The following is a 144,179-nucleotide window of genomic DNA, read 5'->3' as shown; positions in this document are numbered from 1 at the left end:
AGGGGGAAAAGAAAATCCATTCATTCCATTGTATGAGAGAAGAATATTTGCAAATCACAGCAATGTGAATGTATTTAATGTCACTGAACTGCACGATTAAAACTGGTTAAATTGTAAATTTTGTGTTATAGATATTTAGCCACACACACCAAAAAGAATATGACGAAGGTCATGAAAGTCCTGAAACTTGGAAGTTTCTGTGAGGGCTTTTTATTAAGAAGAGGTGGAGGCTGTGTTTAGCAGCGCACACTAATGTGTAAATTCAAGCATGTTTGTTTGTCTTTGTTGAGGTAACTCTCTTTGTCTTAGTTCTTTGACATTTTCTTTCCTTAGCAGGTAAACTTTTGTGGAAAAGATGTTTAAATTGATAATTTACTATAGAAGTCAAGGCCGCTGCATGTGTTGCTGATCACAGTAAGCACGGATGATCAAAGTCAAACAGAACACTTTGTATTTAGCATTTCCACCAGAACTGTCTTGTTACAACTTTTTTTTTTTTTTTTTTTTTTTTTTTCCATTAACAATGGAGAGGAAAATAAACTGACATCAGCTGTGGACCTTGCCAAAGTAGACATTTGCTTTCTGTTAGCTTTAATCCCCCTCTCCTAGGCTTACCACGGCTCACAACGGTCTCACAATGGGCTCCCAGGGCCAGGTCTGCTTTGTGTGCGGCTTTCGGAGATAAGGATGGGAGACTCTCCCAGTCAGAGCTCAGCTGTCTCACTGGAGTTCTTCCTCTTCCTCCTTGTGGAAGCCTCTGGAAGCCTCAATTAAAGGTGGTTGAGCCTGTCCTATCTCGAGATACAAATTTCAGGCAACGTGTGCTTACCAGCAGGGCTTACCTTAGGGTCTGTATCTTTCCAGAGGCAATAGGTGTGTTCGACTCGCTCTGCAGGCGTGGCACATCTGTGCCGCGGAAAAGAAACAGTGGCCCTCGGGAGTGCAGGTGGAGGGGGCCATGCAACCAATGTTCCTGTTCACCTTCATGGAGCAGTAAGAGGCCCAGAGGGACCTGTCAGGTCTCCTAACAGTGTCCAAATGGCCCCTCAAACTGATCCTGAGAGTCCCTTTAATGCAGACTTGAGAAGGATGGAATTTAGTCTGGGAGGGAGGACGAGAAGCTCATGTGATGGTTGCAAAGTCTCTAAGGCCCTGAGAGATCTCCAGGCCCTGGTACGGGAAGGAGGAGTGACTGAGCAGTGAGCCTGGGAAGGCAGAGGACTGCTGCCAAGGACGGCAGGGGGCTCCTGCTTGCACACGCACACAGTGCGAATGTGTGTGGCATGCGCGCGTGTGGAGGGCAGTTGTAGATCCTTGGGACCTAAAATTCACCGAACAAAATTAAGCATTTAAAAGTACTCCATGGCACTTAGTACAGTCGCAATGCTGCATGACCATCACCTCTATCAACGCTTTGCCACCCCAAGAGGGTTTTATCCCTGTACCCATAAGCAATCTCTCTCACATCCCTCTTCCTCCAAGCCCCCAGAAACCATGCATGTGCTCTCTGATTTGATGACTTTATCTACTTGGGTGTTTCATGGAAATGGAGACATACAAAATGTGATCTTCATGTGTAGCTCGTGCATAGCATAATCTTTTTTAGGTGCAGCCTTACTGTGGCTGTGCTTAATTCCTTTTTGGGGTGAGTAATGGTTCCATTGTGTGCATATACCACAGATTGTTTATCCGTCCATCAGGGATGGCATTTGGGGTGCTTCCACCTCTAGGCTGTTGTGAATGCTGCTGCTATGAACAGTTATGCACAAGTGTTTTTGGACATCCCCCCACCCCTGTCCCCGCACCGGACAATTTTATATTCTGCCTTCTCAGTGTGCTAAAGGTAAAAACAAAATCACAAATGTGATGTAAAGCATGATCATACAGGAAATCAGTTAAGTAAACAGTGATGGTTCTATTTTTTCTGCGATCATAGATAAAAAAATCACAAAACTATTCATTACTAGAAATGAAAAGGTCTTGCTATATGTGTGAGAAAACTATAGAGGCTCAGAAATTCTACACTGAGTGATGAGGAAGTGCCTTAACGTTCTGTTCTTATTTATTGATTAAATGCTGTGCTGGGGATTGAACTCAGGGCCTCCCCAACACCACTGAGCCGCATTCCCAGCTCTTCCGTTGATCCTTAAAGTGTTGATGTGAGGAGCAGTGGATGGTGCATTACATGTTTGGCCGATGTCAGGAAGATTCTATGGATCAGTGAATCGTGAACTCACAAGGGAAGACAATGCTTTGACCCTACCTATTAATAAATTGTACTTTTATATATTTATATTATAAATCTATATGTTAATGTATACACATATGGATTGTCCCCAGGTTAGGATGGCTCTTCTTTTCAAATGAAGTCCATTTAGTAGGAACCATGCTTTACTGTACCTTAACTGCACTTGATAGTGAGTACCCATGTGAGCATTCTGTTTTTCATTTTCAGTATAGTAGTCAGTGAATTAGATGAGATAGTCAACACTTCACGATAAAATAGGCTTTCTGAGAGGCAATTCTGCCCAACTTTAGGCTAATGTAAGTGTTCTGAACTTTAAAGGTACCAGGCAGAGCCATGATGTTTGAAAGGCCAGGTGTGTCAAATACATTTTATTTATTTATTTATTTTTTTATTTATACAGACTGTATTTTGATTCATTGTACACAAATGGGGTACAACTTTTTGTTTCTATGGTTGTGCACAATGTAGATTCATGCCATTTGTGTAATCAAACATGTGCATAGGGTAATGATGTCTGTCTCATTCCACCAACTTTCTTATCCCCACCCCTCCCCCATCTTATTTCCTTCTATGTAATCTAAAGTTCCTTCATTCTTCTCTTACCCCCACCCCTCACCCCCCTTATGTACTGACCTAGATGCCCTTCAACAGATGAATGGATAAAGAAATTACGGTATATATACACAATGGAATATTATTCAACCATAAAGAAGAATAATATTATGGCATTTGCAGATAAATGGATGGAATTAGAGACTATCATACTAAGTGAAATAAGCCAAGCCCAAAAAACCAAAGGCCAAATGTTTTCCCTGATAATTGGATGATGATTCAAATACATTTTTGATTTAGGATATTTTTAACTTGTAATGGATTTATCAGAAAGAAACTCCATGATAAGGTAAGGAACATTTATCATTTGTTCTTTAATATACAACATATTGAAAATGTACAATTTAAATAATGTTTATGTATTTTAAGTTGAAATTGTTTATGATTTAGAGAAATGATAAATTATGACAGACCTTGGACTATGCTCACTCTTCCTTTTTTCCCAGCTACAGACTGATGGGCTGAGATTGGTTTTCTAACAGAATGTATCAAGAAGACAAGAGAGAGAGGGGTCCGTCTCAGGGAGGCCTTGAGGTTTGACCTTCATGGTTGCTCTTAAGAGGGAGGGAGCTACAGCTGAAGGTCAAGGGCAGACCCCGTGATAGTCAGAGAGAGGGACAGTTGTGTGCCAATAGCATGGACCACCAACTTGTCCTCACCTGTCATCCACAGCCACTGACCTCCCAACTCTGTTCTCAGTACAAGAGGAGAGAGATAAGACCTCTCCTGAGATGGATCCTGACACACTTCCTCTGTGGCAAGTGACTTCCTCTGAGGTCATCAGCAGGGAAGAGCATGGTGAACCGACAAGGTCTGATTTCATTACTTTGCCTACAGCAGCTGTGGGTGGGTGACAGAGGAGCCCCCTGTACTCAACCTCAGTAGAGCCCTGTTCTTTCTTAGGAGTTAAGGAAGCTGAAGGCGTCTAGTCCCTGTGGTAGGAGACCCAGCCAGCAGCTGGGGCTGACTGGCAGCTCCCGCTGTCTGCAGCGGAAGGTGGCCTTCACCAGTTAGATTGCTGCTCCGGATTTCTCTGAGCACTTTGAGTGCTCCTAGCCGGTCTTAGGATTTACTCCAAGTTTGCCGTTTTAAAGATGAAATATCTGTTAAATAGGAAGGTGGTTAAGACATTCAATGTTGGGGTAAAATAAATGCAAAACTCTCGCTTCCCAAGGTCCAAAATAATGTGAGCCAAATAAAACGTTTAATTCCAGGCTTTTATTAAAAGTTCCTTTCCCTAATTTTTTTTTTGGACAACACTCATTGTAGTGTCACCAAGGTTAAAAATCAAACAGCAACATGTGCTTATTAAGCTATTTTTAATTCTCAAATTTTGAAAACACCTCCTCTGAGCAATAGTAATGGAGGTATTTATGAAATGAACTTCTGTGGATTGGTTAAAATTTTTAACTGACTCCAATAAATTGTGTGTGGTTTGATACTACAGAAAGCATTCCAACTTCTGGGATGGAGAATTATATACAACTTGCTAGAGGCTCAAGGGCTTAAAGGTTTGCTGTCTGACTTCAGGGAAAGGGTGTGTGTGTGTGTGTGTGTGTGTGTGTGTGTGTGTGTGTGACATTTCCATTGCTCATTGTGGTTCAAAGTATAGCGAGTCTTTTACAGAAATCAGCCTATATACAGTGAGATGTTTATTGCACCGTCATTTAACAGCTGTGCTATGGAAGCAGCACTGTACCTCTAGCCAGAAGATCTGGATCAGGATCCTGGGTCTGCCTCTGCTGCTGAATGATGTGGGACAAGACATCTACTTCCCCTGGCCGATTAGACTCAACTGAAAGAAGGGAGTTCATGTCGCTTGGTCTCCAGGGTCCCTGCTGGTTCTAAGAGCTATGACCTATTTTTTAACCAAGACTTTGGCATATCTACAAGCAGCTGGTTTTAGAGACTCAAATTATCAACAGCATCTGCATAATTTATTACCTCCATAAGTCCTAATATTTCTTAGCTGCTCAATGTTCTGTGAAATCTGAAGTGCTTTCAAGCCGAATGCATGAGCAGACAAAGAAAGGGGCAGAAAGTCTGTTAAAGATTGAAAGTGTGAACTGGTGGTGAGTCAATTATGCTGAGTTTAGAAAGTTTCCTCTGTCCTTGGCCACAGAAGAATCCACTTGATTGCCATTCCCCCCGACCATATTTTTGACACATTGACCCAGATCAAAACAATAAAAAGAACACATTGCTTTTTCTGGCTTTCTGTTGACTAAGAGGGGGTAGAAAGTAGCTTCTTTTCACAATATTATTTTCTTGCACCTCTTGACAGTGTCCCCTTTAGCTACTGAAATGGAAGACCACAAACTGAAAAGCTATCTCCAGAACCAGAATTGGTAGAAACTGGAAAGGGAATCCAAAGGGAAGTCAACATGGAGGAATGGAAAAGCGTCCTTGAGCCAGACAGAGACTGCAAGGCAAATAGGAGTGTCTGTCACAACACCAGGCATGAATAGAAGCAATGGTTGGAAGTCTCAAGTCACAAACATGCGACTCCACAGCGGAGAGTTCGACTGTTTTTCAGGGAGGGCTAGAAAGAGAGGTCTTGCTAAATGATGGCTCCTTTCCCAGGATAGCAATGCAACCTGTTCCAGGGGGATAGATGTTTTCTTTTCTGACTACCTGCTGGGTTTGCTTTTTGTCCATTCAAATCTGTAGGCTCCGCTTGCCCTTCCTGTTTTGCAGGGGTTGCCTGTATCTTTCTTCCTGTATCCTTTCTGCAGTTTTGGCTCTGGAACAGCTCTTACTGCACAATGGAGAATAGAATGATTCCATTTTCTTCCCATCTCAGGGGACAAAGCTCACTGAGACTCCTTTGTGCAGTCAGAGATGCTACAAGAGGTCAGTAGCTCTGGTTTCCAGAGATGGGTTTTCTTTTGCTACCTAGCATAAACTTCTCTGAACAGCTCCTGTAGAAGAGTCTCTGGGAGGATGCAGTTTTTTGAAGTGTTTCTAGGCTAGCTCGGCGTTTGCAGATTCAAAGTTTTGGGTTTTTTGGGTGGAGGGGTATTCTTCCTATGAGACATCAGTGTGTCTTCTTTTTATTGAATTGTAATAGTTATACATATTTATAGAGTAAATTTAAGTAATTCCATACATGGGTGCAAAGTGTTATAATCTAGTCAGGGTATCAGTGTGTCTTACAGCTATTGGCACTGCTCTTAATTTTTTTTACACCAATAAAAATTTCATTATTATAAATTAATACTTCTCTCTGATCTAAAACATTGAAATTTAAAACAGAAATATGCTTAAGAAGGTTTTTTTGGTCCCAAACTAGACATTTTAAAATATCCAATATACATTTATGCAATTTCCCTACTTTTTTTATGTTATAGGCATTTTTAGAGAAACTGTCCCATGTAATTTCAAAATTAGGTTAGACCCAAACACATTTTATTAAATTCATATTATTTGGGAGTTTTAATCTATCTAATGGTAAAACCACTGTAAGTCAGAAGCCCAAAGACAAACTATATTTGCAACTCATATCATTTATATTTTTTTGACATAGAAAGTGTTCCTGTAGTTGGGTACAAGGAAGATCAGTCACTGAATAGAAAATTGGGTGAACATATTAGAAGGTACTTCACAAAAGAGAAAATTTTTTGTAACTCTAAATACATGAAAAGATTCTGCCTTTTCTCATGACAAGAGAAAGGCTAGCGGTAATGAAAATGAGATAGATCTTTTGCTAGTCAGATTGATAAAAACAAACTTATGCTTGCACACAGTGTTGTCAGTATCAGGAAATAGGTAACTTGATAGTGGGAGTGTAAATTGATACATTTTTGACAAAATTCCATTTGCAGTATGAACTTTTTAACTCAAAGATTTTCTTTCCTAGGATTTTATCCTAAGATACTGTCACTCATATATGTGTACAAGTCTCCTTGTTGCAGCATTCTTTTAATAGTAAAAGATTGGCAACAATGTAAATGTACACATCAAAAGTTATTGTGATGCTTGAACATCTAGACAATTGACTGTTATGCAACCATTAAAAAGAATGAGGCTACATTGCTAGTGGGACTGCAAATTGGTGCAACCACTATGAAAAGCAGTATGGAGATTCCTCAGAAAACTTGGAATGGAACCACCATTTGAGCCAGCTATCCCACTCCTCAGTATATACCCAGAGAATTTAAAGTAAGTGTACGGCAGTGATGTAGCCATATTAATGTTTATAGTAGCTCAATTCACAATGGCTAAACTATGGAAACAAACTAGGGGTCCTTCAACAGATGAGTGGATAAAGAAAATGAGGTATATATACACAATGGAATATTACTCAGCCTTAAAGAAATACGGAATTACGGCATTTGTCAGTAAATCGATAGAACTGAAGAACATCATGCTAAGTGAAAGAAGCCAATCCCAAAGAACCAAAGACTGAATGTTTTCTCTGCTATGCGAATACTAATACATAATAAGGGGGGGGGGCGGGAGCTAGGGAAGAATAGAGGTACTTTGGATTAGACAGAAGAGAGTGAAGGGAGGCGAGGGGGTACGGGGATAGGAATGCTAGTAGAATGAATTGGACATTGTGCATATATGATTACATGACCTGTGTAACTCTACATCATGTACAACCAGAAGAATGAGAAGTTATACTCCATATATATGATGTGTCAAAATGCATTCTAATGTCATGTATAACTAATTAGAACAACAAAAAAAGAAGTACCCACTCTGATCCTGATGGCAGAAGACACACACACACAAAAAAAGAATGAGGCATATTTGTACCTGATATGGAGATGAACCAAGGGACATTGTAAAGTACAAGAAGCAAAATAGAGAAGACTATGCAGAACATCCAATTGCAATTAAAATTATGTATAAAAGATCTACGTAATTATCTGATTTGTACTCTGCTGATGGATATATGTGTATTTTGTGTGTGTGTGTGTGTATATAATTTTATGGGTATAGAATTTCTCTGGATGGATACACAAGAAATGGGCAATAGAGGAAAGGGAAGTTGGGTGCTGGGGTATGGGGAGGAGAATTGTTTTTCACTACATCTGTTGGTATATTTCGTACCACAATTGTTCCCATTTAAAATGGTAAGTGCAATTAATTTTTTAAAAGTCAAAGTGTTATTTGTTTCTGTATCCTGAAGGTCTTACATTTATTCTGTGGTCTCTAGATGCAGGCTCCCCTGTCTCTCAAGCACAATCATCAACTAACTGAAGAAGTTCTCAGTCCTTTTCCATTTTAAAAAGATCTTCAAATAGTCTTTAGTCAAGATGTTGGAATGAGTATGAAAGTTCCTAGGCTCATTTGCAATTACCTGCACCTGATCTTTAAATTTCAGGTTCTCTTTAGATTTCAGGTTCTCTCCTTCCTTCATGCAAAATCAAGACCTCCTTGATTTTCTCTCCTTTTTTTAATTAAAAAAATTATCATGTGCCCAAAATTGTAAAAATTTCTCTGCTTGCATTATTTTTATTGACCAGAACAATCTCACTGTAGCTCCATTTCACAGGTGAAAAAAGGGAATCACAGAGATGGCATAGCTCATCGTTGACTTTTTACTATAAAGAGAGAATTTAAAAAAATATCAGTCTAAGAATAATTAGTTTTTCTCATTTGCAATGAGAAATAGAATATTTAATGCAAATTACCAGCTGGGGCTATCTGAAACACTGTTTAGAAATGACTAGGGTCTTATAATAACTAAATTATGGAATCAACCCCATATGCCCACCAATAGATGAGTGGATTAAGAGATTGTGGAATTTATACTCAATGGAATTCTACTTAGTCATAAAGAAGAATGAACTTACGGCATTTGTTGGTAAATGGATGGAAATGGAGAACATCATGCTAAGTGAAATAAGCCAGACTCAGAAACTCAAAGGTCAAATGTTTTCCCTCATATGTGGAAGTTGGAGTAAAATAAAGGAAAGGGGAAGAAAGGATAGGATATTTTAAAGACATGGGGAAGATTAGAAGTGTAGAAGAAGGAGCAGGAGAGGCAGAGTGGGAGAATGTGAAAGGGAAAACAATGTTGAAGGAATTCTTAAAAAATCATGTTATTTGTATACATAAATATACCACAGGGAATTTCACCTTTATGAATAAGTGGAAAGAACCAATCAAGTATAAATAAATAGAGGAATGGAAGGAAGTCCAGCAGAGTAGAGGAGGGAGAACAGAGAAGGGAAGGGAGGATGGGAAAGAGGGGAAGGAAAAAGGGAGAGATCATGAACTGAAACTGAATTCCATGCAAGTATGATTTTGTCGGGGTGAACCCAACTATCAGTATAACTTCAGTGCTCTAATAAAAAATAGAATTATAAAAAATGACTGGGCTCTGGTGGGCAGAGAAGCATGTCCAGTGGTCTTCTCCTAACAATCTGGGTGGAAATTAATGTGACCTGAGAAGAGTGCATGTCCAGGGTAGCATCTGGGCCCACCCTGCAGAGTCCTAAATCAGTCAATGATCACAGCAGAATCATCTATATACACATATATGCATATGTGGGTATGTTTTTATGTATCATATTTATGCCATGTTTATTTCAAGATGTATTTTCTGTCTGATGCTCTAGCTGTTGCCTGCATGTCTGATGTGTGAACTTGAAGTTCACAGGGAAGGTACCTGGGAAGGGAAGACAGATGAGAGTGGGAGAGAGCAAGGGCAAGCTGGAGCCCTTGAGGACCACCTGGAACCTAGGTCAGTTCCGACTTGATGCTGGGCACCTTGCAGGAGAAGTTGTCTCTATCATGAAGCCAAAAGCACATCTGGCCCAGGAGTTGAAAAAGCTGGAGGTGGGGCAGTCACAGATCCAGCTGCTGCCTGAAGTCACAGGAAATAATAGGCTGCAGCTTTGTTTTGCTTGTCTAGCTAATAATTATTGGTCATTCTCTGAGTACTATGTATTTTCCAGGCTATTTTATTCCTTTATGTTTTTGCATGGGCTATTTTGTCTCTTCTTTGAATGCATAGCTTCTGCTTTTTCTGCAAACCCAATCTCAGCATCATTCCCTCAAGGGACCCTCCCCTGACTCTTCCCACATGAATTGCAGAATCTTCCCTAGGTTTCCCTTGAGCTCTCTACATCCCTCTAACATAAGGCTATGTTGCAATTGCTGATTTCTTTGGAGCTGCATCCCTAACCCCCAAAAGACTGCAACTTTGAGGCAATGTCTGTCTTACACTCAAGTTTGTGCCCCCAGCTCTTGACAGACTATTTGGCACATGGTAGAATCCTAATGAGTGTTTGGTGAATAAATGAAAGCTCGCGTCCTGCATTCTCCACCCTTGGGTAAGCCTGAGGAAAGATGAACTAGATTTGAGATTTTATTACATAATTAAATTACACTGTCAAAATAATTTTGAAAGCTGAAAGGAAATTCAGAGATCAACTACAGGAAATTGAGGCCTAGAGAGGTGAAGAGAGTTGGCCAAGGTCATGCAGCTGTTTAGTGGCAAATTGGGATTGAAGCCCAGGTCTCCTGCTGGCCAGTCCTAGCCCAAATAAGGAGAAGCATAGCTGCTATTTCCTCTTGCAAAAATCCTTTAAAATCCAGGCAAAAAGATTTAGCAACCTAAAAGTGCCAGTGAGACAATGGCAAGTTAAAACTACTTAGAGGAATGTATCTCACAGCTATTATTCAGGGTTTCCTGGGGATGCAAAGAGGTAACTGAGATGGACCCATGGCTGATGACTGATTTCTTCTGATGGGGCCATTGGACTTCAAGTCAGTGTTTGCCGGACAAACTTGAATAAGGGTAGGCATTGAAACAGTAAATAAAGCATGTCAAGTTAAAAAAAAAAAAGAACAAAAACCAATCAATATGCTTATATTCCCAAGTTTATTGGATGGGCTATCTGAAATGTTTCCACTTTTAATGTTAAAAAATGATGAATATAAATATAATTTTTGCTTCCTACCTTGTGAATAAAGAAATCAAATAAGCCTATTTCCAGAACAAGTCTCCTAAAGAACAAAAAGAATGAATAAATAAATAAATAAATAGAAGAGAGAGATAATTTTTGGATGTGTATTGAACTTGAAGTTGACTAATGAGTGGTCAGGCACAGGGAAGGCTTTGGGAATATTTAACAGAAAAGTGGCATTATTTGGCCAGAAAAGTTGTATTGGTTGGCCAGCTGAGTGTTTAAAATTGTCAACATTTAAATATAAGGAGATTTCACGTGTAAAGAATTCTGGGTTTCTGTTTTCTGTTAGAAAGTGAGAAAACCCAGTAACATTAGCTGTACTCCCATATTAGTTTCCAAGGGTGCTATAGCAAATTACTACAAACTATGTGGCTTAAAACAACAAGTATTTATTTCATCACATTTCTGGGGGCCAGAGTCTGAAATCAAGGTGTTGGCAGATCTGCACTCATTCTGAAGACACTGAGGGAAAATTCTTCTCTGCTTCTCCTAGCCTCTGGTGTAGGCAGGCAGTCCTTGGCTTGTGGTTGCAGGACTTCAGTCTCTGTCTCTGCTTCCATGTTGTCTTTCCTCTGTGTTAAATTGGATTTAGGGTCATTGGATTTAGGGTCTACATAGAAAATCCAGGACAATCTCTAGTTCCTTCACTTGATGACATCAGCAAAGATCCCTTTCTAAATACTTTGTTCTGGAGACTAAGACATGGTTATATCACTTTTAGAGTCACCATCCGACACACCACAACTTTGGGATGGGCATTGCCTGAAGCTAAGCAGTGGTTGGGCAAGGGTGTTCCATTTCCCATAATCCCTGCTGTTCTCTATCGTCTGGAAATTTTGAATTTGTTAATCTTGGTTTGCAATTTGGTGAAAGGTTCAATCACCACCGTGTGTGTCTGTATGGGACATAACCGATGAGATGTACATGGTTCCTAAGCAGTGGCGGGGCATCAGAATCACTTTTGGGACCTTGAAGTGCAGGTCTCTAATTTTCTTAGAGATTCTGATTCAGTAGGTTTGGGCCCTGGCACAGGCATTGGTCATTTTAAGCAGTCCTGGGGCAAAGCTGGGTTTGGGAGTTGTGTATCTGGGCGGGAATCATACCTGGTTGCTGGGGCACACAACAAGCCATGGGTTCTTAAGTCTGTTCATTTTAGTCAAGGATCTCCTGTACCGAGGATGAAGAACATGAAATGCTTGACAGGAAACACCCAGCTCTCTGACCTCACCTGCTCTCTCTCCCATTTCTTTCCTACCTTTCATGGCACAGAAGACACAGGTCTCTACATAACCATTTTGAACAAAATGAAGAAATACTGACAAGAATTTTAGAGGATCACAGATCACACAAGTCACAAGCTACTCAACTTGCTTGCTATTTTCTTCTAAAATATACTCTCATTATAGAAAAACTTTAGATTGCCTTGACTTCAGTTTTTCAGGGAGACAAGTGGAGACACGAGTGGGAGGTTTAGGACAGGAAAGAAGAGTTAGCAGAGAGGAAGAGGTTTGAGAGTGCAGGGATTGTAAGGGGAACTGCAAATAGTACAGAATTTCTGAGCATAAACTAAGGGAGTGTATTGATGAGAGAGAGAAAGTGAGTGGACACATGCAATCCTGTCACCAAGGCCTTGAATACAGTGTCATGTGGCAGATTTTATCCTTTTTTTTCCTTCCTATTTTGTTCTTAGCTCTATCCCCCCGGTGCCAACGATGGTACTTGGTACATAGTAAACCCTCAATCAGTCTTTGTTGAATGAATGTTCGATGCCTTTTCAAGCTCTATGTATCCTGCCAGACTCGCGTTCCTTGCATTTGATGAGATTCCAGTGAATGTTTCCCTCCAATTCTCTTATCATTTGAGTGGGTAAGAGTGTCCTGCCTAAGACCCTCTCTTTGAAGAGTGTCTATGTGGACTCGCATCCCTCTTTCTAGTCCTCGACCTAGACTTAGGGTGAGGATATGCCCATGGTCTCTGCACTGTCCACCCATATTTCCTGGGCACCTTCTCTGACTCAGTCCGCTCCCTGTTGGCTTTTTGTTTTGTTTTTAATGTTTAAAGTACTGTCTTAATTTGAGTTTTCCCAAAAGTAGACACAGAAGCCATCTGAGAGTGAACTACAGATAGGCCATTTAGGAAGATGATCTCAAGAAGCACAAGCAAGTCCGAGTAGGGATAAAAGCTGATAAAGGATGCAGTAATGAGGACTTAACACGGGGGTGATGGGGCTCAGTCCCTCTGGGACCATTTGAGCAGGGACATGGAATATGCCTCAGAATTGACCTTCATCAGGGCAAGGAAGCTTAAGTATTTGTTTTCTTTGCCTCACTGGTTGGGGGTTGTTCCTGGGTTTGCAACATCCCTTGCTTTTGCCCTGCCCTTGAGCAGGCTGGGCAACTATCCTGGGGGTGCTGGAGAAAGCCCTCAGGCAGAGAAGCAGAAAGAGGTGGGTGACTGAGAAAGGCAGCCAGCGTCCTGCCTGGAGTCCTCTCTGGGGTCAAGGGTGGAAGGGCAACGATATGGTTACAGTCTACACTTTGCACCACTGGGATGCATTTATATCCCATGAGCCCACTCTGTTATCTTCAAAGGAATGGTCAGGCACAAACTCAAAAAGGAGAAAAAGACTTAATTGAAAGGGTTTACAAAACAAGCTGCAGTACCTGTCTGTTGTTGCAGCTGGATCTGAGGCCATTGAAATCCATCACTCGCCCCCATTTTTTCTAGATTCCTTTTACTCTGGGCCAGCATTTCAGGCCTAGGCTGCTTGCCCAGTGGAATGACCCAGACCTTCTTTTCTAAAGTGTCTGAGCCCTGGTTACCTTGCCCTTGTGAAGCTTTGATTGCATGGTTAGCTGGTCACAATTATGATTGAACAGAGCAGGATCAAGACCTACTCTTCATCTGTCCCCACATCTGTCCCCACATCTCCCTGCCACCACCTCCACTGCAGTGAATTCACCAGTGCCATACACTTTTCTGCTTCCACGTCGTAGAAACCTTAGCTTCTCATGGTTGGCTCCCTCCATCAGTAAAATAACTCCTTTTCTGCATGCTATCTGACTGGAATCAGGATCACAAAATGATAGGGCAGTTGAATGTGTGTGTGTGTGTGTGTGTGTGTGTGTGTGTGTGTGCGCCTGTGTGCAGCACAGAAGATAAAGGTACCATACTATTAAAAATGTCTATATCTATCTAATTGGATTATAGATGTATTTATTCTTATTGTACTTGCAGATATTTTAAAATAATTTTAACCATGAAATATAACATTTCTGTAATTGAAAGCAAAAAGTTACTTTAAAATTTTGGAAGAACCCACCATTACATTTAAGATATGAATTTTGTACCCTCCCATCCTCAATTTGCCCAGAATTTTCAGCTGCTTGGGAAAGGGGGATTTATTGACATAAAACACAGTTTTTCACATAGACATGAGAAATGAGTAAAGAGTAACTTCATACACAGTGATTCCAGAAGACTGTCTGTAGGCCATATGACTCATCGCAGTCTGAAACCATGTTGTTTCTTTCAGAATGGATTTCAGAATGAAGAGAGATGTACTGTAGATGCATGTATTAGTGTACTTAACTGTAATCAAATCTCAGAGATCCTGTGACTTAGAAATGTAATTACTCAAAACCTCTGTAGGAAAAGACTGCCCTTCCAGGTGAGGTGAAATTATTAGTGATTTTGCTTTACTTCCTTTCAGATAAAGATTAAACATGCTTTTCATTTTTTAATGAAAAAATGTATGTGCACATATACATAAGATAATTTTAATCTCTTAATATAACCACCTATATTTTTATTCTATATTAAAATTTTTATTATTCTTGGATAGTTGAATGTTTAATTTTTAGTTTAAGGTGTCTTTAGAAATTCAGAAAAAATGCTGTAGTGACCTTGAAAAAGCTTAGAGATACTGTGCAGATAGTGTTCTGCTTTGTTTGCATTATCAATTTGCTTAGCAAAAAAAAAAACAAAACACAAAGTTTGCATAGAAACAGAGTGTTAGAATGGACTTGGGAGGTAAATAAACCACACCACAAATCTGAAAGTTAAGTAATATGTCTAGGCTGACAGTTAATGGATAGCAGATCTGTTCCTAGAGTGGAGTGCATTTCATATTGGGCAAAGTGAAAAGAAAAATAAACATTCATCAAGCATTTGCTGTGGGCTCTTGCATGTGTTTTCCTAGAGAATCCTCACAGAAATCTTATGAATTGGGAACCAAGGCTGGGAAGGTGAATATCCAGCCCAAGTTCACATGGCTGACAAGGGTGGGAGCTATGATCAAAACCAGGACTATTTCCATCAATAAAATTTAGGAGCTTGCTGACTGTAAGAGAGAAGCAATTCCAAACAGCACAGAAAGAACATCTAAACAGGAATAAAAGCAACAGGAACAAAGGGAAAAAAAGGTCAAAATTAACTTTTCAGAACTATGGAAATTAATCAAAGGCATTTAAGGAATAATCTGAGGAGTGTTTATTCATGAAAAATGGTTGAATCTTCCTAAGAACAGAAAGATTTGTGGCATTTTCATTATCCTTATCCCTACTGACCTCCTCTCAGCTTCAGAGTAGACTTGAGAACAAGCACAACCGCAGTGACTATGGAAATCCACAGCCCAGCAGTATCTGGAGATTGAAGATAGGTTTGTGCTCCCCCGAGTCCATGTCCAGAGATATATCATGGCTGTTAGCTACCTGAAAACTGCCTTTATATCCCTCACTTATTTTTAACCTCAGACCTTACTCAGGGGTAGTAGTCCTTTTTTTCCCTAGGATGTGTGTTGAAAATAATCAGTGGCAACTGTTTTACATCACAGCTGCTGGAGGTAGTGACAGCAGATGGATTTTTCAATAGGAAAAGCTGAAGAATGTGAAGTTCACGAGGGACTTGGAAAAACCTCAATGTTTTCCTGGGAGTCTAGAAAGTCACACACATGTGTCTGCCCAGGAGAGATCCAAGATGACCTTAATATCTTTGTCTGGTTGATCTTGGGGCTCTGTATAAGCAATTATTGAAGACTAGGGCAGAACTGTAAACTTCCAAAATAAACTACCACACACACACACACACACACACACACACACACACACACACACAAAGCCCTTCAGAAAAGTTCTCCTAACTTTTTTTTTTAAAGTCATTTGAGGACATCTATGTCCAATCATTAGATGATGACTAAGCTAACTAAAGCAATATTTTAGTGACTGCAAATAAACCAATATAGCATTTGCAAAATTAGGAAAGTGATTAACAAAGAGCAGCCTAAACAGACTCTGGAGAGGGAGAGAATCTTATTTCTGGGTCTATCATATGATACTGTATAAAATACCCAACAAAAAATTATGAGACATGAAGAAAAAACAGGAATACACAGCCCACACACAGGAGGAAAGAAGTCAATAGAAGCTATCTGTTAAGATGTACAAATTTTGGGTTTCCTAGATAAAGACTTTAAATCAGCTATTATTATGTGCCAAGAATGATAGGAAACAATGTCTAAAAAGTTAAAGGAAGGTAAAAATGAAATGTATCACCCAATAGAACATATTGATAATGAGAGGAAATTATTAAAAACAACAAATAGAAAGTCTGGAGTTGAAAGTCCAATAACTAATGTGAAAAAATTTTTACTTTTAAAAATCACTAGGGAAATTCAATAGCAGATTTAAGTTGGTACAAAAAAAATAAGTAAACTTGGTGGGTTGAAGATGGGTTAGCTGAGATAATTTAGTGTGAAGAGCAGAAGAGAAAATAAATAAAAGAAAATGAAAGATTCTCAGAGAACCGTGGGATACCATGAAGCACATCAACACGTGCAACTGGGGGATTCCAGAAGAAGAGAAGGAGAGGAAGGGGATGAAAGAATTGTTGCATAGTCAAGTCCAAATGCTTCCCAATTTTGGTGGAAAACATTAATTTACATATCCAAGAAATTCAAAGAAGTCTATGTAGGAAAAAATTATAAATTTTTATCTAGACACATCATAGTCAAACTGCTGCAGCCAAAGCAAAGGGGAAAAGGACCTGGAAAGCAGCAAGAGAAAAATGATGCACCATGTACAAGGTGTCCTCAAGGGTAACAGCTGACATCTCATCAAAAACCCCAAAGGAAAAAAAGACACCTTCAAGATTCTAAAAGAAAGAAGAATGTATCAAGAATTCCAGGGGGTTTCAAGATGGCAGCCTAGAGGGTGGCTGCATTTCATGTTGCTCCAGGACTCAGGAGTCAAAAGAGGAGATATTGAAAGACTTGGGACCAACTCAAAGCAGCCGGGTGACTCTCTCCCGTTGGGGAGGCGTCCCGGATGGGGCGGTAGTCCTGGAACGTGGGAACTTTGTTAAGTAGAGCTGCCGGCGAGACTCCCCTCCCCCCGCTGGAGCAGTGAACTCGGACAACTGGGAGCGTCGTAGAGGAGGCCACTCAGCACAGCACTGGGACTCGGAGCAACCACTGGGGCTCTGGTGGCTGCCCAGGGGAGGAGCGGCGAGGAGAGCTGTGTGGACTCAGGACACCGGGGCCTGCCCTGAGGAGGAGGAGCGTGGCCACTCGGATTCGGAGTGGCTATACCAGAGCTAAAGGCGGTTGCCAGAGGAAAAGCGGCACAGCGAGCTGTTTGGACTCAGACCTCTTCTGAACACCAGGGCCTGCCCTGAGGAGTAGGAGGAGGAGGAGGAGGAGCCCGGCGGGTCGTTTGGACTCGCAGTGACTGCATTAGAGCTCCAGGCGGCTGCTTAGAGGAGGAGGCGAGGGGTGAGTTATTTGGACTTAAAGTGACAGCTCCTGAACACAGGGGGGCTGCCTGGAGGAGAAGTGCGGTGGGTCGCTTGGTCTCGAGTGGCCGCACCAGAGCTCCGGGCGGTTGCCCAGAGAACGCGTGCAGCGGGTCACGTGGATTCAGAGCCACTCAGAGCGACCGCTCCTGAACACCCAGGGAGTTACCTGGAGGAGGAGGAGGAACGGGGTGGGTCACTTCGACTCGGAGTGATTGATTGCCCAGGGCTACGGGTGGTTGGTGGGAGGAGGAGGCACGCAGTGAGTTTCTTGGACTCCTAGTGACCGCACCGGAATACTGGGCGGCTGTCTGGAGGAAGAGGCTTGTGGCGGGTCTCTGGGACTCAGAGCGATTGTACAGGGCCCCAGGTGGCTGCTCAGAGGAGGGGCTGCGTAGCCAGGCGATTAGGTGCAGAGCAGGGTCCCAGGATCTAGGAGGCTTCTTGGTGGAAGAGCCGCACAGAGACACGCTTAGGGGCGAAGCAAAGGTTCCAGGGCTGCAGGCAGATTCTCTGAGGAGGGGCAGCCTAAGGAGATTCATCTGTGAAGGGTGAGGCTCCCAGGCCCAGGAGGTAGGGCCGGGCCCCTGGGAAAATTGCAGAGGAAGGCAGCCCAGCCCAGGCGGTAGCTGTAAATTGAGGGGAACCTCTAGGAGGGAACTGACCAGCAAGACCTCCCCACCGGGTAAGTCTTCCCTGCCAGGTGAGGTTTCCCCACAAGGACAGTAAAACCAGAGACACAGGCCCAAACAGGCCTTGCCTCAGCCCACAGCCTAGTTACCCTTTGGATGACCATTGGTCAACAAGTGGAGGCACCTCTGCCCACTAGCAGGGAATATACCCCACCTGAAGGCCACCACTCCTAGAGAGGCAGCTTCCTTGTGGAGCACCGCATTACCAACTTCCTCCAAGACTTTAGCCTACTGAAGGCTAAGAGGGGATATATATATAGAAATCTTCAAGGACATTGTAAGTCAATAGAGGAAATCTGCAATATCTCAGCGGTCCACTGATACCTGAACAATATGAGAAAACAAGGAAAGAAAATGCTGCAAACAAATCTAGATGTTACATCAAAAAAACCCAATGACAGCATGGAAGAAGAAATGACAGAAAAGGAGTTCAGAATGTACATAATTAAAATGATCAGGGAAGCAAACGATGAGATGAAAGAGCAAATGCAGGCATTAAATGATCACACCAATCTACAGTTAAAAGAGCAAATACAGGAAGCAAAAGATCATTTCAATAAAGAGTTAGAGATATTGAAAAAAAAACAAACAGAAATCCTTGACATGAAGGAAACAATAAACCAAATTAAGAACTCCATAGAAAGCATATCCAGTAGGACAGAACACCTGGAAGACAGAACCTCAGACATTGAAGACAAAATATTTAACCTTGAAAACAAAGTTGAACAAACAGAGAAGATGGTAAGAAATCATGAACAGAATCTACAAGAACTATAGGATATCATGAAAAGGCCAAATTTAAGAATTATTGGGATTGAGGAAGGCCTAGAGAAACAAACCAAAGGAATGAACAATCTATTCAATGAAATAATAGCAGAAAATTTCCCAAATCTGAAGAATGAAATGGAAAATCAAGTTCAAGAGGCTTATAGGACTCCAAATACACAAAATTACAACAGACCCACACCAAGGCACATTATAATGAAAATACCTAACATACAAAATAAAGACAGAATTTTAAAGGCTGTGAGAGAAAAGAACCAAATTACATTCAGGGGGAAACCAATACGGATGTCAGCAGATTTTTCAATCCAGACCCTAAAAGCTAGAAGGTCCTGGAACAACATTTTTCAAGCCCTGAAAGAAAATGGATGCCAACCAAAAATCTTATACCCAGCAAAACTTACCTTCAAATTTGACGATGAAATAAAATCCTTCCATGATAAACAAAAGCTAAAAGAATTTACAAAAAGAAAGCCAGCATTACAGAACATTCTCAGCAAAATATTCCATGAGGAAGAGATGAAAAACAAAGAAGCAAATCAGCAAAGGGAGGAATTATCCTAAAGGAATTGTCAAATAAAGGAGGAAACAAGTTGTGTCAAACAAATAAATAAATAAAATTTAAAAAATGAACCAAATGACCGGGAAACCAAATCATATCTCTATAATAACCCTGAATGTTAATAGCCTGAATTCATCAATCAAAAGACATAGACTGGCAGATTGGATTAAAAAGAAAGATCCGACAATATGTTGCCTACAAGAGACTCACCTCATAGAAAAAGATACCCATAGACTAAGGGTGAAAGGATGGGGAAAAACATACCATGCACATGGACTCAGCAAAAAAGCTGGAGTATCCATCCTCATTTCAGATAATGTGGACTTCAAGCCAAAGTGAGTCAGAAGGGATAAAGAAGGTCATTTCATACTGCTTAAGGGAAGCATAAATCAGCAAGATATAACAATCATAAACATCTATGCCCCAAACAGTGGCTCATCTATGTATGTCAAACAAATCCTTCTCAATTTCAGAAACAAAATAGACCACAACACAATAATACTAGGTGATTTTAACACGCCGCTCTCACCACTGGACAGATCTTCCAGACAAAAATTGAACAAAGAAACCATAGATCTCAATAACACAATCAATAATTTAGACTTAACGGACATTTATAGAATATACCATCCAACCAAGAGCGAATACACTTTCTTCTCAGCAGCACATGGATCCTTCTCTAAAATAGACCATATATTATGCCACAAAGCTAATGTTAGCAAATACAAGAAGATAGAGACACTACCATGTAGTCTATCAGATCATAATGGTTTGATGTTAGAAATAAATGAAAGAGTGAAACACAGAAACTATTCCAACATCTGGAGATTAAACAATATGCTATTATATGATGAATGGATAACAGAAGATATTAGGAAGGAAATTAAAAAATTCTTAGAGGTAAATGAGAACAAAGAAACATCATATCAAAATCTCTGGGACACTATGAAAGCAGTACTTAGAGGGGAATTTATTTCATGGAGCACATTTAATAAAAGAAGTGAAACTCAACAAATAAACGACCTAACACTACAGCTCAAAGCCCTAGAAAAAGAAGAACAGACCAGCACCAAAAGTAGTAGAAGACAGGAAACAGTTAAACTCAGAGCTGAAATCAATGAAATTGAAACAAAAGAAACAATAAAAAAAATTGACAAAATAAATGGTTGGTTCTTCGAAAAAATAAACAAAATTGATAAACCTTTAGCCACACTAACAAAGAGAAGATGAGAGAAAACCCAAATCACTAAAATTCGGAATGAACAAGGAAATATCACAACAGACAGGATTGAAATACAAAACATAATTAGAAGCTATTTTGAAAATCTATACTCCAACAAAATAGAAAATTTCGAAGACATCAACAGGTTTCTAGAGACATATGAATTGCCTAAACTGAACGAGGAGGACATACACAATTTAAATAGACCAATTTTAAGTACTGAAATAGAAGAAGTCATCAAAAGCCTACCAACAAAGAAAAGTCCGGGACCAGATGGGTTCTCAGCTGAGTTCTACAAAACCTTTAAAGAAGAGCTCATTCCAATACTTCTCAAAGTATTCCATAAAATAGAAGAGGAGGGAACCCTCCGAAACTCATTCTATGAAGCCAGTATCACCCTGATACCTAAACCAGACACTCATCAAAGAAAGAAAATTTCAGACCAATATCCTTAATGAACATCGACGCAAAAATTCTCAACAAAATTTTAGCAAATTGCATACAAAAATATATTAAAAAGATAGTGCACCACGATCAAGTGGGTTTCATCCCAGGGATGCAAGGTTGGTTCAACATCAGGAAATCAATAAATATCATTCACCATATCAACAGACTAAAAGTTAAGAATCACATGAATATTTCAATAGATGCAGAAAAAACATTTGATAAAATACAGCACCCCTTCATGCTCAAACCACTAGAAAAAATAGGGATAGTGGGAACATTCCTTAACATTGTAAAGGCCATTTATGCTAAGCCCATGGCTAATATCATTCTAAATGGTGAAAAACTGAAAGCATTCCCCCTAAAAACTGGAACAAGGCAGGGATGCCCTCTTTCACCACTTCTATTCAACATCATTCTTGAGACTCTAGCCAGAGCAATTAGACAAACCAAAGAAATTAAAGGGATATGAATTGGAAAAAGAAGAACTCAAACTATCCCTGTTCGCTGATGACATGATTATATATTTAGAGGAACCTGGAAATTCCACCAGAAAACTCTTAGAACTCATAAGTGAATTCAGTAAAGTAGGTTACAAGATCAATGCTCATAAATCCAATGCATTTTTATACATAAGTGATGAATCTTCAGAAAGAGAAATTAGGAAAACTACCCCATTCACAATAACCTCAAAAAAAATAAAATACTTGGGAATCAATCTCACAAAAGAGGTGAAAGACCTCTACAATGAGAACTATACAACACTAAAGTAAGAAATTAAAGAACACATTAGAAGATGGAAAGATCTTCCATGTTCTTGGATAGAAAGAATTAATATTGTCAAAATGGCCATATTACCTGAAGTGCTATACAAATTGAATGCAATTCCAATTAAAATCCCAATGACATACCTTACAGAAATAGAGCAAGCAATTATGAAATTCATCTGGAAGAATAAGAAACCCAGAATAGCTAAAGCAATCCTTAGCAGGAAGAGTGAAACAAGGGGTATTGCAATACCAGATCTTCAACTCTACTACAAAGCAATAGTAACAAAAACAGCATGGTACTGGTATCAAAATAGAAAGGTAGATCAATGGTACAGAATAGAGGACACGGACACAAACCCAAATAAATACAATTTTCTCATACTAGACAAAGGGGCCAAAAATATGCAATGGAGAAAAGATAGCCTCTTCAACAAATGGTGCTGGGAGAATTGGAAATCCATATGCAACAGAATGAAACTTAACCCATATCTCTCACCATGCACGAAACTAAACTCAAAATGGATTAAGGACCTTGGAATCAGACCAGAGACCCTGCAGATTATAGAAGAAAAAGTAGGTCCAGATCTTCAACATGTCGGCTTAGGACCAGACTTCCTTAACAGGACTCCCATAGCACAAGAAATAAAAGCAAGAATCAATAACTGGGATAGATTCAAACTAAAAAGCTTTCTCTCAGCAAAGGAAACTATCAGCAATGCGAAGAAAGAGCCTACAGAGTGGGAGAATATCTTTGCCAATCATACTTCAGATAGAGCGCTAATCTCCAGAATCTATAAAGAACTCAAAAAACTCTACTCCAAGAATTCAAATAATCCAGTCGACAAATGGGCTAAGGAAATGAATAGACACTTCACAGAAGAAGATCTACAAGCAATCAACAAACATATGGAAAAATGTTCAACATCTCTAGTGATAAGAGAAATGCAAATCCAAACCACCCTAAGATTCCATCTCAACCCAATTAGAATGGCGATTATCAAGAATACGAGCAACAACAGGTGTTGGTGAGGATGTGGGGAGAGAGGTACACTCATACATCGCTGGTGGGGCTGCAAATTAGTGCAGCCACTCTGGAAAGCAGTGTGGAGATTCCTTAGAAATCTTGGAATGGACCCTCCATTTGACCCAGCTATCCCACTCCTTGGCCTATACCCAAAGGTCTTAAAATCAGCATACTACAGAGATACAGCCACATCAATGTTCATAGCTGCTCATTTCACAATAGCCAGACTGTGGAACCAACCTAGATGCCCTTCAATTGATGAGTGGATAAAGAAACTGTGGTTATATATACAATGGAATATTACTCAGCCATAAAGAATGATAAAATTATGGCATTTGTAGGCAAATGGATGAAATTGGAGAATATCATGCTAAGTGAGATAAGCCAATCTCAAAAAGCCAAAGGACGAATGACATCGCTAATAAGTGGATGATGATACATAATGGGGGGGAGGGAGGGTTAGTGTTAGGGTTAGAGTTAGGGTTAGGGAGGGGAGCAAGTATGGAGGAAGGAAGCACTGTATAGAGGGAAAAGAGGGGTGGGAAGGGTGGGAGGAAGGGAAAAAATAACAGAATGAATCAAACAACATTGCTCTATGTAAATTTATGATTGCACGAATGGTATGCTTTTACACCGTGTACAAACAGAGAAACAACATGTATCCCATTTGTTTACAATAAAATAAAAAATAAAAAATAAAAAAAAAAAGAATTCCATATCCAGCACAACTATCTCACAAAAATGAATGAGAAATATAGCTACTCTTGAAGAGTTTAGGAATTTTTTTTATGAAGATAGACAAAAACTTAGCATATAATTAAAAATTTATGCTCCTTGCTCTTTACTCAACTGGTTTAAAAAACATTTCCACACAAATGTTAGCATGTGATTGTTCATAGCATTTCTATTCACAATCACCAAAAACTGGAACCAAAATGTCCTTTAAAAGGTAAAAGGTTAAACAGACTATGGTAAAACCCTACAGTGGAAGGTTATTTAGTGAAAACAGAAATGAACTAGAAGCTACAAAAATACAAGAATGAACTTTAAATGCATATTGCTAAAAAAAAAAAAAAGTCAGTCTGACAAGGCTACACATTATGATTCTAACTCTGTGATATTCTGGATAAATATTAACAAGTGCCAATAATGATAGGAAGCAATGTCTGGATAAAGTAAATATATAGACACTGAACTTATCAGTGGTTTCCAGGAATTCAGGGGCAAGAGAAGGAATGAATAGGAAAAGCCCAGAGGATTTCTGGGTCAGTGAAACTATTCTGCATGCTACTGTAATGGTAGGTGCATGATGTTATGAATTTGTCAGAACCCATAAGATTTTAGAGTTTAAAGAATAAACCAGAATGTATAAAAATTGAAAAGTAATTTAGGAGGTCATAGAATCCAAGGAAGGAATGTTGACTTTGACAAGAGAATCTAACTGTATTACAAATGCCTGAAACTTCAGGGAAGGTGGCCTAGGTGACTTTAAATGTTAATGGAGTTTGTAAGACTAAAAACAGTGGGGATTGTCCCTAAGCATTGCATGCTAATTGATAAAATTCTTTCCCATGGAGGCATAGGAATTGAGCAATTAAGTCAGGGATGTGGGAGTCAGGAATTTACTTCTAAGCAAGGGGCAGGTTAGGATGATTCAAGCGGTACTAGGCATCAGTATGAACTCATGGTAACTTAAAATAATCGTATGTAAATACAAGAGTTAGACTATACCCTGTGTTTCCTTCCCCTCCTGTCTGAGCGGGCCTAAAGTCACAATGCTGCAGGAGAAACGAGCAGACTCAGTAACCAGTTAGATACCTAGGTGTCTAGACCCTATTCTCCAGGGCTTCTTGGAGAAATGGTTAGTCTAGGACTGGAGCAGGAAAGATACATGGAGTATCTTGTAGTGACAGGAAGTGAGTACTCAAAAATTGTCACAAACCCCCAAAGCCAAGCTTATATTGGTGGGGTATGTCACAGAAGCACAGAAACTGATGGAAAGAACTAGAATCCAAGCAAGCACAATTGGAGCAACAGAATAAAGTATTATTGGATTGTAACCTAAAATACAAAATAAATATACACAAGTCTATACTGATATATATATATAAATAAATAAACAAATAAGAAGAGACAAATTTCCCTTGCAGAAGAATTCTAAGTAATTTATGTGAATACTTTGCTGTCAGGGAAGGGGAGCATAAATCCTGTACACAGGACTTCCTTCCAAAATATATAATATGAAGAGTGGGGGAAAGTAATTTTATAGCGGGGAAACCTGAGAAACAATAATTGGTCAGGTGACCCAGGTCAAAATCAAGCGTGGTAAGTCATGCTGATCCGATGTGCCCTTGATCGGATGTGCTGAAAATGGAACTTGACTACTGTGATCTTTCTCTCCAAAACCCATCACCCCATCTCACCAAGAGAGAGACAGACCAATTCCAACAGGAGGAAAATACAAAATACCCTACTAGTACTTTAAAAAACTGTCTAGGTAATAAAAACAAGGGAGGTCTGAGCCAAGGAGAGCTGAGCCAGTCAGCCAAGAGGAGCCTAAGGAGACAGGACAGCTAAATACATTACAGTATCCTGGATGGAATCCCAGAACAAGAAAAGAGCACTAGGTAAAATCTGTGGAGATCTGAATAAACTGCACTGTAGTTAGTAATGTATCAGTAGCAGTTCATTAACTATAGCAAGTACACTAGACTCATGTGCCATGTGGTTCCACAGGAGGAACTGTGTCTGGAGCATTTGGGGTGTTGGACTATCTTCCTATGTTTTTTGGTAAATGTGAAAGTGTTCTAAAAAAACAAAGTCCTGTTTTTTTGAAGGAGAAGTTAAGACATTCTTAAATAAGCAAATGTCAGGAGAACTCATTATTGTCAGACCTTCTGGACATGAAATACTAAAGGGAAATGTTCAGACTGAAATGACACCACTTACTTTATGTCCCACTAGGAAATAAAGAGCCACAGTAAAATTAACAACTGTAAGTTTGGATAGGTAAATATAAAGGACAGTATAAACAGGAAGTAGAAAGGACTGTATAAAAGCATTGTTTAAAGTCTTTTCTAGTATCTCATTTAAAAGACAACTGCATTCTGCAATAATTATAAAACTATGTTGACAGGTTATAGTGTATAAAGATATAAATTGTATGAAAATAATATTCCAAGGGAATGGAGCTCTGTAGAAGCCAAGATTTTGTATACCAGTTAAGAATATGAAATAACGCAATGTTAAGATGATGTAAATACAGAGTTGGTTGTTTTAAGATGTTAATTTTAATCTCCACTATAACCAATAAAACTATCTAAAAAATACATAGTAAAATAAACAAGAGAAATAAAATGGTATGGCTGAAACACCTATTTAACCACAAAGAAGACAGGAATGGAGGGATAGAGAAGTAAAGAAGGCCATATAGAAAACAAATAGCAAAATCATAGATATGAATCCTACCTTGTCAGTAATTAATTAAACAAATTCATTAAACATTTCAATCAATGGCAGAGATTTCAGAATGGGTTAAAGAAACTGGATATCTATACACAAAAGGATCAAGTTGGATCCTTACCTTATAACACAGGCAAAAATGAATACAAAATGGGCCATAGACTTAAATATAAGAGAGAAAACTATAAAACCCCTTAAAGAAATCATAGGAATAAATATTTATGGCCCAGAAATAGCCTATGGCTTCTGCATATGGCTGTAAAACACCAACAATGAATGAAAGAAATGAGGAAACTAGACTTTACTGAAATGAAAAAAGCTTTTGAATTTCAAAGAACACCATCAAGAAAATGAAAAGATGACTTACAGAATAGGAGAAAATATGGGCAAAGCATGATCTGATGAGGAGGGATTTGTCAACTCAGCAAGAAAACATCAACAACAAAACCAATTTAAACACGGACTAAGGATTCGGATGGACATTTTCCCAAAGATATTCACACAGCTAATAAGCACATGGAAAACGCTAAGTATCATTAATCATTCAGAAAATATAAATGGCATGCATTCTAAGCACCACTTAATAACTTACTAGGATGGCTAAAATAAAAAATACAGATAATGGCAAGTGTTGGTGAGCATATAAAGAAACTGGAATCCTTATATATTGCTACTGAAATTGGAAAATGGTGCAGACACTTTAAAGAAAAGCATGGCACCCCTTGACATGTTACACACAGAGTTATCTTATGACCCAGCAATTCTATTCCTATGTATAGAATCAAGAGAAACGAAAGCAAGCTAGGTGCAGTGGTGAACACCTATAATCCCAGCTACTTGGGAGACTAAGATGGGAGGGTTGCAATTTTGAGGCCAGCCTCAGCAGATTAGAGAGGACCTAAGCAACTTAGTAATATCCTTTCTCAAAATAAAAATGACTGGGGGTGTGGCTCAGTGGTTAATACCCCTGTATTCAATCCCTGGTATGAGAGAGAGAGAGAGAGAGAGAGAGAGAGAGAGAGAGAGATCTGCACAAGGCCTGCATGTGAATATTCATAATAGCCAAAAGGTATAAACAACCCAAGTGCCCATAAACTGATGAGTGGATAAAGAACATGTGATATATCTAGCCAATGGAATATTACTCGGTAATAAAAATGAATGAATGAAAAAAAGAATGAAATTCTTATCCATGCTTCAACATGGACAACACTTGAAACCATGCTAAATGAAAGAAGCCAGAAACAAAAAACACATGTTGGTGACTTCCTTTCTATTAAATGTCCAAAATAGGCAAATCCATAGAGATGGAAAGTTGGTTAGTGGTTACCAGGTTTTAGGGTGTGGGAAAATGGAAGAGTGACTGCCAATGGGTCTAGTTTTATTTTGGGGATGATGAAAATGTTCTTATAACTAGATAGTGATGATAGATGTGAGTTCTGTGAATTTACTAAAACCCATTGAATCATACACTTTAAAAGGGAGAATTTTATATTGCTTGAATTATATCTCAATATAACTATTATTAAAGTTTAATGTTTTAAAATATTTTATGCATAAATATCTTTTATTTCAATTTAAAATAAGTCTCTTTAAATATATCTTGGCATGATCTTACTTTTAATTTACCACCTAATTATTAAGCTCTCAAGTGAAAATACAACATCATTGGCACATAGGCAAATGTCACCAAGAAATAAAAGTATTCCAACATATCATATAAGAAATGTACAAAGGCTTTTCTAAATTTCCCTGAAACCTATCTCACTTCATATCTGATTTCTCCAGTCTCTAAGCACGTTTACTTATATTTTTGAAGATGCAAGGATACTGTTGTTTTCTGTCTACAGAACTCATGTTTAGTTAGGACTCCTCAGGCATATTCTTCAGGCAAAGTGACCTTCTGTACACCCACCTTCCTTTTGCACCCTCAGAGTCCCCCAGGCCTCAGAGTTCCAGCATCCTGATTCAGTAGGATCTGTACAAGTGAGTTGACAGCAGGGCATAGAGTAAGCTTCAAGAGATGCCAAAGGGCACTTGGTCCAATTAAAATCATGACATGAACAGGAAGTAGCTTTCCTAAGGAATTTGTCTTGATTGACAAGGCTTGCAGACTTGTAAGGCAGATTGAGAATTTTTTTTTTCCTCTAGGAAATGGCTGTGTGATGAGCCAACATGAGATTTGCACGGTGAAGGGAACTTACAGACTATTTTAGGTTGGAAAAGCCCTATAGGGTTCACCCTCCTTATACCCCCATCTTGGCAAATTAAGAGCTCTAATCATGCAACTTTTTTTAATTGAAACAGATTTTTCAAGTTGAATAGAAGACAATTTATATTTTTATAGAAACGTGTTATTTGAATTCTACTATTGGTTAGACTCCAGAGTTTCAAAATATTTCATTGGATTTAAAGAGAATTATACTTGCAGAATGTAGAATACTAACATTTTTGGACTGAATTCTTATAAATATCTACTGGGGTTTGTGGAAAGGAAAATAATGTAATCTCCAACGATCACACATATTACTAGGATGGATAAACAGTCGAAGGGGGCCAGCAGACCAGTGGGCGGGAGGACCACAGATAAAGATCACCACCAAGGCGCACACCTGCAAGGGAAGAGAACAATGCTGGGGTCAGGTCCAGCCACTGGGGGCCATAGACTTTCCAACATGATAAAACTTGAAATTAAATGTACATGCAATAAGACAAGAATGGAAACACACATTCTGAGCCCTTTTTTGGGGGGTCCTGGGGATTGAATTCAGGGCACTGAACCACTGAACCACATCTCCAGCCCTTTTTATTTTTTGAGACAGGGTCTGGCTAAGTTACTGAGGCTGGCTTTGAACTTGCCAACCCTCCTGCCTCAGCCTCCTGAGCTGCTGGGATTACAGGACTGTATCATGGTGCCCAGCCATGTTTTTTTTTGTTGTTGGTGGTGTTTTTTTAAACTAAGCTTATCAAGTTTGGAGAAAAGGCCTTTTCCTGGGTAATTTGAGCTCTTGGTCTTGGGCTGCATAAGAGGCGTTTTGTTTCACTTGAGGGATGATGGTCTAGGGACTTCTAGTAGTATCTCAAGAAAATCTTTCAGAACTGGGGGTGTAATTCGGTGGTAGACCACTTGTCTAGCATGCGTGAAGCCCTGGGTTCAGTTCCCAGTACTGCAAAGAAAAGGGGGGGTGGTGGGAAGGAAAACAAAACAGAAGAAAACCCTTCACATGGACTTTTGTGGGGAGTTTAAAATCCAAGCAGAGGAAAAGTATTCAATACTCTGAGCAGGTTTTTATGTTTATTGTTAACACATTAACCCGTTTCACGTGCCTGTTGACGATGATGTCTGCATAGAGTGTTCTAGAATTTACCAAGCATTTTTACAGATAATTTTATTTACTCAATATGACAGACCTGTGAGGCACTCCGGGAAAGTGTTGCTATTTTCATTTTGCATGTGGGAAAACTGAGGCTCAGAGGAGTTGAACGCTCTGCTTGCGACAGGCCAGCCTGTCCCTGCCGACGAAGGCCTGGACTCCAGGGTCCCGTCTTTCGTTTCAGAACGTTTTGCACACTCACAGTCTCAATCTGGGTTGCACATCATAATCATCTGGGTACTTAAAAAACAGCCCGATGCCTCGCTGAGCTCCGGACCAGTGGAATCAGAATGACCGGGCAGCGCGCCCGGTGACAGACAGCTCTGGAGCAGCAATGGGAGCACCTCCCAGGTCAGCCCCACCGCACAGCTCTGTTCTGCAGCACCGCACTTCCTCCTTGAGGGAAGGGTGCATCTAGAGCTGTGAGATAAGGAGGAGCCGAAAGGGCACCCTGTAGAGATGTTAGGATACTGGTTGTTCTGTTCCACCGTGATTTACTGAGAATCTTCTCTGTGCCGGGCACAATTTTAGAAGGGGATGGGGACACCTCAGAACAACACAGACAAGTAGCTGGCAAGTCTGGCTACCCCACTGGCATGACTCCACGTGGTCACCACGTGGTGACCTTCTCTCATGGTGCTGAGTCTTCCTCACTCATACCCTTCTCAGCCAGCCCCTGATGCCAATCGTTTTCCTCTTCTGTGAGAATTCATGCATCGTAGTGGCGGAAGCATGTGTATTGAGATATCATCCACTGTGTAAAGACACATGGAAAATTCTACTCAGCTCTGTGTAAAGAGAAAAAATCTTATTCTGCTACCTGATATGCTTTGTTCTTTTTGACTTGGCTGCTAGGAGGCTCGCTGTTTTGTGTGCAAGTCCTGTTGGTTTCTTTGCTGTGTCTTTTCTGATATATTTCCTTCTGTAACAGTTGGGGGTCTTACTAGAACTCCTAGTTGGAGAGAAACAGCCCCTTCAGCAAAGTCATTGTGGAGAGTTCAACAAAGTTCTGGGGAAAATGAAGGGCAAGCAACATGTTTTGGTGGAACATTCTGGGGCTTTCTGAAGCTGGAAGCAAGCCATTCCAGCCTGGGCCTGGAGAAGAAATGGCAGGAGCTTACAGCTGCTGAAGTGGGCGGCCGGCCTGAGGCGAGCTGCAGCCTCTGGTGGAAGACCCTCCAGGGAAGGGGCCTGGACCAAACATCCCATGTCCTTCTCTTCCTTCCCTCCAACCACTTGCCAGGAATACCCACTATCCAGAACAGAAAGAAACCAGAGACTAAAGGAGCTCAAGTGATACAGGCTAGAGAGGGCAGTCTCCAGAGGCTGCAGCTCTGGGTGAAGGGTGAAGGGTCAAAGAGCAAGTGAGGATGATCCACACTCATCTGGCCCACCTCCTTCGCCAGTGATAAGTCTCACATTTTAAGTGGGTTTCATTATAACTGTGATTTCCTGTTATTGTTTGCTACTTATCTCATTTTTTTAAATTTGAAATTAGAGTGAGTATAACAAATAAATGGGTACAGATTTAGGAATAGCAGTGAATCCTAAAATAACACCATTTATTGTGATTGAAAACACATAAGAGAAATATAAGACCACTGCTGCCTTCTCTCATGTCCATAAGCAGATATTAGGAATTCTTAGGGAAACTGCCCACCACCATCATGTCCACTGGACCATCTCTCCGTCTCTCCCCCAGCTCTGTGCTCCCTCCACGTAGCTTAGGATAAACTAGAGGACTGGGTTTTTTTCTGACAGATTTGTATATTGCTTTTTAGAGATTAGATTGGAGTAAATCCTCCTGTCATATGTTTTAAATTCAGCTACCAAAGTCCAGGATGCCGGGTGCCATTTTTTTTTAACATATTCCTTAAGATTTTAAAAACAGAAAATGAGAGGACAATGATTCCCCAAACCCCCATCTCTAGAGAGAGGCCCCATGAGCACTTCAGCATATTTTCTTTATGTTTCTGTGTTTATTTATTGGCTTCTTTTAAAATAATCGCCACCACCATGGCTTGCCAAAGATTTCTGAACTCCGACTGAGGGTTTGACCTGTTTTTCAGCACTTACCATGGAAGCAGTTATTCTTAGGATCTTCATTTTACATATGAGCCACGCGAGGCAGACTAAAGTGATCATTTACCCTAGGGCACATGGCAGATAAGTTCTGGGACAGGGATTTGAACCGGAACACTGGTGCTGGCATTTGAAGTTACAGAACTCGGTGATCAGACATTGGCTAAAAATAGGAATGGCATATGGAAAAACCCAGGTGAGAATGGAAAACGATTCAGGAACTGACTAAAAATTCTGAACCATAAAAATATCAAACCGTACTTCTGGTGCTCCACCAAGTTTACTCTAAGTTTGTAAGTCACCAATTCCAAAGAGGGAACCTGGTCAATTACAAAATTCCTGGTGTTCATAAGATTAAAGCAGATCAAACGGCCTGTAAAAATACTGCTGCTGCTAATATAGTGGCCAGTTAGAAGTCATCTCACGAAACTTGGCAAACGTATGATCTATGGATGACGCTCTTCATTTATCCAATTACAATTTTTTATTATCGGGTACCTGCTAGGAATCAGGCACTATTTTAAGTGATAACAATACACCAATAAGTAAAATTAGTTTTGTGCTGAAGATCTCACATTATAGTAGAAGATATAATAAGCAAGTAATTAAATTTAAAATATCATCTCAAGGAGGGGGGAGAACTGAGAATGTTACCTGGGAGAGAGAAGCGCAGGCCTACCTCAGGAATCCCCCACCTGGGGTCAACGAGGAATTCTGTGGCCTGTGTCTTATGGTCTTCCATAAAGACCAACGGCATTTCAGGAAAGGTGCTAACATGGGGACCAGCACAAGTCGATTGATCTACACAGGCAGATTCTAGATTAAGAAGGAAACATAGGTGGACTTCATATCCTGTAACGACTCATCTATAAAAAGTTTTAAAATGTTTTTCATTGGGATTGGTAAGTACGTTGGTGAGACTCACACCAAGTGCAGCAGCAGAAATGGAACCCAAGGACGCTATGTGAAGGAAAATAAGTCAGGCACGGAGAGACGGTCACCGTGGGATCTCACTCATCTGTGGGATCTAAACAGAACTGAATGCGTAGAAGTGGAGAGAAGAAAGGTGGTCACCAAAGGTGGCTGGGTGCGGGGAGGGGAGACGGTGTCCTGTGTATAGTCCCAGTTAGACAGGAGGGGTGAGTTCTGGTGTCCTGTTGCACAGCAGCATGATTGTAGTTAATGATATATTTTAAGATTTCAAAATACCTAGAAAAGAGGACTTTGAATAATCTCACCACAGAGAAACAGTGTTTGAGGTGATGAAAGCTAATGACCCTGATTTGATCATTATAAAACGCATACGTGTATCAGCCGTTACACGTCACCTTATCGGTATGAATGATTATTTGTCCATGAAAACAAAGCAAAGGAATAATAATAAAAAAAAAAAAAGATCAATGGAAGTTAAATACGGGCCAGTGGTTCTCAAACTTGAGCCTCACTACACTCCCTAGGAGGGCTTCTTAAAACTTAAATTACCCACCCACCCTACAAGTTTCTGATAGAGGGTTTGAATTGGGACCTGAGAACCTGCAACTTCTGGCAAGTTCTCAGATGATGCTGTGGCTGCCCCAGTGGTTCTCCTGAGAATCATTAATACAGTCCCATACACGATCCTTGAGGGACAGTTTGGAGTGACTCTGGAGAGGGTTGGGGCGTGGAATTCCATCCAGTGGAGAAGGAATGCTAAGGGAAAGGCTAAGATCTTTTGAAAACTGAGTGGCCTAATCTTATCTGCTTCCTAAGAAAGTCATTTTATTTCCATTTAAGTGAGTCGAAGAAATGCTTGTCCCCTGTTGGATCAGACTCTTGCCTTGGGAAATTGTTTTCAAAGGGCTACAAAGAGCAAATAGGTAAATATTGAAGCCCAAAGTTCTATTTCATTGGCCTAGCCAAAACAGTTTTAACCTAGAAAAGTTTCAGGAAGATGTAAACCAAATACCTATGACAGACGTATATTTCATATTGGTAACAATAAACCATGGTTTCATAAAATTATAATTCATACTGTTAAAAACTCTTAAATTGTACATGAGATGTATCCAAATCAACAAATGGCTCTTTGTAAACAGCCTATTAATAGAGACATAGTATTCCATCTTGTGATTGTACATAATTAACTGAGTTACACCCTTTGTGGAGATTTCCCCCATTTTGCTCCAATAAATAATGATACAATAAATACCTGTGCACATAGATCTTACCCATGTTTCTTTTTTAAAAAATACTTTTTAGTTGTTGATAGACCTTTATTTTATTCATTTATTTATATGTGGTGCTGAGAATTGAACCCAGTACCTCACACATGCTAGGCAAGCGCTCTACCACTGAGCTCAAGGTCTTTCCCATGTTTCTAATTGTCCAGATTATTAGAAGTGGAATTGCTGAGTCAAAACGAACATTTCTCATGCGCTTGAAACATATTTGCATTTGTCATTCCTAGTTAAGAGGCATTTAAATGCATTTAAATGTGACACTGTGGCAAGGACAACAGGGCTTTCTTCCTTGCCATTTGAATGAGACTCAGCCTTCTTGTTGTCAAAAATAAAATGCCCGTGATTCATCTAGACAGAAAAGAAATTTCTCAACAAAGTCTCCAAAGAACATCAATGAGAGTAGCTTTGAAGAAGCAGCAGACAGAAAACTCTGCCACCCAACAGACAGCACAGCTTCTTAGAAATGATCTTGAAGTCTGTCTCCTCAGAGTGGCATCTTGACAGCAGCTGCTGCTCTCCAGGTCCCTGGTCTCGGGCTTTCTCCAGCCTCAGCTGACCTCATTCATCTGGGGCTTCTTCTTTCCAGATCCAGGTCTATGCCTTGTGTGTGTAAAAGACCCAAGTTCTTCTGCCTCTGTAACTTTTATTTCCAGCCATACTTTTGATTAGTGCAATGAGGGCCCAGAAATGGAAGAAGTAAAGAATTCTCTTAAGAAGTTTGGGAGGGGAAGCCCCTGGACATTGCAGGGATGTTCTCTACTCTGGTTTTGGTCAAAGGCTGCCATTCAGGTTTGACTTCCCTTCCCATCTTTGGAAGGCTGAAGAGTCATTCTGGTCTTTGAGCTTGTGTGAGCCCAATGGTTTTGTAATTAGTTTCGTTACCATCACATCTATCTCATCTAATCACCCTAACAAAGTCAAAATTAGAACAATGCATGTCAGTCAAACTTATTGATGTTTGAATGCTTGCTTTTAAATGGAAGTAGTGCTCTTGATGAAAATTAGAGTAAAAAAAATCTTTATGTATTTTATGTGTGAAAATCTTATTATTTATTTGAAGTATGTGTATCCCTATTCATTACAAGAATATTGCAATAATTACTGATTACTGTAAAGGCTGTTAACAGTTGGTACAATAAGAATTTCAAACATTCTTATGTACAATGAGAATTGCAACTGTTAAGTAGGTAAATTGATGCATTTTATATGAACACTAAAAGAATGCATTTGCTAGACAATTTCAGGAAGAACATGATGTCCTTTTCTAGCCAACAGATGCTTATACAAATTAAACTTATAATAAAAGGCAGAACAATAGAGATCAGGTTTTTATCATGATATAAATTTTTGCCAAATCTTTTTGAGTACTAACATTCCTAACCTTAAACAAAATAACTTTAAATAAGTTATTTCATTTTGAGCAGTTTAATCTCATTTAGGCTTTGATTCAAGAAAAATAACTTTATAGAGTTTCATGAATGAATTCAAGGCAGAATGCCAACTTTTCTACCTCACATTTTTATATGGAGGAAAACTTTGATAATGCGAAAACCTTGACAATCACGTGTGGCAGTGTCCAGATAGACAAAAGAAAAAATTGTGATGAAACCAAGAAAGTGGTAGAGGAAAACAGAGTAAAAGAATTCTTCCTTTTCCTCTGCCCTCAGTTTAAAATGAGCAACTATTTAGTGCAGCTAACAAAGCTCAGAAATTATTGCACCAATATCTTAGTGGCAAATTCATAAAATTGAGCTAATAATGAGTTTAATAAAAAAGTCACAATAATGGTAATACTAAAACTTTAGGTTTATTGTTGTTATTCCAGAAATACATTTTCTGATAGGGATATTTGACTTTGGATGAATATTGAATGTTTTTTCATCTAGACACGGAATTGAGTCAAATATGAATTTGGCACATCTTGAATTTACTTTAATTTTTCTGATGCTGTCAAAGCTCATTAGCAAAACTGCTGCTGGCTGCCTCAGCGGGAGATTGAGCCAGAATTGCCTTATGAAAACATTGCCCAAATGTGGGTTTGTCTGCGTTCCCAGAGGGTCCTTCAGTTTACAAAGGCTGAGAGCTTCTCTTAGGAATGTTTTCTCTTCTTGAACTGTCTCTTCATTTCCAATACCTAACTTACTATTTCTAATTTAGATATGATGTTTGCTTACTGTACAGTCAAAGAATAAAATTCCTTATTTTCTGCTGAAAACTGTCTGTTCATGTTTCAAACTGCAAGAGACCTTCAAAGTATGTATGGAAGTTCTTCATTTTGCAGAAAAGGAATGAGGCCAGGAAGAAGGAAGGTATCCAAGGCTCAGTCACTAACTAAGGTGTATTTGGAAGCAGGAACCAGTCTCCCAGCATGCATTACTGCATTTGGTCAGAGAGGCAATATTGTCACCTCTCTGTCCTTTTTTCTCTTTTTTAAAGCTGTGTTCCTCACCAGAGTTAGGAAACACCCTCTCTCTTCCTTCCCAAATCTATTTATGCTTCAATGTCAATGGCTGCTGGGTCAGAGCTTCTTTGATCTCTTTCTAAGTATTTCCTGAGTATTTCAACCTGTTGCCTCGTGGTTTTAATGAGCATCACAGATGATCCATTGATGTTTCTGGCTTAGTGAACCATTTATTATTACAGTGCTTATTATGAAATGCATTTTGGCAAGCACCCTTTCCCCTTAATTTTTAAACCCATGTGTATTCAAAAGGAAATCTAGTCCATGTGTTTTTTACTGATTTGTGCCCAGATCATTAGAATATGGTTAGTCAGAGCTAACTGGACCCTGTGTCTTGCTCTGGCCTTTTCATGACACAGGGATGATCTTAGCTCCTGCAAGTTGTCACCAACTGCTGGCATTCCCACTACGGCTCTTCTAAGTTGGTCTATGACATACTCCCACACACCTTTTCTTAATTAATCCCATATTTGTGCGACTGTTTTCCTTGGATGATTATGTGAGACTGAGACAACTTTGAGTACACAATCCTCCTTCTAGAAAGGTTGTGGAAATAGTAATAGATATAATAGTTCCTAACATTTATTGAGTATTTATTATGTACCAGGCACTATAAAAATTTACATGTATTTAATTCACAATAACCCAGTGAAGTAGGTAGGATTATTATTTTAATTTTATCAACTTTCTTTTTCTGTTGCTGGGGATCCAACACAGGGCCTTGTGCATGTTAAGCAAGTGTGTCATCGCTGAGCTATATCCCCAGCCCTATTATTATTTGCATTTTATATATTGGGAAACAGATGCCAAGGTTACTGCTAATAGATACGAAGCCACAGAGGGAAGCCAGTCCATGTATCAATGAAGCCTGAGCTTAAGGCTGCTACATAGTCATTGTAGGAGATTGACTGTATCCATGATAAACTGTATTTCCTCATATGGGATTTAATTTTGAGTGAATAGACCTGACAACATTAGCTTTCTTAGACCTCAGTGACCTCAGTGTTATATATGCTAAGACTTGCATTCAATAGACTATGCTATTTGTAAAAATGCATGGAGAGTCCTTTGGTCAAGAAGAGAGCAGTTCAGGTTGGATCCATTTTCTTGGGATGAATATCTTGCTGTGTAATGTGACCCTGGAGGACATCTTGAGGCCATACATTATTCCAGGTGTGCTCCTTTGTGGGGGCTTGCTCATGTGCTACTCACGTGGCCAACTGGTCCAGGTAGAAACCACACCTGTACCTAGAAGACACTAACTATGGACACACTGAGTTGAATTTTGAAAACCAAAGATCTAATTAGAAGCTATCTTTATAAAGAAGGTTACTCATTGAGAGAAGGATCATCTTGTTTGCAAATTGACATGAAGTCTCATTGTTATAGCATTTGCCCATACTCATTTGCATCTTCAATTCTTTGTGAAAATTTGAGTTAGGAAGACAGGTATATATGTCATGAATCAGCTCAACTGCATTTCTGGCTTTTATCTAAGTAGTGATCAAATCCAGACGTGTTTGGGGAAGAGGTGCCCACAAAGCCAGGCACAGCCACCACCTTCAAACCATATAAAACCAATTATAGATTTTTGATGCAACAGCACCTTCCTGTCCCTTCTTAGATAATCCCAGCTGAAGTATAAATATTCCTCAAAAGACTAGGAGCAGGAACACCATTTGACCTGGCTATAGCACTCCTCAGTATATATTCAAAGGAGTTTAAATCAACATACTACAGTGATGCAGCCACATCGATGTTTATAGCAGCTCAATTCACAGTGGCCAAACTGTGGAACCAACCAATGTGTCCTTCAACAGATGAATGGATAAAGAACATGTGACACACACACACACACACACACACACATGCACGCACACACGAATATTACTCAGTTATAAAGAAGCATGAAATTATGGCATTTGCAGGTAAATGAATGGATCTGGAGAATATCATGCTAAGTGAAATAAGCCAATCCCCCCAAAACAAAAGCTGAATGTTTTCTCCATTATGTGAATGCTAACACACAACAAGGGGGATTAGTGGGGAAGAATTGAAGTTCAGTGGATTTGACAAAGGAGAATGAAGGAAGGGAGAGGAGATGGGAATAAAAAAGACGGTAGAATGAATCAGACATAACTTTCTTGTGTTCATATATGAATACACCACCAGTGAAACTCCACATTGTGTACAACCACAAGAATGGGATCCTAATTAGAATACATTATATGCCATGTATTTATAATATGTCAAAATACACTCTACTGTCATGTATATCTAAAAAGAACAAATAAAAAAATAAAATCCCAGCTGATCATCTATTGTCTATATTTTGAGTCCCATGTTTCAACTTCTAGATCACATCTGTCTTCTCTCTAGACTGCAAGTCCTTTGAGAGAAGGGACTGTAGTCAATTCATAATTAAATCTTTATCAAATATTTGTTGAATGAAAAAAGCTCCTATGCTGTTTCTATATGATAGCAAGACAAGCAATATATATTTTTTTTTTTCCAAAAGTGGTGGGAGAAGGGTGAATCGGGACAACATTTAGGGACAATGGCCTCTGCTTCTCTTGATCCAAACCTTTCAAACATGAAAGAAGATTGACACTCAGCCTGCTATGTTCCAGGTCTGTGACCCTGGACACAGGAAAGGGATACATTTGTTGTTTTCCAACAGGGGAATTAAAGTCTCATTGTTCTCATTTTACTGATGAGAAAATTGAGGACCAGTAAAGAATGTGCCCAAACTCACACATCTTAGTAATTGAGCCATCCATCCGTCACTCAAGCTTTAATCTGCCCAACTGCAAGCTGGGCCTCCATTAACCAGATAAAAATGAATCTGAAAACTAAGCCAGCAACCTTGTAAACGAACCACATCTGATCCAGGCACCTCGCTCTTCTTCCTTCAATGTCCTTTGCCAAAACATTCATTCAGTCTTTCATTCCATCCAGCGAAGCTCTGTGGCCAGCTAGGCTCCAGCCTAGCTCAGAGCTTGCCAATCTCTCTTAGAGAACTGGCATGCTTTTCATCACTTTACTGATCCAATAATGTTCACTTTACTTTCCTGGACCCAAAAGAGAGTTTTTATTAAAGTTATTACCTATAAGACACATTTCCCATTTTCCCAGGTATCGATATTTTAGACCAGAGAAGCTAATACAAATAGCTGGGGTGCAAAGCGAAAGAGCATTTTCTACATCAGAATTTGAAGATTTCAGAATTTTGAACCCAGTTGCTTAGGCAAATGGGGCAACTTGAGCCTTATAAGATTTGACATCATTCCTAGAAGAGCCAAAGTAAATGAGTGAGGAAAACAGAAATTCAAGGAAACCTAGTATAAAACAGGAGCTAACACCCAATTTGATTCATTCTGAAATTCAGTCACATTCACGAGCACTTCCTGAGTGCCTAGTATTGAACACAAAATATATAGGGCATAGCTCTTGTTGGTGAGCTCACAGTCAAGCCAGGGAGGGAGACATAAAAACAAACAGACAAAAAGACACAACTTATTATGAGAATTATGCTAACATGAACTATCTGAATGGAATAAGAGAAAAAGCAGTGAATTTGTATTGGGGGGTCCTGGGAATTTCCCCTAGGAATTTTTAGGACATCTAAGTAGAGTTTTGAAGGAAAAATTGGAATTCACCAGACTGAAAGGAAGAGAAAATTACTCTAGTCAGAGAGGATAGCACTTGCAAAGTCTTGGAAGTAGAAGTGAGCAAAAAAAAAAAAAAAAAAAAAAAAAAAAAAGTAAGCCTGTGGGGTATTTAGGGGTCTGGAGAGGTCCATTTAAGATCATCTGAATGCATGTGTAGGGTGTGTACGCATCTGTGAGGAATCAGTGTCTTCTTCCATCTTAACCACAGAGAGACATTTAGCAATTCTTTCCCTCTTGCATTCTTGACCTCTTTCCTAAAGAATGAGTCAAGTCTAACACTATGTGTGCATATGAATATATATTAAGGAAAGTATAGTACAGGAGGGAAGGGTCTTAAAAATGTCACAGCACTGTCCATTTTTATTTGATATATGAAATAACAGAAATTCACTGCTCTCGTAAACTTAGAGAGAAGTCTAATTCAGGACCTGTTTAAAAGGGCTATTTGATTTGGTGAACAAAGCATTCTCATTTGCTCAGGGGATCTTTTTGTAATGATGCATCTTTTTGCAGCTGCATCATTAGGTTCTTATGGCATGGATCTGGTGGTCTGAGTCCCTTGGTGAGTTGGGATATGCAAAAGGACTTCAAAGTCAACTCATGTACTTTGCCGGGGGTGTCTGGAATTGCTGTCTGGCAACCCCTAGAGAAAGCTGGCATCAGCAGGCTGCACATTTTCTTGCTCACAACCTGGTTCTCCTGCACTAGGTTTTCATGCTGGAGGATTCTGCTAAACTTGGCCAAATTTTCATGAGGTTAAAAGAATGCTAAATTGCTATTTCTAGGAGGTAAGCTCTTTGTGATGATAAATTCTATGTTCTGGACTTCAGAAGACTGAAGTATTTTCTTAAATGGAAGCTTTTTCATTACTGTCCTTATTAGACGGTATCTGTGCTTGTGGTCGATACTGGCAGTTGCTACACATTACCATTCCACGACTCTATTTCCAAGTTCCCTTCAGTCCAGAGTCCAGTGAAATTTAAGCAAAATGTACAGGGAGAAGTGTCTGCTGGGAGAATCATCATTTCTTCCCTTTTTTCTTCTTCCTGTTTCTTTCCTGGAAACATAACCCGATGGTTGGTGCTCTAGCAGTCATCTTGGATAACGAAAGCAGACTTGCTGATGGACACCGGGCACTAAGGATGGAGTTGGCATGGAAAACCTGCACTCTAGCCTGTCCTGTCTACTTCTGTATTTCATAGTGTATAAGAGAAAAGTAACCTCCTAAGTAAACCTATGATTTAGGTTTTCTGTTATATAAAGCTGAAAATTATTCCTTTCTACCACAGATCAGCTTTCCCCAAACAGCAGGGAACACAATTGCTAGCAACTCCAGAGAAAATATGCATCAGTGAGCAAGCCAAGGTTCTGGGCCAGGCTGGCAGAGGCAGAATCCCGACTGCACCACTCACAGCCTGTGACAGTGAACTCATGACTCAACTGTCCCCTGCACCAGTTTCCCCCGGTATACAATAGGATAATAATAGCACTCACCTTCTAGGATGACTGCAAAGATTCAGTTAAAAGAGGTGAACTATGCTGACTGTTCTGACATGACTGGTACTTAAGAATCAGCAAGTACTAGTTATTGTTTAAAAAAAAAGTTAGCTCTGTGAACCCAGAGATCCCAGCAGAGAAATCCCTGGGAGGGCCCGGGGTAGTTCCAGCTCAGGCAAAATTCCAGGTGGCTAGAGAGATGGACCTTGCCTGGTCACACGCCCTGGTTGGTGGTGATGGTGGTGAGGAGTGGTGATAGGGTGATAGTGTTATCAGAGAGCACCAAGGAGGCGAGGGCTGGGCAAGCCAACACTAACACTCCCCCATGCCCATGGTTTGCCTCAGGAGGATCCGAGAACCTATATGTCTGCTAAGATCTCAGCAACTAGGCATAGCAATAATTTAAGGACTCGTTATCATCAGCGCTGTCATCAGTCTGCCCCGCCTTCCATCCATCTTATCAGACTCACACCATGTTGGGTCTCATCCTCTCTTGGTGCTGAGGCAGCTTCTAAAGAACCTGCAAAGTACCATCCTGGCCCCTTATAAGGCCTAACCCCCCACAAGCAGTTGCAAAAGCCCCCCACCCCCTTGGAACCACACCTCGGCAATAGGGTGCATATCCTGCTTCTCTTGCGGAGTGTCAGTTTCCTGCGGGGGCCCCGCACCCAGTCACTCTCCACCGCCCTGCCTCAATCCCCCAGCAACAAAGCTTGCCCCATCACCTCCCGCCCGTCCCATACCCTGGCCTATGAGGCTTCTCTCCACTCTATAAAAGTGCGTGTATTCACCGAATAAAGCGGAACTTCTCCGGTGGACTGGCAGTTGGTGTCGCCTGGTTCTTTCACCCCTCCTCTCCCACCACTACACATAACAGTATGTCTGCGGAGACAGGGCAGCAGGTCTGCTACCAGAAGGCCGCATTCAGAGGGGGAAGCAGCAATGTCTACACTGCCAACAAAGGGTCTATTGAAGAAGCACCAGAAACCAGGCAGCTTCCTGGCATGCACCATTGTGCTGCCAAGACCAGCTCCACGACAGTGCTCTGTGTGTGTGTGTGTTTGTGACAGAGAGAGAGAGAGAGAGAGAGAGAGAGAGAGAGAGAGAGAGAGAGAGAGAGAGAGAGTCATTTTCTGTATTTGGATGGTTTGATCTCTGGGAACTTCCTGACCCCCATGAAGGTTGCCTTTCCCTGGGGTGAGCTAATTTCTAGAGGGAGAAACTCCTCAGGAGGATGACTTTCAAATCCAGAAATCCAGTCCCAACCACCACCCTCTCAGACTCCCACACTCCAGGCCACTATCTACCTGCTCTTGTCACACCAGGACCAGGTACTCAACAACTAGGATGTGACTTTGTACCTTAGAGCTCACCAAAGCCATGCAGAACAGTCAATCCTAAACCTGCTTACCTCACTCTTTCCTTCCTGCAAAAACCACAAGAAAGGCTCTTGCTTCTTTTTCCCCTCACTTCCTCTAACTCCCGACAGACCCCAGTTGTTCCCCTAGTGGCCCTGTGTGGCTCACTGGGCCTCCTGTTTGTCTGTGAGTGTGATGAACTTTCTTCTTCTTGTCAGTCATTTCCATATCTGTGTGTCTCACCATCTCTGATTAAGACAAATCCAGGGTGCTCTGTGTGTGTGTGTGTGTGTGTGTACACACATGTACACACATGCGTACAAGCATACGTGTCTGCAGAGCTTAGGAAACACAGACTTGGACTTGCTTTTCTTAAGCTCCTGTTTTCCCACAGACACGCACAGCAGATACCAGGCTTTTCCAGGGCTCAATGTCCTGTCTGCCAAGTGTTTATCAGCCTTTCCTCAGGGGCCTGGGTGTGACTTCTGCAAGGGTTGTCTTTCTACTGAATCATAACACTGGCCTCTCGTTTTTATTTTATCAAACTAACTCTCCTGGGAAGCTATTTTGTGTCCAAAGAGATGACGTTGACAATATTCAATAAGCCAAGTTTGTTGTTATATCTTAACAACCAAGACATTTCCCAAAGAGGTTATGTCTCTTTTTGGTCATCTTAGAGTCTTAAAGCAGAAATCTACTGAGTCTGCCTGACAGTGTGCAAGGAGGTTGTAACTTCTGGTTAAGGCCACCTTGGGGGCCTCTGGGGTCAGCAGATGATGGGAGTCCTGGGAAAAGTAAAGTTCACCTTCCACCCAATCCTAAAAGCACTGGCATGGCTTTACTCTAAACAGAGGAGTAAAGAAGGAGCTTTTGAAATGAGGAGACATCCTCTCAAGAGAAAAATAGCAATTAAACTCATCAATAAGCTCATTTTGTCAAGTTCTTTCCTCAGTTCTTAACAGCCACACTAGTTTCATGATCACAGGTGATTCTTCCTTTAAAAATTTTTTTTAAATAGAATGTATTCTGGCGTATCATACATACATGGAGTGTAACTTCCCATTTTGGGGTCACGGGTGATTCTAAGGCTCTTTGTCCTCAGCAGAACAAGTTCCCAGAGAACAGAGATGTTCCAGGAGACTGTCTGGCTCCCCCCAGATAAGACTGTTTTCCAGGTTGCTGATCCATGGTCAGTGTCATCTGTGGTTAAGTTCTTGTGACCCACTGTCTTGCTAGACGCATGACTGCCAAAGGCAAAGGTCAGAGTCCAACCCAGGAGACATGGTGAAAGAACAAGGAGGTTTTCATCTCCTTCTCCAAAGCCACATCTGACTACCTGGGAGCCCAGAGCCGAGCAGCTCTGCACTGCATTCATTCGCGCCTCGACCTTTCTCTCTCCAGTGTGCAGGTGGCTGGAGCGAAAGGAAACCTAGTTTCACCGGCAGTCCATCTTTCGCTTGTTCCTCTCGGTATATTATTTCTCCTAAAATCCTCACAGCAAGTGAGACAGAAATTGTCATTTTCTAGATGTGAAATTCCCCTTCAGAGAGGATAAGGTTGTGCTTGAGGTCACACAGGTGGTAAGTGACACAGTCAGACTCAAAACCACATCTGACTCCTGTGCCTGAGCCTGCGGCACTGTGCTAGTGATTGTCCAAGTGGGGTCAGCATCACCTGAAGTGAGCTGGAAACACACATCACCAGGCTCTGCCCCAGACCCACTGGATCAGGACCTCGGGGGTAGGGCCCAGCAATCCGGCTTTCAGCAAGCCCCTCAGGTGACTCCACCGCACACTCCACCGCACTTTGTCTTGACTTTCTCTTCCCACACCCAGACTGAAAGGCCACTTTCTGATTAGGCAACCATGGCAAAGTTGTTGTCTTTGAATTTCTTTTTATTATTTGGCACTGGTGATTGAACCCAGGAGTGCTTAACCACTGAGTTAATCCCTAGCCCTTTTAAAATATTTAGAGACAGGATCCACTGAGTTGCTGAGACTGGCCTCAAACTTGTGATTCTCCTGCCTCAGTCTCCCAAGCTGCTGGGATGTGCTATTGCACACCTCCTAATGTCTTTGAGTTTCTATGTCCTCATTAGTGAAAGAAGAATACATCAGGGTTGTTGCTGGGATTAGAGATTAAATGAGTAAATGTGTGTTGACCACTTGGTATAGCATGTGGCAAAGAGAAAAAGCTCAGTGAACACTTGCTACTACTAGAATTACTATTATTCCTTTTTCTGGTGGTCTTTTTCCACACCAGCATTAAATCCAGCCATCAGAAGGAGGAAGAACAGAAATATTTTCGGGCACTGAGAATCTAGGTAATGATGCAAACTTGGAGCGCGGTTCTCTACTCTCCTATAATCAGTGCTGGCTCAGTGCATAGTTGCAAGTGTTGAGTGGAGTAATGCAAGTCAAGCTCATTAGGACAGTTCGTGGAATACAGTGAGTGCTCAATTACCATGAGCTATGATCAGAGTGATGCTCACATGACCCGTTTGTTCACTTTTTTCTTTTTGCAGCTGTGACATGATTGTGCAGCAAGTGGTAGAAACAAGTTAGAGCTTTGGATGAGCAGTAGCCTCAGCATGAGGGCTTCCCTGTCTTCCCCAAGTGGGAGGCCACTCTTTTATATCTCTGGTGTGAATTAGTATTCCACAAGGTCTGTTAATAGAGGACTGCTTGGTCTCCGATTGTAAGTTACACTTGCCATCCTGTAGCAGGCAGAATAATGGCCTCCCAAAGACATCCACATCCCAGTTTCTGGGATCTGGGAACAAGTTGGATTACTTGATGGAGCGGGAGTTGAAGTTGCTAATCAGATTATCCTGAGTTATATGGCTGGGCTTGGTGTAATCACCAAGATCTTCCATATGAAAGAAAATCAGAAGAGAGAACCAAAGTAATGCATTCTCAGAGGGGCTCAGCCTGATGGAGCTGACTTTGAAGATGGAGGAAGGGGGCATGAGTCAAGGAATGTGTGACCTCTAGAAGCTAGGAAAGTCAAGGAAACAGGATTTTCCTTAAAGCTTCAAAGACATGTAGCCTTGCCCACACCTTGGTTTTAACCCAGTGAGACCCATTTTGGAATTCTGGCCTCCAGTATTACAAAATAATCAATTTTTATTTTTTTCAAATCATTAAGTCATAGTCACTTGTTATAGCAGCCACAAGACACTGATACACTATTCCTGACCCCAATATGACAACAAATTTAGAACTGGCTCTTTTTCATTATTTAGGCTCACTCCTCATTCTCTTCTTCCTATCTGCCCAGGGTGCAAGGGCATTGAAAATATTTTTCCACTATACAATTGTGATCTGAGAATGACCTCATAGACACATGCATAAAAGTTGTCAACTCAAGGTCCAAGGCAGCTCTCAGGATGTGGATGTAAGTGCCACATCTTGAGAGCTGGGAGAGGAGCTGTTCATGTGTAGCCTTTGAACTCAGTCTCTGCTCCCTCACCAGGGAGGTGTGAAGCAGCCGAGTTATTCCAGCACTCCTCCCCTGCAGGCCCATCTGCCTGCATCCTGTTGGGCAGGAACCACTCAAAGGGGATATGGCCTCTCCTTCATGCCAGCTCAAGGGAGACCAAATGTGGCTCTGTCAGCAAGTGGAAGATCAAAGAGCCATCGCTCCCCAGCTCCAGTGGAGCAGTTCTGGAGAACAGGGGCCCACTGACTACCTCTCTCTTTCTATGAAGACTCTGATGACCAGCTTCTTATGCCCTTTCACCTTGGCCTCTCAGACTTTGAAAACTTGACTTCTGAAGTTTTCTAAATAACTAGAAGAATCCCAAAATTTCCCAACAAATAAAAGCAATACAGTCTTGATGTGATGGAAATGCTAATTACCCTAATTTGACCATTACACAACATAAACATGTATGGAAATGTCACACTGTGCTCCATAAATATGTACAAAGTTTATGTCAACTCACAAAATAGTTATAGACATATCCAAACATGCTTTAAAAATCGTAGTGTATTTTAAGTGATTATATTTACTGTATTAACACATTCAGCTCATGGAAAAGCAAGGCAATATAATGATTCAAAAGAAATTAAAGATTTATGAAAATATTAAGTCAAACTGCATAGAGACATGACAGACAGGTAGACATTCAACTCAGGCTGAATGTCGTCTTTGAATCCTGCCAATTCTTAATGACTCTGTGGTCTGGGATTTGGAGATAGAGTTAAGGCTGTAAATATGAAGCTCCCTGTGGACAGGAAGCCTCAGCCAAGTGACCTCCTGCCCCACACCAGCCCTGCCATCACCTTTCTTCATGGCTTGAAATGCTGTCAAACATTCCGTCCCCAGCAGGAGTGACAGTGAGTAATTTAGTGACAGCCTCTTACGATGAGCTATCAGAGACTGTGAGATGCATGTCACACCCAGGAAAGGGGGAGGAGGCTGATATGAATTGATGACCTGCACATGGGAGACTCCACATGACCTGCATGGGGTCTCTCCACATGGACGTTAAATTCAGGAAACAGTTTGTACATGGAATCTAAGCTTGCAAAAAAGCATAAGTCTGAAGTGGAAGGTATGAAGTGTTCAAGTATAGCTGTAGTTCCTGCCAACGAGTTAATTGCTGGAGAACAACCTAGTGTCAGAGGGGAAGGAAAGGCACCCCATTTGCGTACACTCCATTGCTATGGAAAAAACCTTAAATTGGGGAGGTGCATGGAGTCTGTTGGATCTATTGACCCTCAGATGGTTAGAACACCCATCACAGGATTGTGGTCTAATTTTTAAGTTGACTTTAGATTATGGTACTTTCCTAAAAGGACAAAAAAATTGAGAAGCATTTCCCTTATCTCATCCGCCATCAAGCTGGCTCACTGAATGTTTTTATTAGCATGGGAAAATAGGTGATGATACCAGAAAGTGGTCAGTTTCAGTGTGGGAAGCACCCTCTGGTCTGAAGTGTTTACGATGTTCTTTTCCAATTGCACAAACTGTAGGAAACTACTTTTAAACTGCAGAGTTGTTTCTGCACAAGGAGAGCAGCTACTCCTTTATTTTTAATGGAAAGGAAGTTATCCATAAAGGAAACCCTGATTCTAAGTACAATGAGCTGACGGCAGTGGTCAGACTCACTCACTTCCTTCCTCCCTCCCTCTCTCCCTCTCTCCCTTCTATTCTTCCCTTTTCCTTTGGTGGTGAGGCTCAGGTTGTGCTTATAGTCCAAGCCCCTTAAGTCATTTGCTAAAAGGAACATAAGTGTGCAGCGAGGAAAGGTGGGCAGAAGCACTTCTGAATCATCAAGAGATTCCTATATTCACCTCCAGAAGTTTTTATTTAATAGATCTAGGAGTTGGCACTACAATTTGTAAAACTCCGTAAGAGGGTCTAATGTGAGGTCAAGGCTATTTGTGGATTTGTTTATTATGGCAGGGTTTGTAAAAATTCAAAATGAGGCAGAAAGGCCGTTTGGTTGGAAGTGATAGTTTTAATCACATTCATTCATGTTCTAGAATTCTGTCTGCAAATCTGCATCAAACTTGCTAACAGAACAGGGCTTCAGTGTAGGCTGATGAAGTTCCTGGACTGTGAAGTTCACCTGCACAGCACAAAATCAATCACAGTCCTAACACGCTACTGGCCGACTGGCCCACTACAGAGTGTGAAGTCAACTCCTTGGAGCTCAGCCAGCAGACAATTTTTGGCACAGTTTCTGGATCATCAACGGGATGCTCTCCTTGACATCTGGAACACCCATCTGAGATGTGAGCAAATAGTTTTGAAATGAAGTTAGGTCTCTTGGCCAATTCAAGATGTATACTCAACAGAAACCCTGTGCAATCCATTAGCTAGCCATGTTGTCTCTAGCAGGTATGAGTGATTCTGGGTCACTGATTGTTGGGTGATCAGCCTGGAAGCAGGAAGGTAATGTGGCCTGTGTTCCAGCTGGGAATGGTTGGTTAACAGTGGAAATGTAGGGGATCAACCACTGTTAGCAATTGCGAGGGGTGCCTTTGGGTGAAACAGAACCCAAGCCCAGAGCTCTGCCCTTTGTTCCTGCCATACACATGGCAGGCCATGCCCTTTTTAGTGTTATTGGTTGTTATAGAACCAGGGAGCATCACCCACACCCAGGAAGCTCAGGACACTACAAATACATGTTTATACCCTTTCACTTGAGTAGGATTGCTCAGCCTTGGCACCATTGACATGCTGGCCGGGATCATTCTTTGCTGTAAAGTCTTATCCTATGAGTTGTAGGATGTTTAATGGTGTGCTCTGGCCTCATCCTACCAGATGCCATGGTTAGTTCCTCTAGTTGAGACAAAAAATGTCTCTAGACACTGTCTATTTTCTTCCAGGGGGAGGACTGGGGTGTAGATTAAAGGCTAAAATCATGCAGTTGAGAACCAGTGAGAGGTTCTCTCAATTTCCCAACACAAGAAAAATAAGATTTTCTACCCTAAGACAAAGTGTAATGGTTAATTTGAATTGTCAACCTGATTGGGTTAAGAGATGCCAATGATTAAGAGGTTTCTGGGTGTGTCCATGAGGGTGTGTCTAGCAATGATTGGAATGTGGGATAGTGAACTGAAGTGGAGCCCCTCCCTAAGCATGGGCAGCACCGCCCAATAGGATGGAATAAAAGCTGGCAGAACAAGGAAGGAGATGCAGATGCAAGCTCAGCTCTTCTTGAGTGGGTTCTTGATTGCTGCTTGAATCTGAGGACATCAGGCTCTCCCTTCTTCACCATTCCCAAGTGGACTCTGCCAGTAATTCAACAGGGAGTTTCCAGAAGCCTTCGTCTTGACTAGGAAAGCACTGTTGATCCCTCTTTTGCTGGGGCATCCGCCTCTTGGACTGCACAGATACTGGTTCTTCCAGCTCTCCAGCCTGCAGACAGCCATTGTGAACTATCCAGCTTCTGGTTGTATAAGCCAATCTAATAAATTCACTTTCTAGAAATCATACTTCCTGTTGATTTTGTTCCTCTAGAGAACTCTAATACCCACGATGATGTTCAAAATCTAATTCCTAAATGTCATTCATGGCAGATGAACCTGCCTTTTCTTTATTTGTCATGTACAGCAGCTCTGGACTTTTAATCATCTTCGTGTGCTTTATGGGGCTCGACCCAAGGCTGGGTTTACATAGCAGGTGCACAGTAATATTTATTGAATGGGTAAAAAGATCCACTCTTCCCTGCCTCTGCCCATGTGGTCCATCTGAGGGGCTCCTGGGACTTCTATGAGTGGCTTAGTCTACGCCAATCAGACCAACCCATTTCTCTGGAGGTCATGACAACCTACACCAGTTTTATGAAAGTGAATCACAGGTCTGGTTGAGAATTTTGGGTCAAATATACTCAATTCAGCTTTTTGCTGTTTTTCCTGCCTGTTGGAGTCCCTCAGAAATCCTGATGGCCATCTCGTCATGATAAGCCATGTTATGAGAACAGTCTGCTCGAGTTCACTTAATAGAGGTGGCACAGGGCTGAAAGATGTAAAGAAGGGACTCAGATGCTGACTTGTGTCCCTAGGTCCAGTGGCATAGCATAGTGATATTTCTGGCCACATCTGCCTCTGGATTTTTCAGTTGCTTGAGTCAATTGATTCCTTCAGAGTTATCTGTTTCCATCTTTATTATTTTTTTGGTTTAGTAGGGCTTTCTATCATTTGAGGACAAGAGTCTTCATGTGAACACACCTCAATGTGAATGCGGACCTGTTGTGGATGTAACAGGATCTGAGACCACTCAATGCAAATGCCGATTTAGGATTATAGAATCTGGGCATTGAGGGCACTGTAGAGGTAATTGTGTGACCATTCCCTGCTGATAGGGTCCCTCAACTGCATCCTTGTCAGAAGGACCCTGGTCTGGGCCCCTGCTTGAATGCGTTGAGATGGTTAGAACTAACCCGAATCTGTGAATTCCTCTGCAAGTCTGTTCTGGCTGGTAATGAATTCTACTTTTATCAAGTCAAACCTGTGGCCAAGAAGCTTCCTTGCCAAAAGCAAAATCTAGAATGAAATAGAATAACAAATGTTTGTTTTACAATGAAGACACACACTGTGTCTGGTTTTGGTCAGTTTTTCTTCATCTTAATTGCTCTCAAGCACTTTCAGGGAATCCTGAAAAATCCTGGTCTATATCTTTGTGACTGTACAGGACAGCCTTTGGAGTGACAGACCCAAACTTGGGACCCATTTTCAGAGTTGCTTAGTGGGTCGTTGGGAAAGTTCCCTAGCATTTGTGTTTTCATCTGGCAAGTGGGGTGTGCTCTTGTGTGGTTTTGGGGAACATGCTACAGGATGATGCTTAAAATGTGTTTTAGCTCTTGATTCAGTACCTGGCTCATCTTCGTGCTGTGTTCCATAAATTATTGTCATCTCTTTCATCTTGCTATCCTTGGGAACACAACTTCAGGGGATTCTCTTAAAATATGGTATCCAGAATTCAGCACAGTATTCCAGATGGGATCTGGCCATCCCGATATTTTGACATTTCTGTTTGGTTGATTTGAAGTCTTTCCTCCGTTGTGTTAGTCATCTAAGTTGGCACGGGTGGTCCTAACAATAGCATTGTCAGGGTCACACATAGTGCAGATTGAATGCAGCCGTTTTTTTTTTTTTTTTTCTTGCCATGTTTCCGATAGAAACCCATGTCACTGGAAAATGATCTTTGCCCAGAGACATCAACACTGAAGTCCAGTCTCTGAGTTCCTGGCTGCCCAAAATCAAGGCTGCCTCTGAGGCTGTTTTTCTTTCCATAGCATAGCCTGCTGGCCCGAGGGAGGAGGAAGCTGATGTTTCCATTGGCAGGTTGTAACTCCAAAGAATGAAGCAAACGATTGTGCGATACGGAACATCCAGGAAAACAAGCACAGGACGGCACTCTCTGGCCACATGGGGACCGTCAAGGCTAAAGCGAGTTCTTTAATGTCCAGCCAGTGTTTGTAGTTTGTGAATAAACTTGTTAGAAGTTTACACTGATGGATTGCATCTTGTCCTATGGTGGATGCTTTCCTGGTTATTCACACGTGGCACATTCAACAGCAAGAAAACTGTTTGGTACCTAACGTGTATCACACACTGTTATGATAGTAAGGGTAGAAGAAGAAATAATAAGATCTTCTACCTGTGGAACAGCTACAGCTCTTGCATTCTTCTTCCCATTTTAAGAGTTAGGCAATGAGGCTTAGAGATTAGTCACGTGTCCACGGTCACATAGTTTAAGCAGTAGGTTCATCTGAGCCTAGAATGCCACAGTTTACCCTCATATGTATTAGCCCTCTTCTGCAGACAGGCAAGGTCTCCCAATGGCAGCTCTTCCCTTTCAGACTCAGCCCAACCTTGAACTCTCACCCTCATCTTGGCCCTGGGAGTGTCTCTAAGTTCATCTTACGATCTCCCTGATGTGGCCTTGCCCATTCTCCATCAAGGGCCTTCTCTTTAATCCCAGTCTTGCTCTCTACCACTCCCATGGGTTCCTTGTCTATACCTTAGCCATTTCTCTTCCTCCATGCAAGATAGGGACACCAAGCTCCCTTTTGTTCATCTAGCCCTTCTTTCCTTGCCCTGTACCTTGATGCCTCCCCCAACCCATACCCAGCCCCATCTCCAGGAACTCCAGGCAAGAAAAGCTCCAGTCCAGGGAGCAGAGAGACAGGGGCTGAGTCACCAGGCACATAGCCACAGGCCTCAAGAGGCCTTGGGTCTTTACAGGGCATCTGATCATCCAGTGTTACTGTTTTTCCACCTGAGAGGGGAGCCAGTGGGTCAGAGGGGAAAGAGAGTGTGAGTATTAGAGGAAAGAAGACAGAAGAGAAGGAGAGAGAACGGAGAAAGAAAAGGAGTCACAAGGAGAAGAGAAAACGAGTCCTGCTCAGTGACCTCAGTGGCATGTTAAAGTAATTTGGTGTATTTGTGAATAATTAGCCATTCGTTATAGCAGGATGGAGAGAACAGGTCTGCAGGTGCTGCCTGGGTTCCCTGCTGCAGAGGGACTATTGAAATATCAGTTACCAAGAGCTGAAGAAAAATAGCACGTGAAGAGAAATTCCCAGTTCGTAGCAAAACTCGGACTTTTCCAGCTCACCAGTTTAAATTTCTCTCCAGGGGAACTCTGATCTCCCGCAAAACTTGTAATAAAAATAAAGTGCTTGGAAGATGTATTTGAATTTCCTGTCAATTTAAACATTTGTTAGTTTAAAGTACTTAGAGTTGAGACTAAAGGGAGCTGTATTTTCTTTCTGAGCATTTTTGGTGGTGGTGGAGTTAAATTATATTCTATTCTTATTCAATGGCACTTGAAGAAATTTAGAGTTTATAGAGGACTATGGCATCCCTGATGTGGTTGAGGCAGGATGGGGCACATGGGAGCAGATAGAATCAATACCTAGAGGGGTTTGGTATCCACGAGGAAAATATCAAAAACAGAATGAGATTTCTTCCCCTCTAAACAATAGAAAAAATAAATACAGCATCATGCAATATTAAATGAGATAATAATCATTCCTCCTTCTGTTCCAAGTGCAAATTTTACTTCCTCAGGGAAGTCTTCTCTCAACTCTGGGTAGTTTAAGCAGCTTGTTTTCATGGTACTTTGTAATTTGTTCTATTATAGCACTGATCACAGTTTGTAAAGACATATTATAGATATGCATACATATATAGCAATTATATGTAATTTAATTATAATCATATATATATATATATATACACACACACAATATATGTATCATTTAATAACATTCACCCCTCTCTGCCTCACCAAACTATAAGCTCCATTATGTTAAGACTGGGTCTGTTCTGCCTACCATTGTATTTGCCAGCATCTCACACACATTCCAGGTAGGCAGTAGGAACTCAACAAACGATTCTGGGATGAAAAACTACAGGAGTCTGTTCAGAGTTTGGAGAAAGGGCAGTGCATTATCCCTGGGCTGCTGAGGCACTTTGATGGATAGAGCTGACTTTAATCAGGCTCCTTTATGAGCAATCACGGTAGAACTTCCTCTCAGTTTCTAACTCCAAGAAAGCCTGGGTTCTACTAAAGAACTGAGCTGTTTTTATGCTTACGGATTCTATGAGTCTTAAGTATCAAGATATTTTTCTCTTTTCTTTGCTTGCTAAGAAGCTTGGAGATAATTTTCTTATATATTTCTAGCAATTGCATTACCTTTTAACGTACTATATACTAATGTTTCCCTAATTTCCATTATTTTCCTAATCTCAATCTACTCATTGACTTTTCTACACTTATTTTTATTTTAAATCCACTGTGTTATACCTTTTTAAAGTGAGATTTGGTATAAATTAATGCTTAAATAAGTATTGATTATTGATGCTGAAACATCAATAATCAAATTTTGCATGGCAAAATTTATATAGTATTGATGCTTCAGAATGGATGTTGACAAAGGTAACTAATTTTCTTAATAGAGACACTGACTGGCAGGGACCATATCTGACAATTAAGATTCTAACCAGGAGCAAAACTTAATATAAGAAACAAATTCTCTACCACCTTGCTTTGAATCCTGAGACATCATCATAAGGAATATTCAAACCTTGCAAAAATTTTGGCCAAAAAAATTGACTTTAATTTCCTATCATATACCTCATGCTTTGATCTCATGTCACCAACTCATCTGCAGACCATGACTTGCATGTGACATATTGATCTAATTGGGGGAGCCATGTTGATATTAAGTTTTAATTTCAATGAAATAAAATTGTTGCTATATTCTCCCAAGGGAAAATATTAAAGGAATTAACATCCAACTGTTCTCTGTCACCTCCCCTTGGGTCCCAAATGAAAACAATAATTTGAAAGCTTATGTTCTCCCCAGCCAAGTAACCACAGTTTGCTCCCACTGTATGGTTCCATAATTGAATTATTTTGAAGAGATTCAATAAAACATATTCTATGGTATTGTTTTTATATTTTACTATATTAAGCCATTCCAGATGGTGACTGAACAACATAGTTTTGAAGAGTCTTTTATTTATTTTCTCCAGCTTAATAGTTATATTGAAAAGTTTTTGGAACATCTTAAATTGTTGTCTCTGTTTGGTACTTCACTCAGTAATTGTTTACTGAGACCACTCCTCGTCATTATATTTTGGTCAAAAGTTTCAGCATATATTGATGCATTCCTAAGGAAGATGTTAATGCTCATTTAAATCATTATTTTGAAAATCACTGAGGAAGAATTATGGCAAGGATTGACAAATTACTAAAGAGCCACAACTACAGCCACATCTAGAGTTTGTTTAAAGGTCAGTAAAAATTTGGACAGTCTTTCTAAATACAAATTACCAACCAGGTAACCATGAAAGCATCACTTATTCTCAAATTCTTAAAAATTATGTACTGATGTACACATCAGTCATGGGGGTCTTTGGGACATTAGGCACATCACCAGGGTCCTATTTGTATGAGGGTTCCATGGGCATCCTGTAAAAACACCGAAGAGATGACATTGAAAATTTGAAATTAATGCTCTCAAAGAAAGAGAGAAATTCCCTTCTCCAGTTAACGAGGAAGAGTCTCTGAGGTATGGGAACTCTTAAGAATATAAGCGCATTACATGTGAATGCCTTTTCGAGGTGAGTTCCTGGTCCATGAAAAGGGACTTCACGGGGTCATAAAACAGGCTCTGGCCTAGTTCCCCAAGAACATGTCTCAAGACAGAAGGCTGAAAAAACTGAGACTCTTGACATTTCAAGAGCCAGGCATAAATGAATGTGTCCACTGATTTGGGCACCCAGCGCATCAGCCTACAATTGCAGTCTGATCCTTTACAAAGAAGCCAATTACCTCCACCACAGTGTTATGGCTTGTGATTTTCCTGTCTAAATTTTCCAACTAAAACATCATCCTACTGTTCACAGAATGTCCCTTGCAATATTCTGCCTTCAGAATTATACAGAGAGACTCAGAAATGGGAACATTTGGATATGGGGTGGTGGGAGGAAAGTGATGTTGGAGGTTGATTGATGGCAGTGACAACTTATATGGATTGAAAGACACTGTGGGTGTCCTGCTGTCAGTTAGCACACGTGACCTGGAGCCAGACTGCTGCGGTTTTGAGTCCCGTCTCTGACACTTCCTAGCTATGTAACCTCTAGCAAGTTACTCATCTCTCAGTTTCCTCATCGGAAAAACGTGTAATAAGAGTGCCTACCTTGAAGGATTGTTAATGCTCAAAAGCACATTAGAACAATACTCGACAGAGCACCACATACTTGCTTGTTAAATAGACAACGTGCTCATTGGTTGTAAAAAAGTGAAAAGTGTTGAAATGTATTAAAGAATTTTCTATCAGCCGTAGGGACAATAATTTGAAGGAGAGACAGGAAAGCATGAGAAAAGTCGGAAATGGTAATCCCCAAACCTGAAGCGTTATGCTTATATTCCAATGACAGCTTCACAGAGAAGCAACTCTACTGCACCTCGTGAAAAAAACAAATAGCAGTATATGGTGATGGATTGGTCTGGGGAGATGAAGTTGGAAATAAACTGCTCTAAGCTTATAATCTTGAGGGATTAGAGAGATGATGGTACTGTTGACAACAATGAAGACATTTGGAAGAAGATGCCCATTTCTGCAAGGAAGACAGGAAGCTAGGCTGTGTCAATATGGAAGAAACTAATGGGCCAGGAGAGTTAAGCTCACCATGGCCTGTGCATTTGACAGATGGGCTGCAGCTGAAACAATTTTAATGCTTCATTAGGATGTCTGAGGTGTCTGAGATGTCCCCGGCCACGGTCTGGTGGTTTTGCCACCTATAAACACACCCACCAGTTTAGGTTAGGTTTGTTATTGGGGTCTTGCTTCATCCTACAGGCATGTCATATGTGGATAATTTTGGAGAACAAAAAGTTATATTGTGCTCTGACATACATGATACAACATAAAGTTTGAATCAATATTTTTTTCATCAGAAAATAGCACTTGGCTGAAAGACATGATGGTTTCATTTTTATTTGTATCATCTTACATCATGAGAGAATAATTTTAACCAATACATACATAGTGGTTGCCAGGGATTGTTCTAAGCTCTTTATATATGCATACTCATCATCGAAACAACCCCAGAAGGTAGGTAATATTATTAACTCCATGTTAAGGAAGAGGAAATTGAGACACAGAGGAGGCTAAGTGCTCTTTGGTTGAGTTCAGTAGAATTCTGAGACAAGGAATGAGGGTGAGTGGTTTATGAAAGAAGTTCTCCCAGGGGGAACCAGAAAGGGATGGGGGGTGGGGGAGCAGAAGGGGCAGTGGAGGATGCCAAGCAAGGGGACAAGGGAAGCAAGGTCCTGCAGAAGGGAGCATCTAACTCTGCAAGGGAGCCCTGGAGTGAAAGTCTTACCTCAAAGTCACTCCAGCCAAGGTAGGGAAGCTGCTTTCCTACTCCCATGTCTGAAAGTCATTGGTCAAGGGCTTCCTGCCCTGGGGGGATGTGCCTTTGTCTCTGCACCTGTTGGAAACATGACTCTAGTTGCTTTAAGGCAGTCCTCTGAAGAAGAGCTGCAGATAATACCTGCTGGATGGAAAAGCACAGCAAGCAGGGAGATGATGGCAGGGAGGCCGTGCTCAAGAAGGCTGGGGAGGGGTGCACCTGCAGAGGGGGCACTGTCGGGCTCCTCAGTGCTTCAGTCCTGGCAATATCTAGCACACTGTGGTTGTGAGGGATCCATCAAGCAGAACTGGCAGAACTGATTTTTTTTTTTTTTTACTGTTATTTAAATGTGTTGATTTGACTCATCTTTGTGTATACAGCTAGGTCAAGGATGTGTAAATCTGTGCCTGAACACACCCACACACATAAGCACACAATTCAGACACACTGAGAAGATGCAAAATTGATGCAGCCCAGATGTTGGATGTCAGATATCGTAAACCAGTGTCTCTTGAGTTGAGTGTGGCCTACAGAGATTCTTGGTTTGGCCCTTTCTGAGCTTTGGGAAGGCTAATAGCCCATATTTTGAAAGTTGGGAGATTTCAAGAACAACTTTGGATTCCTCACGTCTGTGTACACTCCTCATCTATCTGACTGTAGGTGGGCAGTGGTTGGTGCCTCCTGGGCAAGGGCATGAGTGTTTGCCACATGCTTCACCTCCCCTGGCTGTCACTCAGTCATAACCTTGTCATCTATCTGGCTCCTGTGGATGTTTAAATTTGCAACTCCTATTATGTGCAATTTTTCTTTTATTGGTGTATTATAATTTTACATCATAATGTGATTCATTGTGACATGTTCATACATGCCCATAATATAGTCTGGTCAATTTCAGTCACAGCACTTCCCCTTTTCCTCCCCTCCTCCTTCCCCTGGTCGCCTTCTACTCTATTGGTCTCTCTTCTCTAGTCATGAAATCACTCCCTTTTCTGCCTACTTTTTCTCTTTAGCCTCCCCATATGACATAACACACACTACCCTTTGTAAGTCTGCCTTATTTTGTTTACACAAGGTTCCTGAGTTCTACCCATTCTCCTTGTGATGGGCTGACAGATCTGGCTCCATGAGAATGTTCTAGGCCAGACTCTAAAGGAAATACTAAACAGACTCCATTTTGCTCTGAGACTCCATGTTATGTTGGAAATAAGTTTCTCCCATGGGAACATCCCGCCTCTGTGCCCATCATCAGTAACTTGGTGTGACATATTTAATAATATACAATGGCAACTCCTATGTAGTAAAGAATTGCTCTCTTTTGATTCCTATTGCTCTTAACCAATGTACCATGTAAACAGTAATTGTGTGGATGTTAGCAACCATTCTTTAGTTTGTACCTAGGTGAGGGTCATTTTGACCCACTTCCCCCTCTGTTGATGATCTCATGATGTTAGTTTGTAATTTTGAATCATAGCAACAGACACTTATGATTGATGTGATTTTTGGTATAAGAATTCCTACAACCCTGTGGTTGGGGCTGTTCTCCCAATAGCCATGTTTTTTGGGCATTGTGTGAGACAGTCAGCTGGCCAGCTTAATAAAGACTCTCAGATTTGGACTTCTCAGTGGTGATCGGTCTGTTATTAAATTGCGCCCCATAACACTCCTGCAAATGATATAATTTCACTCCTCTTTATGACTGAATGAAATTTCACTATATATGTATACATTTCCTTATCCATTCATCTGTTGCCAGATACCTGGACTGGTTCCATAATTTGGCTAATGTGAATTGTCTGCTGCTATAATCGTGGGTACACATCTATCTCTATAGTACGCTGACTTTAATTCTCTTTAAATACCAAAGAGTGGTATACCTGGTCATATGGTGTTTCCATTCTTAGACTTTTGAGGAGCCTCCATATTGATTTCCAAGTTGGTTGTACTAATTTTACAATCCCACCAGTAGTATATAAGTATTCCTTTCCCCCCACATTCTTGACAGCATTTATTATTTGTGATCTTGATGGCTGCCATTCCAAATGGGGTGAGATAAAAAGCATCAGTGTAGTTTTGATCAGCATTTTCCTGATTACTAAAGACATCAAACATTTTGTCATATATTTGTTGGCCATTTGTATTTCTTTTGAGAAGTATCTGTTTATTTCCTTTGTTCATTTCTTGACCATATCCATTCTGGAAACTGACAACTCCTGTCTGATTGTCCTAACTCCTTTGTTTCTATTTCCAAGTTTTTGATTAAGCTTTGACACTCTTTGAGTGGAGGTAGAGTGTTAGGTTGATTCAGTAAATGGACAGAGCAACTAAGACAGGTGGCTGTTGAAGATAGGATGACCTGGGTTGGTTCAGCATCAATGAAATTAACACAGCAGTGCCAAACCTTTTTTTTTTTTACGATTGTGCTAGAACTATGGGTACAAACAAACGTGATTGCTAAGAATACACTAAATTTGTGAATACTCGATTTTTAATTTTTTCTTACTCAGATAAAGATGTCCTCATAAATCTCTCAGCAGCTTCTAGTATGTTTATTTTTTTATGTCAGAGGATATGAAACAGATATGAAAATGAAATCCTGGGCTGAATGGTCATTTAAATAAATTATAGTAATTTTCTGGTTGAGCAAATAATTATATTGTTTGAGCAAATAACCATCATTTTCCCTGGATGAAAGCTTTTTCTTGCTTTCAGAATTCCAATGGAAACATGTCTTAATGGGCCAAATATTAAAATTGAATGCCCAGGAAATCCTCACGTTCTATTCACTCTTCACCTTTTAAATTATATGGAGGGTTCTTTTGGGCATTTTTATCTAACCAACTTGACACAAAAGAATCATATTTTTAAATGAATTATAAAGTATCTTTGATTTTTCTTTGGAAAGTTTAATGCTGCTATAGGTCAGGGATAGCAAATGCCTATTCTCTTTGCTTTATAAATTACAGTTAAGAATTGAGATTACATTTTTTAAAATATAGGTTGAAATTTTAGTAATGACATTTTCAACAATAAGAAAGCTCTTACAGAGTGATCTTGACCAAATCACATTGTTATAGTGTATGAATATATGAATATGTAACAATGTATCCCACCATTATGTATAATTATAATGCACCAATAAAAATAAAGTTCCATTAGCATCTCTTTAAAAAAGAGAAAGAAAGCTCTTATAAGAAAGGTGTCATATATATATATATCAATTTATTGCTGGGAATATATGTGTGTGTATATATATATATATATATATATATATATTCCCAGCAATAAATTGTCCTGCTCATAGAAATTCAGTTTTTAGTGTGTAATTATTATCAATTTTTATTCAAAATGAGGTGACTTGATAGTAGTTCCACCAAGAGACCTTAAAATATTAAAAAGTAATTTGGAAAGATAGAAGTCAGGTCAAAATTTGAAACAGAGAGTGCAGCTCTCTCCAGATATCTTTTTCAAATCCATCAAGGCAGATTTTGTCCTCACTCTTTGGATGAGGAGAGGGCTATCTTCCCGCAGTTAGTCTTCTTGTCATTTCTTTACTATTTATATTGATCGACTTGGCCTTCTGGTTTGTTTTTGCTGTTAAATGGACAAACTTAAAATAAGATGCTTGGTGTCTGCCATGGGTGCAAAATATATGGGAGGCAGGCCTTAAGATTTTCCTTTTGGATGTTTGTTTTCTGATTATAAACATATAGTAGAGAATAGGGTATATATATATATATATAATATATATATGACAACATATGGTGTGTGTGTGTGTGTGTGTGTTTGATTTGTTTAAAAAAAGGAGAAAAAGTAATCTGGGACTTTTCAGTTCCTCCATAGTTTAGAACTTTCCCCTTTTGTATTCATTTCCAACTTCTTTTTTTTCCCCTAGCGAGCTGGATTTTTCTAATTTGTAGTTTTAGAGGCCAGGGTAGCATAAATCCAAAGAGGACAGTCAACCCTAATCCATGAGGATGAGATAAGATCACGTCCCTCCTTCCCTTCTCCCAGATGAAGAGGCCTTCCCTGACCCCTGGGGAGGGTGTCTTGCAGTGTCCCCCGAAGCTGAGAAGCAGGGCTGTTGATGCAGGGGGAAGGAGACAGAAGGACAGCCAGGTCCAAGAGGAAAGAAGTTGTGTTTTTGTCCTGGTTATGCCCTTACTGAGCATGTCATTCTGAGTCACTAAACCTCTCTTTATCCCAGTCTCAGTGTCCCTGCCTGTGAAATGAGGTGAATAGTAATTTCTCTATTTTCTTCACAGGGATATTGTAGAAGGAATCAAATGAGATGTTATATAAGAAAGTCCTTCATCATAGGACTTAAATGCTATGATTTCCCTTGACTTACATTGATATAAAAATGCTTTCCTTTTTAGTAGTGTGTGTGAGACAACGGAGAATACCTCATTTCATAGGTGATCATTGTGTTTCTATACACTAGATGTCAGTGTAGCTCTATGATTCAACAGGTTCTGCTCTTGGAAAAATGTCCAAAGCAAACTGTGAGCTTTTGCTTATTTTGCATTTCTTACCAAACGGCCGTGATCTACGTGTCCTCGCCCTGCCCTCCCCCTCATCTGCCCCACTAAAACCCATTTGTGGCACAGTTTTCTGCTGTGTTGAAGCTTCCCTCTCTTCATTTTTGGAAAATTCCTAAAAAATAGCTCTCCCCCCCGCCCCCCATGATTTTGTTTAGAAAATGTGAAAATGTTTTCCAAGAGAAAACAGAATGTCGGATGCTCTAGGGCAAACGCACAAAGGGACTTAGTTATTGCAGATGGACGGAATGTTTTCAAATTAAACATTACGTTTTAAAACTGCATTCTTTTCTTTTTCTTACATGAGGCTGCCATTGCTGTGTTTTAGAGCTTCAGCTTTTGTGCTCATTGAGAAACAAAGCAGAAATTCCAGGGTGGCGCTTTGCCCTGCCCAGAAGTGCTTAGCAGGCAAACCCTCCAAACTGCTGACTATCTCTGCAGAGAAGCAAAGTCAACCTCGAGAACCATAGCTAGTCTTGCTCCCTGGAAAGAACTAGAAAGTTCAAGTGAAAGTGCGTGAGCTCTATGGTCAAGTCCATCCTCTGGGGGAGAGTTATGTTCTTTCTGAAAGCTGTGGACTTCATGGTGAAGCAGGTCGGCGTTTTCCCTTGCTTATTTGGTCACGGCAGAATCCACTACTTTAATTTCCTTCCTTTTATTCCCCCTAGCAGTCACATTTTATATTTTTTATTGGTGCACGATAATGACACACAATGGTGGAATTCATTTATGCCAAATTCACACACACAGAATATTATTTGATCAATCTCATTCCCGTCCCCTCTCTTGCCCTTTCCTCTTCCTTCTGCCCCCCATCTACTTGCTCTACTCTACTAATCATAATAAAAATTCTTATTATTATTTTCTAATTAATTCATAATAATTATGTATAAAAGCAGGATTCAGCAGGGTACATCCACACATGGACATAGCATGATTTGGGAGATTTGGGTAATCGTTCTTCTTTGACATTCAACTTGAAAATCATTTACCAGCATAAAAATTAAGAAAGTACAGGATGAGGATTTGCTTTTCATCCAAGAATGAAGGGAACTTAAAACATTCAGTGTCTGAGATTTCCCAAGATCTTTGTTTCATATTTCAGCATAGGGATGGAAAAGTCAAATTGTTTTGAACTGAGGCTAAAACACAATTTATTTTCAAATGCCACTTTATAAAATTTATTGGCATCTGCTCACATAAGGCTAGCCAAAAGTTTTGTGTTCCATTCAGAACAAATAGTGTTATTGGAATTAGAATAATTCAATCATTTTTATTGAGCTTCTATTATGAAATTAGGCATTGGGTTAGATGCTGAAGATCAACAGTGAGCAAACCCAGCCCTCTTGGAGCCTCCAGTCTAGTGGAGGAATACCAATATTAATGGAATAACTACACCAACAAATGAAAAATTGCAAATCTGATCCTTGTTTCCCTGCTCTATTTGTTTTTACAGTTCTTATCATCCTCTGACATTTTTATTTGTTTTTTGTTGTCTGTTTTCCATCTTAGGGTGTCAACTCCACAAGAGGAGAGTCCTTGTTCTATCCTGTTCAGTGATAAATGTTCAGTAAGTGTTCAGTAAATATTTGCTAAATGAAGGTATTAGCAAGTACTATGAAGAGGAGTACTTAGTGTCATTAGCTCCTGCACTAGAAGAAGTTGACCTCATCAGGAAGCTTAAGAAATCCTTCCCTGCAGAAGCAATGCTTGCACAGAGAAAGTAAAGAACTTGGCATTGGCCAAGCTGAGCAGGGAGGGAAGATCATATGGCAAGGGAGAGTGTAGAAAAGAAAAGGGGCAGACAGAAGGTCCAAGGGCAGAAGAGGAGAAACAGGATTGCCAGATGAAACAGAAAAGGAAGAGAAGGGTCTGGCCATTCGTCTCGTAGGCTGAGTTAAGAATTCAAGGAATTGACTTTAATCTAAGAAGAGTGAAAATTAAATTGAGCATTTGAAGCAACGGACTGCCTTAATTAGGCTTGAAAAGATTTTTCTGACTTCAGCGTGGCAAATGGATTAGAGGCGGGCCCAGCGTGGATGTGGGCCACTTGGCTCAATTTAGGCAGTGGTTCAGGTGAGGGACATGGTTAGTGTGAACTTGAGTGCTGGGGTGAGCACTGGAGTCAAAGCAACTTCAGAGGGAGAACCAAGAAGATGTGGCAAAGGGTTGGATAAAAGGTGAGGCACAAGGAGCTGTCAAGGTTGAGCTGAAGTTAGTTAGATGGTGACTTTGTTCAATGCAATAGGTGCAACTAGAGGAGGATATGGTTTGGGAGGAGAGGGGATGAGTTCAGTTTTAGGGAGAGTTTCATTTTAGTTCAGTTTTGATAGGTCTCTAGAGCATCAAAGAGAACATACTAAGTGGAAGATGGTCTGAGACTTAGGAAGTGGGAACTGGAGTTATAAATTCATGAGTATTTCAGAGATGGTTGTTGAATCATGGTTGCTACAGAATAGACTGGGAAGAGGAGAGACTTGTGGTTTCATGTAAAGATCTCTGGTTATTGGGCTGGTACTGGAGCTCAGTGGTAGAGCGCTTGCCTAGCACGTATGAGGCACTGGATTTGATCCTCAACACCACATAAAAATAAATAAATGAAATAAAGTTATTATAAAAAATTTCTGTTTATTAAGTAAAAGATGGAAAACCAGAATATAGACAGGTGAAACCCTGATGTAAGCTGGTGGGCCTGGGCCATCCATGCCCATAGCCACAGAGTGTGAAGGAAGGTTTGCTACCTCTTGGTAAAGCCCTCAATGGGCCAGGAAGAGCAATTCACCAGATCCTTCTGGATTGAAGCATAGCTGAGGATTAACTTCTTCTTCCTCCTCGTCACAGGACAGGAGCAAATCTCATGATATTTTTACTTTACTAAAGTACTTTTTTATTTTTAAATTTTCGTTTCTTCTAATTAGTTATACATGATAGCAGAATGCATTTTGATTCATTGCACACAAATGGAGCACAACTCCATTTTTCTGGTTGTAAAGTACTTTTGCCAAACCTCTTTTAAAACTTTATTTCTTCATGATATGTCGACGTAGATGAAAAAGTAGAGCAACTGTTGTAAATCTTTTATTGATCATATGTTAGTTTTGCAATTAAAAAGAAGTTTGAAAGAGACATTATTTTGGCATTTAAATATAGACATGCTAATGATTTTAAGTAGTCCATTAACTAAACACTTTGAATCAAATTATATTCATAGCATGTGTTATCTGAGGGGTAACTATAAGCCAAGTGCTATTCTAAGGGTTTTATAGCAATTACTTTCTTTCTTCCTTCTATAACCTTAGAAGGTAGCTATGATCATTTGACAGGTGGGGAGATCAATGTAGCAAGGTCAGGCAACTTGCCCAAGGTTACATAGATAACAGGTGGTAGAATCAGGATCTGAACCCAGGAAGGCAATGCTTATAACTACTACTAGGCTATATGAAAAATTCACCAGACACATTTTAATGTCTTGTATTTTGGATTAGACTGAAAACCTTCCGTCTGATGATTCTGATCCTGATAAGCACTAAAAACCGGTTTAGGCCTGTAACCTCACACCTAACTCAAATTCTCCTGGGTTTGTCTGGGATGAAATAGTCTTAAAAAGACTGTTCTGGCCCACGTTGGCGTGTGGAATAATATGTGGTACCCTGATTGAATTTTAATATTATGTTTTGGGACCTTTTAGTCATAGTAGAAAGATCACTTTCTTGACTTTAAAGAGAGGTGTGTCCAGACATGAGGGCACAGGAAAAACATTTAGCACATTTGCCCATAAAAATGAAGGTGGAAGGTTTGGTGGTTTATGTCATCTGGCAAAACTTTGGCGTACATGTCATAGCCTGTGTTTAAATAACACCTCAAATTCCAACAACCACAAAGGACATTCAGGGGTGCACCAGAATGCCCCCGCTGGGCACAGTGGGAATAGAGATGAGCTCTCGGGAGGCACAGGCAGCCCAAGTCCTGCTCCTCCTCCCTTTGACTCTTCCTGTGGTGCCCAGTTCCTAACACTCCTCTTGATTACAGTTCTCAAATCCTGCAATGTTCCCTTGTCCCTCCAGCCACAGGATTAGGCAAGAAAACTAAAATGGAAATTAATTTGGGTGTAGATCCAGTGCAAGAACTTTCTGACTTCCACTCGCTCATCATCCAATGAACGGTAGGGAAAACAGTAGCTAAAAGAAAAGAGTTTCTGCCCATTTGTGTATGATGAATCAAAATGCATTCTGTAAAAATAAAAATAAATAAAATAAAATAAAATTTAAAATTCCATAAGAAAAATTAAAAAAAAAAAAAAGAAAAGAAAAGAGTTTCTGTACTGGAAGATACATTTTGAGAGCAACCAAGGGATATTATGGCCTAAACACTGAGAAATACATTCCCAGATTTGTTTATGATTTTGGTAATAATTAGAATAAAAACTTTTAGATGATAATAAAGGTTAACATGGAGTATTTATTAAATGCTAAGAACCCACCCCTCCCCAGAGCATTTTATGAATGTTATGTATTTTCAATTCTCACACAATCCTTGGAGGTAGATCATATTATCTTCTCCTCCCATCCCCCTTTTCTAGCTTTGGAGACTAATGCACAGATAGGTTGAACAATTTGTCCAAGTTCACATGGATAGTTAATGGCAAAACCACAACCCGCACCTTATGGATTTGTACAATTTGTACCTCAGATCCTGTGCTCTCGACTACTCTGAACATTCTCTTAGAAATATGTGGACCTGGATCCACACAACTCTTCCTCTTCTGAACCTGGGAAGGAGGGAGTTCAAATACATGGCACACTGGATACACTCAACAGACCTTGTCATAACAAAGTACATAGACTGGGGACTTATATGCAGCAGACATTTATTTCTCATAGTAGGGGCTGGAAGTTCAAGATCAGGGTACCAGCATGGTTGGGTTCTGGTGAGGGGACTCTTCCAGGTTACAGACTAACTCTCATGGTAGAAATTTATCTACAGTTGCTCTTTCCTTAGGGCATTAATCCAGTTCATGAAGGCTCCACCTTCGTAACTTAATTGCATCCCTAAACACCTAATGCCATCTCATGGGGGTTAGATTTCAATGTACAAGTTTAAGGGGAGACAGAGACAAGCAGTTCATTGTAGACCTGAAGATCACAATTGGAAATCAGTAAGAAAGGGAGGCAGAAGAGAGGGAACAGAGGAACCAATGTTTATCTGAAGAAATAGCCAGCAGTCCTGACTCTGCTTCTGGTGAGGTAGAATGGGCACATTTGGGGGTGTTTTGTAGGTAATTCACTTCTTCCTTATGGGTTAGGATATCATATCATACCACCATTGAGAGATAGATTACCCACTTGACAAACTGGCTCAATCTTGGCCATCACAGCAACTGCTAAGAGAGGTCCTGAAGAGGTCTGAAACTGAAGGACCCCACCCACTCTGAATTGTTCTGGGGGTGCCAAAAGTCAATGCTTACCATTGCCAGTTAAAATACAGCACACCAAGTTAAACTTGAATTTTGGATAAGTTAACAATTTTTTAAGCATAAGCATGTCCTAAACATGGCATAGGATATCCTTATGCTAAAAATAAATTGTTGTCTATCTGAAATGCAAATTTAGGTGGATATCCTGTATTTTTGTTGGTTAAATCTAGCATTCCTACCCCACTCACTATCCTGCTGGAGATTCTGAAGCATAATTTTGAACTAAATAACTCAAGCCCATACTGCTGAAGAAAGCAGTATGATCCAGAGAAGTCAAACCCCATGGGAAGGGGTGGAACGTCCCAAAGCATGGCCATGCAATATCCAACACTGGTTAGAAGCTGGAGTTGTTTTTTTCAGAGAGGTGATGAGGCCAGAGGACAATGGAGTAAGCTCAGGAACTGGGTTATACCGTAAAGTTATTTTCTGGAACAGAGAAAGCAGTCATCTTCCAACTTTTTTTTTCTCCCATAATGTAATTTGCTTCAGTTTTCTAGAAACACCATCATAAAGCTTTATGTTAGTGAGTATAGAGAGGAAAGAATAGCAGTGAAGGAAAATGGTCCTGCCCTCATACCCACCATGACACCTCTGTGGAGGGAGAGCATTCTCCCTGGCAAAGAAGGTCAGGAGTCCTCAGCCATGACAGGAAAATCAATGAGTAGGTTGTGACTGGGAGCCCTGGAGAGAATACCATGCATAAGAGCCACTGTTGGATGGACCCCTTATGGGAAACACGGGGTCTCCCGATAGTGCAGGGATTGGGCATGAGGCTATTGCTCAGATCACCTGTACCTGTGAAATCCATACTTTATAAATCACAGGGATCTCATGAAGGGCTCCTTCATCATGGGAACATCCAATCCTGACATTGTAAACTATGGGGACCCAGTTGTACTGAGTCTCGTCTATGGACATTCTACTAACTCTTGATTTGTGCCATGTTCTTCCTATAGCTGGACCAGGTGTGGCCTGGTGTCATATTCTCACTGCCTGCTCCCATGAATGAAGCAACTGAGATGTCCCCGACACATGTCTTTATTGGAATTTTACATTGTCTCTGGCACATAGTAACAGATTATTAATAAAATCGTGTATCTGCTTGTTTGTGTGAGTAGATAAGTAATAGAACCTGGCCGACAGCCTCCACTGTGGGGCATGAAGAAGTCCAAAAAAACCTTAGTATCATGGTAACCTTGAGCTCACCCATGCTTCTTCTTGGAGTAGTGCCACTGTGACAAACACTAGCTTCTTGTTTTAAAAGTCAGCAGTCTGAATGGTCCTTCACATTCGTGAAACAGGACACATACATGGTAGGCCTTGAAAAATTACTCTGTTTTGGAGAAAAATAACCAGACTATGCACCTTGCTCTTGGTCTATTTTCAATGGAATGTTAAGCTTCCCTCTGGGCTGCACCCTGAACACACCCACTTAGATTATAAACATTTGGAAGATTGTGGGCTTTTACCATTTAATTGGCAGTGTTTTTCTGAATAAAAATACATCAGCCCACATGCCACGTTTGTTCCAGTGGGCAGAAAATCAAAAGTAGGGACACTCCCAGCAGCGCCCGCAGTTCTGCTCCATCAGGTAGAGAAATGTTCTTTTTTTGGTGGTCTTTTGTTTCCTCCAAGCATCTCAGTAGCACTTCAGCTGGTTTCATAGACCAGGTTGTTCACAGAATGGGAAGATGTTATGCTTTTGTGTGTTCTTAATGTATGGCCACCATCATCTGATGTCAAGTGAGAACTGTGTGCATAGTAGGAGCAACCTTTGCTGAATGTGGCTCTGTTAGCATGGCCTTCATTTCTCCCCATTATTGTTCTAGAAACTACTATAGCTTAGATTCAGGCATTTTCCTCCCAGTCATTACCCAGTAAAACTTACCCATGTACCAACTAACAAGTGGACGTGGAGAGATATTAATGATAAATTGTTAAATGAGCAAAGCAGGTCACAAACATGCAGTGGGTAAGGTCAATTTTGTAAAATATCCACATCAAGACACACAGAGGAAAAGTGTCACTAGTGGTTATCTCTGTGTGGTGGTATTATTAGGTTTGTAGAGGACCCTTTTGACTCATTTGCATTGTCTACATGTATTTTTTTCCTGAAGTAAAATAGATTGATAAGAAAAGAAAAAAAAAAAAAAAAACTACCTTCTTTTATGACTGGTTTCAAATCTTACTTCCTTTCAGAATCTTTCAAGATATTTCTAATGGGAAGGATTCATTCCCTTCTCTAAATATATGTAGGAGACTCTTAGAACATATGTAGGATATATAGAATTGCAGCTGTGCCTCTATAACACTTGCTACTTCTTTCCTTGAACTAGAATTTTAAAAAATGTTGACTCATCCTGTCTCCCACTTTGAGAGACTCTAAGTACTTTGAGAGCAGGGACTGAGTTTGGATCTTTTTCAGTCTTCTATAGCCTTTGGATCCCAAGCTCCATACCATGTAACCACTAAATACTTTTTGAGCAGTTTTGCACACTTTCACATGTATTCTCTGCATTTCAGAAAGTTTTATTCATAAATCAAATGACTAACTTTGAGATTTTAAAACTTTCATAGGTATTTTATATGCAAAAATGCAAAATCTATGTTACCAAACACGAGAGGCTTTTTGACATTAGCTCTGGGAGTCCAAAAAAACAGTCAAATTGAGAATGATAAGAATGCTGTTTCTTAAGGTTTATTTCTGAATTTCTCAAACCATAGATGCTGTTTTACAATTCCCCAAACTCTTCATAGATCCTCAAATTCAAAGAACTATGCCAAAATTCTAAGATAAGCGGAGAGAAGGTGAAGTGAAATTCGACGTGCAATTATTTTCAAAAGGAATCATGATCTATGACTTACTTAGTGTGTTGGCTTCCACGTAGTAGAATCCCTAGAAGACAATCAGATTTATCTACCATATGCAGTAGGACACAGAACAAGCCAAGACGTTGGTGTGCGTGCGGTTTAGCAGGTGGGGAAGATATGATAGGACCTTTGTTTTCCCCAGCTGAGGGAAAGGTCCCTGGCTTGGATTTTGTGCAGCTCTACTCAACATGCACATGAATCCTCATTAAACTCACATTCCAGTCGGCTCCTTAGGGCTGTGGAATATGTTTTATGTATTTCTTCAACACATCACTCCCAACTCAGTCATGTCTTTTCCCTCCAGATTCAGTGATGGCTTAAACAGCTTTCTGAACTCAAGGATTGTATTGGGATAGCAGACAGCGAAGTCTGATTCTTTTATAGTCTATGTTTATTTGTGTACTCAACAACCACATATGGAGAACCTACTGTGTGCCAGATGAGGTACTGTGGACAAAGCAGTGAAGGAGGCATTATGCCTGCTCCCAGAGAGCTTCCAGTCCAGCCAGGGAGAATTGACATCATGCAAATAAATACCTGAGTTGTTATTTTTCCATGAGGGAAAAGAATGGTAAAGAATAACAGTGTACAGGTAGCATTTCTGAACCAAACGGAGGAGTTGGGGCAGGTCTCTGAGGAAGTCCTAAGAGTAAGTTCAGACTGTTCCAAGTGGAGAAGACAGAACACATGAAGGTACTAGGGCCAGGAGTATGGTGCACTCCAGGAGCTGAGAGAGGCTGTGAGGACACGCATGGCCTTGAAGTTCATGTGAAAGGGTAGGAATTTATGCACAGAGCAATGGGAAGCCATAGAGGGTTATGGAGCAGGAGAGTAACACATCCGGGTTTTCAAAGTTTGAAGATCTCTCCAGCTGCTGTGTGGAGAAGGCATGAGAGGTGCTCAAAGGCAGCAGGTCCACTATGCAGGATGCTGTCGGGATTGTCCTGTGAGACTCGATAAGGCAGCAAGGAGCTTGCAGCATAGTGGATGTGAGCACAGAGAGAGGTGAAGGATTCAGAGATGTTTTAGAACATAAGCAAAAAGCCAAAACCAAAGCCAGAATTCACATTCCCATCTGTGCGATGTGCTAAGTTAGTGATGGGCAGAGGAAAAGATTTCAATCTGATTCTTGTTTGTAGGCTTATGAGGCTATAGACTTCATTGCCTGATATAATTATACGTATTCCACAGCTAGTTGATTTTTTCTCAATGTTTTCACCAACCCTCCGCCCCTAGAAGGACGCCATAGAGCACACCACCCCAAGTCCTATGTTGTCAGGTTAAATCAGTGACTTTTAGTTCCAATTCTGTGCAAGGCCCTTTATGATATTAAAAACAAACAAACAAACAAACAAACAAACAAACAAACAAAACCCACAGTCCTTGTGCTTCAGGGGCTTGTCATCTCTGACAGTAAATGAGATAGAAAGTGCCAAAAACCGAATCTCAGCATCCTGCCATAATTACCAGGTGAGGTTAGAAAGAGGAACTAGAAAAGGAGGCCCAAGAAAAATGTTGAAAGGCTAAGAGAACAGGTATCACCATGGACACTGGGGAGAGGGGAAGGTGGCCACCAGAGGCTTAGGTGAGCTGGCAGGGAGAAGGAACAGGAAGAGCCACTATGAAGAAGCTGGTGTTCAATGACAGACCTATGACAAGTGAACACAGAAGACAGTGAGTTGAGGGATAAGATGGGGAGGTGCCCACACTTGTAGGTCAATCTTTGATCAACTGATTAATGTACACTTTGCCTTGTTCCAGGAGGGACTTCAGGAGGCTTATAGAGACTCACATATACAGCTGGAAAAGATAAATTAAAAGAGGAATGAAATCAGAAAGAAAAATGAGGCTGGTGTTCTGCAAAGCCAGGAATGTTGTGAAATAATCATACAACGTTGGTGTCACCCAAATTAGGGGATTAGATCAAACAAAACTAACGAATCAGCTGCCAACAACTAGGCGAACCCTTTGTTGACATTTTACTCCACCGTCACCTGGGGTCCTTTCCATGTCAAAGTTCACTTTTTGTCCTAAATGGGGTCAGTTTGTCCACACTTATTTTGTTGGCATTTTTTGTTATGTGATAGACAGAATCAGTGTCAAGTCCTCATGCAAACTCATCAGCAGCCCTAGAAGGACAACTCAAAGCTATGCCCCTCAGCATAGGTCACTCTGCCTCCCATGATAATAAAGGGTGGCACAAGGTGGGTAAAGTGCGGTTCCTTGGTTACCAGAGTGAGATAGGAAGATGGGGTTTGTCCAGGCAGCAAGCTGAAAGGAGACCAAGGAAGAAGGAAAGCCACCAGGGGAGTAGTGGCACCAGAGCATCAGAGTAACACCTGTCACCAGCTCCTGGCATTCTGCCCTGTGGGATGTAAGAGCTCTCAAAAGCCAGGCCTCTGCTCCTTTCCCCATGGTGCCTGACAGGTGCTTGATTCGTGGAAGGTCCTCAGCGTTGGTGGAACCAATGCCCGTGGGATGGTAGAAAGAAAAGAGTGATTCTGGATTCCAATTCGTGTTTAAATAGTTGTGAATATTGAAAACAATCATGCAAATTCTCTGGGCCACGGCTCGTTTATCTGTGACCATAAGATATATTCTGGAGAGCTTGCTAATTATCACACAACATTCAGTCCAATCTTGTTGAGGGTGTTATTCTAAGGTGTTGGCTGGATGGTGCTCCAAGAATAATGCTCCTGTCTTACAGATGCTCTCCTGGGACTTTGTAGGTTTGACTCATCAGATAATTCTGGCTTGAACTCAGAAGGAGCCTGAGAGAGTCACTGAGTCCTAGAATTGGGAAGGAAGGAAGCCTGGGGACCGCTCACTAGGACTAAAGGTCAGCGACATGGCAGCAAATTAACCACAGATGAAGAAGTGGGAGGTGATTTGGGATGGGTAACCTGGGTTTGTAACCCTTACTTTAAATGACTCCAATGGGAGTTACCTAGAAAAGAGCAGAGAATGGCCTTTGTGTAGTGTTCAGGATGTGTAAGACACTTCACAGCTTCGTGAGGGGACTTTGAGGGACAAGTGAAAAAACATTGCCTTTAGTTATTACATCAATTCTTTATAAGATGTTCTTTGACATATCGTTCTTTAAAAATGTCCCCTGAAAAATATTACAACATGGACTATAATCCTAACAAGTGATAAGAAAAATGTTCTTTTGAAAAAAATGGAAGGACTTTCCTAATACCATTGATAACTTTTGATTTTTATAAATAGTAAGATTATCCACTCTTAGAATATTTCTTTCACTAAGAAATGTAAATGTTTATTCTCATAGGTTCAGCTACCAAAAATATTCACAAAGTATCTTTTAAACAACTATCCCCCAGTGTTGATAAAATATTTCAATATGCAGAAATTAAAATTTAAATGTATCTATTGCAATGTCCAAAGAAATGAATGAGTAACTCAATGTACTGTTCTAAATAACATGGGAAAGCTATTTACATGCTTTCTGGAAAGCCATGTAACCATTATGAAAGAACTTGATCTTACATGGTCAGCTAGTCCATTTCCAAACCCCACCACCAATAGCATTTTTAGAACCAACCCTCACCACAGATTATTATGTGCCCTATATGAATCCCAAATTGTTTCTGCCAAAGCAAGAGAACTTTTACAGTCCTTAAGATCAACATCACTCCAGCTTCCTATTTAAATGAATAGCATTTAAATACACACACACACACACACACACACACACAACTTCAAAATTTGGGAATGCCCAAGACCCACTTAAAACTAGAATGAACTCCCTTCTACTTTCAGGCTCAGTTAACTCGTTAGGAGTGATATAAGGATAGTGGGCATTTGTCATGTGATACTTGGTCAGAGACTTACATATTCATTTGTCTCACCAATGCTTGTTCAAGATACTACTAACTTGTGGCACAATTACTCCATTCTTAGTAGGGTAGAGTTTTTAAGACCCCCTTTTTGCTTTCTCCAGTCTTTCCTGTTGGCCCCGATTTAGCACTGGTTGATGTCTCCTGCTCTGTGTAATATTCTGCTCTCGGGCCAGAGATGAAGTCATGCTACGACTTTATGAGCTCTTGCAGCTGCACAAAATCCCGAGAGACTTTCACTCCCTTTTGGAGAAAAAAAAATGTGCCCGCAGAGCTGTGAGCTACACTAGACAGTTCTTAAGGTACCAGGAAGCTGAATTCTTTTCCAGAGAGGGTCTTCGTGCGTCTCAAGGTTAATCTCCAGACCTCTAGGCCAGAGGGTGGCCCACTCCAGGTCCCACTGCATGTGGTTGCAAAGCAAGGCAAGCACCCTGCCATGTGTGTCCTGTTATCTCCTCTACTTGGAGGCTGGTGGAGCCAGGTGCCCCCTGGGTAAAAGTTTCATTCAGAGTGCTTAACTAGGACTGGAGTTTTGGGTTTCTTCTCATCCTTTCTGTGCCCTTGGTTGGAAGGCAAAATGAGTCTATTTCCATCTGTCTTTGATATTAGTTAATTAATTTCCACAATGCACTGAACAGAATGATCCTCAGTAGGAATTCGTTTAGTAAAAAATGAGATGAAAGGAATGGGGTTGGATGGGGACAGTGGAAGAGAATGACAAAATCAATGTTCATGAAAGGAGTAAACATGATAAAAAATATTTTTAAATATTCTAATAGAATATTGGTTTAAAACATGTTTTGTTATATATTTTATTCTATTGTTCTGTATATGGAAAAGGCTGGCCATTTACAGGAATCCTTAACAGTGCTTCTTAAGTCAGTGAGCTTCCTCCTTCCCTTCCATTTCCTCAGGCTCTATTTGTATGGGGTAAACCTCTTCAACAGATAGCCCTCCCAGGGCCATGCAGGGAGGAAGAGACCAGGAGGCAGGGGGTCCAGCATTCACTGGTTTGTGGTACTGAGTGATGGGATAAATTGAAAGGTAAAGCTGGCTCACCATGCCTCCCTCTCTAGGTGCAGATACAGCGAAAGAAGGATAAATTGATTTATTTGAGAGCTCATATGACCATTCCTTCTCACCCTCTGAAGGATTTCTAGAGCATCAGTGGGTGTGCACTGGGAGGTTTTGTTTTTCCCATTATAATGGAACTCAGAAGAATAAGACTCAGTGCATTTACTGACAATGGGAGGATAGGTAGGCAGGAAGGTGGTTTGGTTGGAGACATTCAGGCCCTGAGTGGAACAGTCCTTGAGGAGTGTGGAGTTGCTGCTGGAAGTGAGAAGTAGCCTTTGAATCAGTAGACCGAGTAAAGAACAGCAGCTGAGGACTTGACAGAACTAAAAGGTGGAGGAAGAGCAAATTCTCTCTCTCCTTGAGCTGCCCTCATGCATCTTTTGCCCTCCAACGTGGGAGCTCCTGGTTCTTGGACCTTTGGGTTCTGCCTCTTACCAGCTGATGCCAGTTGTTGGGTCTTCATTCACTTATGACCCCACTGGTTCTCAGGCTTTTGACCTCAGACTGAATTGCACCACCAGCTTCCCCAGTTCTCCAGCTTGCTGATCATGAGGCTTCTAGGCCTCCATCATTGTGTGAGCCAATTCCCAAAATAAATCTCCTCTTTTTTAAAATTTATTTTTTATTTTAAAATTTTGTTCTTTTTATTTATACATGACAGTAGAGTACAATTTGATTTATTTATAAAAACATGGGGTACATCTTATTCTAATTGGGCTCCCAGTCTTGTGGTTGTACATGATATGGAGATTGGCTGTGGTGTGTTCATGTATGTACATGGGAAAGTTGTGTTGGATTCATTCCAGAGTCTTTCCTATTCCTGTCCTTCCTCCCTTTATCTATCTATCTATCTATCTATCTATCTATCTATCTATCTATCTATATCTTTTATTATTTCTACTTCTCTGGAGAGCCCTAACTAATGTAAGGTCATTGGTGCTGACCTCACAGGCTCAATGAGCCATCCCCAGGTGGCCACATCTTGAAGGTGTATCTCACATCCTACCTGTGTTCTCTCAGACTTACCCCGAGGTCCTTCAGGAGCTCAGCCTCCTACAAGAGAGAGGAAATGGCAGCAGATACCATTGTCATTTTTCATTTGAACTAAAACCAGAGCTCACCCAAAGCTCGATCAGAGGAACACTATGAGAATACCTGCAAATCCACCAAGGCACATATACATCATCTAAGACTGGGGGCTGGGAGTTTATTATCTAACTGACAGAAAGAAGTGTTAACAGCAAACATTCTCCTTATAAGCAAAATGCAATTACTCGGAACAATTTACTTATACTCAGGCTGAAGCACATAATGCAAAATGGTAAAGGCATCTTGCTTCAATAGCATTTCACACTGAAATAATACAAGCAATTCTTCAAAAGCATTTAACTCTAGGCAAAACCAAAATGCCTCACTACTGGGAAGTGTGATTGGATAACCTTTATGGAGGACAGTTGCCAATACATATTGCAAACCTTAAACATGCAGAGTCCTTGCTCCAATAATTCCAGGAATGGATAATAAATCTAGGAATGGATAATATAGAAATAGTCACATATACTCACAAGAATTTATGGTGATGATGCTTTTTCTTGTGTTATTTGTAATAGGAAAAAATGCAAAAAATGCCAAATATGAGGGATTGCTTATAAAACTATGGTGTATTTACATATTAGAATATGAGGCCATCATATTTAAAAGGAATCCAATACAATTCTCAAATTATTCCAATAAAAATTGTTTAAATAATTTAAAATTTTTATGGAAAAGGATGATATAGATGAAATGATGTTCTTGCTAGAAATAGAAATAATGTTCTTGCTAGAACATTGTTAGTATTAGATTTTTAAAAAGTATATTGCAGACTACGTAGTATGAAACTGCTTAAAGTTCAAACTACAAACTGTATTTATTATTTACTGAGCTCCAAAATATGGAGGATAATAGATGGAATGAAAGAGACATAAGAAGTCTAGCATGATTGTGACAAAAGGAAAGGGATATTAAAATATTAATAGTGGTTATTTTTCTATAGCATATTTTTATGTTTATTTTCTTCGGTCTTATTTATAATTTTCAAATTTTTTCAAAAATAAATACGTACTACTTCCAGTCAGAAAAGAAATGTAAATGCTGTATGTTGTTTTGCTTTGTGCTATCAAGAATCCAGTTCACAAGAAAAGCAGTAATTTATGGGGAAAATGTGAGTGTGGTTAAGGAAACATGCTCAGAGCTGAGGGTGAACCTCGTTGTCAGAGTGCATGCTTAGCATGGATGGAGGTTCTTGGTTGATCCCAAGCACCGAAAATATAAAAATAAAAATAAAAACAGCTCAGCACTTCCAAACTCCCTTGGTTTAGTGGCATATAAGAGGTTTTCAACTTCTTTGGGCTTCTCAGTACTTCTAGATGCTTTCTTCTTTGTGGGGGAGCTCAACAAAGTCTGTTGTCCATTGACTTGGGGAATAGAAACGTAGGTAGGTAAGGAGGAGGAGAGAAGAAGCAAATGGCTGCAGCAGTGTCATACCAAGGCAGAAGACCTGGGCTGGAAGAGAGAACTTGAAATCCTAGGTATTTCTCTCATCTTAATTCTGTAGCTTACGTCCTCTCTCATCTTTTGGGTCCAGTTTCCTTATTTGCAATCAGGGGCTAATAGTTTCCTCGCCAAATAAACTTATTCATCTCTCTAAAATGCTTTGGAGTTTTTTAGTGAAGAGTGATGAAAGAAAAAAGTAGGGTAAGTGAATGAAGTATATATTGTGCAATTTAGCTTGGGTTGCTGGGAACTTTAGAAACAGATTCATGAGTGAAGAGTGAATGAATGAATTCAGATAAAATTATCAGAGGAATTTCAAGAACAGTTACTGCCACAAGAAGAAAATAATGCTTAAAGAGATTTTTAGATTCAGAATAGTTGAAACTATATTCTTGATAAGTAGCAAAAAATGTCTTAAAAGTAAAGCAAAGTTTTCTGAAAGAGCAGTTGTTAAAGAAAGATAAGTTCTGTGAGGTCTATCAATCTTTTATTCCCAAATCCAGTTATTCATTCATTCAATAAATATTCTTGAATACATTTTCCTTGCCTGACATTGTACCAGAGCAATGTTACAAGGGTGCAGGAGGCTGGAAGGGGCCCATCCTCATAAAACAATTGTGACTGGAATTATGAGCTGTCATGGAAATTGGCAGCTTTTGTGTATTCCGTCTTCATTAACCCAATTTTATTGACCACTTTATTGATGTTTATTGAACTATTGCCATGTGGACCAGGCACTGTGTTCAGAATGAAGAACACAGAGGGCATAGAATGAGGTATTTCAAACCCTGAAAGAAAATAATTCTTTGATCATTGTATCCAGAAAAATTATCTTTAAGAATTAAAGAGGAAATTTAAAAATCTTAAAGAGAAGCATAAACTAAAGGAATTCATGACCACTAAACCAGCACTGCCTGAAATTCTTAAAGGAATTCTACAGAAAGGAGATAAAAACAGCATAGAGAGATTGAGAAAGAATAAATCTCATTAGAAGGATAGATAAGCAAATGAGAATTATGATTGAATCAAATACAAGAAATAAATTGTCAGGGAGTAATACATTCATCTCTTTGATAACACTGAGTGTAAATGGTCACAATTCTCCGATTAAAAGATGCTGAGTGGCAGACTGGATTACAAAATAAGGCCCAAGTATATGTTGCTGGCAAAAAGCACAACTTATTGGCAAAGATATTCATGGACTGGAAATGGAAAAGGTGAAAAATGATATTCCATGCAAATGATACGCCAAAGCAAGTGGGAGTAGCTACTCTCATATCAGATGAAGCAGACTCTAAGCCAACATTTGACCTAAAAGACAAAGAAGGTCACTCCTATCTGTAAGGTGAACAATTCAACAGGAAAAAGTAATGACTGCAAATATGTATGACCACATTGTTCATGCACCTGTTTCCGTAAACAAAACAAAACAAAACACTACTCTATACAAAGGCTCAGATGGGCCCCATTATAATAATAGTGGGTGATTTCAACACACCTTAAATTAGGTCTTCCAGAAAAAAATCAACAAAGATCCCATAGAATCAAATGGACTTAGCAGATATCTTCAGAATACTTTATTCAACAATACCTGAGTACACTTCTTTTCAGTTGCCCATGGAATTGTATCAAAAATAGATATTTTAGGCCACAAAACAAGTCTTATAAAGTATACAAATGTTGAAATAAAATTCTTTGAATCTTATCAGAGCATAATGGAAGAAATCAGAAATCAACAGTAAGAAAAACTACAAAAACTATACAAATACGTTTAGATTGAATAATACATCTCAAATGATGAGTGGGTCATTGAAGAAATCAGCAGAGAAATTTAAAAATTTTTAGAATCAATGAAAATAGAAGCACAACATATAAGAACCTATGGGATAAAATGAAGACTGTTAAAAGAGGATAGCTGCAAGAGCCTACAAAAAAAATAAAAAAAGAAAAAGGAAAAGAAATATCTCAAGTAATCTAACAAAGCATATCAAAGCATTAGAAAAATAAGAACAAACTAATCCTAATAATAAAATAAGTACAAGGAAAGAAATAATAAAAGATCAAAGCTGACATTAATGAGAGAATAAAGATAATACAAACATCGACCAAACAAACATTTGGTTCTTTGAAAAGATAAAGAAGATTGATAAATCCTTAGCCAAATTAACTAAAAGAAAGAGAAGGAAGATCCGATTTAACAAAATTTGAGACAAAAGAAAGCTATTACGACAGACAGCAATGAAATCCAGAGAATCACTAGGGACTATTTTGAAAATCTGTATTCCAATAAGTTAGAAAATCTAGAAGAAATGGATAAATTTCTAGACACATACAACTATCAGAATTAAACCAGGAGGATACAGAAAACTTAAGAAGACCAATAATGAGCAATGGGATTGAAGCAATGATGTTTTAAAAATCTTCCCAGTGAAGAAGACTCTAGGACCTGATGGATTCACAATCAAATTTTACCAGTTATTTAAAGAAGAATTAACACAAACACTTCTAATATTATTCTATGAAATTAAAAGAGAGAACACTTGAAAAAACATTCTACAAATCCAGCATCACCCTGATACCAAAACTGGACAAGGACATCTCAAGTAAAGAAAATTACAGACCAATGCTCTTGATGAACATAGATGCAAAAATTCTTTAAAAATACCTGAAAATTGAAGTCAGCAAGACATCAAAAAGATTATGCTTCTTTATCAAGTTGGTTTTATCTGAGGATGCAGGGATGGTTCAACATTTGCAAATCCATAAATGTAACACCATATAAATAAAATCAAGAACAAAAACCCACCCAACATTTCAATATATGCAGAAAATGCAGAAATGACAAAATTCAGCACTGCTTCATGATAGGGAAAGAAGGAACTTACTTTAAAATAATAAAGGCTATGTACGACAACACAAAAGCCAACATCTTACTTAATGAAGAAAAGTTGAAAGCATTTCCTCTATAAAATCAGGGACAAGACAAGGATGTCTACTTTCCTATTCAATATAGTACTTGAACTTCTAACCAGAGCAGAAGAAAGAAATAAATAAATTAGGCAGGAGAAAGAAATAAAAGGAATACAAATCAGAAAGGAAGAAGTTAAATTATTCCTATGATGATATGATCCTATACCTACAAGGTCCTAAAGTCTCCACCAGAAGACCTGGATCTGATAAACAAATTCAGCAAAGTAGCAGGATATAAAATCAACCTAGAAAAACCAGTAGCTTTCCTATACACAAACCATGAGCCCACAGAGAAAAAAAGCCAGGAAAGCAACTCCATTCACAGTAGCCATAAAACACAATAAAATAAAATAAAATAAAATCTTAGGAATAAATCTAGCCAGAGGTGAAAGATATCTACGAAGAAAATTATAGAATATTGAAAAAATAAATAGGAGAAGACACTAGAAGATGTAAAGGCCCCCATGTTCATGGATAGGCAGAATAAATATCATTAAAATGGTCAAATTACCAAATAATAATGTGAAGATTCAATGCAATCCCCATCAAAATATCAATAATATTCTTTAAAAAAATTTTTTTAAGTTATAGATGGACACGATAACTTTAATTAATTAATTAATTTTTATGTGGTGCTAAGAATCGAACTCAGTGCCTCACATATGTGAGGCAAGCACTCTGCCACTGAGCTACAATGGCAGCCTCAAAATACCAAAAATATTCTTAACAGAACCAGAAAAAAAATCATCCTAAAATTGATATGGAAGAAAAATAGATCCAGAATAGCTAAAGCAATTCTGAGCAAAAAGAACAATATTGGGGGATTTGCAATACCCAACTTTAAGTTATACTAGAGAACTATAGTAACAAAAATTTCAGTTGCAAGGTACTGGCATAAAAATTGACACATAGGCCAATGGAATAGGATGGAAGGCACAGAGACAAACTCACACAGATACAATCACCTGATCCTTGAATATATTGGAGAAAAGAGAGCCTTCTAAACAAATGGTGCTGGGGAAACTGGATATCCACATGTAGAATGAAACTAGATCTCTAACTTCCACCCTGAACAAAATCAACTCAAATGGATTAAAAACTTAGAAATAAGACAAGAAAATTTGCAATTGCCAGAAGAAAACATAACTTCAACACTCCAACAGACAGACAGGCAAGGACTTCCTCAATAGGACTCTTAAAACTCAGGAAATAATACCAAAAGCCAATAATGAGATGGCATTAAATTATAAATGTGCAGGAAAGGAAGCAATCATGTGAAAAGAAAGTCTACGGAATGGGAGAATATTTCTGCCCGTTATGCTTCAAGCAGAGAATTAACACGTAGAATACATAAAGAACTCAAAAAGTATAAAACCAAAACTCTCAAATAAACCCATTTCATGAATGGGAAAATAAGAAGACACTTCTCAAAAAAAGTAAAAATCCCCCAAAAATATATGAAAAAAATATGCTCAATACCGTCAGCAATCAGGGAAATGCAAATCAAAACCACAGAGATTTTAATCTCACTCCAGTTAGAATGGCAGTCATTAAGAATACAAATAACAATAAATGTTGGTGAAGATATGGGGGGAAAGGAATATTTATTTATACACTGTTGGTGGGATTGTAAATTAGTACAACCATGTGGAAATCAGTATAGAGGTTCCTCAAGAAACTAGAAGCGCAACCCTCATATGACCCAGCTCTACCACTCCCCAGTTTTTATCCAAAAGAATACAAGTCAGCATACTATAGAGATACATGCATACCCATGTCTATAGCAGCAAAATTCACAAAAGCCAAATTATGGAAGCAGCCTAGGTATCCATCAACAGATAAATGAATAAAGAAAAATGTGTTGTATATACACAATGGAGTTTCAGCCAGTCACAAAGCACAATGAAATTATGTCATTTGCAGGGGAATAGATGCTTGGAGAGCTTCAGGCTAGATAAAATAAGTCAAATTCAGAAGGTCAAAGGTGGTATGTTTTCTCTTGAATGTGGAAGCTATGAATAGCGGGGGAAGGAACTCAGAAAAACAGAAGGCAGACCAGTAGAGTAGAGGGAAGGAATTAGGGTGAGCGAGGAGTGGCAGGGGGACAAGGAGAGGTAACAAGGAACGAAATTAATCAAATCATTCTAGGTGCTTGTACAAATACGCCACAATGCAACCCACGGTTTAAATAATCATTATACATCAGTAAAACACCTTCTAAAGAGAACATATACTCCGTGCTCTTGGTGGTCATATGGCCTAGGACATGGGGAGAAATATAAGAAAGTCAATATCCACAAAGAATCATGGTTGGTAGCATTGTAGAGAGTCCAATTCAGGCGGCTGTGGTAGGAAAAAGTGTCTGTGATGAAGTGAGGCTTGTGCAGGGATGTAGAACTCCTTCATTTACTCACTCAGTCATTAATTCACTCATCAACTCAATAAAAATGGAGCTTCATTTGGGGCCAGGCATCATCCTGGATTCCAAGGACAAAATGACAAATAAAACAGATGTGCTCTCTGGCCTCATGGAACCTGACTCTAGTGGGAGAGAAACAGAATAAATATGCAAAACAATAAACAAATACATCAAATGTTTATAGCTGTGAAAGATACAGGAAAGGAAAGCAAAGAAGGACGGCAGTGGCAGATCGAGGGGCCACACATTTAGAACGGGTAGAAGGAAGGTCAGTGAAGGACTCTCTGAAGGCTGACTTTAAACTGAGACCTGAAAGTTGAGAAGGACCCAGCCATGCAAAGAACTAGGGAAGGAGCATTCCAAGTCAAGGGACTAGCAAGTGTAAAGGCCCTGAGGTGGTGACAAGTGACAGGAAAGAGGCCAGTGTTGAGGGAGCACTGATGCTTGAAAGGAAGGGTAGAAGTTGAGCTGGGACAGGTCATGCTGGGTTTTGTGAGCCATGATGAGCATACTACCCTGAGGGACAGAAGAGTGACAGGTCTGATTTCTGCTTTAAAATCATCCTTAAGCTCCTCTCGGGAGAATGCATGAGGTACAGAGTAGGCAAGAGTGAACACAGAGAGGCCTGTGAGGTGTCTTCTGCATTAGTCCTGGGTAGATGATGGTGACCTGGAGATGAAATGGAGTTAGAAAGGGGAATTGGGAAAGAGCTTTGGGAAGTCTTTTGGGCAGAGGAAATAATTTGTGCAAACAAGAAGAGTGCACAAACAAATGGAAATTACAAGTGATTCTTTGTGGACTGCTTGGTCCCCAGCCCCTGGTGCTCTTGGGAGGCTGTGGAACCTTTAAGAGATGGGGCCTAATTGGAGGAAGTGAGATCAGTGGTGCAGGCCCTTGGAGGGGGCATTGGGACCCCATTCCAATCCTCTCTCTTTGTTCCCTGGCTGCCATGAGATGAACTGTTCTCCTCTGTCATGAGCTCCCACCATGAAGTACTGTTCTGCCACAGGCCCAAAGCAACAGGGCTGTGGACTGCAACAGTAAACCCAGAGAAAGCTTTCCTTGTTTTTGAGTTGATTATTTGAGGTATTTTGTAATAATGATGGAAAATGGACCAACGCAAGCTCTTTGACAGTATTAGAGGAAATCTAATGCCAAGTCTGCAAAGAGAATTTCACCCAGTTAAGATCCTGCATTGCAAGGTAGCAAGGATGATTCTGAAATTCAGGTTTTCAAACTCTTATCCTCCACTCTTAGCCAGATGTGTTTCAAATTCAGAACTTTTCACATATGACAAAGGTAACATGAGGAATATGCTATGCGTGATATAACAACTCTGGTCTGGGTGTTTATCTGGAGTAACACTGAGAAATCAAACACTTTATTTCTCAGTGAAATGTCAGAATACCCTTATAGTTTGGAATAAGTGAAAAACCATAAAGAGCTTCAGCTTAGCTTGGGGTAGGTTTTCCTATCAAATGAACTGGTATCCAATTTGGAAAGAAGCTTTCTTCGTTCAGACTTTGGGGGTGTATGGATTGTTTTTAAGTGGTTGGTGATCTAAAACTTTGTCTCTGGAGTTTCTGTACCCCTTAGTCTGTTGGCCTCCTGCTCAGGTGTGGAGGAAGAACTGGGTAATTTTACTCTACCCAGAACCTCTGACCCCTAGGCCCTGCTGCTAAACTCAGCCCAAGTATGGGAGCCTTTCTTGGTGCTCTGGAAGCACTCTCTGAAATCAGACTTGACTCTGACCCTGACCCCTCCTGGACTTGAGTTACAACAGTTCAAGTGCACTCCCTTGGGACTTCTAACCTCAGGTAAGTATTCTGTGAGAGCTGTGATTTTGTGATTTCTTTTTTTTTTTTCTGTAGAGAAAACCTCTGAGGTGGAGGTGGGAACTAGCTCACTTTATCAGCCTGCATTTCCTAATCCCAGTTCCCCATCTCCGAGACATTTGTATGTATAAGTGTGGGGATGATAAAGTGTTTTCAGACCCTACTCATGTGCAGAAAATAAACAAAAAACAAGTGGTTTCTTTATTGACTGATAATTTGCTCTGGGTTTCCTCATGAGTTCCCCACCCTGCTGGTAGAAATGGAGCTTGAACACATTTAATCCAATTAGATCAACTCTTCTTATATTCTTAACTATCTGTTTCAGTTACATGGCCCCTTGTGGATGTATGTATCCAGTTTTTCATGTCTCTGTCCCCTCTCATCCCAAGATAGCAACCAGGGTGTAAGGGATGCTGACTGTGGGCTTATAGTAGTAGAGGAATGGGTCTCCAGAGCCAAGTCATGTCCTCTGGCCTCTCCGCTTTGTCACTCTTGTTTCCTCCCAGTCAGCTAGACTTTGCAGTTGCCATCAAAGCTAACATAAACTGTTACTCACTCTGAGTTTGGTGCATGAACAGTGGTACACTTGACCTATCTGGCCTCATCTTTCCTCTTACTGAGTCTGTGGGCCTCTTCGACTCTAGGTCATTCACCCTTTGCCTCTGCTCTAAAAGTTTCTTCACCCTTCCTCCACACAGGGTGCTATCTATGACAAAAGTTGTGGAGGAAACTGTTGATTGACAGCTAAAGTCTTTTCTCTCTTTGCAATAATAGAATTATAGCTTGGCAAATATGGTTGACCATTTGTGCTACATTTCCCAGCATTCCTTGTGGTTAGGTTTGGTCACATGACAAAGTTCTAGCCAATAAAATATGAGAAAAAGGTCATGTCTGCCACTTTTTAACTCTTTTTCCTTCCTATACAATAGTAGTCAGATATGGCAGTCGCATACTGTTGAAGATAATGTCCTAAATCCGGAATGAAGTGCTGACCACTGGTCTGGACAATCACCTCATTATTTTAGGAGAGAAATTTTTTTTCTTTAAACTACTATATGGTTGGATCCCTTGGATACAGCCACAGTTTTCTAATGGTGGCTATATATCCCTCTGTGTTAGAGCCAGGAGACTGAGCTCTCCACATCCTTATCCTGACTCTTTCTCCCTTTTTCTCTCCATCATTTGTACACATGTGAAGGAGAACTTTGGACTCCCTCCCCCTCCTGTCTCTCTCTCCTCTCAGGAGCAAGCCTGAGAGTCTTGTCATCACAGGGAAAAACATTCACATCTCTACCTTTATAGAAAGAACTCTATAACCTTAGCTTTTTGGAAGTCCTTCTTAATAGCTAAAGAACTTAGAAAATCCTTTTTCTCTGGACAAAACCTGCCTTTCAAGCTTACGTCTACAAAATCCTATTTTGACTCATCAACATGGAAATGCAAAGAGAACTGTTCATTAATGGTTTTGGTAATATTACCTGTCATTACAGCAGCAAGAAAGAAAAATGTACAGCAAGATGTTTACAGGGTTTGAAACTGTGATAAAATTAAATTATCCTTTGACTCTTTATTTTCTGACTTTTCTATGGACGTACACTACTTGGTTAATTTTTAAAAGAAAATCAATAAAAGTTATTTCAAAAATATGCCTGCAGCACTGTCATTTGGGAATTACTGATCTATGGTAGGTAAGAACTCGAGGCAAATTACAATCTCTGTGGGAGCTAATTTAAACTTGTCAGAGCAGTTAAATTAATTAGGTCTTAACTGACATTTAACAGCAAGGGTGGCAGTGCTGCTATAACTTAGCAAGGACTTAGAAAATTGGGGATAATAGCATGCAGATTATATTTCTCGCCAAGCATACTCAATTCAGAGGAACTTGTGAATTGAGTAGTGTTTCCACAAAATACCTCTGCATTTTAGTTTATTCTTTGTCCTGGAATGTCCTATGGGTGAGATGTCTGAGATGAAACACAAGCTCGTTTTTGTTGGCATTCCTCCTTTGCAGATTCTGACAAGGGAATTATTTCAGGCTTAGCTGGACCCTTTCACGTTTGGATCATTGTAAATAAATCCTAGGGCACTTTTTTCCCATAACAAAGAGGGACAGGGAGCTTTCTTCTTTGCTAAGCTAATTTTCTTGTAAAGATAAAACATAAGAGTTAGATTTGTGATGTCCAGGAAGAAAGATGAACTGCAGAGTCTCCAGGACGGCGTGAAACAAGCTCCTCAACTAGAAAGGAGGAGAGCGACTCAGTGGTCATTGTGGTTGGCAGTGACCCTCCTAGGATGGGGACAAAGCTGAGGGAGGGGAGGGGTGAGAGGAGACAAAGGAAGGGAGCCATAGAATGCCTCAAGAGTCCCTGGGAGGTAAGTGTGATCTATGTCCCAGGCAAGAAACTGAAACCCCACAACTAAGGAAGAGGAGCAGGTTAGCAAGACATTCTAAACTCCCTGTTTTTACTTCAGGTAGGTCTAAGAGAGCATCTTGCCTGTTGCATATGTGAAGCCAACAGAAACAGTTCCAATCTCAGTGCAAAAGAACTTGCTAAGCAGTATTCATTTTTCATGGTGGAAACCTCCACAGCCATGTCAGACACTGAGTCAAAATATAGCATAAGGGACTTGCCAAACACCTCTAGGGCAAAGGTTTCTTTCTGCAGCTCCACCAATCCCAGACTATTACCTGTCTGCTGCCTTCCAGGCTGGTCTTAATCACTTCCAGCTGTGTTGGCTCCTACAGGCCCGTTAGCCCCGCCCTGTCTGGCCTCCCTGCACTCTGCCTCTGGTGGAGGAAAAATTAAGTATCCCACTTAATTCCCCCCTCAGGACTTGGGAGTCCTGAGCAGGAGCCTCGCCACAGTATCCATCTCCAGCAGCAGATGACAGGACTTGGGGGGCCTCACGTGGGGGAGTCTCCTTTCTGCCCAGAGGCTGCACTCTTCTCCTGCTCCCCACCCTAATCAGTTACAGCTATGCACACAAAGAAAAGTAGGTAGATCACAGCTCCACTGGAGAGAAATGCTCCCCTCAAATTCCCACCCTGGCAGCCTCATCCCCCAAATTCCTTATTAGGTATTAGTTCCTTAGGGCTAAATGAACCTTCTCCAGGATGTCATCTTTTGAAATTCACGTCTTTCTGCCAGGCTGGCTGGTATCTTCATCAAATCAGTTTAACACAAAACCTAGGTGATTTGTGAGGTGGTGGGGAGGGAGGTTGAAAATCTGCAGCTGGAATTAGAAGGGAAAATGTCTGCCAATGTGTCCCTTACCCTGTCCCTTACACATCACTCATCAGTCATATGTAATTCCTCCTGATAGCTATGAGCAAGTCGTCATTATTCTCAACACATTGTGTCAGGAAGCTACGAAAGCCTGAAAAGAATTGACAGATTTGGGGAAATCTTTTTGCCATCTTCCGGCTGAACCCTACCATGCATGTTGGGCAGATGTGGGCAATGAGATTGGACAGGAGGGCAGGGATTGCCTATATCAGGAGCTCCTAAACTAGACCTTCCATCAGAATTATCCAGAAGGCTTGTAAAAACACAGATTGCCATATACCAACCTCAGTGTTTCTGATTCAGCAGGTCTGGGACAGGGCCTAGAATTTATAATTCTACCAAGTTCTTAGGTGATATCACTTCTGCTCTGTGGATGGTACTTTGAGAACCAATGTTCTATAATATACCATGAAAAGGGAACTTAATTCATCCTTCAAGGACTTTAACATAGGTGGTTGGGTTCAGGTTTGTACTTTTGAAGGCTCAGAAGCCACAATTTGGAGGATTGCATGTGCTGGGGGCTGCAACTGGGAGAGGAGGGTTAAACAGAGGCAGCTCACAAAATCCAGATGATTTGCACTCTGAGGTGTTTCATTTAATATTTCAGGCTGAGATCCTGCCAGCAACAGTGAACTGCACAGCCTCTGGGAGCCCGGTTAAGGTAGAGAGTTGAGAAACACGGTTTAGAAGAAAGCACTAACAGAGCCAGGAAGGCCTCGAAAACAAATGGTAGCTATTTTCCAGTTTTGCCAAGGGCTAGTCCTACTTCCAAAACAAGACTGGGCCCTTGCAGAGCAGCCTGCAGAAGTGACCCTCACCAGATAGATCTCCTAAATAAGTATGGCTGCCTCTCTCTTTCCCTCCTTCCCTCCTTCCTTCTTGTTCCTGTGGGAGATGTTCCTAGGGAGAGTAGGGCTTAGAGAACAGGTGGTGATAATTACAGAGACCAGCAGTTTCGCTGCCTCATCTTTCAGTGTCAAAGAGGCAGAGTAGGAGAGCAGCTTTCCTGAGTGCTCAGGCTGAACCTGGTCATGCTGACTCAGTGTCTGATGTGTAGCTCTGCAAGGAGCTAAAATCATATCTTTACTGATAGCACTTCTCTAGGGAGAGTGGGCCCACCACAGTTACTAGCATACACACATAGTAAAGGACTACTCGGAATTTTATTACCCATTCCAGGCATATAAGTGAGGCTCCATCAGCATCTGGACACATAATAAGACCTACCAGCCAAGTCAGGTAAGGCCCCTGCTCATCATCTTTCAGTAGATTTGTGTGGCTTCCTTATGCCCCTAACTCACCCACAGGCCATGGAATTATTTAGACCGGTCTACTTGGAGTCTTCTAGGTACATTTCCACTACTGCCTCTGTCTGGACAATTCTCCAGCTATGAGGTAGCCGTGTCTTTCCTTTTAAATTCTGCCCATCCCTGCAATCTCTTTCAAATTTACCTCCTTCGTAACTTTTCTTGGAACACATCAACCCCCTGTCACCCCTCTCCACTCTGAAGTCTCATAGCACGTACCAGCTCAGCTTATGCCTTGGTCCTGAGCTTTTGCTTCTGGTGTTGGTTTCCTCTTTAGCCGTCCAGTCCCATCTTTTCAGATTGATAGTGACCCTTGAAGCCTGGAGGAGTCAAGTGTCGTCTGTCTGAAAGTGAACCACTGCACTCCATTAAACTTGCCCGGGTACCACCAGGAATGTGCTGACTCCCTTCCTAAGTCTCTGGGTGATGAAGCCTACGGTTGGAACTTAGGCCCAGCTACAAGCAAGGACATATATATTGCCAGGACTCTCTCTGTTCCCCTCTTGTTCCTTAAGCCTTCTGTGTTCTCTTAAATGCATCTGCAACAGTGATGAGAAGTTGGCCTTGGGCAGCTCGCAGATGCAAACTTTTAAAATTATTATTATTATTTTTAAAAATTTTTATTTTTAAAAATGTGTTCTAATTAGTTATACTTTATTATTGATTTAATTTTTGCTTAATTATTGGTGAAGCTAAGCATCTTCCACCACTTTCCATATTTTTATAGGTGCATTATAGTTGTACATAACATTATTTTGTGATTTATTGTTACATATTCGTACATGCACACAATATAATTTGGCCAATTTCCCTCCCCAGCACTCCTCCCTGCTCTCCACCTCACACCCCTGACCCCTTTCCTCTACTGGCCTCCCTTTGATTTTCACAAGAACCCCCCCACAACACGCACACACTTTTCTTTTCCTTTTTCCTCTCTAACTACCACATATGAGAGAAAAAATTAAATCCTGAGCTTAACCTCCTGAGTTTGGCTTATTTCACTTAACATGATGTTCTGTAGTTCCATCATTTTCCTGCAAACAATATAATTTCATTCTTCTTTATGGCTGAGTAAAATTTTGTTGTATATATATACATATATACATATACATATATACATATACATATACATACATATATATATACATATATATATATATATATATATATATACCACATTCTCTTTATCCATTCATCTGTTAATGGACACCTTGACTGGTTCCATAGTTTGGCTATTGTGAATTGTGTTGCTATAAACATGGGGATGCATCTGTCTCTAGAGTAGGCTGACTTAAATTCTTAAAAATACATACAAGTGGTATAGCTGGGTTATATGGTGGTTCCATTCCTAGTCTTTTGAGGAATCTCCATACTGATTGTACTAATTTATAATTCCACCAAAAATAGTATCCTTGTAAGAGTGTTCCTTTTTCTCTACATCCTCTCCAGCATTTATTGTTATTTGTATTCTTGATGACTGCCATTCTGGCTGGGTGGAGTGAGATAAAAATCTCAGTGTAGTTGATTTGCATTTCCCTAATTGCTAATGATGTTGAACATTTTTTCCCACATATTTGTAGCCCATTTTTATTTCTTATTTTGAGAAAGGTCTGTTTACTTATTTATTAATTAGGTTGTTTGATTTTTTTGACGTAAAGTTTTTAAGTTCTTTACATATTCTAGATATTAATCCTGTGTCAAGAAGAGTTGGTAGCAAAGATTTTCTTCCATTCTGTAGAATCTCTCCTCACATTCCTAATTGTTTCCTTTGCTGTGCAGAAGATTTTTAATTTGATGCCATCCCATTTCTTAACTCTCGGCATTATTTCCTGCAATTTAGGAGTTCTAAGGAGAAAGTTGTTGCCTGTGCCTATACGCTGGAGTGTTGACTCTCTGGTTTCTTCTAGGAGTTGCATAGTTTCTGGTTTTCATTTCTAGGTCTTTGATCCATTTTGAGTTGATTTCTGTACTGGGTGAGACACAGAGTCTAGTTTCATTCTTCTACATAGGGATAACCAGTGTTCCTAGCACTATTTGTTAAAAAGGCTATCTTTTCTCCAATGTGTGTTTTTGGCATTTTTGTCAAGGATCATATGACTGTATCTGGGTGGTTTGTCTGTGTCTTCTATTCTGTACCGTGGTCCATATATCTGTTTTTATGCCAGTGCCATGCTGTTTTGGGTACTATAGCTCTGTAGTATAACTTGAAATCAGGTATTGTGATGCCTCCAACATTGCTTTTTTGGTTTAAAATTGCTTTGGCTATTCTGGGTTTTTTATTCTTCCAAATGAATTTTAGGACTGCTTTTGCTAGTTCTGTGAAGAATATCATCGGTGTCTTGATGGGACTTGCATTGAATCTGCCTATCCCTGAACAATGGGAGGTCAGGCACTAATTTGATAGTCAAACTGCCAGAGAAAAGTTGACTCCCTTCCCTTTTCACAAGTTCAAAATAATTGAATTGTCCTGCCTTTGTTAGCCTTGGATCCATTAATCAATCATGGCTAGCGAGGAGAAGGAGAGTCTGTTTCAAGTTCAATTCCTCCTTTCCAAAGTTGTCCAGCTTTGTTTTGTCAACTTTTCTTCCCCATGTGGCTCAGGACTTCAAGAAGACTAACCCTTGTTTCAGTCTTGAAAGTGGGTCCTGAGGTTATAAAGCCAGGGGTAGGCATACTTTTTTGTAAAGGATCAAATAGTAAATATTTTAGGCTTCACAGGCCATGTCTCTATTGCGACTACTTGACTCTGCATTGAAGTATGAAAGAGGCCACAGTCGATGTGTAAATCAGTGCATGTGGCTGTGTTCCAGTAAGACTTCATTATGGACACTGATATTTGAATTTCACATAATTTTCACTTGTCATGAAAAATTCTTTATTTGACTTTTTTCAATCATTTAAAAATGTAAAAACCACTCTTGCTCATTATTCCCTTTGCAACTGGTTTGAACCAGAACCTGTGATTCATGTCAAGCCAACATGAGATGAAGTCTGCTGGGAAGCTTTTTGGAAAGATTTCCTTGGACCTGACAAGGAACATGGAAGAGAGGATCTCCTTTCTGCTTCAGGACATGTCTGGTCTGGATGTGGTTGCTGGAAACCCAGGGCCGTCTTGTAATGTGTAAGGAGCTGGGCTAAGGACTAGCCCTCCCAATGATGCTGGGAAAACAAAGACAGAAAGAGCCTGAGTCCTTGAGAAGTCTTTGGTGTGCTGAATGAACACCCTGAGCAGCCCTACTACAGTCTTGTGTGAGTTTATCTGTGTTGTTTCAGCAGTTGAGCTAGAGTTTCCTTTAGACTGTTTCTGAAGGACCTTCACTTCTGAATATCCATCCCAAAAAGGATACCACAATTGCAACTCCCATAGTACCTATTGATTAAAGTGCATGGAGGAACAGATACCCCAAAAAAGTTTTGTTTTTCTGTCCTCTTACCTTAGTAGACACACTGACTGATCTTCATTCTCTCCTTCAAACCCCATCCTTTTAAAATTCTCAGTGTCTAGCCACCTCAACCCTTATGTTTTTAATTGTTGTTTTTATCTGAAAATTTTGCTGAGATTGCTCCAAATGTCCATCTGAAGACTCAGAGAAAAGTTCAGTGTCACCTCAGGTTACTCACCAAAGAACAGCCAGAACATTTCCTCATGTGACCTGTGGCTTTAACCAACTTCTCCTCTGTCCTGCCTGATTCCAGTCTCACACTGGTGATTAATGCCCCTGTTCAGCTAAACTTTCTCTTCCCCACAGTTCTGGCTCCAACCTCCCTCCACTTAGGACCACCCTCCCTCATCTCTCTCCTCTTTCAAGGACTTGATTGTAGAGGTGGGGAAGCTCTTTTTGCCCAGCATCTGACCATAAGAGATGACCCAGATTGGATAACCACCCTCCCCCCCCCCCCCAAAAAAAAACACCCTTGACAGTGGACACAGATTTGGTTGTGTGTTTCCTTCTGCATTTGCATTTCAGGCAGCTCTGCAGTGGGCTGCCCATGTGTTCCCACCAGCAGCTGCAAATCCCCATTTCTTTTCTTGCTTGCTGCTTTGGTCCTCTTTCTCCTCTGTATTTATTTTCTTTGCCTGCACACCTTGTTTTTCTTTCAGGGACCCTTACCCAGACCTGCCATATGGTTCCCCTTTAAACAAAGTGTGGAGTGTGTGGAGGCAGCTGTGGGGGCCTGAACAAACCTGTCTGCACACAGGCCCCTCAGACCTTGAGCCGCTGCCCGGCAGAGAGAGGCTGAGACCCAGCTGTGGAGGGAAAGGGGATTCCAGAAAAAGTTTAGTGCAGGCCACACACCTCATTAGTTCATTTTGATTAGTTTCTTTTATTCAATTATTAGAAATGGTGAACAGTGATAGATGAGGACAGCCCCACAATTTGTATTCTCAGAATTACATACAATTTGGCAAGATAAGATAAACCATAAGGAGACTAGACAGAAGTTGATATGTGTATAATCAGGTTCACTTGTGAGATGTATAAATGATTGTCTTAAATCCCAATTCTACAGCCTATATAAAGTCTCAAATCATTAATTTTTCCTGCAAATTCTTGGGACCATATACTCTAATAACCTTCTTTGCCTTTTGGCACCTTGTACCTCTGTACTGTTTTTTTTCTCCCCTCAACCTGGGCTGAGAACCAGGGCATTTGTTCACCTGGACACAAACCAAGTTGGACCCTGCACAGAATGACAACTAAGCCTAGCCCTTGCTCAGCTCTTCAACAAGAACCTAGAGAAAGGGATGTTTTCCATAACTCCTCCACTCAGAGGGTGCGCTATTTTGTAAAGTTTCACCTGATGTGAAACTTTATACTTTGTACAAAGGTGTCACATAGACTAGTTGAGGGTCAGGTCTCAGCTCTTCACTGATTCCTAGGAAGAAACGTCTGCGCCTACCAGACACAAGGCTATGAAGGGCCCTGTGAAGGAGGTCACATTGCACAACACACACTTGCTATCCCCCTGCCACCCCTTACCTTTCATGTCCTGTCTCCTTGTCCCCACTTCCTTTGCTGGTCCTAGAGCTTAGAGTCATCCTTCTTGCCTGATTATGGCTTTGAGAGTCTCACTCTCCTCCTCCAGTGAGTTATCAAAATATTCTCTCAAATAATGCAAAGCTCTCCCTACAGTCATATCTGGAGAATAACATTTCTCTCCCTCAATATGCTGACAATGACCAAAACAGAACAGTTCCTTTTTGCTGAGCTAGAAGATATGGGCTATACCAAATTGCTAAGCATAATTGGTTGTAGAAATAGAAATTGTGACTTCAGGAAGAGAAAATTACTCATTATTCTCCCTTCACTCACAATTCAAACTTGTTCTGTGGAATTATGTGTTTTTTCGGATCTCATGAGGTATCTGTTTATTTTCATTATATGAATAGAAAAAAGGAAGAAAGAATAAAAAGAATAGTGCGCATTCCTGTGATTAAACTGTGCAATTATAGGTAATGCTAAAAGTTCTAAATTTCCTTTAAAGTGAAAGTTCCATTCACCCACCTGCTTGGATCTGTCTGATGACCTTCACCTGCCTTTTTCTTGCATCCCCAAGAGCCCTACTCAATGAGGTTGCCAGCATCACCGACAGGAGAGGTGTGTGTGTGCCTGGTACCCATGTGATCTGCTGTTCATTCCCTCTGGCCCTGGCAGGAGTTTAAAGCTGACTTTCTTGAGAGTGAGGGGTGTTCAGATTTTTTTGCTTTATCTTGAAGTGCATTTGTGGGCTCTTTGTAGTCTCCCTTGCTGGACCCCCTTCCACCACAACTTCAGCAGGCTGCTTGTGATTCCCCTCAGCTTTGCATCATGTGGGACTTTATTCTCCTTTTTGTGGCAGTTTCCCTGCCTGTGGCAGGATTCCTTTTTAAGGTGACCGCAGGTCTGATCTCTCCCATGTGGCTCCGACTTGCTAAGGGGATGACATCTTTGACTCTGGAAATAGCCTGGACTCCATCCTCACCCACGCCATCCCGACCAGCAATTCCTGGAGACTCATTTTCCCCAATGCCAATTCAGTGTGTCCCCCAAACTCTCTTGAGGTCATTTGATTGATCTTTATCTAAATGATACTGACTTCTGTTGTTTTAAGTTTATTTATGAAAAAGTTTCAAAATTCACAAAACCTGGGAGATTGCTATAACAAATCCATAGTAAATCTCCTGGACGGACCACCCAGCTTAACCATGATGAACTCGGAGCCCATCTTGTCTCTGAGATGTACTTCTACTTCACTTCTCTGCAAACACTGGATTTTTTTACAAGCAATTACAATTTTTCATATGAAATTCTTCAGTATCTCTACAAGCCCTATTTAAAAAAATAAAACAAACACATGCAACCATTCAAACCAAAGCAACAATAATTTCCCTATACCATCAACTAGATATTCAGTGTTTACATTTCCGTTTTCTCATCATTTTAAAAAAATCTGTTGGTTTGCTTAAACCAGGATCAAAAAGTCCATGCAATGTGCAATTCCCTGTCCTCTGTCCTCTTTTTTTCCCCCTTAGGATTTATTTCTTGTAACACTGGGCAGAGTAGAGGATGCCTGTAATCCCAGTGATTTGGGAGGCTGAAGTAGAAGGATTCAAAGTTCTAGGCTAAGCTCAGCAATTGAGCAAGACTCTATTTCAAAAATAAAATAAAAAGGGAGGGGATGGGAATGTAGTTTAGTGGTAAAGTGCCCCTAGGTTCAATCCCTAGTACTGAAAACAAAACAAAACAAAATCTTCAAGAAACAGGATCTTTGTTCTACAGAATTTTCTAAAACCTGGATTATTGCTGATTGATTGTGTCTCCATTTAATAAGTTCTTTTGCTAATATTTATTAATTCTTCTGTATTCTGTACTTCCTGTAACATAGTCCATGCAGAAATCAGTTTCCATTTTTTCCAAGATAATTTTGGGAGATGCTGTGAAACTTTCTATGTAGCACATACTGTCTTTTTAAATTTTTTTTTAATGAGGTCAATATTATTCAATAGATTCATATGCTAACCAATTGACCTAGGCAATTTACCTTTGAACTAATGATAATTAGCAGTTATTAATGATTATTACCTAGGTCCCTTATTTCATACCATCCTTTTATACCCACTAAGGAAAAAAGGAATGTATTATAACTCTAGCATTTGTATGCATTTATTGGCATGATTTCTCTTATACAAGAGAAATTGTTTTCAATCAATTAAAGAATATGGTCCAAACAGGAAAGCCAGGATATTGTTACCTTTATTTGCCAGTTTCTGGAATAATGAATTAGTTCCTTATGTCCTTCAAGGATGACCAAGTAGGAGGGAGTCTTTTGCAATATTATAAACTCATAGAATTTATTACATTTAGTGTCTTAATCAACTTCACTTATTATTTTTATTGCTGCTTAACTTGTCCCATCTTTAGCATGTAAGAATATCTTCAAGTTGGCTCCCAGGTCACTGTGACATGACTCCAGTGTTCTTTGTTCTATTTCTTACTTGGAGCTTTAAGAACTTTTCTTCCTTTCTTGCAGAGTAATATTATTGTAGACACTTTTTGTATTTTCTGCCTTTGACCTGAGTTATATTATCCGAAAAATCTGTTTTCATTTTAGTGGGAAATGTCAGAGAACACATCTGGGCACAAGAAGTACTTATTGTTATTGGTCTGATCATTATTTCTATTCCTTTTCATTAGTCAAGGCCAAGGAATACACATTTAAGAAAATAAGGTGGGAAGAGAAATAGAATACCCTTTTTTTTTTTCAAGTCAAAGAACAGAATAAAAAGTATCAGAGCATATTACATATAAAAAAAGAAACTTTTATTTTATAAACTTTATATTTTATTGCTGATAAAAAGAATAAAAATTAAGTAATTGCTATTTTTTGGAGGTACCAGGGATCAAACTCAGGACCTTGCACATACTAGGCAAACACTACTACTGAGTTGCAACCTCAGCCCTTGATTTTTAAATTAGAGTGACATTCCAAGTAAAGATCTGGAAGCATTACTTGAGCCCTAAACATGAAAAGACTTCTATCATCATCAATTGAAAAATCGATTAGGTCATGAGATTTGAGAATTAAGAAGCCCTCATCTATATTTTATATATTTTGATATGACCATGATTATATTGAAAGGAGAAAATCAAAACAAATAACAAGTGGAAAATGTTACAGGAATAAACAGAGAAGAAGTCAGAGCCTTATTGATACCTTCTGAATATTTTTCCAGGCTTTTGATGTGGTCATAAAGTTAATTTGTTCTGTTTTTTTCTTGGAAAAAACCTTTCAAATATTCTCTTTTTTTTTTTTTTTTTTTTTTTTTTTTTGAGGTACTGGGGATCGAACTCAGGCCTTGTGCTTGTGAGCCAAGCACTCTACCAGCTGAGCTATCTCCCCAGCCCTCAAATATTCTTAAAAGATAAAATTAATAATGATCTCTGGTGAGAGAGAAATGAATAGGTGGAGAGGTGGCAAGCTTACTCAGTAGGTCAACAACCAGCAACTTAGCTGTGCTGCCTTCCTTATTTGAAAATATATTGCCCATACCTCCTCTTAGCTTCATTAAAGTTTATAAAACAGAGCCTTATGTAAAATCTTGTGAAAATTAGTGTGACCTCTGCAAATACTACTAAGACAGAAAATAGGAGTGTGGGGCCCACTTTGAATGTGAAATTCAATCAGGCTCACAGTTTTCATTTGCCATAAATGTAGACATCAAGCCATGGAAACAGGGCTGTTTCCTTTTAGTTTTAATGTATATTGCAGGTGCACATATCAAAAGATAATGAAATTCTAAGAGCCCCATGAGAACCTAAAACCACACTGGATTGGTTCCCTAACAAAATTCAAAATTGGAATAAGGGGCAGAAGAGTTATAAAACCGACAGGATTCATTTTTTGATACGAAGTTTAAAAGAAATGTGTTCTTGCAACTCAAAGTTTGCAAGCTCTGCAATGTTTATTCATTTTAGAAGTAGTGTGTGAAAAGTCACAGACATCTTCTTTCAATAAGGAAAACCAGAAAATGTGCAATAAAACTTGAAAATGAAAAAATGCTTGCCCATAGGCTGTTGATACCCCTACCACTTACTCTACACCAGTTCTTCAAGCCACCTGCACTGTAAAACAGTCCAGGGAACACTGCTCACCAGATAGAGAGGATTGTCTTTAGGGGTGGGATCTCTCCCCCTCATTCTTCACTCACTATCTCTACACTCTTCCATTCCTGTGTGCTCACTTGCTGTCTCTCAGATACTAATGAGGAATTCATCATCCATTTAGGTGGGAAAAGAACCAGACAGATAGAAAATCTGAACAGACCTGTAACTAGTAAGATTGAATACATAGTCAAACCCCCCCCCCCAACAAAGACAAGTCCAGAATCTGATGGCTTCACTGGAGACATCTACAAAACATTTAAGAATTATCACTAATTCTTCTCAAACTCTCTTAAAAAAAATTGAAGAAGAAGAAACACTTCCAAACTTATTCTATGGGGTCAGCATTATCCTGATATCAAAATTTTAGACAAAGATATTGTGAGAAAATCATAGACCAATATCCCTGATAAATATTGATGTAAGAATTCTCACTAAATGCTAATCAATGGAATGTGATATTATATTAAGAGAATTATACATCATGACCCACCAAGCTTTATTCTGCAATGCACGGATGTCTCAGCATATGAAAACCAATCAATGTAATGCACCGCATTAATAGAACAAATGACAAATTCCATATGATCATATTTATTGAATAGGGAAACTGACAGAATTCAATACTCTTACATGATAAAAACACTCAACAAACTAAGAATAGAAAGAATTTACCTCAACATAATAAAGGCCATATATGAAAAGTTCACAGCTGACATCATACTCAATGGTAAAAAACTAAAAACTTTTTGTCTAAGATAAGGAGCAAAGCTAGAATGCCCATTTTCACCACATCCATTTAACATAGTATTAGAGTTCATAGCCAGAGCAATCAGGCAAGAAAAGAAACAAAATGCATACTGATGGCAAGAACAGAAGTAAAATCATCTGTCTGCAGATGACCTGATCTTATATGTGGAGAGCTCCAAAAACTACACACACACACACACACACACACACACACACCACACGCACAACACAAATACACCTGTTATAATAAACAAATTCAGCAGTTACAGATATAAATCAATACAAAAGTTCAGTTGTGTTTCTTTATTCTAAAAATGAAAACCCAAAAATAAAATTAAAACAATACCACATAAATAACATCAAAGGAATAAAAGACTCAGGGATTGACTTAATCAAGGAGACAAAAGACTTAGTATACTGAAAGCTGCAATACATGGTTGAAAGAAGGTAAAGAAGATACAAACAGATGGAAAAAAATCCATTTGAAAAGATTAATATTAAAATTTCCATCATGCCTAAAGTGATGTATAACTTCAATGTACTCCCTAATCAAAGTCCCAGTGATAGCTGGGTATGGTGGTGCATGCCTGCAATTTCAGAGGCTCTGGAGGCTGAGGCATGAAGGTTGCAAATTCAAGGTTAGCCTCAGCAACTTAGTGAGATCCTAAGCAAATCAGTGAGACCCTGTCTCAAAAAGGGCTGTGGATGTGGCTCAGTGGTAAAGTACATGTGGGTTCAATCCCTAGCATGAAACAAAATAAAACAAAACAAAAGATATTTTATTGTAGAATAAAAAAACAAAATCTAAAATTCATAAGCATTTCAAAGGAACTCAAAATAATCTGATATAATCTGGAGAAAGAAAAATAAGACTGAAGACCTCACATTTCCTGATTTCAAAAACATATTATGAAGCCACAGTAATCAAAATAGGTTAGGACGGACATAAGGATAGACATATAGATCAATAGGACAAATAGCCCAGAAATAATCCCTTATGTATGTGGTCAAATGATCTTCAACGAAGGTGCCAACGTTACACAATGGGGAAGGATCTTTTCAAGAGAACATGTTGGCGAAACTGAATATCTACAAGTAACAGAATGAAGTTGGACTTTTACCTTCTAACATAAACAAAAATCAACTGAAAATGGATTAAAGACCTAAATCCAAGCCCTGAAACTATAAAATCTCTATAAGAAAACACAGGGGCCAAGCTTCAGGGCACTGGGTTTGGTAATGATTTCTTGGATACAATGCCAAAAGCACAAGCAACAAAAGGAAAAATAGACCGAGACTATGTCAAACTTTAAATTCCTGTGCAGCAAAGGAACAAGATCAATAGAGTGAAAAGGCAACTTATGCAGTGAGAAGAGTATTTGCAAATCATACACCTGATAGTGGGTTAATTTCCAGAATATGGAAAGAAATCCTGCAACTCAACAACTACAGCAACAAAACAAACAATCCAATTAGAAAATGGACAGAAGACTTAGATATTCTCCAAAGAGGATATAAAAGGGTCACAAAACCTATGAAAAGATGCTCATCATCAATAACCAGCAAGAAATGCAAATCGAGACCACAATAAGATCATTGCCTCATACCTATTGGGATGGCCATTATTAAAAATATAGAAAAGAATACACATTGATAAGGGTGTGGAGAAATTGGGGCTCTTGGGTACTACTGGTGGGATCATAAATGACACAGCCACTATAGAGTATGAAGTTGCCTAAAAAGTTATAAATTAAAAATAGAATGATGTGATCCAGAATCCCATTTCTGAGCATTTGTTCAAAAATATTGAAAACAGGATCTGGAAGAGATCTTGTACACCTGTGTTCATTGCAGCATTATTTGCAATAGCCACGAGGTGAAACAACCTAATCTGTCCATCAGTGTATGAATGGATAAAGTAACTCTGGTATACACACACAGTGGAATATAATTTAGCCTTAAAAATAGGGAAATCATGTCATACGCTGTGATGTGGTGTGAACCTTTTTTAAAAGATATTTTTATTAGTTGTCGATGAAACATTATTTTATTTATTTGTATGCAGTGCTGAGAATCGAACCCAGTGCCTCACACATGCTAGGCAAGCATTCTACCTCTGAGCCACAATCCCAGCCCCAACGTGTGTGAACCTTGAAGTCCATTCGGCCAAATAAAATAAGCTAGTAACAAAAGATAATACTGCATGATTCCATTGTTATGAGTCATATAAAACAAATACTTAGAAATATAAAGTAGAATAGTGGTTGTTAGGAGCTGAGGGGAGGGTAGAAGGGAAAGTTGTCCTATTAAGAGAGAATTTCATCTTGCTAGATGAAAACTGCATAGAGACCTGTTGCAAAGCAATGTTCATATAGTTAACACTACTGTATACTTAAAAATTTAAGATGGAAAACAGTTTAAGATAAACTGTTTAAGGTAAACACTATGTTATTTTTGACCTCAACAAAATATGCTAAATAAAAAATTCTCCCTCATTAATGCAGTGAGGAGAAAGAAGGGACTTGGAATTGTGTAGAGGGTTGTAGGGGAGGAAGGGAGTGGGGGGATGGGAAGGACAAAGGACGGCGGAATGAGATGGGCATTATTACCTTATAAACATGTATAATTGCACTACAGGTGTGACTCTGTACCGTGTTCAGCCAGAGGAAGGAGAAATTGTGCTCTGTTTGTGTACAATGTATCTAAATGCATTCTTCTGTCGTGTATAACAAATCAGAACAAATTTAAAAAATAAAAAATTTTAAAAAAATTCTCCCTCATTCAAAGAAAAAAATTCATGTGCACACATATGTACGATACAAGTCTATTTATGTGTGTAAATATGTGTGTATGTTTGAGTTTCTTTATTCCACTTTTCTCTGTGTTTTTCAATATTTCCTTAATGAGCATTCCACTTTCATTTTTCAAATTCTGTAACCTTATTTCTTTGAGAAAATTATATACAAAAAAAAAAAAAAAAATCCCTGATTCTGCAGTGAAACTACCCTTGATGAATTTCACCCATCCATTGTACTGTTTTGGCTTCCACCCCCTACAGCAATTTCACATTGACTTTCATTTGTTCTTGGGTATTGCCTATATGTGTTTCTGGCTGTCCTCAATATTACATTGAAAGATTTTCCAAGAGGGAGAATCTGTCTTCAACTTCCTCTGCATTTATTGTCTTCTATAAAATTACCTTTTTGTTGAGTAAGTGCTCAGATTAGCTTTGAGTAGGTCGGTGTTGCTCCAATTGTGTGTCATACGTCTCTCGTTCCTGAAAATGAGCCACATGAAGAGTTTCCTAAAATAATTCCTCTAGGAATACTGCATGCTTTCTGTCCCTATTGAGAATGCAGAATGCATATTAGTATATTATAGGCTCTGCAAGTGCTTCTGTAGATAAACCTGCTTAATTGAATTCAGTACTTTCCAAACATATTTGATGTTGGACACTTTTTAAAATGATACCTATTAACATTGGGCACTTCTGTAATAATTTGTGAAAAAATTGTCATTAACTTCTAGAAGACAGGAAGTGTAAGGTATAAAGCCGCCCACCTCTCAACCACTTGTCAATCTATGCTCAGCCCGCCTCTTCCATTACAGGAATTTCCGGCCTCCCCATCACCTGTCAATCTGCGCTGTGCCCGCCTCTTACCTTACAGGAATTTCCGGCTTATGCTGGCGCCATTTTCCTGCTTCCCACATTACGTCCTAACATATTATTGGTTCATCAGTCAGCTTGCAAAAATTCTCCTCCCCTATTTGGTTCCTTCCAGCCCTGGAGATTCCAATATCTGAGAAGCCACCCGCCATCTTTCTCTTCTGCCCCTTCTTTTCGCACATGCCTTAGCCGTCTGCAAAAAATAAAGTCTCTTGCGTGAGATCTGCGGAGCCTTTTTCTGGGAGCTATCGGAGAGCCACAACTGCCTTTAACAGGGAGAGATTATATCTTATTCATCTTTGTACATGGTGTATCATGATGCTATCTGACACATAATATGTATAAACATGAAAATAAATGCTTTTGTATGAGTTAAGAAGTGCCTGGGAGTGAGCTTCTATGAAGTTCACCGTGATATGTAGGTTAAGGGTAGATTGTTTTAAAAATACACTCATAAATGTTTTAACCTGGGTCAACATGAAACTAGGCAATAGAAAAATATATGAAAAAGCTTCAATCCCAGGATGAAGGTTAAATTATAGGCCTGGACATTTTGCTAAAGATTTTGCAACTTGCATGCCAGGAACCACATACACCCTGAACATCCAGACTACCAGTAACATTCAAGATCATCTTGTCTGAGCTGGGGAGATAGCTCAGCTGGTAGAGTGCTTGCCTCACAAGCACAAGGCCCTGAGTTCAATCCCCAGTACTGCAAAAAAAAAAAAAAAAAAAAAGATCGTCTTGTCCAATTCTTCTCAAACTCCATCATTGACCTAACCCTATTGGCCAAGGACACAGAATATGTTCTCGGGGAAGGACTGCTGGGAGGTCTGACTAGTCCAACACAAGCAGGAAGTTTCTTTGAAGTTCTGTATTTTATCTTGAAAGAATAACACCAGTTCTATAATTGTTCCGTAATATCCCCAAGTTTATTGTCACATAAAAATAATGCTTTATACTTTTTAGGTGAGTGGCATATCACTTATTTTTGAGAGGCAAGCGCCTATTCCAGATCTTCCATTTAATGAAGGGAAAACATCCAGAGAGAGAAAGTGGTTTTGTTCAAGACCACACTGCAAATCTCTGGCAAATCTTCCAGTTCTGTGCTCTTCCCTGGCTAGATATACCTCTCCCATCTCACGGGAGTCTCATAAAATGCCATCTGACCCAGTAATTCCACACCTAATAATCACTCCTAAAGAAAAGAGATGCAAAGAAAGACCCAAACATGGTAATTGTATTAGCATTAAACTGGGAAGAATCTAAATCTTTAACAGTGGGCAAATGGCTAAATAAATTAATATGATAAAATATTTTGTAGCCATTAAAAATTGATGCTTATGAGAAATCATATAGTATTAAATAAAATCATCAGAATTTCCTACTCTGTAATATTATATGTATTTTTATTATTTTCCTACGTTTCAACTGTACTTAAATTTTCCTCATACTTTGTAGGATCCCTTCATGTAACAAGGATCCACTTTATGCTTTGAATATAACCTTGCTGTTCAAACATTGGTAACTTTTACTTCTCCTCTTCTTCTATCCTTCTTTTACTCCCAAGCATAGAGAAGGCAAGATTGATATTCTTCCTGTCCTAAGCCAGCTAAGTCATCTGCTCTTCTACTCACTGTCCATAAGAATAAAGAAACTGTGGACTTAGAAACGGGCATAACAACTTTTTCAAGGATATAAGTTAAACATTAATTAAATCTACTGACAATGATTCTTGGAAAATAGTTTCTCTCTCAACACTTTTTTTTTTTTTTTTTGTACCAGGGATTGAACCCAAGGATGCTTAACCACTGAGCCACATCCTCAGATCTTTTTACCTTTCTGTTTTGAGACAGGGCCTTGCTAAGTTGCTGAGGCTGGCTTTGAATTTTCGATCCTCCTGCTGGGATTACAGGCATGTGTCACCACAGAACCAGGCTTGTAGCCTCATTTTTAAAGTCCTTTGTTCCCCCTGGCAATTAAAATGGCAGCCTCTTGTGACCTGAGTCCATTGCCTTTCTCCTTTGCCAGCAAAGCAATAAAACATTTTTCTTTTCTTTTTTTGGGGCAGGGGCAGGGGATAAGCTAGGGACAAAGACCAAACTTTTGATATCACTTTCCTATTTCCCAAATTCTCTGCAATGAATTTATTATTTTTGTAATTAAAATTAAGGAGGGTATTAGTTTTAAGTATATTTGTAATTTTTCAAAAAATCATGGAACTATAAAAATGATTTTGATTATTTTAGCCCTGAGATGCTGGATTCCTTTCCAGGCCCTTCTTTGTGCCAGAGAGCTAACATGAATTGGAACTCAGTTGCTTCTGTTGTCTCCCAAAGTTCTAAGCTTTACAAAGCACAAGCCAGACTGTGATGCAGGTGGGGCAGAAACCCCCTCATGCAGTGTCGTGGTACTGATCTTCCTTTTCTGCTTTTCCTCCCTGTATCCTGTGGATTTTCACTCTGGAAAAAGTCAGCAAGTAATTGGGCCCCAGCCTGTGGCATCTGGGTAGGTGTGGCTCTGTAGCATTTGTCAGTAAGGAAACAGCCTCAGCCTGGAGGCTGCAGACGCTGTGTGATTCCATTTACAAACAAATGGAACTAGACTCTGATTTCCAAAGAGGAAAAGCACAGCAACCCAGAAGGAAAATGTCTTGAAGGTAACCTCCGTTGTTCCCCAAATCTTTGAGCACCCTAGAGGGCTATGTTTTAAATCAACTCAAGCACTTCAATTTGTCTATGAGACTGTTCCATGATCTCTGGGAGAGTTGGCCTCATAATCCAGGAGTGCTTATGAAGTCAGATGGCTGGGCTTCACTGTGACATTCTGATTCAGTAGAGGGGAAGGGGCTGGGGAGGCGAAACTTTCATTACATCAAATTGGCGCCACTGATCTGGGGGGCCTATTTGGAGAGGTACCACTCTAGTAGAATCACAAACCTTGTAAAAGCAAGGGAAAGGAGGGCACCTGTTAGCAGAGGAAGTTTTTGATTCATGAACTTCCTTCCTTTCTTTAGCCAAATTATTCCTTCTTTATTTTCCTATTTGAAAGACATTCAGCTGGGTGCAGTGCTGTATACCTATAATCCTAGAAAAACATCCCAGCAACTCAGGAGGAGGAATTTCAACTTCATGTTTAGCCTTGGTAACTTAGCAAGACCCTGTCTCAAATTAAAAAAAAAAAAAAAAAAAAATAAGTGGGGTGGCTGATGACGTAGCTCAGAGGGAGAATGCTCCTGGGTTCAATCCCTAGTACTCGCCCCCCAAAAGACATTAGTTCATTCATCAACTGAAAGAGGACCTATCACATAGTAGACAATAAAGATAAAGCAATAAAAAGGATAGATGAGGTTAACTTCAGGGAGCCCCTATTCCAGGGAGAAGGTCTAACGTCAATTCAATTGCATCTGTGTTTCCAGGATTATTAGAGAATATCCAATTATACTGTAGAAGATGAAAGTCATGAGACATGGTAAGTATCGGTAACAAGTACCTTACTATTTAGTGTTAATGTGGTCTCCCATTGGTGATGCCCACCCTGGCCCCATGTGCCCTCGTTCAGGAAACACAAGTAAAATCCAAAGGTGCTCATGGCACAAAGAGGTGAGCTACTGCTGTGGCCAAGGGGACTCATTCCTGCATCTCTCCAGAGAGAAATGCTTCAGCTCCAAGCCATTTTCCACTTTGGGGGTCTCATTGGTCAAGCCTCAACTCTGGCCTTGTAACCACAGCATCAGTGAGAAAATCTGATGTGGGAGACAGAAATGGGTTAGGCAAAAATTACCTCCCCCAGAGCCTGGTGGCCTAGTTGCTCCCTATCATAAATGAGTTATCCTGCCCATCCCCTTCACCTAGTTTCTGGCTGGCATTTTACATCCACTCAAGCACCTCATTTTGTCCAAGAGAATTTCTGGTCCGTGACCTTTGGGATAGTTGGTCTTGCAATATCCATGGCATCACTGTGATTCCCTGCGAGACCCTAATAATCACACAAACTACAAACATGATGTTCTTTTCAGGTTTCTATCTTCAGCCTCACCTCTTTCCTTTACCCCAGTGTAACCACGAAGCCTGTCTTTGGGAAAAGAATGGACACAAAACAGACTTGGACAACACCTATCTGGCAGGATTACTGTGAAAATCAGAGTAAGTGTGTGCGAGTCTGGGGCAGGCTCTGAGGGGAATGTCACTCTTCTGCTGCCTGCAAGATAATACTGCATCCTAGCAAAGAACACAGAACCTCAGAAGCCTCCTTCAGTTTTCAGAGAAAGGAATTCTTCCAGCAACTCAACTAGGTTTATGTTGTGAGGTTATTTCACCTAAGTAAGCCCTGCTGTGGCTTTCCTTCTATCGCTTTTCAGGGTACAGGGTCTCCCTCGCACTCTGACCGTTTTAAGGGAGAGCTTCTCACATTGCTTGGGGATAATTACCGTGGACCCACAAAAGGAAGACCTTTCTGGAGTTCATCTGTTGACACTTGTTGGGTGGGATTTGGGCAGCAGCGTGGGAGGAAGCAGGACAACTGGCGACCCACTGCAAGTGCGGAGAGATAAACCCCACTGACCCCTACCGTCCACCTATCACTCAGCAGGACCCCCAGTCTATTCTGGCCTGTAAAGACCCTGGGCAGCTGGGGCCACGTGCGATTTTCCCCAGCTCTCCACCCTGACCTTTACCCTGGAGGGCTGGGAATTTTGCCCAAGAGCCAAATTCCAGCAAAGCTTGGTTCGGCCACCCGCCCTTGAGCTTACAACACTGTCACTTTGATTTTATTCCCAACAGCTATCACTTGATGACAAACATCGCCTATTATCTTTATCAACCCTCCCACAAAAGCAAGCCCTCTTTTCATTGCCTGGGAGATCATGGGACCTACCTTCCTATTTGAAACGTTCTGTAACCTTGACTTCTACAAGTTCCCCGAGCAGCTGTCTGTATCAGGACAGGAAAAGCTGGAGCGCATTTTGCAAGGTTTTGTTTTGAATTTTTCAACTGCAGCCTTGAGGGATTCCTCTTCCCTCAGCTTCTCCAGCTCAGAAACTAAGCTGCTGAACCTGGTTGAAAGCAGCCACTTGGAGAAGCAGCTGAAAATGATTTCACCATGAAAGTGACCTTGGCAGGCTCCTGATGCTCCATATGGTCCTCAGCTCTGGTCTCCAGGAAGCACCAGATCATTCTCACCCCCTTGGTTGCATTGTTTATAACCCCAGCATGTGTGTTTGGAAGATAATTCTATAGAGAAGATGCTGCTCACTTTGAGTCTTTTTCTTCCCTATTAACCTTTATGTGAATAATTCACAGAGCTGTAATTTAATATTTATTCCATGTATGAGTAGTATGCATACTCCATCCACTTAGGTTGTGAGACAACTAAGTATGTCTTGAACCAAGAAGAACCCAAGGAAGCAAATGGGGTTGTCACTCTCAAGAGGCGAGGGTGTAAGAAATAGATCTACTATCCTAGTCAGTTTGGCTGCACAGCACTATAGACCGGGAGCTTCCTCACAACAGCTATTTCTGACAGTTCAGGAGCGGGGAAGTCTGAGATCAGGTGTGGCAAGGTCAGGTTCTGGTGAGGTGCCTCTTCCCGGATTCACACTACTGCCTTGTCCTGGTGATTTCATGTGGGTGAAAGAGGCCAAGAGCGCTCTGAGGCACTGATCCCATTCATGAGTGGGCCACCAATGTGACCTGATCACCCCAACTCCCCTCCAGCCCCACCCCATACCAGCCTGTTAGGGATCAGGATTTTAACATATGAAGCTCTTTTATCACCTCTTTGTAGAATACTGGTTTTATTAAGTTATATGCCATATTTTAAATAAAGAGATAGCAATTTAATTCGAACATTCCTCTAACAGAGTCACTTTGTTAAAAACTATGGATGTCTAAGAATGCATAAAATTTGTCGTTTTTTTTACACACTTGCTATTTGAAGTACTTCTGTGGGTGTGTTCTACAAATACAGAAGTTCAAAAAATTCTATTTCTTGCTGTTTTCCTAAGAAAAGATGTATTGAGCTGGGTGTGGTGGTGCACACCTGTAATCCCAGCATTAGGGGAGGGTGAGGCAGGAGGATTAGAAGTTCAAAGCCAGCCTCAGCAACTAAATGAGACGCTGTCTCAAAAGAAAGAAAGAAAGAAAGAAAGAAAGAAAGAAAGAAAAGAAAAGAAAGAAAGAAAGAAAGAAAGAAAAGAAAGGAAAGAAGAAAATCAGTTGGAGATGTGGCTCTGTGGTTAAGCATCCCTGGGTTCAATCCCTGGTACAAGAAAAAAAAAAAGTATTGATAGAATTTATTTGTACATCCCGCATGATCAAGTACATTTCTGGCAGAAAAGAATATCTGTCCTAAGTAGCCACTGATTGTCATTTACAACATTTGATGGTTCGTTTTTTTCACAGACCAGCATCTGGCTCCAAACACTTCAAACCTTGTTTCTCCTTGGCCACCCACATATTTCCATCACTGTTCTTGTAGGAGGTCTGATATCAAAGTGTGACCCCTGTCCCACACCCTGGGGTCATAACACCAAAACATGGCCCCAAAACACAGAGTGGATAGTAAGATAATCTCTAGAAGACTTTTCTAAACTGGAATGACTGCATCTGGAAATAACTGAGAAGCTATTAATAATTCTGCTAAACCAAACTAAATATATCTCCAATGTGGCTTCCCCAAAGTTGGGTTCATAAATGCCATTGGCTACTCCGTTTTCACCCAACACAGGAGAAATGAGACAAAGGGGAAGCCAAAGTGGGAAGAAGTAGTGGTCTTAAGTACTAGATGCTAAAAAACAAAACAAACAAACAAACAAACAAACAAAAAAAAACCTTACTTTTGCAATATAATTAAAACCTATCATCATCATATGGACACATTGCTCAGACTCTTCCCAGGGTCACTGTAAGAGGTCTATGCAGGTGAATGTCCCAGGAGTCAAGCTTGGAGAACTTCACAGTCAATCCCTCTCTGCATCTCCTCCTCTGTGTTATCAGTTTCTGTGCAGTGTTTACCATGTTATGTTAGAGATAATGGTGTACAACGTGTCCAGTTGGCTTAGTGTCATATAGCTTTGATTCCCACTTTAAAGTTTCCAAACCATGTGACACATAGCATGTGTACCATGCATGTTTGCTGAATGAATCAATGTTGTGATGAGGCAGTAGAATGGCATTAATATACCAGCACTACTTAGGATGTAATTAAATTCCCTAGGGTCATGTGGTCAGAGAACATGTCAGAACTAGGACCAGATAAAGATCTGGCATACGAAAGAATTTTCTGTATTCCCTTCTCAGTGGGGTTTGAACCTGGGCCCACTGATAAATTTCTGGAGCCCCTTATAAAGGGAAAGTCACAGGCTCTCGTCACCCCAATCTTAACCACTTCTGTCTATGCCTTAATGGCATCCACGAAGGACTTTTCAGCAAGAGTACTGCTCCATGGCATGCCATACCACAGCAGGGCCACGGAACTTGGAGCCAGCCCTCAGGAAAGAAAAGCCCATCAGCCCAAGAGCCTAATCAAAACAACGTGTGCCAGCTGGTGACATTGCTCCCCCTAGGTGGTTCTCAGCAAGGCCTCTTGTAATAGGAGGTCTAAGTCATAATGACAATTGCTTTCTGCAGTGAGAGGTTGCCAAAGCTCCTTGAAGCAGAAAGGAGCTAGCGGGGATATTCCTGCCAGGAGTCTATGCAGCTGGACACAAGCTAATGTATTTTCCTAAGTTCAGAGTGGCAAAATCAGAGTTGAGACGATTGTTTAGTCAATGGTTCTTGAACTACAACATGTATTCAAGGCCCTAGAAAGGCTTGTTAAAAACAACTCATGGGATCCCATGAATTTAGCAGGTCTGGGTGTATTTCTGACATGCTCCCAGGGTATGCTGATGCTGCTTGTCTGAGGACCATGCATTGAAAATTGCTAATTGAGAGACTTCAGGGCTCTTCTCAATGTGATTACTGCAAGGGACTACACGCCTTCTACCTGGCTAAGCTGCTGAGGAAAAGATTTCAAGCCTGAATCAAAGGATCAGCAACATAACAAATCACCCACTAACTGATCTCTGATTTTAAGGGACAGAGTGCAAGCTTGTATACACACCAAGGTTTCTCATTATTCACATGATTGACATTTTGGTCTTGGTAATTATTTGATGTGTGGGATGTTGAGAAGCATCCCGGCCCTCTACCTTAAGCTGCCAGTAGCATCCTCCTTACCTGCTGACAACTGTAGCAATTAAATATGTCTCTAGATTTTGCTAAATGTCATGTAGGGGGCAGACTCACCTCCAGTTGGGAACCCATGCAGCTCCATCAAGCAAACTGCAAGCTGACGGAAATCAGGATGACTTTCTGTGGAAGCACACATTTTAAGCTATTTCACATACTCAGGTTCCTCTGATAGCTGACTTGTGTGGATAGTAGAGAAGATAGTACCATCATCTCCATTTTAAAGGTGGAGAGACTGAATCTCAAAGAGGTTCAGGATTTGTTTAAGTTTACACAGGTAACAAATGTCAACAAAGAACCAGAATAGTCCAGCATGGTGGTGCAGGTCTGTAATTCCAGTGGCTTGGGAGGCTGAGGCAGAGGGATCCCAGAGTTCAGAACCAGTCTCAGCAACTTAGTGAGACCCTAAGCAACTCAGTGAGACCCTGTCTCTAATAAAGTACAAAATAGGGTTTGGAATGTGGCTCAATGATTGACTGCCCCTCAGTTCAATCCCTGGTCCCCCCCCCGCCCCCCCCCCCCCCCCCCCCCCCCCCCCCCCCCCCCCCCCCCCCCCCCCCCCCCCCCCGCGAAAAAGAAGAGAATAGACATCTTTTAATTTCTAGGGCCAATGAGTGGTCCATCACATGCCATAATCTGAATTTAGCCTATAAATATTCCATAACCACGTCAGGGAATGACAGTTTTATAATTTTTGGTGGTCAAAAAGTCAGAAAATACATGAAAACATTTGTTTGTAGAAATGAAGGGTTTTGAAAATCTCAATTGGGGATAATGAGAACTGTACCAACTGTGGGTTGGTACTGGAAGCTTCTCCTAGGGACAAGTGAGAGCTAGGGAAACTTCTTTGTGTATGGGAGCAAGTCAGCTTGGTCCCTGGAGATACTTCTGATGAAGCCGATGGGGTTCTTCTAATGGCTGCTCTGAGCTCTGTAACCATAATCAGAGCAAGAACCCCTTGCCTCAGTTTTCTCCAGATCACCCTCACCCTCTCCAGTATGTCAAATGCTCTTCCAATGGATGTCGCCAAGACCTAGGTCAGCTATATAATAATCTGTCTCCCTGTCTCTCTCTAGCTCCCTACACACACACACACACACACACACACACACACACACACACACAGTTTGTTCCAATAAGAGCAAATCCAAGAAGTTAAGAAGGCACCCCTGAAAGGTGCAAGTATGGGAAACAAACTGTAGCCTTTATGTCTCTGTTCTAATTTGCAAGTGTCCCGGGTGTGTATGTGTGGTGTGTGTGTGTGTTGTGGGATCACCATGGGGGACAGGTGAGACTTATTGATGATGAGAAATCTGATGAATGAGACACAATTTGTCTTGGTTTCAAGGCTGGCTGCTGTTTAATGACTTTTGCCTCTGTGTCTCAAGAAAAACTTTCAATGTGAAGTTAAAATGGCTGAGGGTTGCTGAGTGAGCCAGCAGGGTCATCCCAGGGAGAGGAATGGACTTCACCCCCAGTGAGATCAAAACAGAGCTCTCGGCTAGAAAAGACTCTCCTATGTCCAAGAGTAAACCAAGAAAAGTTTGGATCCCCCCTACCAGGTCAGACTGTCTCAACCTTCCAGCATGAGGTTGGATACCAGGCAGATGCAACTAAGAAATGGTCACCCTGCCAGAATACTCACTGCCTTGTGGCCATAAATTCATGTAGTGACTGCATTTGACTGGGTGAGTTCACCTCCAAACAGGATGAAGTTACTTTAAAGGCTTCCACTTGGCTCCATATGGCCCCTAGATGTTCATATTCCCTGAGGCAGGCTTTTCTTTGGTCATATTTCTTTCTGTGAAATTTATTAAGAGGAAGAAAGGGGATAATGATGAAACACCAAACCCACACTTACAGCGTCTAGCCAAAGAAGGGAAAATTCTGTGGAAAATATATGGAAAGAACAGACCAAATGAAATTGTAGCACCTTTGTAGTCTTTGATCACAGCTTCAATAAAATAGGAGCTTCTTGAACTAAAATTTTATGATGCTATTTTGTTCTGGGTATATTCTGTGTTTCTGTTAATATAATTGGAAAAGGCTGAATCAATATGTACAGAGATCTGTCTTTGTTTTGTGTTGCTATAACAAAATGCATGAGACTGAGAAATTTATAAAGAAAAGAAACGTATTTCTTATAGTTATGGAGGTCGGGAAGTTTGAGAGCATGATACTGGCATTGGTAGGAGCCTTCTTGTATCATGACATGGTAGAGGACATTACAAGAGGAGAGAGCAAGCCTACTAGCTGCAGTCTCTCTTCCTTTTCTTATAAAACCACTAATATCATCTAAGAGACTCCCCCCCTTTATGACCTTATCTAATTTGAATTACCTTCAAAAGGCTCTCCAAATACTATCAGCATATGAATTTGGAATTAAGTTTCCAATACATGAACTTTCAGGGGATACATTCAGACCATAGTAAGGTCAGAAATAGTTAACACTATCATTTTCATGAAAAATGTTCAAATAATTGAAATGAGAGGTTGAAAGCATGATTTGAGCAAATTACTTACCAGTTCAGCTTCATTTTCCTTTTTTTTTTTGCAGTGCTGGGGATCAAACTCAGGGCCTTGTGCTTGAGAGGCAAGCACTCTACTGACTAAGCTATCTCCCCAGCCCCATTTTCCTTATTTTTAAACTAGCCACATAAATGCCAGTCTCATGGAGTTTTTACAAATTTTTTCTTACTTGTTCTTTTTAGTTATACATGACAGTAGAATGCTTTTTTGACATATCATACATACATGAGTTGTGGAGTTTTAAGAAAGTTCAATATATAAAGGGAAGAGTAAGCATGTTATGAAAAGTGGGTGAAAAAAAGAGGGGACTTAGAGTTACAAAAGTTAGAAATTAAAGTTAATAGTATAAGTATCAAGTCTTAGGAGCGCAGGAGGAAGGGGTAGAAGTATGTACTCATCTTTTTCTTGGAAAAATTAACACGTTACAGGCTATATATTTTTTTTTTCTTTTTTTTGGAAAATATGTTGTGGAAAATACCAAAGCAATGTTGAAGGTTGATTCTAGGGTGTGAGATGGGTGTGAGTGAGAGAGGGTTTTTCCCAAGGCTATTGTGCTTTTTTTTTGGCACTGGTGATTGAACTCAGGGGCACTCAGCCACTGAGCCACATCCCCAATCCTATTTTGTATTTTATCTAGAGACAGAGTCTCACTGTGTTGCTCAGCAACTCACTGTGGCTGAGGCTGGCTTTGAACTGGAGATCCTCCTGCCTCAGCTTCCCCAGACGCTGGGATTACAGGCATGAGCCACCGCGCCTGGCCCCAAGGCTATTGTTTTTCACCATAATCTTTTCTGTATTCTTTGATTTGCCTCTGTTTAATAACAATAAAGTATTTTAAGATGAGTAATGGAAATAAAAATTAATTCTAAAAATAATACTGTGAAAAATGAATGGTTGGCCTCTTTTTAGAAAAAGAAGGAAGAAGGAACTGTGAGCCTACTCCCCTTCAGCACCCACTTTGAATGCACAAAGACAGTTCTTTGTGGATACCTGAATAGGAAGTCCACAGAGCACATGCTCCCTAGGTCTGTATTCTGAGAAGACAGAAGATCAGGCAAAACAACAAACAAACAAACAAACCCTCTGGAAAGTATTCCTCTGGAGTAATTTCTAGGATGTGGCATGAGATGGGCTACTTTGAGGTCCTCGGGTCATAGCTCTGCAGGGGATGAAGGACAGGCAAGCTGTCAGTAATGTGAGGAGCTCCATGATCCCCCACCCCAGCTCAGGAAGTGCCACAGCTTCTGGGGTTTTACAGTTTGGGGAGCACCAGGAGGTCAGACCCTGAGTGGGAAAATGATGTCACTTCAGAGAACCGTGGTGGCATCCTCATGGAGGTTAGTAGGCTAAAGATCTGAGCGAAATACGTGAGAGACATCCCTGAATTCCCTGAGATATCTGGGGTAACTTTTAGGGTGGCACTGAGATTCTGAAGACACTAATAGATTTTTTTTTTTTTCTGCCATTCAGTTCACAGCTGAAATGTCACCTCCTTAGAGCAGCTTTGACTCTTCATTTAGTCCTTTCCTTTGTAGTTAATCTAAATACATTTGATCTAAGTACAAATCAAATGGTTGAATGACAAGCAAGAGGCAGCCATGAAAATATCAAAAGAAGAGCATTTGAAATTGGGAGAATGGAAAATTCACAGAGTCACTTAGATGGAAGACAACTGGGTATATTCAAGAATAAGGGAGAAATTCAGCCTGACTGGAGCCCAAAGAGGTAGGGAAGAGAATGATTAGCTGCATAAAGGATAAAGGGGGTTTTAAAGACCATAGCAAGAGTTAGAGGTTTAACTCTCAATATAATGGAAACTATGTTGTCTTTTGCTATGTTGTAAATTACAGATTGCTGCAATAGAAATGGTATTTGTCTCAAAGTTATTTCTTAATCTTATTGTCTTTTACTATCAGAAGAAACTAAAAATTTTCACAACCTGCAAGCCTAGCCTCCTTTGGTTTAAAAGTCCTTCCTTGATCTTGTCTCTTTCCTCCTCTTTTAATATGATCAGGAAGAAGAAATCAGGAGGAAGAATCTTCCACATTGCCTGGAAATCTTCTTACCTTATAACTGGGTTCACCAGTCGCACTTTCCACTTTATACATCATCGCAATTTAATTGCTTCAAAACTTACTGGCAGAAAGAAACAGGTTCTTATGAAGCCACAAAAATTTACTATGTTTCCTTCTAAGAGACAGTGTTAGTTTTACATTTAGGCCTCTGAATCAATTTGAGTTAATGCTTTCTATATGATGTGAGGTAGGGGTTCAATGTCATTCTTTTTCGTGTCTGGGCACCATTAAGTTAAAAGATCACCCTTTCTCCATATTATTGCTTCAGCACCCTTTTCAAAAATCAATTAATCGGAAATGTAAGGATTTCTTCATCAACTTCCAATTCTTTTCTATTGATCTATATATTTATTCTTATGCCAGCATCACATTATCTTTATTACTGTAGTTTTGCAGTAAATTTATAAATGGGGAAATGTTAGTTCTTCAACAATGTTCTTTTTAAAGATTGTTTTGACAATTTTTTATATTATCAATTTCCATGTAGATTTTAGAATCAGCTTATCACATTCTACAGGAAAAAAAAAACAATTGAGAATTCAATAGAGTGTGATGAGTCTTATTATAATATGGGTAATTTGCCATCTTAATAATACTAAGTATTCTAATTTATGAACATGGAATGCTTCCCAGTTGTTCAGGTCTTATGGATTTGCTTTCAGCAATGTTTTGTACTTTTCCATTGTTCAAGTCTTGTGCTTGTTCTGTTAAATTTATTCCTAATTCTTTTATTCTTTTGAGGAAATTAAAAATGGAATTATTTCCTTAATTTACTTTTGAATTTTTTTTATTGCTAGTGCACAGAAATAAAATTTACTTTTATATTCTGAATCGTATATCCTGCAACCTTGCTGAGCTCATAAGAGGTTTTGTGAGGTGTGTGTGTGTATTCCTTAGAATTTTCTACAAATGAGATAATGTCACCTGGGAGCAGTTAAGGGTGTATTCATTATGATGAATACTAGTGAGAAGAGTAGACAACTTTATCTTGTTTCTGACCTTAGAAGGAATTTAATCTTTTACAACTAAATATGATGTTAGTGGTTAATTTTTGTAGATACTTATCAGTTTCAAGATGTTCTTCTATTCCTACTTTGATACATGTTTTATTTTTACATGGAAGGATGCTTTTTTTCTTTATATATTGAGAAGATCTTTCTTTTTTTTATTCTTTAGTCTGTTAATATGGTATAATCGCACTAATTGATTGATTTTCCAGATGTTAACAAACCAAGCTTGCATTTTTGGTTGAACTCCCACTTGGTCAAACTTTATAATATATTTATTTTTTTAATACATTGGGGGCTCACTTTACTGACATTTTATTGGGGACTGTTGCCTGTATGTTCATAAGGGTGTTGGTCCTTCATTTTCTGTGACATTTTTGTCTAGCTTTAGTCACAGGATAATATTGGCCTTCGGGATGAGCTGGAAAATGTTTCTTTTTCTTCTATTTTGTGAAAGAACTTGTGAAGGGTTGGTTTTAATTCTTCTTTAAGTGGTTAGTAGAAATTAGCAGTGGAGCATCTGAGCCTGGACTTTATTTTATGGAAAGTTTTAAAATATAAAGGCAATCTCTTTTGCTTGTTATAAGTCTATTTACATTTTCTGTTTCTTTGTGAGTCAATTTTGGTGTATGTATTTCTTAGCAATTTCTCCATTTCATCCCGATAATCTAGTGATTCATACTATTTCCCTTTGATCCTTTCCCTTCTTCACTTCCTGATTTTAGTGATTTGAGTCTTTACTCCTCTGTTCTTCTAAGTCTAGTCAGTTTTGTGAATTTGTTGATCTTCTTAAAGAGCCAGCACTTTTTAATTACCTTTTTCTATTTTCTATTTTCCATTCTCACCTACTAGGAGAAACTCAGACTACAAACTCTGTGTTCCAGGAGAGATACAAATCGACATCACTTTGTATATAACTCTATAGAGTAAGTGATCAATCTTTTATGGATTCTGTCCAGCTTGCATATGAGGTCAAATCTAGGAATATGAAATGATGTGATGCAGAGGTAAAAAACAGCAGAACAAAACAAAGGAGAAAGTCAAGAAAGGACAGAAGTGATGCTGAGTTTTTATGCTGACCTCCCTTCCTGAATCTTGAATGCTCCTAGTTTGTAACAAATTATTTCCACTAGGGATCCCTGTTCACTTGAAAGCATGTAATCATCACTCCAGACAATGGCTATAAAACTTCCCCTAATAAAAATAGGGTTTCATCCAACATTTAAGATGAGCTCAACAAGAGACAAGATTTTTACTTAAGATTGCCAGGTGTGTTTCAACAGTAGGAGCCAGCACAAAAATCTGTGGTGCTGGAAAAATAACTGAAATTGTGATTATCCTTGAAAAAAATACTAACACAGTCATGTTTCTTGCATGCCAGGTGTTTTAATTAACTCACTCATTCACAGACTCTGTCTCTTCTGAGTTCTGTGTTCTTTTCCCAACAAAGAACTTTTAGGACAAAATGTTATAATATGACTAAAATTTGGAGTTTGCTACTCTCTCTTACTCTGAACCCTGAATTGCTCACTAAAATCTTGAAATCTTATCAGGAGACTGAAACATTTACTGAGTGTTTACTGTATGCATGCAGAACATTGGGTTAGACAAATAGAAGGAAATCTCAAGAAATCAACACCTCAAAAATAATTTTAGTATCCAGGGGAGATGATGTACTGCAGGATGGATTTGACACATGCTTTTCTCCAGGTACAGAAATGGGGAAAATGTATAACACTTGGAAGCATGATAGAATTGTCAAAAGTACATTAAGTTTCCCAGGTGAGTTATGATCAATAAGGACTGGTTTTATTTGTTACCTCAGCAAGTAAAAATTATGAATTGCTCTTGGAGATAGAAAAAAAAATAAAGCAAGGAAAATATCATTGCATTTTGCTGTGACAACTGACAGTGAGCATTCTATTAAAATATGTTGTGAAGGTAAGTATTACTACAACTTTCAACAAGTGTGGGTCCCCCAACCCTCTTCAATTTCATCCCCATCCCCTAAAGATTTTAGTTTCCCTGGCCTAGGACAGACCTCAGTAAACATACACATCCCTGGAGGAACTTAGAATGCAGATCCTTTTTTTCAATTTTGTTAATACTGCATACATCCTGGACTCTTCATATTCAACAAGCATCATATTATTTTGATGCTGGCACATCCAGGACCACACTTTGAGAAGCTTGAACTCACTAAGTTCCAGTTTTGTGTAAGGCATAATTTCTGCCCTAGGGAAGTTTACAATTTAGCTGAAGAGACCATGAATAGTTATGATACAAAATACACATTGAAGATAGAGAGCAATAGTCCTCTGGTCAACCAAAATTATCAAGTACCTACTATGAGCCTAGCAATTTATCAGAATAAGAACGAGGTGTTAAAATTGAACTCCTCTTTTGTCCTTTGGGCCAAGGTCTCAAGATACAGATACCATGCTCCGATGTAAGATGTGAAACCACCAGGCAGTTTCTAAATTTTTATTTTAACTGAACATCAATCTCTAGCCTTTAGGGCTACAGAAAGAGTTAGGGTTGAGATAGTAACAGTGAAGATCAAATGTACCTCTGGACTTTGGCTCAGAACCTGACAGCCATATAAAGTTTCACTTTAAGTTACAATTTGTCAGATACCAAATGTGCCTAATGTGTCTACCCTTGAATAGTACCAGGTACACCATGAGCGCTAGGCACTATTACTTACCTCCTCAGGGCAGGGTTGCTCCCTGCCCAATGAAAGTAGCCCACAAAATTAGTTCACCACCCCCACTATCTCAGGGAGCCAGCCTGATACTTCCTGTTGAAGCCGTGTCTCCTTCCCCAGCTGGAGACCCTAATGAAGGCTCTCCCTGTGTACTCATACTCGTGTGACTCCACTGTCATCCAGTCAAGGACAGTCAGTGTCCAGTATCAGGATTGTGAGGAAGATCATCAAAGAATTGCCGGGGGCAGGCTTCATTCTCGGTTCTAGAAGGGGGATGGAGAAGCATTGGCCTCTTTCCCTGAAAGTCAAGTGGGTGTCTCAGGTCGCTTAATATAGGTCCCCTGTAGCTGGAGACAATTGGACTGGTTCCTGATGAATGTCTGAGCAATCTAAAGTGCGGGAAAGGAATTGCTGGTTTGCTAAAGGGTTTTCCTGTCTCAGTGCTTTGCTTTTTCCACCAAAGGGTCTTTTTCTCTTCTGCCCATGGTTCATGGCACTTTTTAGCTGAAGGCCACCAAGTGATTCATCTTTGAATTCCTAGGTACCCTGGTGAGGTAGTTGGGTATCATTATCCCTAATATCCAGCTGGACAAACAGAAAGTTGGCTGTGTTGACCTGGATCTTACAGGGGGCAGGTGTGGGAAGAGAAATGGGCCATAGCCTCCTGCAGCCCAAGTGGAAACTTTGGTCTTGTCCCCCAGGGAAGATCCCAGGACGAGGCCTCAACTTTGAGCATGCCCCCTTTCAGCACAACAGCATATGGGACATTTTTGCAATGTCAGGGTGTGTGAGATGAGGGCAGCTGTGTCATGAAATCTGGAGAGAGAAAATTGTTCTGAAAAATCCTGTTTCTGATTTGCCCCTGACTGGCAGTCAAAGATAAAGAAAATTGTACTACTTTAGTTTACAAGGAAGGAAAATGTATACTCAGGAGACTTGCAGGGCTTTCCTGGCTTTGTTTTAATTTTTCAACTAAAACTTTTGCACACACACACACGCACACACACACACACACACACACACACACACACACTTGAATAAGTGCTACACAAGTTAACATACAAGCTTTTGGCAGCAATAGATTACATACCAAGAGCCTGCTAGAAATGCTGTCCTTGGAATTTCTTAGTGCATTCGTAAATGAGATGCTTAATAACCACGAAAACAATTCAACTAAGTAAACACTGAACCAGCCTGGGAGTGGAGTGGAGGTGGGTGGACAAAGAGAGAAATACAGTGCAGCCCCCACCCTCCAGAAGTTTGCAAACACGGTGTTGATAAATGTAATGGAGTTCCATTTTAATAGAGGTTAGTTTCTAAATTCAGTAGGTAGAAAACCTTGTTTAATCAAACCTTGTTTAATCAAATTTCCCTTGCAAAATTCTTTAGCTTGCTCATAAAGTGTTGCATGAGTGTATGTGTGTGTGTGTGTGTGTGCAATAATTCTTATGCCCTTTAAAACTTCAGTGCCACCTACTTCAGCCACACCCTACCTGCCTACAGTTACCACCAGTTGATCCCATCAGGGATTAATGCACCAATTAGGTTAATACTCTCATAACCCAATCATTTAGATTTCATTATCTCACACGTGAACTCTTGGGGGACACTTCATATCTAAACCATAACAAGACACAAGTGAGAGTGGGTTTGGGACATTATTGCAATGTATTTCACTCCACATTTCAAAGTTTGGTTCTCCAGCCTTTCCATTCATGAAGTGAGGTACTTTGCTATAAGTTCCTTTTCAGCTTCAATGGCAAATAGAGTTAGTTACTATTCCCAAGAAATATCCAGACTCTCGAAAATTAAAGTGATTATGTGCATAGGAAGCCACTCTTCTGTCAGGCAGAGTGTGAGATAAAAATAAAATGGAGAGTTAATTCTGGTGGGAAGAGGACAAGAAGACTTTTCAGGTGTGTCAGGATTGACTTGGATGGTGAGGCATGGGTGGGAATTGGACCTTCCAGGCTGAAGGGAGAACTTGAACAAATGCAAGGAGTGGGGAGAACCCAGAGCGTGTTTGAGGTACAACTTAGTAATGTAGGGCATACGAGCAATAGGAGATAGCTCAGGACCCAGCTCTGAATGCCAGGAGGGGAATTGGAAGTATTCCAGAGGCAGTATGGAGCTCTGAAATAGTATATCAGGGCATGTCCTAGATATATGTTTAAACAAAGCAAAATACAAAAAAAGATAAAAACATGTATTAGGAGCAATAGGGGGTGGGAGCAGAAATAGAAAGACAGTTGTTAGAATGGAACAGGTGAACTTACCTCTGGTCTGTAAATGCATGGACGTCATGGAGTCATGTCATTCAACTTTGGATCCCTACCCTGGCTTCTCTTTAGACTCCCGAGTGTCAATTACACTGGGCTTTTAAGACATCCAGTTGGTTAGTCCTCACGGTGAACAGGAATCACAGGCTGGTGCCATCTGTCCATCTGGGATGGGAGCATCAGATCTGTATCTGATCAGCAAGAAGCTTAGATCTCAAAAGATCTGTTAGTTCTTGTGACTTTTTTTTTTTTTTTTTTTGAGAAATTTGATTCTCTGAGCTCAGTGAGACCAGAATCATCTTAATTATCTTAATATCTTTCTAGGGAATTTTACAGTCTCACCAGGAAACCAGATTCTTACACCATGAACCCTAACTCTATGTGATTACTGTTCTATTTGTTTGAAGAATAAAACCTTTTGGGAGCAGGAACATGCATGTTAATTCTACCTGGAGATGTGATATAAACGTGAGAGACGTAGGAGATTCCCTGAGAGAAGGTGAAGGGCTTCCTTCTCTTCTCTTCTTTATGTATGTATGTATGTATGTATGTATTTATTTATTTATTTATTTTTACAGACTGAATTTTGATTCATTGTATACAAATGGGGTACAACTCTGTTTTTATGGTTGTACAAGATGTAGATTCACACCATTCGTACAATCATACACACAGGGTAACGATGTCTGTCTCATTCCACCATCTTTCACACCCCCATCCCTCCCCCCTCTCATTTCCCTCTATACAATCCAAAGTTCCTCCCTTCTTCTCTTACCCACCCCCCACCCCCATTATGTATCATCATCCACTTATCAGGGAAAACATTCAGCCTTTGGTTTTTGGGGTTGGTTTATTTAGCTTAGCTTGATATTCTCTAATTCCATCCATTTACCTGCAAATGTCATAATTTCATTCTTCTTTATGGCTAAATAATATTCCATTGTGTATATATACCACCGTTTCTTTATCCATTCATTTAGTGAAGAGCATCTAGGTTGGTTCCACAATCTAGCTATTTTGACTTGAGCTGCTATAAACATTGATGTGACTGTGTTCCTGTAGTGTGCTAATTTTAAGTCCTTTGGATATAAAACAAGGAGTGGGATAACTGGGTCAAAAGGTGGGTTCATTCCAAGTTTTCTGAGGAATGGCCACAATGCTTTCCAGAGTGGCTGTACCAATTTGCAACTCCACCAGCAATGTACAAGTGTATCTTTTCCCCCACATCCGTGCCAGCACCTATTATTGTTTGTGTTATTGATAAGAGCCATTCTAATTGGAGTAAGATGAAATCTTAAGGTGGTTTTAATTTGCATTTCTCTAATTACTAGAGATGTTGAACACTTTTTCATAAATTTGTTAATTGCCTGCATATCTTCTTCTGTAAAATGTCTTTCCAGTCCTTAGCCCAGTTATTGATTGGGTTTTCTGTATTTTTGGTGTAAAGTTTTGTAAGTTCTTTATAAATGTTGAAGATTAGTGCTCTATCTGAAGTGCATGTGGTAAAGATTTTCTCCCACTTTGTAGGTTCTTTTCACGTTATTTATTGTATACTTTGCTGATACAAATTTTGGTTTGAATCCTTCTCATTTATTGATCCTTGCTTTCATTCCTTGCACTTTAATAGTCTTGTTAAGGAAGTCTGATCCTAAGCCAACATATAAAGATTTGGGCCTACTTTTCCTTCTATTTGTTGCAGGGTCTCTGGTTTAATTCCTAAGTCCTTGATCCAGTTTGAATTCAGTTTTGTACAGGGTGGGAGATAGAGGTTTAATTTCATTTTATTACATTTGGATTTCCAGTTTTCCCAGCACCATTTGTTGAAGGGGCTATCTTTTCTCCATTGTATGTTTTTGGCACCTTTGTCTAGTATGAGGTAAATGTATTTGTGTGGGTTTGTCTCTGTGTCTGCCATTCTGCACCATTGGTTTACCTGTCTATTTTGGTGCCAATATCATGTTGTTTTTGTTACTATTGCTCTATAGTATAGCTTAAGGTCTGGTATTGTGATACCTCCTGCATCGCTCTTCCTGCTCAGGATTGCTTTGGCTATTCAAGGTCTCGTATTCTTCCAGATGAATTACATGATTGCTTTCTCTATTTCTATGAGGAATGTCATTGGGATTTTAATTAGAATTGCATTGAATCTGTATAGTGCCTTTGGTAGTATGGCCATTTTGACAATATTAATTCTGCCTAGCCAAGAACATGGAAGATCTTTCCATCTTCTAAGGTTTTCATTAATTTCTTTCTTTAGTGTTCTGTAATTCTCATTGTAGAGGGCTTTCACCTCTTTTGTTAGATTGATTCCCAAGTATTTTTTTTGAGGCTTTTGTGAATGGAGTGATTTTCCTAATTTCTCTTTCAAAGGATTCATCACTTATGAATAGATTTATGCATATTGATTTTATATTCTGCTACTTTGCTGAATTCATGTATTAGTTCTAGAAGTTGTCTGGTGAAAGTTTTTTGTATCCTCCAAATGTAGAATTATGTCATCGACAAATAGTGACAGCTTGAGTTCTTCTTTTTCTATTCAAATCCCTTTAATTTCTTTGGTCTGTCTAATTGCTCTGGCTAGTGTTTCAAGGATGATGTTGAATGGAAGTGGTGAAATAGGGCATCCCTGCCTTGTTCCAGTTTTAAGAGGGAATGCTTTCAGTTTTTCTCCATTTAGAATGATGTTGGCCATGGGCTTAACATAGATGGCCTTTACAATGTTAAGGTATGTTCCTACTGAAGTGTGTGTGGAAAAGATTTTCTCCCACTCTGTAGGCTCTCTTTTCACATTATTTATTGTTTCCTGTGCTGAGAAAAAACCTACTATCCCTATTCTTTCTAGTGTTTTGAGCATGAAGGAGTGCTGCATTTTATCAAATGCTTTCTCAGCATCTATTGAAATAATCATATGATTTTTAACTTTAAGCCTATTGATTTAAGCTTATTAATTTCTGGATGTTGAACCAACCTTGTATCCCTGGGATAAACCCCACTTGATCATGGTGCACTATCTTTTTAATATGTTTTTGTATGCGATTTGCCAGAATTTTGTTAAGGATTTTTGCATCTGTGTTCATCAGGGATATTGGTCTAAAGTTTTCTTTCCTTGATGTGTCTTGTTGGACTGTGGGCCCTCTAGTTTGATTGTTTCTTATCTATAAAAACACCTGCAAATTTGACCTTGAATTACTTTTACAGATAGAAACTGAGCACCTTAAAAATCATTTGTGCTGGTGTCTAATGCAGCATATTTCCAACAGACATATCAAAGCTCAGAGCCATCAAGATATCCTCTTCAAAAAGAGCATGAAACAGACATCAGGTAGCATCCACTATGGGCATGGAGGGAAGTGGAGTTGGTTTCATTGCATTTACCTCATTCTGCTGGGAAACACACTGTGGCTTTCAGAGAGCCTCAGTTTCTTTGTCTCTGGAACAGACTATAAGAAGCCCTGTGTCTGACAAGGCTGCCGAAACACCTTGAGTCATGAGGGACTTGGGAGAAGCTAACACCCACCTTAGATCAGAACAGGACCATTTCTGGTTCATAGTACTTTTTTAGAGAATCTGAGTTGAACTAAGCCTTGAAGCCTACGGGATTCAGATAGACTTTAAATAAGAAGAGAGGTGGAACAATGGTTTTGGGAAACGAATGAAAGAATAGAAATGAAAGGTCTCGAGTGGATAGATGGTAAGGGAAACACTAAGCAGCCAGTACTTACGAAAGTCAGTAGTGGGAATTTATCAAAGGTTTTGAGAGTTGAGACTAAGTTCTATGAAGATCTAAATTGTGTCTGGTTCACTGTTGTTTCCTTAATATCTAGTGTATAATACAATTACACAATGCACTGATGCAATGCATAAATGGAAGTGCATAGATAGGTAACTCAACATACACACATACATATACACACACACATATACATAGAAACCGCATTCACAATTTTTAATTATATGAACAACGCACAAATTGATTCTTATGAAAAAGTCAAACAGTTCCAAGGTATACAAAGCAAGAGTGAAAGCTCTTCTTCACTAACCCTCAATTCTACTCTCCTCCCCAAGAAGAAATTATGGCTAGGAATTTGGGATGTAACCGTTCAGGTAGTTTTCTCCGAGCATATTGCAAAAAATATGAAATGTAACTCACTCTCTACTTGATTGATCTAACATATGCCTAAATAACATTGAAAGCGGTGAATTCACTTGTTATCTACATTCATCTTTCCTTCACTTGTTACATGAAACATTATTCTTTCTAAGCAGAAAATATATCAGTTCTTGTCTATCCAGCACCACTTACCTTTGGATCAACTATAAACATTGTGTGTGTGCGTATGTGTGTGTGTGTGTGTGTGTGCACGTGAGCACTCCAAAATTCTTTCCCTGAAGTTTAGAAAAAGATGCTCCCGAAGTGACTCCTAAATGCTGAGTGTATGACTTCCCTACGGCCATCGTAACAAGCCACACATTTATTGTCTAGACAGACCATAGACATTTATTGAACATCTATTGACATTTATTGAACATTTATTGACATTTATTGAACATGGAAGAATCTATTGAACATCCTCCTCCTTGGCTTATAGACGGCCATCTTCTCTTTGTGTCTTACCATAGTCTTCTCTCTATATGTGTCTCTGTGTCCAATTTTGTGCTTTTAAAAAGGTCATGAAGAATACTGGACTAGACTTCATCCTAATGATTTCATTTTAACACATTTAACTTTGTAAAGGTTAAGTCTTTAAATCAGCTCAAATTTGGAGGTGCTGGGTGTCAAGATTCCAACATCTCTTTGTTGGAAGGACACAGTTCAACCCATGACACTGGATTTCAGACTTCTGGCTCGATTCATAAAATACTGTCTGAGAAATCGTTCTCTAAGTTGCTTCGAACTGGTCTTTTATTTAAAGGAAGTCAGATCATCAAAGAGTCTGAACATATTATTATAGCCACTTGAACATTGGTTCTTAATGATATCTCTCACACATTACCAGCATTTAATTTGTTAGACATTTTCATGAAGAATGCAAATTCAATTAATCTAATGAATAGACTCAAAAGAAAATAGGTCAGAATGCTACTCTCTCAACCCACCCCTCCCCTACTTTAGGAGAATAATTCTGGCTACACAAGAAATTAACTTCGTTATATTCTCTCTATTGCTCTTTCCTCCCAAATCTCACCCAGGCACAGGATTTTTTGGTCTTTGAGTTTGCAAGGTAGTTTTTGCAGTGAGTAGTTAAGTTTCTGCCAGTTCCCAGAGAAAGCTGCATTTCACAATTGGAGATTTCATTCTGATATAACTCTCCAAAGCTTTGGGTGTAGGTACTATCTCTTCTGCAGATTGACTTTGGAGAACAGATTCTTTGGGAAACTGAAGTCAGTGGAATCATTTAAATTTAAGGTAAGATTCAATGTGAATCTTGTAAGAATGTATTAAAATTATCACAATATGAAGGGTGTGATTTCTCTATGCTGACTCCAGACAATGATGATATTCCTTAATTTATTGTGCTTCTACATTTTGTTGCAATACCTACTGTCTTTTTCTCAAGAAAGTTTTCTTTATTTAAAACTCTTTGCTGATTTCTGAAAGTTTGCATTGGTGAGGAAGGAACCATGGTGGGTGGGGTGACCAATCTCAGGCACCTTACAGAGGAGAGGGAAGGACTTCCTGCTCGGTATTATCTCCCCAAATAGTTGTCAGCAGCTTTTCACAAACTCCTTATAAATGCAAAAACACCAAATGAGATTTAAAGAGTATATATATCTAGAGCAAACCACTTTCATTCAATCAGTGGTAACTTGGAGATTATTTTAATGGGGCAAGGAAGTGATAGAGGAGGTTTGCCACAGAGGACCTGAATGGAGTGAAGAACTTTAGAGAGTGAGCTCCCCACCCCAAAATGAGTAGTCATTTCCTGAGGCTGCCAGCATAAATCAGCCCAAGCTGGGAGCTTAAAACAATAGTTTATTCCCTCAAGGTTCTGGAAGGCAGAAGTCTGAAATTGAGGCCTGGTTTCTTTGGCTATTTAGAGGGAGGCTCTGCTGCCTACCTCCCTTCTAGTTATGGTGGTTGTTAGAAATCCTTGCCGTGTCAGGGCCCAGAGGCAGCTCTCCATTCTTTGCCTCTGTTTCCATGCCACCTTCTTCTCTCTGTGTTCGTTCCTCTTTTTATAAGGACACTTGCCACTGAGTTTAGGATCCACTCAGGTAACCCAGTAGGATCTCATTTCAGGAACCCTAACATAGTTATAATGGCAAGAACTCTTTCCAAATAAGATCACAGGCACAGATTCCAGGTAGGCATATCTTTTGAGGAAGACTCATTCCGTCTACTGATGACACAAGTATGTGAGAAAGAGGAGATAGGAAGTGAATGTGGGGATCAGAAGGGCCCGGGGAGAGGGCCAGGCCTGGGTGAAGTTTGTTCTGTTGGTCATTTTGCCTTGGAACCTGAAGCAGCTAATGCATCCTTAGGAACTGCTGTCAGCGGCTGTTGATGCCTCCCTTAACCTTCCAGAGCTAGTGTAGGTAGTTAAAAAGCTTCTGCTTTTCCTAATTCAGCATTCTCTCTGTGGAAGAGGTGAGTAATTTGCTCCTAATATCTATTTTCTCCTTTTTTTAGTAGTAGAGTTCCCACCATGTGGTTGCATAGGCAGCCAAAGACTGCAGTTCTAGCTTCTTATGAAGCAGGTAGGACCCTGGGACTGTGTCTGGTCAGTGGTATTATGAAACCATGTATGCAACTTCTGCATCATGTGCATAGCAGAAAGTCCATTGTCCTCCCTTCCCTATGTCCTTCCCCATCCTGTGGGCTGGGATGTGATGGGGACAGCAGCCCACCTTCAACAGTGCAGGAAAAGGCAACACCCAAGGGAAGGACAGATGATAGAAAGTCCCTGGGACACTGAGATTTTCCAGAGAAGTGCTGCCTCCTACGTGGATGTGCCATCACTAAAGAAAGCGTGATAGTAAAACACCATATCCTTGAACCTCCCTTTCTTTTCCCCAAAAATCTATCCAAGTGAAGGGAACAATGACAGCAAGTTTGGACCAGAATGTCCACATATGTATTATATTGAATGGCACTAGCTTTCTCTTACACACACTGGGAACTAGGGTAAATGAGTGTTATCTGTAGAAAACTACGGTCTTGCATGTATGCCAAGGCAGTTACTCCTGGGGATGCTGGTCAAGCAAGCTAATGCTGAGGGTGTCACTGCCTCTGTAGCCTAAGATATAAAGCCCCTCTCTGAGTGGGGACGGGTGCAGGATTGAGGGCGCGGTGGTAAGGATATCCGTTTGTCAGGGCAAAGCGCAAAAGTCATTGCACCCTCTGGGAGAATCCAGGCATAGATGGCAATAGTCCACGCCCATATCACAGATCAGCAGGGCTCAACTCCATGTTCCCAAGCCTCCAGGGAAGGGAGGCCTGCCATTCTGAAAATGTGTCTTCTGTTTTGTAATCAAAGCAAGGAGTACTTTATGTTTCCAATAGTGTGAACTCTTAGTGAACACAGTGTGTGTGTGTGTGTGTGTGTGCGCGCAAGAGAGAGAGAGAGAAAGAGAGAGAGAGAGAGAGAGAGGGTGCACGCGCACTCTGTATGTCTATTTACTTTATTTTGACCTGAGGTTTTCCCGTGACAATTTATCATATAAATCAAGAACATATTTACTTGAGCTATGGAGAAATTACCTTCTCTGCTTTCACAAAGGATTTTAATGTCTAAAATGTTTAGACAGACTTTCCAGAATTAATCATGTTAATGCAGAGAACTAAAGCCCAAGATGTTAACCTTAAGTAGTGTTTCTTAATAGTTAAAGGATTTTGCTCAAATGTGAAATATTACAGTGTTATAGAACACCAAAACTTCTAAAAAGAGTTTATAATAAAGAATATAAAACTTCTAAACATCTAAGTTAATACAAATAAAACAATAAGGCTAATAAAAAGAGTTTGAGAGAAAAATAAGTATAGAAATGTAGTAAATGGGATAAAGATGAAATAAACTTTTTTGTTTCAAAATTGGAAAACATTCCTAATTATAAAAATAATACAGTACCTCTGCAAAAGTTATTATAAGGGGGTGTACGAGTAGCTAGTAGCTAGTAAGTCTTTACTAGGTGACACTTTAAAAAGTAGTTCAAAGAATGTATAATTTCTGTTTCTAAAATGTCCTAAACTACCAAAATGAAAGAAAATGTCTCCACTTACTGTAAAAATTTGTCTAAGACTGATTTTAAAACCAAACACAGTTAATAAAAGGAAAAAAAATAGCAGACTAATCTTACTTTCAAACAAAAGCAAAAATCCTAAATAAAATGTCAACATTCATATCTTAAATAAAATATTAGCAAGTCAAATTCAGTAGTATATTGAAAGACTACTGCATAATAACTGGGTAGAATTCAACCTAGAAATGCAAAAATATAATTTCAATTTTTAAAAATCTATTAAAGTTACTTATTATGCTAGCAAATTAAAGGATAAAACCCAGATGAGCATCTTATTGGTTGCTAAAAAGAACTTACTAAAATTCAGTACCCGTTTTTCCTTAAAGCAATGAAAACACCAAATTATCAAAAAGGAAGGTGAACAACTACTAGAAAATACTACGCTTCCTGCCACAGTAAGCCAGGACTCCATGTAGAAGAGTCAGAGAAAAGGGCCACAAGGTCAGTGGATGTAAAGCAAGAGGGAGGACTTCACACTAAACAGAGCCATGCAAATAGTAACAAAAGCCCATTTTTTTCCCCCATTTGATTGGCAGAATACAAGCTCTGGGGTTGTGTTGCTGGAGTTTGAATCCCAGCTTCACCTTTATTTTTGGTTTCATTTTGGGGCATTTACTTAATTTTGCTGGCTTCTGTTTTCTCAACTGTAAATAGAAGATAATAATAGAACCTACCACATAGTGTAGTTTTGAAGAATAATTAAATCAATATGTGCAGAGCACTTAGTGCATAAGACATGGTAAGTGTTTGATAAATATTGAAAAATTATTATTATCTAAGATATAGAAAAATTGCATGTATTTCTGGGATATGAATTGGTGAAATATTTTTGGCTATGATTTTAAAGACTTACTAGCTACTCGTATACCCCCTTCTACTCAGCAAATCTGTTCCACTAGCGTTACCCTCACACAGTAACTTGAAAACACATGTTTAAGACCTTTCATTGTAACTTTGTTTATAAAAGAAGAAAACTGTTTACCCAAATGTTTATTAAAAGGGAAAGGAAAATGTATTCAGATATGTTCATAAAGTGTAATTCTTTGTAGCAGTTATAAGAGATTTTAAAGTGTACCAATTTGACCCTGTGCCTGGCTACGATTTGGGATGGGATTAGGTTACAAAATGGAAAAGTGCCACATCAGAGCACAAGTGTACGAAACGGAGAAGTTTCTCAGGATTTTTAGAAGAAGTAGGGAAGCGGGTCAGATATAATATTTGTGACTTCAGATACTAAGCACAGCTGTTCAGTGATTCATCAGTTACCTCAGTTTATTGTGAAATACATTTTGTACCAAATTTTGAGAGTATTTTTAAAAAGTTTGGTTAGTTTCAAATCATCCATATTATGTAAACTCAGTTAATTCTGTTCCATTTCTTGTGATGCATTTAGGGACAGAACTCTAGCTATTATATAAAACCCACAGCTGGTTTGTGTATGCTGTAGCTACGTAGGCACTTCCCTGTCTGGAACATATTGCCAGTATTTATGACAATTTTGAATCACCGTAGGTTTATACCTATCCACAAAATCAAGTGCTGTATCAGAATCTCTGTTTGATTGTGCAAGTAGGGCTCATAAATGACCTCCCCGTGCTGTGTGTACCACTGTAAAAAAAATACTAGAAAACAAGCCACATGAGTGACAAACATCACATTGCAATTTTAACACAGGAAGTTAACAGGATTTGTATCAAGGATCCAAACAATGACTCAAATATGACAATGACTTGGGACAATGATCAGGTGAATTCTTCAAAAGAATATGAGTGGTAGAAGAATGGGGAGTAGCATTGTATGCCAGGAGAGATACCTGGATGGAAACCCACAGGGGTGAAGCTGGAAGCTCAGTGGTCATCCCCTGAGGCAGGATATGAGGAGACAGCAAGCCCAGGTGTTCATCATCATGGAAGTTTATTAAAGACACTCCATGGAACAGAAGGATGAATGAGAATCTAAATACAAACCAAGCACACACACACGCACATACACTCACACTCTATCAAGGCAACCAGGATGGTGAGGGGGCCCTCAGCCTCGCAGACCTCTGCATCTCAGTCTGCTCAAAGAAGAATTTTGGGCAAGTCCTGGGGCACCAACCACGCTGGTGATGTGAACTCTTTCAGAGGTCAGAAAGAAGGAGGGAAATGGTTACTGTGGACTTAACGTCAACACCGAATGACAAAGCAACCACGGAAAGAAAAGTGAGTCTGGAGAGCAAGTGACTACACAGATTAGGATAATAATAATGAAGAGAATATAAATGACACACTGGGCACGGTGGCACATGCCTGTAATCCCAGCCATGAGGGAGGCCGGCATGTTCAAAGGCCAGCCTAGGCAACTCAGTGAGACCCTGTCTCAAAAAACAATAAGAAGTGAGTGTTGGGGATGTTGCTCAGTGATAGAACACTTGCCCAGCATGTGCGTGGCCCTGGGTTTAATGTCTGGTACAGAGAGAGAGAGAGAGAGAGAGAGAGAAGGAGAGGGAATACAGGTTTGTTCAGACTCTCGAAACCTGAGAGAAAGAATAGCTATGATAATGTGTCTTTTAGAAAAGAAAAAATCTTGAACTCTCCGAACTTAGTTTCTGAAGGAATACACATGTGGCTCTTGTGAGGCAGGACAAACAAGGAGAAGTGGGGCATGTGTCCCTCAGTAGTGTCATGAAGGCTAAATTCCAAAACGTGGCCAGTCTTGTTGAAGAGTTTAATTCGGAGGCCAAGAGAAGACAGCAGAGGTGATAGGCTGGAGGACGATGTCACTGGACCATAGTCAAGGAGGAACTTTGAAATGGTGGCGTAAATACAGATGTGGAAGGGGCACTGAGGAATGGGGTGACTGGATCTGCTCTGGGGTGTGCGGGGTAAGAGCAACCTCCCCTCTCATCTCTCTGGAAGGGATATTAAGAATCCTAAAACCAAAATTGAAAAACTGGCCTAAGAGTTCATTTCTACCTGGTATTTTTGCTGTCATCATGAGTCTAGGCAAGAAAGACCTCAGGGAGCAGAAAGAGGCATGTTGGATTAGAAGCACATCTCAGTCTGCTCAGTCTACTGTAACAAATACACTAGGGACTGAGTGATTGAACAAGCACATTTCTATAGCTGTGGAGCCTGAGAAGAAGATCAAGGTGCCAGCAGATTTGATGTTTGGTGAGGTCCTTCTTCCTGGTTTGTAAATGGCCATCTTTGTATTGTAGCCCCACATGGAAAAGAGGAGAGGGAACAAGCTCTCTCTGGCCTCTTTCTTTAAGGATGCTAATCCCATAGTAGGGCCTTCACCCTCATGACATAATCACCTCTTGAATGCCTCACATATAAATACCATCATATTAAACACTAGGAATTAACATATGATTTTTGGGGGCTATGACCATTCTATCTATGGCAATGAGTTAACACATGTGCAGTACCAAGAACAGTATTGGGAAAAAGTAAGTTCTTAATACATTTCAGTTATTATTATATATTTCAGTTAGTTTTCACTAGATTCTGCTGCAATAACAAATGGCTCCTAAGCTTCAGTAACTTACAAAAATGAAGATTTTTGTTGTTGTTTTTCAACCTCTGTGTCAGCTGTAGCTCTATCTCGAATGCATCCTTCCCATGATCCAAGCTCTTTGGGACATTGCTGCTCTGTGCAGAAGTAGAAGAGAAAGAGCAGAATGATGCAATAGCTTTGAAATGGCCTCAAAAATGTCACCAAACAAAGCAAGTCCCATGGACAATCTTGATATCCATGGGGCAGGAAAGCACAACCCACCTACAGGAAGGGGCAGAGAAAATTGGGAATGTAATTTGTCACATTATCAATCAGTGTCAAAGCTGTGATGGTCATGACCACATTCCTCTACAGTTGTGATTTTGCTATCTTACCACATGCCTTCTTAACTTCTGAAGTGACAAATAGAGGAGCCGTGTTAAGTCCATCTGTGCCCTGTCTTCCTGAATTTCCTACTGTTGTTTTAAGAGACCACAAAAGCATTCTGTAACTTTTACTTCTTAATCCTTCCCTCTCCTGTGACTAAAGAGGCATGGGAAGTGGGTTGCTCCAGGAAGATGACAAAACTTAGAGGTGGGGGATGAACCATATCAATACTCTCAACCCTTCACTTCCCTTCCCATAAGAAAATTCTTGATCTGGCCATGGCCATGTGTATTCCATGTTTCCTGTGAGAAGAGAAATAGTTTGCCCCTTGATATAGGACTTGACCATGTCACTTGCTTTGGCCAATAAAACGAAAATAGATATAAGTTTTGCCACATTTAAACAGCAGTCCTCTTTCATGAAATAGTGTCTTGAAAATAAGGGATACTACTTCAGCCTATATTCCAAATAAAGACACAAGGAGAGGAAGGAGCCGACAGAATCACCACCAACAGAAATGAGCCTTTGTGTTTGCAAACCGCAGAGGTTTGGGCATCCTCTGTGACCACAGAAAAGATGATTGATGTACCTGTTGATGGGTACCAACTAGTCCGCACATGCCTAGTTCCATGCTTCAAAGATGAGAGATACAAAGCTCTATTTCTTGTCTCTCTTGCTTTTGAGAAGTGATGGGATTCTTCATTGGAAAGATTATTCCATGGAGCCTGGGAGCTTCTTCTGAAGGTCCAGATTACCACCTGTGGAGAGAGGCTTCTTGTGGAACCTCACGAGGGGTGCTATCTCTTTCTTCCACTGGAGCCATAAATGAACATTCAATCCTCGATAACCAAATTGATTCTCTGTCGCTTCCTTGCTATAGTAATTTTTCTGGCTTCCTTCTTGGATGACTTCTTCCATAGTCTTCAGAAACACTTAATAGTCTCTACTGAGCTGGAGCAGAGACAGCAGCTGTGCGGGCACCACACAAGGCTCTGTCTTCAGAGAGTGCATTCTAGAAGAGAAGACAGGCAAGACACAAGAAACAAATAATGTAACATAACGTCAGGCAGTGATGATGCTGAGGAGAAAGGTAAGCAGATCCACAAGGGCACAAGAATGGCAGAGTTCCACAGGGACCTGGAAGTCTGGAGTGGTTGTGTATGGAACACATGTGGGCATGATGCTGTCTCTGTCCACACATTACAGACCACATGCCTTTGGCTAAACTGAGAGATGTCACTAGCTGACCACCGTTTGCTCCTTGAACACCTACATTATCCTCACACCTGGAAACAGCTCCCCCTATTCACCCTTCTTGCTGCTTTCAGAACCTAACTGGGGCTACTTTCTTTACTGCAGACCAGTGTATTGGTGCTGCGATGACTGGCCGCTGGCTTTGCTTATCACATTATTTAAAAATATTTCTTTTTGCGCCTCATGTTTAGAAGGAAACTCAAGAGGGCCCTGAGGAAGTGAGAACTAGATGAAAGGAAATATTTTTATGATTTTGGCAGAAGAGCACCCAAAAAAGGAATCTGGGCTGTTGTCCTTCAGAGTTCTGCTGCCTCCCCCAGAGCCCAGGGTTGGGTTTCATTCATAACAGGGAAGAAGCCAGACAAGAAACAAAGATGACTTATAATGTTTTACTTTTTATAAAGACTGGAAAAAAACATGACCCAACTTCAAAACTTGCTAATTTTGCATGGTATAAAAGGTAGTGTTTATTATGTGGTTTTTTTGATTCTCTTTTCACTTAAGAATTTGCTTTGCAAAAAAAAAAAAAAGTTTCTAAGGAAAAAGAACATAAGATTTAAGGTTCAAAACTTTTGGGACCAGCCTTTGTACTACCTTTTCCAGGCTATCTATCTTTGAGGAAGTCACCTTGTTTTCTTTTCCTATAATGTGGTACTAGTAAGTCCTTATCTTTTAAGATGTAGACAATATTAAGCGAAAATATGTATGCGAAGCACTCAGTATTGACAGAAGTTGGCATATGTTCTTAACACACTGTGGTCATTATAACTACTTTGTAATTCCTAGTGTGTCTGTGATGGTTTGAATGTATATCCCTTCCAAAATTCATGTTGAAATTTATTCAAGTCTGTTTGTTTTATATTGCTGCAACAAAATGTTCCAGATTGGGTAATTATAAGGAAAAAAAAGTTTATTTGATTCATGATTCTGGAGGCTGGAAAGTCCAATGACATAACAATGGTGTCTGATAAGGGCTTTTGTGTTGTGATATCTCATGACAGAAAAGTAGAGGGGCTAGTGAGCACATGGAGATGAACTCACTTCTATAACAAAGTCACTCCCATGAGAACTAACCCACTCTGGAGAGAATGACCTTAATCAGTTGATGAGGAGGGAGCCTCTAGGACCTAAACACTTCCCCTTAAGCCCCCTCTTCCCACTACCACACTGGGAATTAGATTCCAACACATGAACTTCTGTTCAACCACATGAGGTCACAGTGTTCCTCCTCTCCTGAGGATGCAGCCACAGGGCGCCATCTTGGAAGCACAGAGACTGGTTCCTTACCACCCAGTGCCATGATCTTGGATTTTCTAGCCTATAGAACTGTGAGAAATAAGTTTTCTGTTGTTTATAAATTATCTAGTCTGTGGTATTTTGTTATATCAACATAAACAGACCAAGACAACTGTGCCATAAAAAGTCTCCAAGTAAAGGATTCTGAGGTCAAAAACATAGGGAATTTCTACACAATGTGTTTTTTTCTTGGGGACTCAGAGTGGCATTAGGATATAAATAGCACTGAAATCTTTGGCAGTAAAGAAATCTTTGTTTCTCTCTCTCTCTCTCTCCATTTACACTGGTTTCTTTTGTATATTTCAAGTATGAAATATGCCTACGGTATCCTTGCCTAAAAAGAGGAGTGAGGCTATAGTGGGAGCTCCTGAACTTTGGCAAAAAGGCTGCTTTTCATTTCCTTGAACAGCTTGGTAGAGAGGATGGGGGTCTGCCAGTGAGCATTTTCTTCTCACCTCTGGGACATGTGGTACGGGGAGGGCTCAAAGCTGCACCTGGCATAAGACCATTCAGTAAAGCTTTGATTATACTGGAGGGTACTCTTAATTGTTTAAAATGCTAATTCTGTTCTCCTTCAGAATTAGAAAATTGTGTGAAATGTTGAAAATCCAACAAAACACATTTTGATGATTATCAAAATATTGATATATATTTTGATGATTCCAGTAGTTATATTTCTAGCTACTAATTACTGAATGGGCAAGGATCAGCTTCACCCAAACACATACTGTTTCTGTTTTACAGGGAAGACACCACTAATTCTATTGGCAGATTGTCACTCAGCATGAAAAGGCCAAATATAGATGGACGTCATGGCTGGAGTTCATTTTTAAAATCTGTTTAAGCACTTATGAGTTTTACCATGAAGTGGCTCCACCTACCCTGTTCTGGGTCACATTTAAAAATTTTTTTTTTAATTTTTAAAAATTTTTATTGGTGCTTTCTAGTTATACATAACAACAGGATTCATTCTGGCATAATTGTGAAAGCATGGACATATTCAAGAAGAGATGGACAAGAGAGACTGGGAGGAGGCTGAGTTTGAAGGAAGGTTGTATTATTACTGGCAATGCATCCTGAGGTCCATCAGCTGGGTGTGACCACAGAGGATGAAGACAGACCTTTAAAATAGATGACAACATGTCTCCAAAGAGGATGAGCAGCCAAGGAGCAAGGTGACCCAGCCAGCAACCCAGGCAGAGCTGAAAGTTTTGCAGGTAATGATAGGTCCTTTGCAGAAAACAGGGCTCCTCTGTACTGCTTTTTCTCTATACATTCATCTTTTCTAAACACGGCAGCTTGGAGAGCTGGGTGAGGTGGAAGATGGCCTACTAGGTGTGAAAGCCAGGGCAGGTAATTATCCTCCCAAAGGTTGGATTTCCTGATCTGTAACAGGGGCAGTAACAGATTCTCCTTAATGGTTTGTAGTGTGGATTCCCTGAGCTAATCTGGAGTCTTGCCACCATACGTGGCACCTGGGAGAAGCTCTGTTAAGGTTGCATGTAATTTAGGTGGGGAAAGTAGAGTTTAACTTATTGGTCCCGTGTCATATGCTGGCCACATTTACCCAGCTTTTCCCCAGAGGCCCTTGTCCCAGCAGGCGCTTGGCTGAAGCACACTTGCTGTAACTGAATCTGAGATCTGGTGGTGCTGTGGAAGAATAATTGATATGCAGAGACTTTGAAATGAGCTTGGGGAGTGTAACATCTGGTTTGGAAGGCGGCCTCGTAGACCAACCCCCTGTAGACCAGGGTCGGAGAGGAAAACAGGAAGTTTTATTCATCTTGCTTTTTTGGTTTTTCATGTTACAGTCTCCAGCTGTTTATATCAACTTTGTTTTTCCTGAAGGAAGGAGAGAGAGTATAGGCACTGTAACTCACAATCTTTCTGTGAAGTAGCCCTTTGTGGAAGATTGGAGTTATTCTTGTACTTGGATAGTTTTTTTTTTTATTTTTCTCTTCTTCTCCCAAAGCAAATATCTTTTCCCAGATTCTTTTCAAGTCTGAATAATTTTGGAGAAGGAAGAGAGAAATGAAGAAAGGTGAGGAGGAGGCAGGGAGGTGGGAGAAGTAAGAGAAAAACCCTGGAGAAGAGAGAAGACGAGTTCATACCCCTGACATTTCAGAGTCAAATGAGTCCCACAGTCTGCCACCTGATGGGTGTGGATGCCATGGATCTCCACCATGTGGGCCGACGTCCTGCCCTGTGAGGCGAAGAGGAGCAACAGGAAAGAAATCCTTAAAGTAGAAGCTGACTTTCTTGAAAGTTGTGTTTCTTGGAAACAAATGATATTTAACTATTGCCAACCATCCCTGCAAACATTTACCCTGGCATTTCCTGATCTTCCTGTTGCCCTCGTATCTATTTCCTCTAGAGTAGGGATGAAGCAAATAGTCTGGTGCTAGACTATGGGAGCCCAGACCACAGCCAGATTATTTGCCATTTAAGTGAACTTGAGCAAGCCACCTAATTTCTTACTGGTAATGTGGGGTTGGCAATGATAATTATGAAAACAACAATAATAATGATACCTATGACCTAAGCTGTTGTGAGGGTTAACTGAATTCAAATATGTAAAGTGTCTAGCCACATGGTAAGTGCTGCGGGAATTCACCTAGATCTTAGCCCACTCCGATTGAGGCATATAGATTCTAAACCAGGAAGTAGAACGCATTGGTTCTTCTGGCATTTCCTGCTTGCACTATTATGAGCACATTACACATGAGAAATCCTTTCATACCCTAGGATGCAGATGTACTATTATTACTCCCCCTATTATAGATAAAGAAACTAAGGCACAAAGAAATTAAATTACTTGCTTAATTTCACATCTCTGAGTAATGGTAGAGCTGACTTTAAGCCCAGGTAACTGAGTTCTGCAGCAGAGGTCATCAAACAAGGGGCTGCCATTTTTTCCCACATCTTTTGTTGGTTCATTATAGTTGTACATTATGATGGGATTTGTTGTTACATATTTGTACATGCACACAATATAACAATATAATTTCCATCAAATGTTTTTGTAAATAAAGTTTTATTGGAACACAGCAAAGTCCAATTGTTTACTTGAATTCTATGGTTGCTTTTGCACCGTAATGGCAAATCTAAAAATATTTTTCATCTCATCTTTTTATAGTAAACATTTGATAATTCCAGATCTAGAATTTCCTGGTCTTTTAACTTCCCTCTCCCCGCCAGTAGCAGGGATGGAATCCAGAGCTTCATGCAAGCTGGGCAAACACTCGACCACTCTACCCCAGCCAAATACTCATAACTGTTCAAACAGGGTTGCTAAGTTGAGCAAATAAAAATATAGGAGGTACTCTAGTTTGAAGGTCCCCTCCAAAATGCATTCAAATTTAATTGCCACTGTAACGGTATTGAGAGGTGGGACCTTAAGAAGTGATAGGTCATGCTATTGTTTGGATCTTGCAGGTCCCCCAGACTCATGGGGGTATTCTGTTATAGTAGCAGAAAGGCTTAGTTCCCAGGTGGCACTACTGGGAGGTGGTGGAACCCATGAGATGTGGCCTAGTGGGAGGTCTTTAGATCACTGAGGATGTGCCCTTGGAGGGACTGTGGGACCCCAGCTTTCCCCTTGTTTCCTTTGACTTCCTGGCATGAGGTCGGCTGCTTTGCTCTGCCACACACTCCCACCGTAACTATACAAATATGAACATGATCTGCACCATGAAGGAGGGCTCATCTAAGACTGTCAATTCTCCTCAGAGACCCGCTCAAGGACAACACTCCAAACTGGAACGATTCATTCTTGAAAAGCTAGCATGCTGGAACTTGAAAGACTTGGGGTTTATTTTCCAAGGAGGTGTTTACTTTTACTTTCACTTCCCCATAGAATCCTAATGAGGATTATTCTCTCCTTCCTCCCTCTTTGTATATGACCTTTCATAAGGGGTCAAACTCTGGCCCCATTTCCCCTGACACCAATGAAGGAAAGAACAAGGGAAAAACTTGGATCTGAGGGAGCCCAGGGAGACCCTTGTAACTAGGAAATGTGCCATTTGCATGTATTTATTTTATATATGGTTTCGAATTCTTTGAGTTCCTGAAGGACTGTGGTTTAGCAAGGAGGGGGTGAGTCGGTCTCTGTGGTCAAATGTTTGGTTGGCTGTCTCTCTTGATCTCTGCTGCACTCTTGTCTGAAGATGTGCTTTCTGCTGGAGACGAACATAAGTGGACGTTTGGGAGTCTGGCATCAGGATAGAGTCCAGGAATTAGGTGAAAGTTAAAATGGATGAAGTTTAAAAGGTGAACTATTAATTTTGATGACAGGCATATAAACTCACTAAAGAAGAACACACTTGGCATATGCAACTGTGCCATACCAAGGAAGATCCAACACCTGGAGAGGGAACCCAAAACCTAGTTATAATACTGAGAAAGGTGTTGGGAGTGTTTGCTGTACTACAGATATTATATTTGGCATAGACCATGTAACTGGAAGAGGTTTGTGGGTCTCTGTAGGTTCTTCCTCCTCACAAACCCTTCTGCATGTGGACATCGTATTAATCTGAAAACTTTACTTCCATCTTGGAGTACCAGAAAATGTTTTCTGCAATCAACCTATTTGAGAAACTGAGATCCAGAAAGGTAATTTAGCCAAGGCACACATTGCTTCCTGAACTGGAGCCTTGGTCATCTCATCTCCTAGTAAAACCGTGTGCTACCTGAAGACAGAGATGTTGGCTGGCAGCAGAGGGTGGAAGAAAGATGGAGAGAAGTAGAAGCCAAGAGACCTGGGCCTCCCCAGGTGCTGCCATTCTCTACCTACAGCCTACAGCCCTTAACCAGGCCATTGGTTCTTATCACAGTGTGCTCTCAACCTCCTTTTCTCACCCACCCCCAAATTAATTCTCAGTTCGAGCCATACTTACCGATTTCTGTTTTACAGATCATTTCCCTTGATTTCCTCCAGGCTTCTACTCATTCTGTTCTCCTCCTTCAACTTCTCCAATCTTCAACGCTTAAACCCGCAACTCAAGTGCTCCAAATCTAATGATGTCCACAGCGAGCCTACCATGTCACAGAGAACCAGCACCTTCTACCATATTTTTATGGAAGACAAGGCCAGACACTAGATGAATTTCTTAGCAATATACATTAGTCTGATGACCCCAAGAGATGCTCCAGAACATTTATTGTGACTATGTCAGTCTTTCTCCATCCACTCTGTTGTACAGGGACACACAGGATTGTCCAAGAAATAACCACCATGCTCTCTTGGGAAGTGCTTGCTTTCACCCAATCTTTGCTGTTACCAGGATTTCCACAGAACTGGTAGTCTCCTCTCCTCAGAAAAAGGAGTAATAATTATGCATGTTAACCTGCTTTTGCATGTACACATGGGCCTCAAAGAGTTCAGGCCCAGCCCTTCTTCATTTCCCAGTCTTTTGCAAACATCTGGGTGCCTGATCCCAGTCTTTTCCAACTCAACAGACAATAGCCACTCCTCCTCAAGCTGATAAGGTTGAGCCAAAGCAGAGCAGGATGCTCCCCTGGAATGTAATCTATGTGTTTAGCAGGCTGGCCTGACGCTGTCTATAGAATGAAGACAGATCAGGGAACCATGTGCTTTATCTTGTTCACCCTTAACTTCTAACCCCCCTGAAATGTGTAAACTCTCACTGTGCAGCATTGTAGTTTGGCCAGGTGGGATTCACCTGCTCCCAGGTTGCCATAGCCACTCAACTGCAAATGTCCTGTAGTTGAATTGGGGCCTCCCAGGCCTCTGTTTTGAGTTCTCCAAGTGAAGCTCTTAGTTCTCCAGGAACAGACCTCACATGTCTTGTTAAGAAACTTGGAACACAATGCTCTTAACCTTGGAGTTAACCATGTCAACAGTGGCTACTTTGGTGGAGAATGTCCTGGGTGCCTGATGCCAAGTTTGTTCATTTACTTCTTGTAACAATCCAGCAAAGTAGGTACTATTTTATGGTTGATAAAACTGACACTTGGTGTATTCAAGAGAATTGCTCAAGGACTCTCAGCTAGTAAGTAGCAAAGACCAAACCTGGATCTGTTTGACTCCTGAGCCCATTAAAAAACAAAACAAAACTCTATCTCTATCTCTATCAGCTCTTTCCTTATCACCCAGACTAATACTATAACATTTTAAATTAACCCATCTTTATCTTTGATGAAAAAATATAATAGTATAGTATCCTTTTACAGATTCACTGAATGCCATTTCCATCTCTATCTCCCCAAAGGCCATCAGAACCATCCATGAGTTTGTTGTATATTCTTATAGCTGTATTTTGTGCTTCTGTATAAACATATGTGTAGCCATTAGCAATTCAGAGTTCACCATGTGTATGTTCAAAGACTACATGCATGTCATCAAAGATGTGTTACCCCTAAAACTGTCTTCTTAAATTCTGTGTTCTTATCAATTGTCACTTTGTGTGTCCTCACACAGCTGTGTGGTTATAGGGACAATTGCACAAACTGAGGTTGAATTCTTACACGGACATTACTTTGTGGGGCAAAATCACGACTTTTACTGCAGAATGCCTTCACTCCAGAACTCTTGCTGTCCATATCAGTCTGGTACTTCATGTGAGCATGTGTGTGTTAGTGTTTGTGAGTTAGTAGTTGCATTAGTTTGAATCTGGAATGTCCCTCAAAGGCCCATAGGTTAAAGCTTCTGTCCCAAGCCTGCAGTGCTGCTGGGGGTGGCAGAACTTTTAAGAGGTGAGGCCTAGTAGGAGGAAGTTACGTCACTGGGGCATGCACTTGGAGGGTATATTGGTATCTATCGCTTTGTCTTCCTTTGTGTTTGCTTCCTGATGGCCAAAAGGTGAGCACCTTCCTCCATTACACACTCCCACTGTGATGGGCTGCCTTGCCTCAGCCCAAAGGCAAAGGGGCCAAGCAACATAGCCTGAAACCTTTGAAACTGTCAGCCAAAATAAACCCTTCCTTCTTATAAGTTTTTATCTCAGGTATTCTGTTACAGTTGCAGAAAGTTGATTAACATGATATTGTTTATGTAGAGGTGATCTGATGACCTCTAATCAAATAGGATGGTACTATTATTCATCAAGGTAGTTTTGAAAAACCTTGTTGTTTACTCTAGAGTCATCTTGTACTAAAACCCTTGCAGACTCAAACATGTTTTTATGAGGTCATTGTGAGTCTACTTGTAGCTTATATCAATAAAACCAGTGTTATGACTAATAAAATGACTAGATGCAAACTATGTTCCAGTAAATGAACATACATGCCAAAACATCAGTCAGAACTATAAAACCTACCCTTTATTGATACATCGGTTTAAGCTACATTTCTGAGGAAGATTTTTCCCCCTCATTTCCAAGCTGTTTCATATATATATATATATATATATACTT

This window comes from Sciurus vulgaris (assembly GCF_902686455.1).
Source record: "Sciurus vulgaris genome assembly, chromosome: 9".
In the NCBI taxonomy this organism is placed as follows: domain Eukaryota; kingdom Metazoa; phylum Chordata; class Mammalia; order Rodentia; family Sciuridae; genus Sciurus; species Sciurus vulgaris.
The sequence above is the reverse complement of the archived record's forward strand: the minus strand, read 5'-3'. Positions refer to the sequence as shown.